Raw genomic sequence first — 121,661 nt, 5'->3', positions numbered from 1 at the left:
TATTTTTCACTGAAATGCAATTTAAAGAAAGTTTAGCTTTAGATTTTAAGACATGAGTTTGTTTCCAGACTGTTCTTTGCCTACCGTAAAGTACTTTTTATCATTCTTTGTAGCAGATGTCCCACATAAATGCAAGAATCACTGTGGTAACAAGTGAGACAGTTAAAAAGTGTCATTTTTATCTGCTTCCACCAGAGCAATTTCTTTTTTTAATAACTTGTTAGCACAGAAAGGAGGCGATTGATGCCTCTTCACAATATGGTATGTTTAGAAAACTTGGTTGGGAATTTTTTGCCTTTACTGTTTCCATGCTCTTCATATACCAACAGCAATGAGCCTGAAAGGGTCAACACCAGAGGACAACACTAAAAGTGGAACTGGAAAAAGAACACAACTGGATCTACTCAAACTAGGCTCTTAAATGTGACAGAATCTTCAGAGAGAGGAAAGCATACCTAGGGACTTCTTTTACTTTGAACTGAACTTTCAAAGAGTGAAGGAAAAATCCAGGAATCGTTGCAGGGAATTATCTAGATTATTTCAACTTTCAAGATGGATTTCCTCTGCCTCCAACAACCATTCTTCTTTCGCATGGTTTTTGCACCTGCACTCACCTTTGCACACCTTTCTGCAAGGAGCCCCAGTTTATAACTTGACCTCTTCACAGTCCCAAGTGACATATCTTGGAAAGCTCCAGTGAACTTTTGCCTTTGTGATTCTTCCTGCACCACAGGGTCCTGCTTTGTCATGGCCTCAAGTGGCACTGTGAGGCTGGGCTGCCCTTTGAATCTGAATATTCCTCCTCTGCCATGGGAGCCGGAATCAGGAGCTGAGGGAGGAGGCCAGGCTGTCTGTGTTACTGCTGCTAAACCCTTCACTGGTTTTGCAGCAGAGATCAGGTGAACCCTGGAAACCCAGCCCCAAAGCAGCCTTACCTGAGTGGGACTGAATAGATGTTCCAGTTAGGAGAGAAGAGAAACATAATTTACTGTTCTTTCCCTGCAAGAGAAAGGACATTATCTGCCTGTGGTTATACTTTTCATCTTGGTTTGTAGCTACTGGAATATACAAAAGGAATTAATGCAATCCTTCTTAAGTACAAAGAGTAAAGATTGCCTTCTTTTTTTTTTTTCTCTTTCTCAGATTATTATGGAAATCTGTGCTTGCATGTTAGTGTCTTTGATATGAAAGTGATTTATATAGGTTTAACTAGGAGAAAAAAATTTTGGCCTTTTCACCAATGTCCAATGTAAAATAAGTTTATTTTGTATATCTTCCCTGTGGGGACAAACTCAGCTTTGCTTTGCATAAAGTGGTCTTGATGATTTAATGCAGATTTCCCACACAGCCTCAGAATTACTCTATAACATATTTAATTCTGAAAATATTTTAAAAGTACAAGCCCAAGTGTTTGTTTTTGGAAACAATAAAAGAAATTACACACTCCTTACACAAACAGACTGTGCCTGAAATTGCAGAGCATCTATGCTTTTTTAAATTTAAAAAGGAAAAAGTGTTTTGTTTCTTCCCATAGAAAAGCTCATCAAGCAGAAACACAACTGACCAAACAGACATCAAGAGCTCTGGAGGTAAAGAACAAAGCTTTGTTAAAAGCCTATCCCAGAATCAACAGGGTGTATTTCAGGTCTCAGTACCATAATTCCTGTTTATGTGTAGCATCTACTGCTTTGTCCTTGAGTTAGGACTGCTTCAATCTCTCTAGCACAGGGCCATGGAAATTCTGTGCATATGGGCTCACATTTTCTACAGTCTTCTGCAAACAAGAGGAGCATTTTCCTCTCTGCTTGGCCCCACAGATACAGATGGGAACCAGGATCAATGAGAAAATCCTTATGAAAATACTTATGAGAAAATCTTCTACTCAGACCCTGCACCTAGAGGTTTCCCTGAAAGCTTGAGGGCTGAGATTTCTCAAAAGCCAGATGGGAACACCTGTGTGAAGCCACCAGACTACCACAGACAGGGAGAGCACACCTTGAGCAGAGCTGACATCCACCCCTCCACAAATATAAGGGGCCCTTTGAAGGCACACCACTGAAAGTCCTGAAAGGCCAGTTGCCCAAGACCAACCATGAAGAAGATTATACTAATCTGAGGATCACTGAAGAGCAAATTTCCTAGTATTTAATTACACTGTTGAGCACCTTGATTGTGTTGTAATAGCACAAAAGTCAAAGCAGTTCCCACAGAAAGAGGCGGCTACATGCCGCATACACTCCACACAGGAGTGCAGAAAGTTGCTTTGTCTTTAGTCTTGGTCTAAGGTTCCTATTCCAGTCAGAATTTGTAAATCAATTTCCTCTTCCCATTGAAACCTGAAAAAACCACATTCCTGCATATTTTATATGACTATTTGCATTACTGAGAAGCCAAGCACCTTGCAAATGGCTTTTCAAACTGCCTATTTTTTGTCTTTGCTCTTCACAGGATTTCTTAATGCACTTGGCATCAGCAAGCTGAAACTCCTGTTCTGTCCCATGCTGTATTCCCATGACAAAATTTCTGCTGCTGATTTTGTTGTGGAGGTTCAAAACCCCATATGCATTATATCTTCATTGACATTCTTCCAGGTTTTGGAAAGAAGTTTCCTTACATTTCCAGAGAAACTGAATCTCACTTTGTCAGTCATCTGTTTTGTTTTTTAAAATGCTTCTCTGATGCAGGGGGTTTCAGACCATGTTAAAACTTGTATAAAAAGAAAAAGAGAAAAGAAAATCCAAGGATTCTTTCTACTGTATAATGAAAATCAAACTTTGGGTCTCATTCATATTGCATATTTGCATATTGCATGCAAAGGCCTCTGCCTCTGCTGGGATTGGTGTAAATGAGTGTCAGACATTCCTTTTTATTTCTTAGAGATGGCTACAGCATTTATCCTGGATAACAAGAGAAAATATCAAAGGGCTGGAAAGTGGGATGGGATCCAAGTTTAAGACTGCAATTTAGTGTGGAGACTTTGGAGATTTCTGCACTTTGCACAAGGACAGATATAAATCTTAGGTAATCCTGCTCCAGCAGAGAGGCTTTTCTTAAGGACTTCTACAAATGAAGCATCTAATTACCACCAAATAAATAGCAAACAAAGGAGGGAGAGTAAGTCTTTAATATGGTGTAGCAGTCCTTAAAGATTGTGACAAATCAGAACATCACAGAGGAATACAATTGTACTTAGAAGTTTATAAATATGGACTTGAAGGCAGAGTTTCATGAAGTGATGAGGTCTGGCTTTGGCATTATCAAAGTTTAAAAATGCCAAAGCCACATTATCCAGAGTATAAGTTCACTCTACTCAATAGAAGTAATTCAATAATTTCTGGAAATTATTTCTTTAATGTGATTTTTCTGTCTAGTGGAATTTTTCTCACATGCAATATCATGTATCTCTACAATGCATTGCTGAAATGTCCTCTATTCTCACAGTTTTACACTGTGTGCTTAATCTTTTGCTTGAATAGTCAGTCTCAGGCACTTCACTGCCTAATGCCAAAGTAGCTTCAGTTCATCTATTTAGCAGGCTCCTCTGGTCCTGAGTGAAGAAATAACTTGCCTGCCATGGAATGATGCACAGGATCACATCATCCTCTGTGAGGACTGTGTCCAGTGGTCAGTGGTCACCGGCCAGCTGATCCCCCCTTCTCCTTCCCACATACTCGCCCATCCTTCATGACCAGTTGGAAATTCAAGGGTCTGTGACTGAGTCTAGGCTAAATATTACCCTTCCCTCCCAGTCAGAGAAACACAAACCCATCTGCTGCTTTCCAGTTACACCAAACATACCACAAGCCTTCATTTTCTAGGAACCACTAGGTCCCTTGTGCACGGCAGTGTAAACACCATGTGGTGGATGTGTTGATCTGATGCCCGGTTAGATGTGCTCAGATTTAACACAGATCCTGTTTGTGCTAAGAGATGCCTAGCTACGCCCAAATCCATCAATAATTACCTTGAAACCATGGGCTATTATAACTGATGGTGTGCAGAGTTCCTAGAAGTTAAGGCTCTTATCTTCAACTCCTAACTTGGATCAGCAAAATCTTCGAGTGTCTTACTGTTGTATGGTACTGTTGTCTTTCAATAAAGAAAACGTACAGATTTCAATTTGCTCCTTCCAGTTCTTTGTGAGGAAAGGACATTTTTCTTAGTTTGAACTGCTGCCCAAGAAATGAGAAAAAAAGCTTTTTTTTTTCCTTTTTCAAGAGTGCCACTTATGCAGAGAGATCTGATTTTACAAAAGGTTCTGGTGGTACTGACCTCTGTGGAAATACAGAGCCTGACTCTGGAACCTGCTAGCTTTTGCCCTGGGCACCAAAGTCTGTTCTTGCTGGTTGTGACAGTGAGAGCCCAGCTGACAATCTGGTGCTGCTTTCAATTCCTTTCAATTCCTTCAATTTCAGGATTAATAAGAATCATTAAATACAGCCATTTGGAACATTTGTTTCAAATCAGCTGCCCTACTTCTGATGCCCTGAACGTAAGAGTATGATTATCGAGAGATATGGGTACAGTTTATGGATCGCTTTTTAAGTGCATTAAAAAAAACAAAGACAAGAAACCATAGCCTCAGGTTGAAATTATTACTGGAAGGAATGGGGCCATTTACAATAAAATGTAATAATAAAACACAAAAATAATTAAGAAAGAATTGCTTACTTGGGTACTTGCTTGTCATTTTATTTTACTCTGCAATTTAAAAACAGATCTTTGCAAATAAACAGTGCATGCATATTAGCAGTAAGGATGTTGTCAATTGCATTTTAAGTAACTGAGTAACAAAATTATAGCTGCAATATGATGCAGAAGAGTAGAGACAGATGGGTACAGTACACTTTTTTTCTATGAACATTAGATGGTGGTTGTTGGAATGAAATAAAAACTGAGTACATTAAAGTAATTTTATTCCCTTTTCTCAGTATTTGCTTCCACAATCATATGCAAAACCAAGATTTTTTCTTTAGAAAATTCGAAGAAAGGAAGAGTTTGAGAATATTTGTGCACATGAAAGCTTACAAAATGGTTCTTAAACCATAATTTTCTGTCATTTTATTTTAAAGGAAGTGTAGGTCACCTTCCCCCTTTTATCAAATGAGCCTCTCAAACGCCACAACTTTATTTTCTCCAGGCAGCTATCCCTGAGGAACCATATTTAAACCAGATCACTAAATGGTATACTAAAATTATTATTTGCAAATATTTTAAATGAAGATGCTAAAATCTCTGTATTTGGATATATTTGTATTTTCTGTCATTAGTTAGGTCCATACTTGATCTCTTTCCAGAACTGATTTCCTGCTGAGCTTAGCCTCTGCTATTCTTCCTTTTGGATCAAGATTCATAAACTTCTCCTTCTCTCATTAGATATCCAACAAGTTCCAATTCAGGTCAAAACATCACAATTACATTGAATCACTCTTAAATTCAGCCTTGCTGTTTGTTCCAGAATCCTGCATCTGATTTTCTAACTCCAGTTTGTATATGAAGTAGTACGCAGAATGAAATTGGAATCACATTCACTATTATTATATCAGGATGATGCATTGTTCAAATGCTGCAGTGAGATAGTATCTAGTTGGAATGAGAGGCAAACTGGTGAAGATTCAGTCTCTGGTACCAACTTCATCCTTCAACACAACCTGTGCTTTGAGAGATTTGTTTGAAGTACTGTATTTTCTGGAGAAAGCAAATAGATCCCTTTGCCCTGAGAGTTTTTATTAATCTAATTGATGGAATGAGAAATTCCCTTTGGAATGTCAGTTTTGCCTTTGAATTTCATGTTCACTTTTATTCCTGCCAGAGCTTTCATGCAGCTTTTGAACTTCCCTTCACCTCTCTCTCTCACCACCACACCTTCCCAAGACACAGCTCTCAGTTTCAGGAACCTGAGTGTCCCGCATGCTGTCCTTCAAAATATGTCAAATCAGACCTTTTCTCCATCAATGAGGAATGAATATGATACAATGGGCTCAGTGAGATACACCTCCCCAGCTGGGACAATTACTGCCAATGCCTGCTTTAGCAAGACATTTGAGGCTTAGGCCCCCATAATTTCACTACACCAGTTGAGAGTTTTTCCTTCAGACAACATTTGGCCTTGTCCCCTGAGCAAACTGTCCCCACCGCAGGTGGTTCAAAGACATCTAAAGAGCAAATTGCTCTAAAGAGCAAATTGCTGATTTAGACCACTATACTCTCCTCCTTCCACGCCTCCAAGGAGCTGGAATGTTTAATAGGCATTTGGGACGGAGCTTCTTCTGAATCTAATTGATCTCTGCTCTGTGGTGACCAGTGATAGGGTGTAAGGAAGGGCCTGAAGTTGTGTCAGGAGAGGTTTAGGTTGGATATTAAGAAAAGTTTCTTCACCCAGAAGGTGGTTGGGCACTGAAACAGCTCCCTAGGGAAGTGGTCACAGCACCAGCCTGACTGAGGTCAAGAGGTGTTTGAATGCACTCAGGCACAGGCTGTGACTTTTGGGGGGTCCTGTGTAGGGCCAGGAGTTGGACCTGATGATCCCTGAGGGTCCCTTCCAATTCAGCTGATTGTGTGATTCTGTGATTCATGTGCACCAAAGCTGCTCTTCAAGTCAAACTAAAATGATGGGAGATTAACTCTGTAGCCACACCAAACCACAGTGTTTATGTAGACACAGTACAAGCTTCCTGACTTATTTTAAATGTGATTACTCTAACCCAGTTTTGGAACCAACTAGGGCATTCTCATTATCTTGTACACTACAGCAAATACCTGTCCAAGTCCTCTCTTTGCACATGAGGAGGGAGGATTGCATGGTACACATCCATGAGACCTGTATCAAATTAAATTGAATCCATGCCATGCCAGTAGGCATTTAGGTCTCAGTTCAGTTCATGATGGAATGAGATTGCCATCAGTATTTAGCAGAATTTAATCCACAAAGCAGCACAAAATTCCGTATATACCTGCTCTTCAAAGAAGCTTTTATCCCTCAGGAATGGTTTTGTGCTTCACTAGTCCAATAGGTTAGTGAACAATGTGGTGTACCTCATGAATGGTGAAACTGAGCTAAGAAAATTTGTATTAAAAAAATTCCTTAATTATGTTGCAATTTTTACCTGACCTCAGTAAGAAATATACAATTTATAGCTGTTTATGCTTTTGTTTGCTTTGAGATTTTTTTTTGTGGTTTTGGTTTGGTTTGTGTTTGTGTTTTGTATTTTGCTTTGGTTTTTTTCCCACTTTTTCCTCTCCTGGATAGTCAGAACAGTCTCTTCCCTTCAGCTTACTGTCCATTTGTGATCAGTCTCAGGGTAAGGAGATTAGCACAGAGTTCTGCTTTGTGGGACTTCTTGCTGTATGTGGAATTGCATTTACATTGACACTTTTGTTTTCTGAGGATATTTATTCATCAATAACTTCGTGAAAAAGTTACAAAAAATTACAAAATCTGAATTTAGTGCCAATTTAATCTGACACAATTGATTATCTTCTCATTACAGGCATGATTTGTATTATCTACTACTTTTTATATTCCTTCAAAGTGGATCTAATTACATTTTCTCTACTTTTCCTGTCTTGGTGTAAATCAGAACCTACCCATATACTCCATTCTTTCCTTTAGCTAATATTTCATAGGTCTCTGGTTGAGGAGCCCGCTCTGTTTCCATTTACATGGTTACAGCTCCCAGTAACAGTAAAGGCTGGATCCTTAGGTATTATCTCATTATTAAAACTAATTATGGCAGTGCTAACGAAAGCTGAGTAAGCACTGAATCCTAAGTTCCTGACTGTGTCCTTCACCAGCATTCCAGCCATACCAGTATAGATGGCAGATTTGAAAGCTTCTTTTCATTGGTTGTGGGTTTTTAATTCTCTTTACTTGCCAACTTGGAATCTGTGGTCTTCAAAACAAAATAAATTAAGTGGAAACCCTAATAATCCACAATCTTGACATACCATTAACACAGAGCTACTTATCTGATTATGTACTTGTTCTTTGGGTTAGGTTGCATCACCAAAGACCAGCTCAAAACTGGCTAAGCACACAGCTAAGCCAGCCACATCTTTGCACAGAAATGTTATAATACTTTTTAGGTAAAGCAAATTATCCTTATAAATTATACTGTCAGTAAGAATTCTTTTTACTGCATATCCCATCAACTAATAATTGTTAGAGTATTTAGTCTGGAACTGCAGAAGAGGCTCATTGTTACTTTCTGTTTCTTGAAATTCTCAAAGGACAGACATTCATTTACAGAGTTAGAATGAAAAAAACAGATGGCCAGAACTGAAATTGATACTAAAATCAGTCAAGGACCAGTCCTGCAAACATTTACTTGGGTAGCTTCTTCTCAAGAAAATAGTTATACTAAAATAGAACTGATTATAAATATAAGAATGTGATGCATAAATGACTGAAAAATACCTAAAACCTGTGGTGGTGTGTGTGTGTATTATGTCTAATCAAAAGCACTCCAACACATAGTCACACTCTACAATCTTTTTATTTAATATAAATGCATCATTCTAAGGTTTTCCTCACCCTGCTGCAGAAGTGCTCTGAAGATGTGCTTAAGAGACTGAATGCTTCTCGTCATATCTCCAAGTAGTGGCATGTTGAGACTCTATAGATAGATAATCAATAGGACCAATTTATGTTTAATTTAAATTTTCATGCACAGGAACACATCTTATGATTCTGCTGCTCTGAGTTTAAATCCATAACAAAAGAATATAAGAAGAACATTCAGTGTTTCTGTTGGGTATATAGGCTGTGTGTGTGTTAAACTGGAATTTCGGTGTGTAAGATTCTTTCATAGTCTATTTCCTCAGGGCTGTAAATCAGGAATGCAGGATATCCTTACTTGTGTCAAGACCAGCCATTAAACATCATTTACGCTGGCAATTCTCTTCAGTGATCAGAGTATGATTTGAGTTTCATAGCAGTGCATCTAAATAAATTCAAAGCCCTCCCAGGCTACATGTGTAAATTTTTGAGAGGACTTTGCATTCATCAGGGTTTTTTAAAAAGACTTCTATAGTGACAATAATGGATTCAGTAAGTTACTCTGGTTCCTCCTCTCCACCACCCTCCCCCATACCTTTTTTTTTCCAGTCTGCAGCCCATTTGCTCTCTGTTTGTCTGAATTTTTTTCTTTACACCCCCCATTTCATCCCTTTGCCCTCTTCCATGACCTGTGTTTTCTTTTCCCTGTGGAGTTTGTTCTCTTCTGTTTGCCTCGGTTTCTCCCACTCTTGTTTTGATATTGCCTCTCTCTCCTCCTCCCTTCTGTCTCCTTCCATCCATTGTTTCTTCCCAGGAACTGTGGCAGAGAGGGCAGCTTTCACAATGAGATTCAGATTTTCTAAGCTGCAGATCATTAACTGACCTTTTTGAAGACTATGTTTTAATTAATGCATCTAGAGTTACACCCAAATATGAGTACCCCAACAATGAGGAGCCTTATATTGTAGAGCTGACAATCGGAAAAAAGAAAGCTTATGTCTTTCTGACTAATTTTCCACGCTATCACTCCTCAAAATATACTCCCTTCCCAGAGCATACCACCTTTCTGGACCACAGGTCTCCTCACTTCCCCCATTAATTACCTTGAAAAGCAGAAGGGCACTTGAGCAAGCCCTGAAGGTAAGAAGAATGTGGACAAAATATCAAAACTGAGGATAAATTCCCATTTTCTGGTAGGCCAAAATCGGCACAGTTTTCACAATAGAACAGAGCAGAGTTTCCCCACTAGCGCTATAGCTGTCCTTATGTATACGTGGAATTTTAATTATTTATGCATTTGAGACTCAGTTGCATTAATATTAAACCTTATCTACAAGGTTTTACCAATGAAAGGAGACCTCTGAATTTCTATAAATTACAATAATATCTCAGACTGATTTGATGTGGCATTAGAGAAAAGTAGTTGCTCTCCCCTAGGATCCAGCACAAATCCAAAAAGGAATTTTCACGGCCTATGGATATACTTCTAGGACATGAGTGTGAGTTTCTTGCAAGTTATTGGACTGGGTAAAAGGTTAACTGAGAAAGATTCTGAAATACAGGCTACACCTGTGATGAGATTGAATGTTCACAGTGGTCACTTGAAACTATAAAAATACATCCATCTCTTTTTTCCCCCTGTAGATCTTTATCTTTTTGTTTATTTATTTGCAAACAGCTGTAGAAGTTCTAGCATTTTTTGCAATAGTAGGAGAATAAAAATATAGTAACATTCTTTGCTTGGTTTGCTTCTTACCTTTGAACAGAATTTACTTGGAAAATTACAAACTTTTTAATAGGAGGAAAAATCGTGTGAGGGAATGTCAATCTGATCATGATAGACTTGTCTGCTATTTATAAACTCTGATGTTTCCAAAGAAAATTTTTAATAGAAACCTCTTGTTTTTCCTGGTTGCTGGTAAAAAGCATTGCAATTTGGGTGCTGTGATTAACTTAGATCAGTAAGGCACAACTCCTGGTCCTTTCCATAGGCTGAGATCTGCTTCCATCAGTCCATCTTCTGCCTCTGAGGAGTAAGAGTCTGGGAGAGACAAATGCTTGATGACTGTGGTTAGGCTCAAGTGTTTCTATAAATGTTTTTAAAAGCAATAATAAAAATGTGCAAGTGACACAGATGACACTGGATGGACCTCTCTAATTGCTCTAAAAATATCACTCAAATGTAGCTTCTTTTTCAAAGTCAACAAAAAAAGAAATTGCTCAGCAATTTAGGTCTAGACTAGGATTTCCTATAGTTTTCATCCCAGGTACATAAGCAGAATGGGTATGATAGTAGCTAGAGACTGCATCAGAAAATTCTTCTACACAGCCTCAAGTAAAAGATTCCTCTGTGGCTGTTACAAGTTTTTGCAGACTGCTGGTAGCCTGGGAGGAGGAGAAGGGTTTGGGAGAGCATGTTTGGAAAACCTTAAACTAATGATAACCCTGATCTGGATCAGCTATAAAAACACAAAAGTCATTTTCCAGCAAAACTTCCATGCTGGAATGAAAAACTGTTCTGACTTTGAAAAGCAGGAAGGATTTTACCTAGATAACTTCCAGATATAATTAGGTATTTTCTAGATAATTAGGTATTTTCCTATACTTTCCAATACTTTTCTATAATTTCCAATACTGCAAAAATAGGTAGAGTATGGCCTCCCAAGCAGCTGGGAAAGCTGTGAACTCACATCCCAGCAGAGAGTACATTAGGGACTCTTGCTGGCCTTGCCACCAGGAAAGTAGGAAAGATCTGTAACTCTTCCCTAAAAATTGAGCTGTGTGTGCATTTTTGAGCTGGGGGTATATTTGGTTTGTGTAGACAACACCATCAACCTGATCTTGAAGTGAAGACTCCCTTAGCCTGGCAGGAGTACAGAGGGATAGCCTGAGCAGCCAGGGATTGGGTTGGGGAAACCAAAGCCCTGATGGAATTAGGTCTGGCTAGGGTTATTATCAAGTGCAACAAGAGAAGCCTCTACAGGTACATCAGTGATGAAGACTAGGGAAAAAGTGAGGCCTCTCCAGAAGAAAACGGGAGACCTGGTTATCCAAGATATAGAGAAGGCTGAGGTACTCAGTGAGTTTTTTGCCTCAATCTTCACCAGCAAGGGCTCCAGCCACACTGTCTGAGTCACAGAAGGCAAAAGCAGGGATTGGGAGAATGAAGAGCCATCTGCTGTAGCACAAGATGAGGTTCTTAAGCACATCTAAGGAATGTGAAGGTGCACAAGTCCATGGGGCCTGCTGAGATGCATCTGTTGATCCTGAGGGAACTGTCAGATGAAGTGACTAAGTCACTGTCCATTATTTTTGGGAAGTTGTGACAATGCTGTGAAATTCTCACTGCCTGGAAAAGGGGAAGATAACCCACATTTTTTAAAATGGGAAATTAGGAAGAACCAGGGAACTAAACATTGGTCAGTCTCATCTTGGTGCTTGGCAAGATGATGGAGCAGATCCTCCTGGAAATTTTGCTAAGTCACATGGAAAATAAGGAGGTGATCGGCAATGGCCAACATGATTTCATTAAAAGCAGATGTAGGAAGAAGGACTTGGGGCGTTGGTTGACAAGAAGCTCAACATGACACAGCACCATGTGCACTCACAGCCCAGAAATTGGTTTCATCCAGGGCTGTATCCAGAGCCCCGTGGGCAGCAGGGGAGGGAGGGGATTCTGCCCCTCTGCTCTGCTCTGCTGAGACCCACCTGGAGCACTGCATCCAGCACAGGAACAACATTGAGTGAATCCTGAGAAGTGCCACAAAGGTGATCAGAGGGCTGGAGCACCTCTCCTGTGAAGACGATCTAAGATGGGGCTGTTTAGCCTTGAGAAGAGGAGTCTCTGGGCAGGCCTTTTAGCACCTTCCAGTACCTATAAGGAGCCTGCAAGAAATCTGGACAGGGACTTGTCACAAGTCTTCTCAACCTGGTCTAGTGAAAGGCATCCCTGCCCATGGCAGTGGGCTTGGAACAAGATGATCTTTAACGTCCCTTCCAACCCAAACCATTATGAGATTCTATGACAATATGTGTCCAGAACTGACAAATGGAAAGGAGAAAACATGTTTTAAAGATTAAATAAAATAAGCATCTCTATTGAACCTAGTGGCAGAAAAAGAGAAACTATCATGACACAAAAGAAGAAAAATAAGGAAAAGTTATCCTGGGTTTTGTTGGTGTCAATGCACATCTCTGTCTCCAGCCATCAAGCTGGCTTTAGGAGCTCATCTATGAGTGCTTTGCAAAAGACTGAAGATAAGTTAGTAGTAAATCCTCATTGTGCCTATTAGTTTTTAAATTCCTTTCTTGATATTCTGGAAAAGTGATTTAGCAAAGCCTCTCTGTCTGTTGAATGCAATCAGAGTCAGCATAAAGTCCTGATGCATTGAAATCAATCTGCCTGGGATACTCCTCTTCTAGCACATCAGGGCAGTAAATCCCTATCTGGTTCCAGAGAACTGCTGTGAAGGCCTGCTGTTAGGGTCCTTACAGGTTCTGGTGTCCTCTTATTTTGAGAAACGTAAAGGGCAGTGACACCATGAGTCTGCATCTCCTACCCAGCCTGTGGGGAAGTGGGTGAAAAGGGCGTTCCCAGCCTGCAGATTCTACAAAAATCAGGTATTTGTATGTCTAATTAGAGGAGGGAACAGCTGACCTCCAGCAGAAGACCTTGACCTTTGTCAGCCCCTTTGTCCTTTTCCTACAGCCCCTGAGGCTGTGAATCGTGTTATGCCTGCCCAGATAGTGATCAATAATGTATTGGCCTTACATTGATTCGGTTCAGCCTCGACATGGAGAGCAGCAGCATCGACAGAGGAGGAGGCTGCTTTGGGAGCAGAATCACTGTTTTCAGCCCATCACCCTCAGCAGGGAAACACACATGTTTTTTGAGTTATGAAAGACTAGGCTCTGCTGCTAGTGGGTATTTGAAAGCTGTGTATCTTGATACTTGGGAGGAAAACCAGAAAGAAGCCAGATGACACATCACATCTTTTACTTAAAATTGAGAGTGCTTGACTTGTGAAAATCATACAATTTCTGCATCACCTTTATTTTGGACAGATAGGCAAATGCAACCCATAAACAGTGTCCTAGGAAACTCCCAAATTCTTAAGTCAATAAACAAGTCAGCCTCGAGCAATATCAGATTAATCCATCCAAATAAAATAGAATTTAAAGGCACAAATCTTGACAGCATTTTCAAAGGGAATTGTAGCTGCCAGCAATCTAATTATGTTTACATGTTTCCCTGCCCAAAATGCAAGTCATGGTACACTGGTGAAACAGGAAACTTACACATTCCACAGGGTCCAGACATCACAAAAACAACCGTGAAAAGTTCACACGGCAGGTCAGCTGGTCCTGCATTGCTCCAGCCAGGCACGATGGGTTTGTAACTGGGAAGCCCACTGAGAGTGCAGCCCTGCAGGACGGCAGACATGCCAGAAAGGATGCCTGAACACTGCTTAGGGCTGCGTGGTGTACAAGTGAGCTGCTATTGAAAACCACTAGCTGTCTGACATGAAGGTACTCACTATTAGCCAGGACTATTGCAGGTAGACAATCCCTGTTTCAGCTGATTTTCAGTCGTCATATCTTGTTTATTAGATATCCAGCACAATTCTTGGCTCCTCCCATTTCCTTGACACGATAGTGTTTAAAGATGATACAAGTCAGCCTAAACTCCTAGCATGATGAATATAAATTCTTTCCAGTTAAAACAAAACAAAACAAAAAAAAACCCCAACAAACCAACTTGTGTTCCAGGAATGACCACAAGCCCATTTAGCCTTCATCCTTCATTATTCTGAGTAAATTCATCAAATAGGGTGTTTAAATTGAGAGGAGTCAGAATTAGAAACCTAGATCCTAACCAACACTCTGACATTGGGTGTGTTTCAATTATGGTCAAAGCTGGGCCACTCTCTCTAAAGAAAAAAAAAAAGGTCAGACCTAAATGCTTAATCTGGACGTACTGAAAATGGAAAGGGATTCAGTTTCAGATTGAACATCAGAGCTAGGTTTTGCAAAGATCTGACACCAATTTGTCACTACAAAATTATGGCATCAGGTAACTCCTTTTTGGGGCACTGGATATGAGATAAAATTAAGATCTGTTTTTTTTAAATGTGAGTGCTCAAAATATTTTGAACATTCAAGGTATTTTAGAAAGACTTACACCTGAGGTCACTTATCCCATTTAAATATTTCTTCCTCCATAGAACTGTTCAATGGCAACCAAGACCTACTCAAAATTATTTGTTTGACAGATAACTAGTGGATTTAAAAACATATATTAATTCATCTGGCACACTTCAAAGTATTTGGAAGTGTGATTCAATGTGTACAATTCTATGCTTCTGCTTTACTCCTGTGCCAGCAACACAATCCATATAATCACTCAGAGAGATCCACTGAGGTTTCACACTTCAATATGTACTAAGTAAATCCTGTAAATAAGCATGTAACTTTGCCTGCACTTTGGTACCACAAGTAGATATATCCTGAGCCTCCAGATTGCAATCCAGAGGGTGCCCTGAGAAAAACAAGCCACCTACCATTTTGTGTAAAATGTTCCTTTAGCCTGCAAGAGCATCTGGAAAGCAGGCTGAGGTGAAGGTAAATGTCCCTCTGCAGAGCTTGCTGGTCTAAGGGTACCAAGACAATAAAGCATGGGCGAAGGAAAAATTTGATTACAAGGAAATTATGCTGGTGTAAATGGCAACAAAACTCAAGCCCAGTGTGAAGTCCATCCTAAACTAGTTTCAGCATATTTAGTATTGATAATGTCATCCATTGCATTTCCAATTAACATCTTGTCCATACAAGTCTGCTAAAGTCTTTCAGCACAGCAGTCTATACTTGCATCCAGCTGTCCTTAAAATAGCACTACACCAAGGCTTTTGCTGAAACACACTTGCTGTTTACTGGCCTCTCTCTGCTAATGGCTGTGCTTTTTATATGAACCCAAAACACACGTTTTTCATTTCCTTAGAATAGTAAGAAATCTTTTTACAGAAACTGCTGCCTAAGCAAATTACAACTCTATAATATTTTCATTAAGAGATCTTATTTTCCCAATGTCTAGTGCTTTTGGTGGTGTGTTATGCAGTCCAGAAACATGGAGTGAAAATTGTTCTTGCAACCACAGAACCATTTTAGATTTTCCTGGTGAAGCCCATGTCCAGGTCATTTAAACTTAGGCTTGATTTATGCTTCCTTTTTCCCTTTGTAAGTTATAGGGATTTAGAAGAGAGACAGATTTCTTTATGAAGATTGTTGTCTGAATGAGAACAGAGTAACTTTCACAGGACTTATGTTACACTTTGCCTTACAGGGGAGAAATGGGCAGAATCTGGATGGTAGCTGCATCAGCAGGACACAAATATCTCAGCCTAGGGGTCCTTGGTGGCCAGCATGGGTTAAAGCCATCGAAGGCTCCTGAGGACCTGGTGGGGTAGAAGACAGGGTAAGCAGAGAGAGACATAAACCCTTACTTGCTGAAGTGATTCATCTCCCTTTTGCTCCACACAAAGCTGCTTTTCTTGGGAACAAAATAACTCTGTTGGGCCCAACCTAGTGGAGCACAGTGTCCAAAGCTGAAAGCCATCTACAGTAAAACCTGTACTACAGACTCAAATACATGGCCTGAGAGCCTGATTTACACATACATGTGGGAGGTTGTTGGCTTTTTTACACATGTGTTGTAGATCTAGACCAAACTGAGTCTCACATTTACTAGTCAGGTTTTCAGCCACTTCAGGTGTAGTTTCACATTACATCACATTATATTACATAATCCTGTAATCACAAAACAGCTTTTGCAGGTGTTGCAGTTGTGTGCCTGTGTCCTAGCAACTTTGCAGACTGCCTGGTCGTGTGCCCACAGGCTGATAAGAACCAGCTTCCAACGTATATAGCCTCTGACAGAGTGTGTCTGTGTACACAGTGTCTTGCTTTTCTTTAAATTCTTTTCCATGTTGTCTGCTTCCCATTTCATTCGGCCTGAAGGAGACAAGGGTGGGTCCTTGTATTTTATGAAGCTAAACAGATGTCACAGTGCAAATACCCAAGATGGGGAGGGTACACAGCGCTTTATTTACATTAGTTATCGGAAACAAAAACAAAAAAAAGAAAAGCCACTGAGTCCCACTTGGAATCCTTCCAGCTGCAGAGGAATATAAGGATAAAGACAGAGGAAGAGTTTACTCAGGAAGAAACAGGATCTGGCTTTGCATTACAAGGCTGGAAACAAAGTTACAATAAGTAAACAATACAGAAAATCTCCTTTACTGATCACTGGCCAGTCCCTACCTGTAACCCCTCTCTGTACTGCAGATGCTGGGACACATGTGTCTGGCATCCCCTGCCTCAGCAACCAGGTGACCCAGACTCCTTCTGTCCCCTCAGCTGCACTGGCACTTTCATACCCATGAAAATCCAGCACAATTTAATCAGACTCTGATGTTCAACTCCTGTAGTGGTCCTGATTGCCATCTTACCTGTCCCTCCATTAAAAAGGCCACTGTCTTTTTTTCTCAAACCCTTCTTTGGGCAGCATAACATACATGGGAAAATCCTTCTCAGCTCTGCTGTGTTCATACCATGCTATGTATTTTCTACAAAATGCTTATATATTGTTTAGTGGTTTTGGTTTTTTGCTGGAAATCTCACACCCATAAGGCAGGTCAGGCCACTGGGCACCTCTGCCCCAGCTTGCTGTGAGCTGCAGGACCTCCCTACGTCACAGGTGAAGAGGTCACTGCTAAGAACTTGGGTTCAAGCTGGTTGACTTCATAACCCAGTTAGCACTGGGTCTGGAAGAAAAAAACAGGAAAAGACTACGTCAGAAGATGTGTGAATAAGCTGGGGGGGAAGGCATCCAGACTAATGTCTGAATAGGATAATAAATAAAGGTGTAATGACAGACTGGGAAATTCAGGTTCTCAGACCTTGATTCAATTTGACACTAGTTGTGACAGGAAGGGGGAGGTCTGATTGAGCTGATTAGACTGGGACGGGACAATTCCAAAGGACTGTAAAGGCTTAGGGCTGATGCTGCTGGGGACTGGCAAGGTGGCTGTGTGCTGACACTGCAGCAAGGCAGGGATTCATCTCAGGGGCACTCAAGAGACAGTGTTTCGGTTGTCAGGAGCTGATGAATTGGGATGTGGTTCAGAGGTGGTGCTGAGCCAGGGGAATCAAGGAATTCAGCTGCGTTTCTGTCTGACTCTGCACACATGGTCTGTGAGTCCATTCCTGTAACCTTCTCGCTTGCCAGAAGGGAACTGCTCAGGCAGGCTTCCTATATCGCTTGGTCTCCTGACTGGCTGTGATTGCCTCTTTATCCACCACTACCTCTCACAGGTCAGAGGAAAAGTTGGCATTTGGAGGAGAAAGGGGAAAGTGGAAATGCTGTGTGTGCAAGGAACAGAAACTTTAACTTAATCATCCGTAAAGATTTTAAAACAGTGTCTTCTTTAGCAGTGCATTCACTCAAGTAAGTTAGACACAACTGCTTGATGTATTCATCTGTGTCCTCCAGCAATGGTTCTTGAAAATGCCTGAATCATGCTGTGACAGCAAACAACCTTTCATTTGGTAGGCTGTAACAGTGATACACAAATCAATCACTTCTGCCTCAGAAACAACTGAAACAACAGAAACTTCTGCCTCATTATAGGTTTGCCTCTTCTAGAACTGTCTGATATGCCATCTATCTGTCTTCTTTTCCTCCACTCCACTCAGCAGCCCAACTCTCTCCTCAAAATGCTGTTTTCCCTCAGTTTCACTGCTCCATCCTCTCCTGGTGCTTCTCAGATCTCCCTGATTTTCCACTCCTGACTCTTTCTTTGTCAACCCCACCATGTTCAGCTGATCTTCTCGTTATGTTATTACACTTTTCCCTGACTCACACACAGATTAACCCCTCCACTTCAGAGCCAAACTCTGTAGATGTTTTACCGGGCAGCCACACCTGCCCAACCAGTTTGTACCCACGCTCCTGGTTACGTCAGCCTCACACCTCCCTGTTACTCATGTTTATGGTGCCACATCTGATATTGCGTGCTGGAGCGGGTCACTACACTAACAGTCTGCGTGGAGAAGGAGGAAAAGGCAGTGCCCATTTGCAATTCTCTTCAGAGCTCCCCTGGCTGCTGCATGGGAATAACATGGGGGTGGCAATGGGAGAGGAGCAAGTGCTGGGAACACTTGAAAACTACAGGCTTAGCTTGGCTTCCTTCAGACAAGCCTGTTCCTCCGGGCATCTGCCTGTGTGGTGCGTGGTGAGCAGGGCAGCCTCACCCTGCCTGTGCCTGAGGCTGCCTGGAAGCCCTGTGACTGGGTTTGTGTGGCCCAGAGTCCAAACTAACGAGCTCCATTAAAGACAGGTTATGCTGAACCAGTCTCAAACCACCCTCCCCTGTGCTTCATCTGTTCTTCTCACTGCTGACAGAGACAGAACCAAATTCCTCTCTCCTGGCTTTCTTCCTTGCACAGCACACAGCGCCACAGGGGCTCCAAATCAACTGTGTCCAGCACATTTTTTCCTTGATTTTGTGCACATTCCTCAGATGTCAGCCTCATGGTCTTAATGCAGTTTGCGCATGCTGATGCCCACAGTGGTACTACCTAGCAGATCCTGTCAGCTGCATTGCTTCTTGTTCTATGGAAAATCTTTAGCATGTCATAAGAATGAAAATAATGCTATTATATGGGAACAGAGTTGGAAATGTCTGAGATGTACCCAACAAATGAAAATTCAGTAACGAAGGAGATCCTTCCAGGTGAACTTTTAGCCTCACCTAAAGAATTTTATAGAAAATTCTATCCATATTGTAAAATATTATAGACTGGTTTAAATATTTTGTCTGAAGGCATTAACCTTCTGTGAAATTTATTTGGCCTTTCCATAATGTTTCTCAGCTGCATACATTTAATATTCTCATTTTAATGGACGGCATTTTCTAGACTACAATTTTTGTCCAATGGTCTAATGGCAAAATTAAATAGAAGTCTTAAGAATATCAAATGATTTGCATATTGGTGAGAAAAGATTCAGAGTCGAAGACTAAAAAGTTGCTTTGCTCCAAGGTCTGAAATTCTTTGGCATGCCAACAAAGTTGCCAGCTGGCTGTAAAAGAACAAAAATGAGCAGAGCATCTGCAAGATATTTACAGTAAGGGTAGAGGGAGGAGGAGAGCAGCCCTCAGAGTTTATCAGAGGTATGCAGAGGTCAAAACATTTATCAAACCAATTTGATGTGAAAAACCCTGATGAGAAAGGGTCTGAGCAAGTCCCAGGATGATGAGTTGCATCTTCCTAAATTCACTTTAGTTCCCTCGGGAACCGGATGGAGGGGAAGAGAAGGGATCAGGGGCAGGAAGGGGGAGGAGGCTGCAGGAAGCCGAGTCCTGTGCGTGACAGTGTATGGCAACGATGTGGGACTGCTGGGCTCTGCCCGTGCACAGCCAAGGCCTTGACTTGGGCTGTCTGGGACGCCTAACCTGTCATCCCCATTCTGCCTGCCCTGAATGGATTTCCTTATCCCTGTCTGGAATGCAGAGGACATTTCTTCCAGACAGTAATACACATATATAAACAAAATGAAAATGCAGAGAAAGCAGATGCTGGTCCCTCTCAGTTTCGGATGGCCTCTGGTAACTTCTGTCCCACAGAGGAGGCTGGGGGAGGATAGGAAAATCCCCTCAGCCATCTTCATTCTCCTGGATTATTCCCTGATGGAAAAGCCCAGGCTCCTTTCCACCACCATCTCCAACTGTCCTATGCCACCCCGCAGCTCCCAGTGCTGCTGTTTTGCAGCGTGTTCCCATGACTGTGGTGCTCTGTGCGGGCCCTGTCTGGCCCTCCAGGCTGGTTGGGCTTTCCTGGAGTGCAACATTGATCATTTCCAGCTTCTCTCTTCAGCCTGGAGCTGCTGGAGTTGCAGGGGATTTCCAGGAATGGATTGGTTTCCCAGCTTTTGCTGTCACTGGAGCACAAGGGGCTTTCCGACACAGAGACTCTTTATTTCTGACACTGACTCAGAAAGAGGGCCAAAGGGAGTGGGTGTTTTAGTCTGACTCCAACCCAAGAGGTGATATGTGAGCTTTAAATCCCCTGGTTTAGATGAATTCAGGTCTTCAGATTTTAAGGGTATGAAAGTAAGTATGGAGTAAGTTTTGTCTTCCCCTTTTTCTCTTTCTCTCTCCATCAGAGAAAGTTCTCAAGCTCTCCCCATCAGTTCAAGCTCTCCCCATCAGCTCCTGATGGCCACTTCTTCCCCAGTACAGGGATAGCAACAGTTCTCCTGGAGAAGAAATTTTGAATTTCATCACCAGGAGAACTCAGTGCACCCCTTTCCTTGTTGCCTGTCTGATCACTCTTAGTCCAGCATCTCTGTGATAGCCAGTTCAGCCAGAGGTGAAGCACTTGGGCTGGCAGGGGTGGGTGGGGAGGATCAGCGTGAGAAGTGAAATAAACACACGCAGGAGATCCTTCTCCTTTTTAATGCCTTTATTAAAAAGCAGGTTGGGTGGGAAGAACTGACGGGTCGCGCTTACGCCGCCACTGCTTCCAGGAGTGGCACAGAGGAGGAGGAAGAGTGCAGCTTTGTCCACTGGTCTGTGGCAGAGCAGGGGGGTTCCATCCTCATGAGAGCATCAGGAGATTCCCGCTTTTTCTTTTTGAGATTTGAGGTCTTCTTTCTAGTTGACATCTTTTTTATGTTAGGATGAGGGATAAAAAGGGTCTTAGCGGATACTGCATTCTGTTCCTCACGTCCAGACATCACTTCAATCCCTCAATTCTGTGTTCGCTCATTGTTTGTAGGGGTTTTTGCTAGGTTTGGTGAGGGGCTTCTTCATCTGCATGCCAATCCCGATGTCCCCTCTTCTTCACCATCCTGGGTGCCATCCTCCAGAAAGCAGCAGGGTGCCACTCGACAAAAAGGGGAATTCCCACCATCAAAACCCGGTAGTTAACGAAAAACTATTAACAACAGGTGATTACAACAACAAACAGTTATAACTCCACCCTGGCAGCAACTAGTCCAACCTGTGAACTCTGCAACCTTTCAAAAAATTGGGCAAGTTTTCTACTCATAACAAGAAGCAGCGATGCTCCCGCAGTTAGTGGGCAACACGAGGAGGAAGTGTGCTCACTGTGGACTCCTCGGAGCCGCGTTCATCCCACCACCATCGGGGGCGAGCTGAGCTGTGAGGCAGCAGCATTGTGCAGCAGCCATCTCCCACCCGCAGCCATTCCTCGGGGATTAGTCACTGACTTCCCAGAAAACGAGATCCAGTCCTGGGGGTCTGAAACTTTGTCCTCTGGCTTGTGCTCCGTGGTTGGGGTGACTGCTCTGAAGCAAATGCAAGCACAGGACTGGTTTAAGCAAGAGCCTTTGGCTTTTTTCCTCCACATTCGCCTGAGGACATTTCTCAGCCACTGGTGGGGGTTGTTCAGAAGCAGACGAGTGAATGCACAGTCTAGACATTAGCCGTGAGCAATGGCAAATGGTTTCAGGTGTGTGGCTATGGGCACTGCCTTGTTCCACAGGCTATGCCTACGCTGATTGTAGCTGCAGTGTACATTTGCAGCTGTTTTCTGGCTGCTCTCAGTTAAGTTATTTAATCCTAAGGGACTAAAACCACAGCAGTGCTAGACTGTATACAATCTGGTTTTCTCCTCACCCTGGCCCTCTTTCCCCTGACAAGCTGCCCTGCTCTGAGCTCTGACCTGGTCCCCTGCCTTCAGCTGCTGGAAAACATCAATATAAAAACCTGTAGTAAAGTGCTCGAGTTAAGATTGTCGAAATTGGTGCCTGACCTCCTGTAAAAATTACATGAGCTTATTTACTGCATTCTGCTGGTAATTTCAATGTTGTAAAACTTGAACCAAATAGAAGTTGTGAGGCGGATGTTTTAATTAAAAATCTACCAGCTGCTCTCTGAGTGGCAAGCCTGATTGAGCGACGGATGGAGGAGAGCAGAACAAGATCCTTTGCTGCTCCTCAAATACTCCACACTAAGCTTTCTTGGCCCATAAAAGTCACTGCTGCCCACCTCATCCCCGAGATAATCTGTTTTGAGACAGGAGTGACTATGGAAAGTTTTGGAGAAGATGACATGGCTTTTCTGTGCAAGGCATTGTGAAGCCTTGAGGACTGGTGTGCAGGATGTTTGCAGCCCTTTTTCTCCATCTCTGGTGGAGAGCTTGATGGGGAATTTAGTCTGAGAAGACAGTGATGAATGACCAGTTTGTGGAGACGGGATTAGGAAGAAGGGGAAAGGAGAGAAAAGAGAAGATAATACCAAAGGAATGTTGTTTTTGGAAGCACATTCTAAAGAGGAAGCAGATCGTGTAACAGCCATGGGCTATACCACTTGCAACTTTCATAAAAACAGGGGAAACCAGCACTATGATTCACCTCATAGCATGATACCACCAGTCTTTGGACAAAGAGGCAGTGAGGGTCAGGGCTGGCTGTGCATCTGTGTCTCTTGGACAGTCACAAGCCTTCTGCTCCCCCTGTCATATGATTTACCTAGGAAATGATGAAATATCCCTGTGGCTATCACTCCACAGCACAGCTTACCACATAAGATGGCTTTTTTCCTATATCTCTCTTGAAAACAGGGCATAAACCCACTCTGAGGCTCCATAACACACAAGCAGCCCTACTCTGCTCCAGCCCTTCCCAGGGAAGAGGGGTGAGTGCTGCCAGCCCATGGAGCAGAGGCCAGGCGTGGCTCCAGCTCCGAGGGAGCGGCTGCACAATGAGGTGATGCAGAAAACAGCTGTGTCAGGCCATAATGCCACAGCAGGGTGCATAAAGCTGGTATCAGCACCACTCTGATATTACTGGATTTCATTGCATTTGGAATCACAATTACTGCCCCATTATGTGTTCTTCCTGCAGCTGGGACTCCTTCCCGTGCTCATAACCTACTTAAGCACCCCTGTTTCAATTTGAGAGAAACCAAACCTCCCCCAAAAGCACTGAGCCCTTCAGAGCCTTCTTTCAATGTCTATTTTCAAACCTATCATTGTATTGCCTTGAACTTTGCATGCCCATTAAAAGGACTGTCAGCTCTGGTCTGCAGCAGGCACAGAGGAGTCATGCAAACCTTTCCGCTTCCTCCAAGGTCAGTGCCTCCTGCTCTGTAACATGGTTCCTTGAGGCACAAAGTGTTGATTCAAAACAAAAATTCCATCTGGAAGGGATCTGATAGCTCATTGTCTGGCAGAAGTCATTTCCTTTAGGTAAAATGCCTTTTATTTTTTTTTACACTTGGCATGTTTGACTGTTTCCAAAACAACTCTGCATGGAAGTGCTAGCCCAGAGTGTTTTTCTGCTGCTGTGCCTCTGAACTCTCAGTAGGAGACATTCAAGGAGACTGTTCAGATGGGAACATCTCAGCAGAAAGCATGGTCTTCTCTGAGCAGCTCAGTGGGGTCTGACTCTGCCAGGCCCCTCTTTGCCTCCATGCAGAAAAGTGAAGTCTGTGCCACTTGTCCTCACGGTGTGAGAAAAACACTGTCAAAGGTAAATAGGAAGGCACACCCAGCACTGCTGGAAAGGGAGTTCCAAGAGCTATTAACTCACTCATTTCATAATTCTGCCATTCCTTTGATAGGTCCTGTATTCCTGCTCTGTGAGGTTTTTCAGAGAGTTATTTTCTTGGCAAGCCACATACTCCAGGGACAGGAAGGTACATATAGAACAACCTGGGGAGGACAAGCCCCTCTCCTTCAGATGTGGGCTGCTAGGGGACATTGCATCCCAGTGCAGCTGCAAGAGGAGCAGGAGCTGTAAGGCCATTGCCAAACCATCAAGAAGCCTGGGGCAGGAGGTGGCCCACAGCAGCCTCACCACACTGGTCTCCCCCCACACCACAAAGGGTGGCCTGAATCTCTCCCAGATGTCCACATACCACAGCCTGCTTTTCCTTCCAGGCAACCACAGAAAGATTTATTTGTCTAAAGAAAGGGGAAGCAAGGATTTTAACTCCTCACTACTGCAACTGGCCAGTGGATTGCTCCCTTATGTAGCTATCTACCAGGTGGTCTGAGTCTACAAGTCAGGTAGCCCTGGGATCCTGGGATGCTGTAATTTAACTCTTCTTTAACGTGGGAGTGATGGAGACCTCCCTCATTACAAGAGGTAACACTGTAAATTGCTTCAAGCATTCTAGAAGTGGTTGGTCCCAAGTAACTGTGAGAGATTTCAGCTGAACTGTCTCCCCAGTTGCAATACAACTGTGCTGAAATATATTTGCTTTGGTTTGTGTCCCAGACACTCCCAAGCAGCAGCTCACCCTTGTTTCTTGAGGTCTTAGTCTATACCCACACAGTGTCCCTTGCAGCATGAGTCACAGGCCTTTTGTTTATGCTGGGGTTTTTCAATCTCCATCACAAGTTCCAAAGAAACTGCCATTGTCCATTGGCTTTATTCTTCTGCAGCTCTGCCACCTTGGCAGATGTCATGTGGAAAATGCAATCAAAGCAAATACTGACACTGCGGGAAATGTGCTTGGCAATGCAAAGGCATCACTCTGCTCTCTGCCAGAAGCTCTGCTCTCCATCTCCATCTCACTGCCCCAGTCTTTTCTGGGCTTGGATATTTCACCCTCATAATCATCCTGCTCAATAAGTTATCCAGCAAAACTGACTTTGCTTGTTTTTAGCAGCTTTTCCCTAAGCAATGCCCCAGGCCATTATCTATTATTCTGTAAAACATGCTGAAACTTTGAGCAGCTACATGGCTATATTTCTACTCTGTTGTGGAAATCTTGCACCTCCTCTCTGTCAGGAGAAAAGAGATTTCTTAACACATACACAGAGGAGTAGATACTGCAGATTTTACACAAAGTGCCTGCAGTAAAAGGCCTGAGTTTGGGCATCTTGTCATTTTCTAGCAGTATTCTGTTTGTTCCTTGTTCAGGGTCTGTAGAAAGTGTCCCATGGTGTGTTTGTTTAACTGCAAGAGCAAGTGGTGCTGGGGGACCACAAATGCATTTTATTAATAATACACACTTCCCATTCTGTTAAGTCATTATGGAGCACACATAACTTAGACTGGATTTTCTTTGTGTCCCACTGCCTAGAGCCCTATTTATCCTCTTCTGGAATTTGTGCTATTGTGCTGAGCTCTGAGACCTCTCTTTGGGCTACATTTCTCTAAATACACAAGAACACTTGATACCATTTTATCAGCAGTGAAAGATGGAAAAACTTCTCTCAAAAATTCATTGGGCCAGGAAACCTACAGACCTCTGTGATTACAGTGGGATACCACACATTTAATTTTAGCCATCTAAAAGTCATGGCATCTCACCTAAGCTATTTGGCTGATCTCTCTCTATAATCAGTGAAAGGAGATAAGCCTGTCTGGTCATGACTCATTCCATCTATTTTAGGGTGGGGTGAATCACCCCTTTGCAGCTGCCTTGCTCTATCTGTTGACTACAGAAGGAATAAAAACAAATCCCTTAGACCAGAGATACTTAATCTGAAGTTGCCAGAGTTACAGCTGAAATCACCCACTCTTGGTAATACTGAAAAGCACAGTCAAGGAACCCTTTCTGCTGCCTGGATGTTTTCCTGGAACCCTTTCTGCTGGAAAGGGTTCTGCTGGAACCCTTTCTGCTGCCTGGGTGTGGGGAAAGGATTGAATGATACCAAATATAAAATGATGCATCTTCATCTCATGTTGCTGTGAAGGACTCCACTGTTCCTTTTAGCCTATTACATTTTCACCTCTGTACCTTCCTTGGATGCTAGGGAAGTTTTTCAGCAGTTGAATAAGTTGTTTGAATGCAGCAGTGCCAGCTGTCCTAGCCCATGTCCTGTGTTCTCCCAGAGTAGTGGAGAGGTCTCCACGAGCCACACCGGGGACAGGTGGAAGAGCTAAAGGCCATTTCCTCAGGAACTTCCAGCTCTGGATTGCTGGCTGACTGCAGAGACAGGAAGAACACCATGTATGATATAATGTATGGAGTAACTATAAATGCAGCTAAGCATCACAGCGCCTTTCCTATGACTTTGACCTAGAGCTGCCTCCACTCTGTATTCCTTTCTGAGCATGATAGCTCACTTTGATCTCGCTCTCCCCAGCTGCACACCAGTATATTCACAAGGTAAATACTAGCCCAAGTGAGATGTGAATCTGGCCCAGCTCCTCACTGTGTTTCTGCTGCTCTCTTGCTCAGTAAGAGCAGCCACGGGGTGAGACACCTTCCCTAGCCCAGGTGGCCCAGATTTGGCTCTGGCTAGCTGGCTGCAGCTCCAGACAAGAAGGCCTGTAAAGGAGCACTGGATGTATGTTGGGGCATCAGCAGATCCCCCAAGGGCATGGGCTTGGGCTGGCCCTGTGGGAATGTCACAAGAAGCTGGAGTGGGGTGTGGCAAAGGGAAAAAAATTCAAGAAAAACAGCTTGGAGGTAGGGAAAGGCAAGCGGTTGTTTTTTAACACCAGGTAATATCAGTTCATAATTACTGTCTTTATGTCTTAGTAGGTGTTTGGGTGGTCTTATTACTCTTGAGCTTCTGTCACTGCCTAAAATTTTTTGAGCAGTGTGTAAATTACAATTAAAAAGTATCCATGCTAGCTTGTCCCAGGGGTTGATTTTGTTACTCAGAAGGCCCTGGTTCCAGGCCAAGGTCTTTTCCTCAGGATGCCAATGTGCTACGTGGCAAGAGCTTCTGTTTCAGAATTTTCCATCCGGGCTTTTGAATCCTAGGCAATTGCCAAGCCGCCTGCCAAGCTGGTTAAGAGCTTGCTTAGGGTAGCAGACCAGAGACTGTTTAGCTAACATTTTCCTACAGTTACATAAGGAGGGTGTAGAATACCACTTAGGGAGGAAAATTTAAGCTTGTCTCTAAATGGCAAAGTGAGTTTCCCCCATCTCACCTGTTGTATCTGAACAGCTCACTGTCACTCGATAGCTGTTACCATCTTCTGTCCTAGCGCTGTTGCAGAAACCTCTTGTAAATATTCCCTGGCCAAGAATATTTGCTTATTGAGTATATCATTATCAGTCCTGGCTGATTTGGGGTCCCTTGGTTTGCAGCTTCTCCTTTGGCCAGAACTTTCAGTATACTCTTTTTCAGTATGTCCAAACTTGCAGCATCTTCTGCACTGGTTCTGCACCATGCTCAGCTCCTCCTCAGGGCCTTCCCCAGGCTGCAGCTGCCCAGTCCCATCTTGGCCAGGCATTGCAAATCCAGATTCTCACCAGCCACTTGTTCTAACATTGCTTTTTAAAGAGCAATGCTGTGAACTCTGGGATACCTGGGCAAATTCCTGTTGGATAATCTTACTTGGAAGAACTTCCTTTAGTAGTGACTGCAGGAAATGTTGTTCTTCCCTCTCCATCCTACCAAAACTGGGTGCAATCTCTCTGTTGTCATCCCGTCCTTGGCTGAATTTCGATAGGAGGATGTGAATAGAATAAAAATGGCATGACAACAGATTTATTTTAACAAGTCTCCTCAAATAATTAATACAAGGATCAGTCTAGGGGAAAACTGTTAATAACAATTCACATGTAGGTGTTAAGTGTCAACTCCCAAAATCCGCTTTCATGAGTCACCTTAGAGTATCCCAGTGCCTTGATACAAAGAAAAATCTATCTGCAAAAGAGTTGTCATGGAAACATAAAAATAGCTCTGGAAGGGATGTTGAAGGGCCAGCTAGTCTCTTCCCCTCCTACAAGATAAGATCAAATATAATTTAACCATTTCCGACAGATGTTCTCTAACCTATTCTTAGAAACTCCCTCAGCTTCCCAAGGCAACCTGCTCCATTAGTTCAATTTTCTGAAAAGGTTTCTAGACAGCTATTCACTCTTCTTGGCACCCTTACCTCCTCTCGGGTCTACATTTCCAAAGGAGACTTGCCCGAGACAGACTCAGGTTCAGACTCCAGTAGTGGCAATTTGAGGTGAATTATTACTTTCTGAGCCTTATTTATTACATATCAGTGTAATTTACATTGATATGTAATAAATACATTTTTGCATCAGTATGACACTGCTGGCATGTGGCAGGACTGTGGCTGCCAGAGCTCCCAGAGCACATGTTCCTTCTTCAAAATAGAGTGAGTGGAGAGTGAATACATTGTTCAGTTCTAACAGCATATTACCAGGAGGGCCTTCCCTTCCCACAGCTCTGGAAAACTTTCACAGCAGACTAATGTGGACAGCAGGAATGATGGTGAAGTCTAGGTTTGGGCTGCAATGTTTGTGGCCAGGACAAACACCACATCTTTACGTGTGGGTTCAGAGTTCAGCGCCTGAAGCCCCAGATGTGTGCGGAGCAACGGTGTTCCCATGCACTCAGAGGGGACACCTTCCCTCTGGGAAATCAGTGTTTGTGTCCCGTGTTTGCCTGTGAGCAGGGCTGCTGGCAAGGTTTGCGTGTGAGATTATTGATTAGGCTGTGCTGGGAAAGTTGAGCCACCCAGAACCCACAGGCTGTTTTGTTTCCTGCTGGAATGTGCCTGCTGGGGGTGGCGCGTCTTCTCACGCTGTCCTAACTGGTTTTTTCCTCTTAGTATTATTTGAAAGAAAATTATTTTATAAAATTTGTTAGATTGGTTTATTTAAACTGTCTTACCACTGAAAAATATGTGTTTTCACTTCATGCGCTTTGTGGGCAGAAAAAAAGGTGTTTCTTAAAATTTCTCTTTAATTCATACAGTGAAATAATCTAGTTTGGACATTGCATTTGACTTTTCAGGGTCAAATGGTGCAAACTTCTTTCTTTATACCTCTGAACTTTTCTGTACTCAGGCATCTCAGCTGATCTACATCTCCTGTGATATGATTCCTGCAGTATAACTGTCATCTTTATCATGATGGATGATGATGATATTTACAGTTTGATAAGCCTTTATTTAGGACTCCTCTGAATTCAAACTTCTGTTTTTCAAGGAAGATATTTCAAGGTTCAGCCTCTGTGACAGTGAAAAGCTATCTTTTTTTTTCCCAGGGAAAATTAAATTACAGTATTCTGATGAAAATGAAGTTTGTGCCCTGAGCAGCTCTGGGTCTGACTGTGAACTTGAGAGGTTTCCATTTGCAGCAGGGCTGGTGGGATGTCCTGCTGTGATGACACCTGTCCTTTATCAAGGAAACCCTCTTAAAGGTGTTGCTTGAAGATATCTCCTGGCCCCCTCATCTCCTCACCCAGGAGGTACAGTCCCTTTCCAGCAGCACCACCCTGCTCCCCTTCCCCTCTGCAGCTGCATTCTCCCTGCAGGAGCCTGCTGGGCTCACAGTTGAGCTGTGATTAATTGGCACTACTGCCCATCAAGTTCAGAGGGCTGCAGCAATCTCAAGTGGCAGAGGGGCAAGAGCCAAGCTTGCTGCCAGCTTTTGTCAGCCACCAGCGAAACAATAAAGCTCCTTGGCCATTGCATGGCTGTGTAACCAGCAATTTCAACCTGCTTGCTAACAGGTAAATGAAACTCTGCAAGGTCATGTTGTTTTAGTGCTTGGATGGCGTTGATGCCTGGTGAGGGGTGGATGAGTACAGATAAGGTGGAAACATAGCTATTGTTTAAGGAAAAGTGTGCCTTGCCAGGAAGAGGAAACCTACAGCAAGGGCAGCTTGCAGTGACGCCAGAGCACCCATTCTGCCAAAGGGTGCAAAGAGTGCCACCCACGCAGCCCCCAGGGAATTTGTTGCTCACCTTGAGGCAGGAGAGGACTGCATGCAGGGGGGACTGTGCATCCAGGACACATCTGCCTGTGCCAGCTACAAGGGCCAGGGCAGAGCCTCACCTCCCCCTGCTGTTTGATCATGCGTGCATCTCAAACTCTTAAGGACACCAGCAAGGCCAGTGGGTAACGTGAACCAGGGACAGTTTTTGCTAGGCCAAGAACATGGATGGTAACTGAACACAGGCTTTTCTGCACCTTTTGCTCCCAGGACACCAACATTCCCTCCCTGAAGGAAATGAGGATCAATTGGGATTCAAAAGATGCAGCAGCCAGCATCTGAGCTACAATAGGCCACAGAGCCACTGGAGGTGTCTGAAGGATACGTGCCACGTCCTCTCCTGCAGCATTTCACCAGGTGTACTTTGGAAAAGAACTGGCTCAGCTACGACCAGAGACTGTTGTGTGTCCCCTTGGGCAGATGGATGTGTGTCCATCACACCCAGGCTGAGTCACAGGACTGAATGTCAAGTCAGCAAAATGACAGGCAATCACAGGAGAAGGGGCTTGTGTCTGTGACCACATGGAAAGATGGTGAAAGAGCTGGAAAGGTGATCTCTGAGAGGCCAGAGGTTACTCTTGCTGCTTATGTCAGCATCTGCTTCCCTGTGTCTCCCTGGGGCTGTTGGGTCCTGGCCAGTCTTAGCGCCAGTTCTCCATGCAGACACTTTTCCATTATATCCCATCTCATTTCTGCTGGGGAAAAATACAGCAGCAAAAATGGTTTCCCCATTTAAAAACAAATAACAATAATGAGGATAAATGTTATTTCTTTTCCATTCATAGTAAGTACTAACTTTCACATAATTAAGTTACAAATGCCCAGAGAAAGGGGGACAGTACAGTGTGCTCTAGATTAGAAGAAAGATTTCTTATGTAAGCCATATGATTCAATTCCTTGAATACCTACATTTCTACACAATATAAAAGAAAAATGGGATATCACCTTCCTTCCTACAGCTGGTACAGCCAAGACTTTTGAGACTGTCTGCCTGAAGTTGTGTCCCCAAGCACACTGTTCAGCCATCTGTATAAGCTGTCTGATTTTCAGACATTCTGAGCCTTTTACAATTCCCATGTGATTCTGCAAACAGAAAATCTTGGCCTCTGAGCTATGCTGTTAAATTAAGCAGCACCAGGTCTGGCTGTGATTACTAGAGCTAGAAAAACCTCCATTTGTGTTCCACTGCATGCCAGGCAGAGCTGGCTGGGGTCCCGAGCAGACCTGTGCTAGGTTGCCTTTTCAAGCAAATTTGCACAGCTGTACTCAAAACAACCCTCAAAAATGTGGCCTCATGTGTAAAAATACTGTGGTAGGATTCTTGTAACTCCAGTATCAATGCAAAGTGGCTTTGAAACTGGTGTATGTACAAGCACTGGAAGTGGTGAAGCAAGCAGCGGTGGAAAATTCTGCCAAGATATGGAAATCTGAGGAATTTTACATACTCCGAAAAGTGGAATTCAATTTGCTGATGTTTCAGCTCATGAGACGGAAGAAAAAGTCCTGCCTCAACACTTGTTTCTAGTTTGTATACTAAACTGCTTTCACTTTGATGTACTTTAATATACAAACATTTTTCAATTCTGCAAAACAACCCAAAATACAAACACTCCCATTTTGTCAAAATGAAATCACAGGCTTGAGACAAGGTTTCTCTTAATAAAATAAATTCAGAAGGTTTGTTCCAGCTTCAAATGATTTAACCAGGAAAATCTTTAAATCTTTCATGGAACAGAACTTTCTTCCTCCAGACATATGTCAGCAGCTGCTGCAGCTGGTGTGTCTGCCTGGATCAAAGAGATCAGGAAGGGGTGGTGAGACGGCGTAGCATCCATCCAGCATGTGATAGTGAGAGCAAGGGTTAGTGCCTGGAATCATGATGTCATCATATAAATTATAGAAAATCATCACAGTCAAGGGAGACCTTTGTGTCTGTTTCCTGGTTTGGAGATTATTTATTTTGCAAACTGGTTGTGGAAATATGTAAGCACACGTTACAGACAGTAAAACCTTTACATCTCAATGGGTGCTTTGAATTAATGCGGAATAAAGAGTTTAAAAGTTAGACTGATATTTCTGCAGATCTGCTCTAGTTGCATATAGAGACTTGAATATTTGGATCACTGAATGGGGTACTTGGCACGATGGCTTTTAGCCAATGATACTGTTCTTCTTGTTCTCTGTTTTTTCAAGGAACATTATGCTGCCAAGGTTAATTTAAAGTCGTGAAGAATTTGCCACCTCCCAGGTTGCTTAGCTCAAACACGGCCAGTGAGTTCATGTGACTTTGAACTCAGGCTGCTCTCCTCCCTCAGCTTTAGCTCTTTAATGGTGTCTTTTTGTTGATTCATTGCCTGCAAGTGCAGAGATAAGCTCTCTTTTTCCTTGCGGCTCAAATCCTTGGTGAGCACAATATAGCCTGTATGATTCAGCTGTCTGAATACCAGAGCTCCCTGAATCTGGAAATGAAGCATCCCATGCCCATCACATTCCAGATAGTCAATGGGAGAAGCCATTAAGAAATTACAAGTTGTAGTCCTGCGGCTTGAAAGAGAACCGAGATGGGTGCTGGTTTACCTTAGCATGCTGGGTTACAGCTTATGGCAGCCTGGGAGTGTTTGAGACACTCAGCCATGCCTAAAGCTTGGCAGGGAACCTCAAAAAAGAGGGTGGGATAGAGAGAAGGGCAGGAGGTCAGGTCAGCTCTCCCATAGCTGCCGTAAGCCCTTTGGTGAGTCACAGCCCTCACCCCCTGCAGTCATTAAAGCCTGGAATGACAAACACAGCTCCTCACCACCCAGAAATCCAATCCAAAACTGGATTTTCCAGCTGTTTTTCCCAAATATATCTTGCAAATCTCTTTATTACAACACACGGATTAGTTTTGAATAGTTTCTTATGTACAGAAATAGAATTTTTAGGTACCAAAAAACCCAACAGAGCAGCCACAAATCCAGGAAAATCCATAGAAAGCCAAATCCAAACTTTCCTCCAAATGATACAAAAAATATAAATCTGCAGATCACAGTTTGGATTTAAATCCCTCCAAGTTTTGTTTCCCATATATTTTAAGGAATTTTAGAGGGGAAAAGGGAGCTCTGAGGTGTTCAGGGATGGGTTTGGTGGTAATTAAATTCCATTTCCTGCTGGAATAGCTGGAAAAAAAGGAGGTTGGAGAAGTGGGAAAAGCTCATCCATGGGACTTCTGATTAAAAAAATCTCATTTTTCCAAGGTTTGAACCCCTTGGTAGCAGCTGTTCCCTTCTTGAGATCCCGTTTTTCCAAGCAGCTGTGGATTCCCAGCACTCCCAAGGTTCTCCTGAGCACCAAGAAACCCGAGTTGTCCAGAAAGAACTGAAGCACCACAAACCCAGGGTGTCTCTGCTGCTCCGCTCTCGCTGCCAAGGTGGGTGTCAGCCACCAGCCCTGCGAACCACCTGGATCACCATCACTGGAAGGATGAAGGCTCCTTCTCTGCCACATCCTGGCCACTCCAAACACCGTCACCATCCTCAGTCTGAGGGATCTGACGTGCCCTGAGCCTGCACCACTTCCCGACAGCATCCTGGGGCTGGGGGCAAAGGCAGCCCCATGGAAGGCTCCATAAACCTGGTGGAGCAGAGATTCAAGCAAGGTAGTGAGCCATCGGGGCAGCCACGGGCACTGATGATTGGGAAGCAAGAGAAAAAGCTTTGCTTCGGGACACTCAACTTGCCTGGGTTTGTGTATGTACCTGTCCAGTGCTTTGCAAGATGTCTTTTGTTAGAAAAATATCACCTTGGAACAAAATGCAGTAATTTTTGGTGGCAAAACTCTAGGCGTAATACTGGGAGTGGGTTCTTTGGAAGGTGGGGGGAATGTTATCACTGTCTAGAATTATCTCAAGGCAGGGTGGGGCTGATCAGGCAAGTGCAAGTCACCTGAAGTGATCAGTTCACTGATTGCAGAACAAGAAGTACAGACACAACCTGGAGCACTAAAATGAGCCAAAAACTTTTTCACTTTTTCATCATGTGGGTGAAGAAATCTTGAAGAAGGCCTCAGAGATGCAGGGAATCTCCACACTGAGATTTTCAATACTCAGCCAGGAAAGTGCCTGAGCAACCTGGTCTCACCTACTCGGAACAGGGTGTTGGACTGCACAAACTCCACTTGGGTGTCCATCTCCAAATTATTATTTTTAATTATACTACAAATGTGACTAGATGAAGCCCACAGGTGTTCCTCAAAAAACAAACAAACAAAACAAAACAAAATCCCTAACAAGAAAAGTAGCAGCAGTCCTGCCCTCCTTGCTTGCATCTCTGCTCCTAGACATGTGTTGCCTGCTCCACCAGGTTTATGGAGCCTTCCATGGGGCTGCCTTGGCCCCCAGCCCCAGAGTGCTGTCAGGAGGAGGTGCAGGCTCAGGTCTGTCAGACTGAGGATGTTCACAGTGTTTGGAGTGGCCGGGATGTGGCAGAGAAGGGACAATGACCAGTTCGATTTTAGCTCGGGACACGCATCCAGCCTGCACCCCGCGGTGCGGGCCATCCACACCACAAAAAGCACAGCACTCGCAGACACAGCAGCATGGGTCATGCAGCGCTGCAGCTCCTCATTTGTGGGGCGATGACGCCTGAAGAGCTCCCAGCAAATATTAGGAGCGCTACATCCCTGTGTGCCCACGGTACAGGCGCTAGAAGAGGTTTCAGTCTTTTCCAAGTCGCTAATCCAGGGCAGCTGCGCAGGGACCGGCTCCATCCCAGACCTGTCGCTGCCATCCAGCGGGCTCTGCTGGAAGTGCCGTGTCCTGTGTCCCTCCCTGCCTTTGGCAGGTCCTGTCCTGCCTGTGTCTCTGCTGTGCTCTGTCCCACGGCCTTTCCAGACCGAGTGCAGCCGCCAGGCCGCTGCCCGGCAGAGCCAGGGCCCTGTGACAGCAGGTCACCGATGTGTCCTTTCATTGCCAGCGACCAGACACAACATTTATCCCGTTACGTGAGGCTGCTAAGAGAAAGCAGATTTAGGGGGTTTTTTCCTCCTCAAGGAGAGTAACCCAGGGCATTTTCTGAGCAGGATATGTCATTTAACCCCAGCTATCAACTTGGCCACCCAGGCTCCCCCACCACCAGTGGGATGGGGGAGAGAATTGTGAAAGTGAGAAAGCTCCTGGGCTGAGGTAAAGACAATTCAACAGGCAAAGCAAAAGCTGTGCACAGAAGCAAAGCAAACGAGGAATTCATCCACCCCTCCCCGTGGGCAGGCTGGTGTTTGGCCATTCCCAGGAAAGCCAGGTCCAATCACACATAGTGGTGACTTGGGAAGTCAAACACAACCACCCCCAGTGTGCCCTCTGCTTCCTTCTTCTCCCTCTGCTTTATATATTGAGCATGGTGCCGTATGGTATGGAATGTCCCTTTGGTCATTTGGGGACAGCTCTCCTATCTGTGTCCCTTCCCAGCTCCCTGCTACCCACAGCCCCCATGCTGGTGGGTTGGGGTGAGGAGCAGAAAAGACCTTGGTGCTGTGCAAGTGCTGCTGAGCAGTAACAAAATCATCCCTGTGCTATCAGCACTGCTTCCAGCATGAGTCCAAATCACATCTTCATACCTGCTACTGTGAAGACAATTAACTCTTCCCCAGCCAAAGCCAGCACGCAGGATGGCTACAGCGAGGACACTGAATACACCCCCACAGGGCAAAAGACCACTTGGTGAGCTCCTGCTGTCCCAGTTTGCAAGCTGCTGATGTGGATGGTTTTCTCCAGACACACAGAGGACGATCTGGCAGCAGCAGGCTGGTGTGAGCTCTAAGAAGGCTTCCACTAGACTGGGAAGCAGCTTTTCCACAGGAGTAGAGCTCGCAGTAATGAATAATTCAGACCCTGAACCAGAGCTCTGTCCTACAGGCAGGGATGGGACTTGAAACTCTGTCCCACTGGTCAGGGAGGGGACCTGGGCTTCCCGTGCGCTGGAGGGGACAAACGCCGTGTGAGCCTGGACTCGGGGCTGCCTCCCTGCTCCCCGGCATCACTAGAGGGAGACGGAGCACTGTCTCCTGGCGCTGCCCGGAGGAAGCTCCTCCAGCACCATTTTCCATACCTTTTCTTTCTGTTTGCGCTTATTGGTGGGGAACACGACATGGCGGAGGCCGCCAGAGCGCTCCGGGCTCCCCGGGCACCTGGGATCTTCTGCTGGGACAGCGCTGGGCTGGCCTCGCCTGGCACCGGGGGCACCGAGCCTGCCCAGCCCGAGCACACGCGGCGGGCAAAGGAGCGGCTGTGCCCAGCCTGCCAGGGTACGCCAGGAAGAGGAGTGGGCTGGGAAGGGCTTGGGAGGCTGAAGGGAGAAGCAGAAAGAGGTGCCACCAAGCAGAAGTGTAAGTGACAGTGGTGGGGGGACGTGAAGAACTGAGCATGGCTGAATTGCAGGAAAAAACCAGGGGTTTGAAGACAAAAATCTGTTCTTGCTCATAGAGATGCAGCCACTTTTCCCATGCACAACAGATATCCTGGTTAAAGCAGTGGGTGGGTGGGAGCTGGGGGGAGCCAGAGGGAGGACAGCAGGTGGTGGCAGCCACTCCTGCCTGGTCACATCAGATCAGAAGGGACCATCGGACACAACTGGGGCTACCTCACAGAACTTTGTCTGATGGTGAGGTTGCTAGAAGCTGTCTCATCTCCCAGTACAAACAGCAGAGAAAGACACCCAAAAAGGCAACTCACTTGTATCTCTTGTGGCTGATGTCTGACAGAGATGGTGTGATTCATTCCCTCAGTTTACTGTCTGTATCAGCTGCAGAAGGAGCCTGCACACCTCACCAAGAAGAGCTGCCTTGTTGCTGGTTTGTGCTGGACAGACTGAGCAGAGTTTCTAATTGGACCGGGTCTGCATCTTTGCCCACTCCACACCAACCTTTTTCTCCTCCATCAAGCATAAACAAGCACATTTTTCCAGCCAGGCACACAAAAGACTGGGCTGTGCACTATTTGCACGGATTTTTTAGTTCTTGATTTCAATTCACCCGGGTGTAGATTCTGGTAACAACTCCTCACAAGTATGTTTCTCTGTTAGTGTTTCCTCCACATGAGTTTGTTTAATCACTGTATTCAAATGTACTCTCAATTCACATTTTGAAAGCACTTTCAATATTTTCAGTCCTCTTACAATCCCCAAGTCTTTTGAAATCTCTGAAGACAACATGGCCAGAGGAACAATCTGTCTGGTTCCAGAGCTGGACTCACCAGCACCACTCCCAGGTTCAGGATTACCTCACTGATCACACAAGTTTTTCCCTTGGGTGCAAATTCAGTTTTATCACATCACGCTGGGAGCTTTTGCTGACCTGCTGAACCACTGTGACTGTTGTGTTGTTTTACTGCTGTGGTTTCCTGCATATGAGACTTCACAGCATATGTCTCATATTTTTGTTTACAGCTTTGTAATTTTACTTTGGTTATGTTAGAAATACATTTTTATGTGACACTCCTAAGAGAAATAATGTAGTTTTGCCCCAGATTTTTTTCTATTTCATGAAATAAGGACTTTTGAGAAAGTTTAATTTTGTGTCTTATTTAACTTCCTATGTCTCCTTTATTTCTGCATTTTATTTGCTCCTCTTCTGCATTATATTTGCCTCTCCTTCTGCTTTTTTTAGAACAGATGTGCAGATACAAATGAATCTGCATATCTCAACCATTTGTTTCCTAGTCTTTGTCATGCGGATTCTATTCCCAATGCAAAGCAAGTTGGAGTGTTTGCATTTTGAAGTATATATGGCACATTGCACAAGAAGGTTATTAGCAAACAGCATGTGATCCAGCTATCATGCTGTTCTCAGCAGTTATTCTTCTCTGGCATATTTTTAAATTTATGCAACTGCTGGTGTAATTCTATCTTATGTATAAAAATTGCTACAAATTCTATTTGAGATATTCTGGTGTTTTCTTCAAACTCTGTACTGGAGATAGTAAGAACATGCCAGTCCCAGGACTGGAAGCAGGAAATGCCTGGGAACTGGGGGACTTTACGTGACTCTATTTTAGCCGCGAGAAAATCAATTTTCCTTCTTCTATTTGATTTATCCACTTGTCAAATACTGGCAACTGCAGTGCCATACTGCCATAACTTGTAAAATTATTTGAGATCTATGGACAGGATGTGCATTTGTCAGCAGGGACTTATGATTAGATTGCAGTGTATCAGTTGTGAATGTGCATAAAAAGGCAAGGCAATGGCCTCACGATGCCATCACAGTGCTGAGCAAAAAAAAAAAACCTGCAAAAAATGTCTTTCTGCAAAGAAGCAGCAGTGGATGAAGAGGAGGGAGTGTTAGTGCCTGGCAAATATCTCCTCTGCTCCAGGGACTCCACCAGCCCAGGATGCTCCAGCCTGGCTGGCAGCACAACCCAGTGACCTCCCTTGAGCTGCAAGGGTGTCTGGCCTGCCCAGAGGAGCCCCTGTGCTCTCCTACAAGTCTGTCACTTCTGGCCCTCTGGTTCCACCAAATTTCTCACAACCTGCCCCTTCAGCGTGGCTTGTCTGCCCACCCTGCCTGGCTGTGCCATCTCTCAGTGGGACTGGCAGTCCTTTCTGCTCTCAAACCAAACTTCTCATCACTGGAATTCATTGCTCAGGGACCTGAAAAACCTCTCTGCAGTTTTCTCACACACAGACCATCCAAAAGGTTGATGTACTACAGGTCTGTCTTATTCCAGCTCCTGGCTTTATCGTTATTCCAGATAAACCTGGCTAAAGGGAGCCTGTCCTTCCCTGCTGAGCGAGAGCCTGCATCAGTGCCACAGCCTCCCAGAGCCCTCTCTCAAGTAGCTGGGGTTGCTCTGTGTGCTGTCTCCAGCCTCAAGCAAATGATCAGCTGTGGCATTGACAGCGTGGGTCACTAGGCAGTGAGGGGAGGGAAAGGAAAAAGGAAGACAAAAAAAGTAACATGAAAAATAAAGGAATAAAGGAAAAAAATAAGAAGAAAAAGAAAATAAAAATAGGGAAAAAAACCCAACATAGAAATAAAAAAAAATTTAAAAAAGGGAAATAACCCAATTTTTGTGATCAATACATTAGAGATAGCAGCAGCCAGTTTATGTCTGTCTCAGTGTCTGGAAGTATCTGCAGTGCCTGGAGGTGACCTCTGCTCAGCCTGAAAATCAACATGGAGGGACCTTGACTGCAGGTCATTGCACTTCTTTCCAAACCTCTTTGGCAATACCTGGCTGAGCAAATTCCAGTCCTTGCCAGGGGATGTGGAGCATTTGTGGACATGTTGCCATGACATGAGAGACCTGCAGCTGGTTTTCCTCAGGTCATCCCGAGCCCCAGCTGAGGCTCCTCTCCTGATGTCTCCTCTGAAGCAGGACCCATCTCACAGTGGGCAATGGCCAGGCTCCTTAGCTGAGCTCCATGTGAGCTGCCTCCTTGTTGCAGTTTGAGCAATGAATCATCCATATGGCTCCTGATTCCCAGTGCTCTCCAAAAGCCCTGGGATGTCTCTTCCACCCCTGCTGACACCCATGGTTCTCCCAGCCAGGATGAACACCAGCCCTTTGGTCTGCCTGACCCTTTTTCTGCTGTGTGGTGTCTCCTTCACTCCTTTGCCCCACCACACAGTGTTTCAGATGCTTTCATGGACCACAGCAGCTTCTGCTTATTTCTCCCAGAAGAAATCCAAGCCATGCCCAGTGTAGCAGCCCTCATGGCCTGCCTACCCAGATTAACCCATGGGTTAACAATGAATAAAACAAGACAGTGACGTGCACTGAGGATAAATAGTGCCTGTGAAAGTGAAATCTGTAGCAGTTAATTTGGACACCATGGAGGACACCATGTGTCCCATACTTGTGTGGACTTGGCTTCTGTTATTTCCAATACACATGAAAATATCCACCCTTGTTTCCATATCGTCTAATTAGGGAGGCTTTAGGATTCACAGTCATTACATTTAGTAATGACTGTGAATAAACTTTTAAAATATCACGATTCCAGGGCACAAAAGCTCTTTCATGGCCTTCATTCAGAATTGGACTTCTGCTGCATTCTTGCCATTTTAAAAAGACCCTGATCTTGAGCACTGCATCTTGTGATGCACAAATTGGCTACAGGAAAAGGTTTCTAAACCAACATAACTCATTATTGATAATACAATAGTTGTATTTTATCTACAGATCTCTGATTTAGGAAGTCATTATTTTTCATAGCCTTTGCCATAGCAAGGGAGAAACACTGCACAGCATTGTTCAACATAATTGTGTAAGAACAGCGTATTATTTTACAGTATTTTCATAACCTAGTTCTGTTCCAAGTTCCAACTGGAACATGCAGGAGTGCTTTTAAACACTAGCTACAAATTCCTCATTGGTACCCGCTTCAAAGCAGTGAAACCTCCCCATTCCTCACACACCATTCTCATCTCATCTGAAATGCACATATTTATACAGAGCCTCCCATGACTACAAGGAATCTGCTGAGATTTATCAAGTGCGTGTCCCAAATTCATAAATTATCTGTATACTCATCTATTATCTGTATACTCATCTAGACTATGGACTTCTTTGGTACATGAACCCTTTTGACACAGTTCCTTCCCCACTCCCCCTGTCCAGCCTCACCTCCTGTCTCCCTGCTTATTCTCCTGCACATTGGCATTACTGGCTGTGTGTCTCCACATTCCCACATGGGAATTCACCCCTTGTTGTGTGAGCGTGTGGTGCTGGAGGAGCACGTCTTCAGTTCACAAAAAAAGCCTGTTTATTTCTCTAGCTCTTTATGGCACAGGGGCAGTGATGCTGAGGACAGTCAAATTCCTGCTGTATCTGCAAAGCAGCTACTTTAATTTAAGCAAGAAAAAACATTTCAGTTGTTCTCATAACAGATCTAGAATACTTGTATAAATTATACTTCATTTTGTACTACACTAATTACTTAACTGATACTTAGCTGATACAGCACCATGTGAAGTGCTGACTAAACTAGTCCCATAACCTATTCCCCAGAAGTTCACCCTTCACATGCAAACCTACTCCCAGCTTTTGTCTCCTTCCCCAGAAACCTTTCAAAGCACACAGGTCAGCCACGTGAAGTAGATTTTCTGGTTTTATTTATGCTGCAGAAGTGAATCCCAGTGTGGCAGGACTGAGGGTGGGCACTGGTGTCACTCTTGGCCAAAGTCATGGCATTAGGAGCCTGGAGCATCCCTGTGGTTTTCCCAGACTGGGGGTTGAGGGAGGTGAGGAAAGATCTCTCTCCTTCAACACAATCAGATCCAGCAGCAGGGCCCCCTGCATGCATTGCAGAGATGAAAAGTGGGGGCTGGTCCCTGAGATGTGCTGGGCTTGCCAGAAAGCCCTGGCTGTGTTCAAGCAGAGTGGAGTTTCTGAAGCCAACATTCAGGTTTCTGTGTAAAGACTGAAACAAGGACAAGTCCACAGATAATTAAAATAATGTGTTTATTTGTGTTTGTGCAAGTATCACGTGGTGTTCAAGGCCCAAAGCTGAAGGTGCCTGTGTGACAGGGGTGTTGCACTCAGATTTTAGTGAACTTCTACCTCCTGTACACACAATACTCCCTGGGCATCTGCACAAGTGTATGCTCCCAGAATTGCTCTCCCCAACTGTGACGTGATCTCTGATTTATTCTGTGGGTAAAATCTAATCTTGATGAGCTTTCTGGTCAGAAATTATTCTTGTTTTAACACTAGTCTCTTGTGTCCAGGACTCCAACATGAAGCTTCCTGCACTTTTCCCCTGCCTGGTGCCATTTTCTGTGGGTCAGTCTCCCTTGAAGTTGCTTTCTGGGAAATATTTTCTGCCATGACAGAGCATCTTCAGCTGTGGCTTTCCATGCTGTGGAGCTGAGATCCCACCGCTGGAGGTGGGAATATTTGTTTTAAACTTCTTTTGTCTTCCTCTGAGACATTCCCTTTATTTTCTCATAACATAAAAGCCAGAGCAGACAAAAGTCAAGCACTGATGTATAAATTTACTTTCTGCAGTTTCCCAGATCTCACAGAAGACACGCCAGTGTTCCTACATAAAGCACTTTTGACTGGAGGGCAGTGATATCCTCACTTTGCATTTACTGTTTCTTTCTCCAGCAGCAGGTGCTTCCCTGATCTAGATGGGGGTGCAAAAGGAGAGTGTTAATCAGCTGTGGCTGTGCCCTGTGTGGCTATGAAATGTACTCACCTCCAACTTCCTGTGCTGATTTGTGCTCATCAGGTGGCAAGGATATCTGGAATGGTATTGCCAGTTCCAGGCAGCCCTCACACATTCTGTCTGCACAGGAAGGAATCCTCAAACAATTTTGATGAGTATTTTTCCGTCAAAGCCTGTAATGTTATTGAAGTTGAAAACTTCTGTGAAACAGCCTTGATTTTGGACCAAAATCTCAACATGAAAAGTGCAAATAAGTAATCTAATGTAGTTCTGAAAAGCAGATAACAAAGAAAGAATGTTTAATTTGTGCACTTTAGCTTACTCTGTTTCTGCCTTTTTAAATCTTTACTTATCCCCCTTTTTTAATATTGTCACACTTTCACAGTGGGATGACAAAAGGAAAGAACCATTCCAAAATAGCTGGAAGAAAGCCACCTTTTTTTTTTTATTTCTCTTCACATTTTAAAACTTCAAGTGAAAACTGAGACTTGATGTGAAACAAATGTCAGTTTTATTCTGATATTTTATGTAAGGAAACCAAACACTTGAGTGTGGGGAATGAGGAGGGGATTGGAGGAAGTCACATTTTCCATAGGCACCCTTAAGGTATCTCAACCGTAACACCAATATCCAATTTTCCAAACATAACTTTGAAGTAAAGGAGAACAGCAGCTGCCACTCTCCTCTGACTTTCAGCACCCTCCTTCAATTGCTCAGAACAGTGTAATTTGTTTTCCTCACCTCATATTCAAAATTCAGACAAAGGAAACATTTGACCCTTGTCCTGCACGAAGCAATAGGCAAGGATTGCAGTAGGGTGCAGGTGGGCAGCTCCTGGTATCTCTGCTCTGCTCTGGGATGGATCCAGCACTGTGCCCTGAAGAACACAGCACTGATGCAAGAATTCTGCCCTGAGTGTCCTCCTGGGTGTTGTCACTATAGGACACAAAAGAACAGAAGCACACACTGCTCTTCTCATGGTGAAGAAAAAAGGGAAGTTTATTTTCTGACTCCAACATTTATAGTTTTCTAAAAGTGACAGTGGATTGGAGGGTGACAGTGCCACCTCTCCAATGATGCTGGACAAACCAAGAGTCTATCAACTTTCTCTTCCTCCATAAAGGAATGCAAAACAATGAGTTATTTACAGAAAGTGTGTGAGAAAGTTCGCTACAAGAATGTCAACATCAGAAAGCTTAGAAAATCTTAAAAAGTCAGGGTGACAGGGTGCTACTGCTGCAGACATGTGGATTGCAATGACTTGGGTTACTCCAGCCCCAGCAAAAAGCACAGTCCGTGCTGTGCAAGTAACAATCAGCCCTGGAGATCATAATTGCCAAATGTTTTTCTGAATAACTGAGACTGTGAGACACTCTTTACAGCAGACTAGTTGAAATAAAACATGCCCTCTCCCGTGTCTGGGTCTGTGAGCACCAGAGTTTGCCCAGCTTGCCTTGGCTCCAGCCCTCTGCGCTGTGTGGACTCCCCAGAGGAAGCTCTCACTAAGGGAGCACCAAAACCTCCATAAACAGCAGCATTCCTCCCCTAAGCCATGGACAAGGATCTCCACCTATAAGAGTGAACTGTAGGGTGATGAGCAGCACAAGCCTAACAGCCCAGGAGATCCCTGCTCACATTCCATGGTTTGCCCACGTCTGCTCCATAGCCCAGACACTCCTTCATATATTGGCTCACGCTGCTCTGAGGGAAACAGAGAGGAATTTTCCACCATTGCTATCAGGGGTTAGCCACAGCAATGTGAGAGCCTGGCTGCCAGACAGCTTCCAGCTGGAAGCAGGGCTTTCAGCACAGTGTCATCTAACCCTTCTGGGAGCAAGTGGCAGAAAAGCAGTCCAGAGAAATGCAGCTCCTCAACCAACCAGACAGTGATGGGTGGTGCTGCTTGGATAAGAGGCATCCTGAGGAATATACTCAACCTGATGTTTAGGGATCAGAATAAGCCTTGAATGTATTTTCCATTTTCAGTGGTTATAACTTCTTGAGGGTCATTCCTACACTGCAAGGCTGCTGGAGAAATGTGAAATCAGCACTGCTTTTACCAGGTTTTAAAAAAAGCCTCATAGATAACACACTGTTCGTGTAAAATGAAAAAGCAGTTGTGATTCAGCCCTATGTGTCCAATGGATCAGGTTAAATTATTCCAGTCTAAGCCCACCTTGGAAATAAACATTTTCCTCCTCATTTGATTTCTCTGGCATATGGTTCATTTCTCCTAATCATCTTCTGGGCAGGAAAAAAGCTCCTGTGATTGACAGCAGAGACAGCAACAGATGGTGCTGCCTTTGTTCAAGCAAGACAAGAGAAACCCTATTCAATAGCATTGCTTTATCTCCTTAGTCACTTTTTTTTTGTGATGAGCTATGTCATTACCTTTTGAGTCAACTATTCAGATACACACCAACTTTAAATTAAAAAAAAAAAAAAACCAAAACAGAAAAACCCATACTTCTAGTTTTGTATTCTTTTCCAACACCTTTCACAAGTTTAAAAGCAGATGGTTTCTCACACAAGTGTTGCAGTGTGATGCCATTTCCTGTTTCACCTATCCCAACCCCTCAGGTGTGCCAACCTTTCCTTTCCCCTTTTGCTCTCCTGCTAAGAGCTTGTCCATCAATCTTAACATTCCAGCAAGGGCGTGGTGTGGTTGGCAGAAGTTCAAAAGATGCCCCCCAGGTCCAGGTTCATTGGCCTGTCCCAGCGTCTATATCCCTTGACCCTTCCCCTCCTCACACCTGGTTGGTCCTCACCTGTCCCTCCCCCTCCCCCTGTCCCCGGGGGCTTAAAAGGACACGAGACCATGCGGCCCAGAGTTCTATTGCGAGCTGTTACCACATTCAGAGGTCTACCACCCTGAAATAAAACTCTGGATTAAGACTCTACGATAGAATCCTCTCCTTTCTCTTCACCGTCGCCTGAACCTTTTCCACCAGAGGTAAAGTGAGTTCCTGCTTTGCCTGGATTTGTTCTGAGTGCCCAGCTGCAGCATCCAGCCGGCCAAAGGTATCTCTGAGGTGAAATGCCACAGCTGCTGCCTTTGGTCCAGCAGCAAAGGTCAGGCGAGGCCAGGCACGTCCCACCCGGAAATATTGGGATTAATATTCCATACACAAGCATCTGTAAGTGTGCTGTAGTACCCTGCAAGACATTCATGGTGCAAAATTCCCCAGTGATTGCTCAAGGATGATGGCACTACTCACTACACTGTACCATGCAATGCAAATGGCAGGTAAAAAAAATCCAAGTTTCACAAGCGCAAAATAAGTTAGTTGTGTAAGTATGTATCCAGAGTAATTATAGACACTGTTTTGAAATGGATTGGCATAGGAGGATAATTTAGATTAAAAGTGTTCAGCAAGTTTCTGCCTTGATTTCTCAAAGAATGGATTTTCTACACAGTTTTTTCTGTGGAGTCAAAATATAGCAGGGCTGGCAAGCAAAGCCCCAGTATTCCTGACACACAGAAAATATCCTGTGTAAAGGAAAATTTCATATTCTCAATCTATGGTTTTGGTCATCTAAACTAGTGATCTCTCTGTATTTTCTGATCTTGCTCTTTCAGAAGCTTATCAAACCCACACGGCTGCTCAGACACATCCTCTTCTTGTGGGCTGGAGGTAGATTCTGAATGACCTTCACAAGCCTCCACAAGCAGCTCTGGGATATACAGCCTAGTACTGAATTCCCAAAATTTCCCTGGTCCTTGGGGCCACCAGCAGCTTCTGGAGCCCCTCCAGCATTCTACCTGCTGAGCACAGAGTGCAGCTCCTGAAGTAGCCCCAGACCAGAAAATAAACAAACTCTAGGCTGAGCAAAGGAAGATGAAAACACAGGTTTAAGGACTTTACTCAGGTGGGACTGGAACTGGAAGTTTGGTGCTGCGCTGGAGGAAACAGGGTCTATAACCCACCCATGCCCACCCCTGTGACCGTCACCGAGGTGGCAGAGGGAGAGCAGCTCCTGGCAGTGCTGCAGCTCCAGCTGGCCCAGGCTCCCTGGCAACATCCTCCCACAGACCTCACTGCCATGTCTCACGCCAGGTTCAGTTCCAGTTTTAGCTCAATTAAAAGGGATGTGTGGCACCGGGCAGGATCTGTCTCCTTCATCACCAAGCTGCAGGCACGCAATGCACTCGGGGCATGGAGACAAATGGGGCTGCCTCCTCCCTCTGCTGATGAAGCTTGTATCAAATAATCATATTTTAGATAGCTGGGTCTGGCCGCAGCTGAATGTTCCTTTCCCCTTTTTCACCCTCTTTGCCTTCCCTCTGCTCCAGTGTCTCAGTCCAGTGCAGGGATCCATACTGGCTTCCTGGGAGCTGCTGTGGCAAATCCTGCTGCTCTGCTCACTGCACACAGAGCATCCTAGCTGCTCTGATAGCAGTGTCAGACCATTAGAAATTCTGGTCGTTTTAGGGTTTCCCTTCTCCAAAGGCAAATATTTCCTTTCTGCAGTGCCCATCATAGACAGATCCTATGTCACATAGCAAATTCCTTCAAGGCATGAACAAACCTGTTTGGATGCAGAAATTAATTTACAGTAGAACCTGCAACTAAGCCAAGCAGAAGAGTGTATTGTAAAAGAAATTTGCATATGTGGTGGGCAGTCTCTGGCTCATACTGCCTTCACTCAGTTCAGGCTTGCTGCTAGGGAGGAGGCAGATGAGGTCCCTCTCCCCCGTGGCTGCTGTGCAGAAGGGGGCTGGCACAGATGTGTCTGACAGAAGCTGTGAGTCTAGCAAAGTGTTTGTGGCCAGCTATAATTTCAACTTTAGCAGATCAGTTCAGGTTTTCCCAGGTCAAGTTACATTCACTGCTGTGGGAAGGTAAATCTGTGTTTCTGACTTGCACAGGCACTTCTCTCCTGCTGGGTTGGGTGAACTCCTTTAGCCTCAGTCTTTGATGCTCCTCTTTGCTCTGCCTGCACAACCCCCTGGCATCCTTCTGCCGAAGGGAATTGATTTTTCCTAGTTTTCAGGAAAACTTATGCTTTCCTGTTTCCTAGGACACAGGTAATCTGTGCCACGTGGTATGTTTCAGGAGGCAGGGGGAAATGGGAATGAGAATCCCATCAGCTGCAGCACATGGTAATGATATCACTTTTAGAAATTACTTGAAAGGATTGAGTTTCATCTTTCAGAGGGACCCTGAGAATCGCAAATTTTCTCTGAAAAAAAAATTTACTTAAAGCAGGCTGGTCTCCTGCATCAATTTTGTCAGTAGACAAGTGACACTGAGTCTTCAGAGGAGCTAAAAACTGCTGTCCTGGGCAGAGGAGGTACAATTTGCCCCAGCCCAAATTTGCCCAGCCCCTCCTCAGCCGGTGGGGACGATCTTGGCCACTGCCATCCAAGTTCCCTAGTGGGGTTGTGTTCCACCAGCTTTTGGCAGGCAGGCAGGCAGGCTCTGCTGGTTCTGCTGTCAGATCCGCGTCCAAAGGCTGCTGTGGGTGCAGAGTTTGCCGCCCTTGCTCACCCTCCTGGTGCTGGAGCACTCTGGGAGCTGCCTGCCTCCCCCGTGCCTGCAGCTGGGCACAGGGAGCAGCAGAATGAGCTGATGGCAGCGACAGCTCCGCTTTTGCTGCCCCCCACCCACCCTCCTCACTCAGCCTGAGGTGGAGGTGGAGGCTGGGCTGGCGGCCTCGTGCTTCGGGAGTGTCTCTTCGCAGAGATTTGCTAACAATCCTGTGGCTGAGCCTTTCGTAAAAATACTCAGGTTTCTTTCCCACCAGAAACTGAATTTGACATTACTGAAGAAGTTAATAGAAATTACAGATGTGGAGTGATACTTGCTGAGCCAAAAGTGTCCCACTGCAGATGAACTCTTGGCCGTAATTCAACGTCCCATCTGTTTTTCTTACAAACTAATGAGCTGCATTAAAATCAGATCATTCATTTAATGTCTGCTTTAGCAGCTTCTGTGTCCTGAGGTTTTTTGAGGCTTTTCTAGAAATGTGCTAGAGAAATCAGCTCTCTTTATTTCTCTCCAAAGCCTGTGTTGCCTGACTGAATCTGAAAAAAATGATACCTCCTATGAACACATCCAGACTTCCACTCTTGGAATCACAGAATGGGTTGGACTGGAAGTGGCCCATAAAGGTCACCTACTCCAATCCCTGCAATTCAACCTTGAATGTTTCCAGGGATGGAGTAACCACCACCCCTCTGGGCAACCTGTTCTAGTGTTTCACCATCCTCACTCTAAAAATATGTCTTTATAGCTAATTTAAATCAAACCTTCTTTATTTTAAGGACTCTTTTCCTATCACAGCAGACCCTGCTAAAAAGTATTCCTCCATTCTTTTTACAAGCCTCCTTTATGTATTGAAAGGCCACAGGAAGGTGTCTGCAGCCTTCTCTTCTCTGGACTGAACAATCTCATCTCTCAGCCTGTCTTTACAAGAGAGGTGCTCCAGCCCTCTGACCATTTTCAGCCTTACCAAACAAGAGACTCCACCTTGTTATCTTTAAATTGCAAAATATGCCAAGATGCTTGACTTCTCAAAAAAACAAACAAAAAACAAAACAAACAAAAAAAAAACCAACAAAAAAAAAAAACCAAACAGCATTTTTTTTCCTAAATAGAAACAGTAATAATTTAACAAAAAATTAAATTAATTAATACACCTCAGCAGCAATTGATGTGGAACAAAAAACTTATCTGTGTGAGCTTTTGCCTGGTAAGGCTTGTAGAAAGAAATGGTTTATTTCCATAAGGTATTATTAAAAATTAAAAGCAACATGTCTTTCCATAGCATGTTCCTAACAAAGTAAATTGACATAGTCATGCTGTGGGTGGCCATTAGATTGCATTGCATTATACTGGGGAGGTGATTGTGAAACTGAGCATTCTGGCAGGGATGACAGCAAAGGCACCAGCTCAGAGTCCACCCATTTCTTAAATGAATTTAATACTTTTTACTGATTATTTGGAGTAAAACCTCAGGATGTGTGCTCAAACCTGCACTTTGCAGGGATCACTTTCACCTGGAACTGGTGATGAGGTGGCTGTGGCAGGGCTCCACTGTCCAGTCTCTGTGTTTGGGGGTGTGTGGCTTACACTGTACTGGAGAGAATTAATTGCTTATACAAGGTCCTCAGCTTCTCACATGACTTTTAGTTTAATGATACTGAAAGAAGATTTTTGGGTGTTCTGTTTGTTGACAAAACCACAGCATGGGAAGAGCAAAGCAGAGGCTCCTGCTGACCTCAGCAACAGGGTAATTGTGCCACGTGGGGTGGCATCATCCACCATGTGGGTCATGGCACTACAAGCTTGAGAAACATCTAACCCTTCTTAAAAGCAACAGGGAGATAAAAAGGAATGGAAGCAAAGCATAAGAAATCACTTAATTCAAGAAAGTTCACAGATTTCCCCACCTATGGAAGCACAGGGAGAACAAGAACCAGAACTGCTCTGTGAAGGATTTATCCACAATCCTACAACCCCATGGCTATCCCTGATGGAAATACCACTGTCTGAGGCTGGGCCACCACCAAAAAGGCTATTCTAACCCACTTTGGGTTATCCAGTGCATTTGTCTCACCATGAAGGCGAAAAGACATGACTCCCAGTGTTGCTAGCAGAAAGAATTTGGGGAAATCCTTCAGCATTTGAAGGCCTAAAGGGCAAATACCTTAGGCAGCGTTGTTTTCACCATTAATTTTTACACTGTCTGCTGAACTGTAGTCTTTTTTATTTACTCCATGACAGAGCATTTTATTCATCTTCAGAGGTTGTGCTCATGGAAATCAACTCACATGATGCATCTTCCCCAAGGGCAGGCACCATGGGCTGGAGACACTGCCTCACTGTGATGCCTTAGAATTTTAGCTTTCATAGTTTTCAAATCCTGTACTGCTTTAGGGTATAGCTCTAAAACTCCATAGCCTGTCAGCTACTGTTCTCCTGTTTTATTCAGACAAAACAATTCCTCTCTAGGTTGGTAGCTCAAGGACACCCTACTGCCCCAGGCCCCAGAAAGTATAAACAGAAGTGAACTGGGGGAAGAGGAGAACTGGGGGTATATGACTTCATTACCTGAAGCTGTAATTGGAGTATTAATCCCTAATATGCAAATAGACCAAGCTTATAATTGTCTGAAAAACTCGTGACCATCTTCCATCTTGATGTAGCCCCTCTTGGAGGCTTTTGACTGCCCAAGGTGCATCTATTGAAGGCCATTAATAAACACCGACTTTTATTCTCTTAATCTTGCCTATCCTCTGTCCTAGGTAGCCACTCCAAGGCATCAGCTGTGCCTGGGAGCAGGAGAAGGATCTTCTCCAGGACTGAAGGACACTCTTCCCATCACCTGACCAGTGCTGAAATGGTATCACTGCTCTCAGAGGCCCCCTGGCTCTGTGCAGCACCTCTTCCTACCACCCCTCTGTCCTGAAGAGGCTGTCCTGATGGATCTGGCAAGTTAAAACATCATTCCCTTGATACACAGCCATAGATAGGTTTCTCAGGTCCTTAATTGGCAGCAAGGATGTGGCAGACTGCTCTGGTGTTTTTGATAAAGGGAAAACTCCAGATGATACAGACCCCTGAAGCAGCAGCAGAAGTAGCTGTGCCTATGGCACTGCTAGGGAATGGTCCAGCCAAACCCTTTAGGTCTAGTTTGCTTTTAAATCCCTCCAAATCAGTCCAGGGGCTGTCATAAGGGCATGAACATTTGGTAACAAATGTGGCAGAAAAAAGCTGGAGGAACTCCAGAAAGTCTTGCAGGAGCTGTCCCCTCAACCAGAGTCACTGCTGACAGTCTCAAAACCAAAGGCTGGATGTGGTTGGCAACAGGACTAGAAATGGTCTGTAAGTGTCTGAACCATTGTATCTATCCTTTCCTACGGATGAATAAGGGATTCCTCAAGTGTATAAAGCCATTGTATAAAAGTGTAATATAAACCCCCCACCATGGTGATATAACATCCTTTTCAAAATACCTTTTTTTTTTTCTTCACCCTATGAAGAATATTTAGAACCCAAACCGGGGAGACAAGCTTAGCTTTTCTTTGTAGGAAACTCATTCTTCTCGATTATAAATGGTGCTAGTTGGCTGGGCTTTAACCCAGCAAAGGCTGCCAGCCCTCTAAGACAGTTTTACTTGTCTTCAGTCCATGTGGCTCTTTCCCAGTTCTTATTACAGCATAAATTTAAAAAATATTTTTAGTTCAAGCAGGCAAACAATGAATGAAAGTGAAGGTGCCAGATGTCTTCTCAATTCTGTCCAGTCTACCCATTTTCTCCCTCTTCTAGGGTAACCAGATGGTTGTGGACGGGGTATTTATCACAAACCTTTTACAAGGAGAAAAAACAAAGCAAAAAGCTAGGCCTTAACAGCACATTGCAGCTGCTGGCTTTACACACCAGGTTTCCCAAACTTTTTCCCAACCTTTCTAAGGCTGGCTTCTTAGGTCCTCTCTCAAGCTGGCCCTTTGGGGTATGTATTGTTGGTAGGGGGTGATGGACATGCCTCCTCCTACCACAGTCTGATTTATTTTATTCCTTTCATGACCCAGGCATGGTCACACTGGTTTTTATTATTTTGACTGCAGCCTGTACATAGTGGATTCACAAGCAAGGGCTTGGACCTTTTGCCTAATGATCTCAGCAGAGCTCACCAGAAAGTTAAAATCCAAATCCAGAGTGCTGCCACTTTCCTGACAACCCCACCCTTGAACGATGGTGTCCCATGTCCCAATACATTAATAAAACAAAGACTTGAATAATCAGATATATAACCACAACAGTGAAGAACTATCCCAGTAACAAGATCTTACCATGTTAATGGATTATGGATCTGCCACAGTTCATTTCCCTCCTGGGCCCAAGCAGGAGAAGGAAAGCTGGGAGAGTTTGACCACCAATATAAACTCTGTTTTTCTCTTGGTAGTCTGCTTTCTTGAAGACGTATTGTTTTTTATGGATCTTTGGAATCTGAGAAACTCTGTTAGGAATTATTTGTATGGCACTGGGTCATGCAAACTCTGGAATTCTGCTTACAGTCCCCAGACAAATATTTTACAGTTTATTCTGAGTATGAGAGCACACTGAGAACCTTTTGTCTTTGTGCCTTTCATTGTGCAGGGCAGAAAAAAATCTGCAGACCTGAAACTGCTTCTCAGCTTCCCACCCAAAACCAGCACAGCTCACCTGAACTCAGGACCCCTCCTGCATGTGCAGAGCCTGAGTTGAGGGTGCAGTCAGAACAGGGGCTCTCACAAGACGTTCATTACTGCTTGTTGGGTGGTTAAAATAATGAGCAATTGTTTCTGTGGTATTTTAGCTGTGTACAGTTTTGGTCCTGGCCAGGGCAATGGAATTGCAGAGAAGAGCATATTTCAAGTAATAAATTTAAACATTTTGAAACTTGAGGGGAAAAAAAAGGTGAATTAAGAGTAAGCCAAAGATTAGGGTTAGATCTTGTTTAATCCAAACTAGGATATCTATCCCTGACAAAAATGTCGACGACGGCCATTCTCTTGGCACCGTGTCTGTTCTCTCCCCACCCTGCTTTCTTGGAAGTCACTGTGCTCTGGCTCTCCAATTAGAGACGGATAACTGATGCATTGCACACTGGAAAAAGCTTATCACGCTGCATTATTTGTTCCATCACTGGAGCCCCATCATCCCTGTGAAATCTATTTCTTCAAGTTTGAAAGGGACTTGGATAAACCACCTGGCCATCCCCTCTGGGACCATCAACTGTCTGATCCAGGCAGTTTGTCACAGAGAGTGAAAAGGGCATTGATGGAGTGAATGTGTCTCTGGTACATATTTTGGAGCAAGGGTTTGTGCAGATGAGCTGGCAGAGGCTGAGCTGTATTTTGGAGCATCATCCAGACTGCAGCTCTAGCTGGGAGCTATGTCTTCCATAGCTGGGAGCTCAGGCCTGATTTCTGCCCTTTTAGAGGATCACTCAGTTTAGGTGAGAAAAATGTTTTCAGGCTGTGAAAATGGAGGGATGAGGTAGCAGTGGTAATCCCAGGCTGCTGGAGCATATCACCTCAGGGTACTGCCCTGGGGAATCCAAGAGGTGCTGGACAGTGGGTGGAGAGACAGGACCTCAGCCCCAGGTCTCATATCATATTGGAAAGGAAATTCCAATGTCAAGCAAGGCAAGAGGACTTAGTGACTGATGGAAAAGTCCGAGTTAGGAAGAATCCACATCTTTCTGAAAAGTCATCTGCACTGGGTGAGGGCAGAAGCCATGTAATGGAGCTGGATTTGCCCTACCCTCATTCTCCACAGCTGGTGGGATAGCTTCCTTTTGTAACTTTGGGAAACATCTATGAAACACCTCAGGGAGCTGGTGTGACTGCAAACCACACACAGCTTGGGCATCACAAGCCAAACTGCATAAAGCACTCACTGCACCACCACTGCCTGCAGAGCTCAGTGGCTGCAGGTTACAGGAGAACAAAATGTTTAACCACAGAGAAGGTGATGCATGGGCATCATGGGTGACTGTAAGCTTTTTTTGGGTTACAAACACCTGGAAAGCCCCATGAATCTGTCTTCCCCTTGGTGGCCCACTCTGGAGCCTCGCTCGGGGAGGAGGGTGGTGGGTTTTGCCTGAATCCCTGTTACAGACCAAAACTGCCACAGAAAAAGGAGCAGATCACAGAAGATTTCAGTGAAAACATTCATTTGCTCCCGTGGGTTTGGAGTGGTCAGCACAGACGTGGGAAAAGATTTCAAAGGAGCCAGGTTGAGGTCTGAGGGCTCTGCCTGAGGCTGCTATAGCACTGAGCCAAAGGGCAGTGCAGTGCTGGGTGTTCTTCCTTGGCACCAGAGAGAGAAGACTCCATCCCTGTGCTGCTGCAGGAGAGGTGGAAATTCCAGCCAGATCAGGGGTGGGCAGCCCTACGAGGGCAGGATGAGGAATGTACCCAGGGAGCAATGAGCTTGGAGAGCTATTGTGGCCTGGGAATTTGGAGTTGGTCAATGTGTTGTGGCAGCACAGGACAGGGTGACCCTCATCCCTTCTCATCCTTTCAGCTGTGGCCTGTCTCTTTTACTGTCTCAGTGGAGACCTGCTTGTGAAACTGCAGGTGCAGATTATCTCTGTGTCTGCTATGGAGGAATTATCACTGCAAACAGGATTATCTGCAAGCGAAGGAGCCACTAATGTTTAATTACACATACAAGCCTCTTGGGCCACAGAATATTTTACAATTTTTTTGGTAGTAATACTTGTGTTTTGTTGCCTCTTGAAACAGTAGCCTTCAATTTTACATACTAACCTCACCAATAGCCCATTTACCCAATGTCATTATGAATAACATGGTCATAAGAGTCAGTCCCCTTTCTCATGGAGCAATTTTTGCCTGCAGACAAGGTGGGAAGCAGCTTTCCCTCAACAGTTTTTGCATTTTAGCTGAAATCTCATTACCTGACATTGACAGACCCATGTGCTTCACTTCATCCCGGGGTGCTGATTAGCAGAGAGAGGCACATTCTGCTGCCAGACACCAACAGACAAACACAGTGGCAGCTGTGTGTGAGTTCAGCTGGCAAAAGCTGGAAGGGTGATGCTAGGTGTGCAAATGCATAGCAAAGAGGAAGGGAAGGGGTCAGATTTTATTTTCTTAGTCGGCACACCTGTAACACCCACCAGCCTTGCACCTAAAAGCAAAACCAAACTTTTTAGTTCAGTCCTTTTCTCATCTCCAGATCAGGAAGATCTGTTTATCTCAGTGTGAAGCATTTTCAGTGTTTCATTCTAGCAGAAAGTTAATTCAAAGCTCTGCTATTTTGATGTCCTGTTATTTTAGATTCGGGCCACATGTTTGAAGGAGTGTATTTGATCATTTGGAGATCAAGAATGGAGAAGGAGAATCAATTCCTCCATTGTTTTTTTAACTTCTGAGTCCAGAATTTCTGCCTTTTGACAATGATTTTGTGGGACAGCTATTCCTAGCTGAAGGCACAGAGCAGAATAATGGGCAGCAAATATTTCTGCAGATGCGATTCTGTTCAAAAAGATTGGAAATAAAAGAGCAAAGTCTAAACTCTGCTATAATTGGGACCAAAAAAATGTATGTAGCATCAAACCATGAGCAGTGATGGGCAGGGACCAGGTGGACTCTATTAGTGAGCAAGGAAGAGAAGGAATCTTTCTTCTTCCTAATCTTCCTTTCTTCTTCCTGCCAAAAAAGATGCTTGTTTCAGCATGAAATGATAGATGGTGGCTTTGAAGCCTGAATCTCTTTGGTTTTATTCTTTCTCCTTTTGGGACATGGGTGCTGTGGATGTTCATTACTCACATTGGAAACATTTGCCACAGGAAGCTCCTGGAACAGACTTTGGAAAGCTATGAAAGCCCCAATATCAGCCCAAAACATCAGGGCTCTCCCAGCACTTGCTGAATGAAATTATTAAGTGCCAAGATAAATTAATGTTTGTCATCCCCAATTTTACAAAATCCGAGGTGTTCAAATCCCCTTCCTACCAAGAAAGTCCTCTCTATTTGAAAAGTGAACCCCATTTTGGTGGCAGCAGCTTCTGCAGAATCTGCAATTCTGTTTTCTGAAGTCTTGCTTCACTCTTTTGTAATTTTTCTTCCACCTCTGTTTCCCTGGTGAAATAGCCAGAATATTTGCATTTTTAAAAAAATCAGGGTTTCAGTAGTCACAAAGCATAGGGTAATGAGCATCTTCTGCAAGACAATTTAGTTAATTAATATTTATATACTGCAGCAAGGCTCAAGAGCTAGTCTATGAAGTGTTATTTAATAATTCTGAATATCTGCCTTGGGAATCCAAGATTGAAATTCACTGCAATTGAATTAAGTTTCAATTAAGGGTTCCTGCCATTAAATCTTTAACACAGGAGCAAGAAACACAACAAAAGCATGAAGCAAGAAGATGCAATTCTGCCTGGCAAGCCTGTGGGCTGAGATAATCAGGGTAACCACTTCTGTTCCTGGCAGTGAAGAGTGAGTGTCACTGAGACAACTTGGTCACGTTTATCCTTGGGGGCAAGCGCTGAGCCCACAGGAGCTGAGGTTTCTGCTCCTGTGCCATACTTGGCTGGTGGAGAATGAGAAAAAGGGAAGACCAGCCCTTGGCTGCCTCCAGCCTGCTGGAGCACTGTCCCAGCCCCCTCGTGTCCGTGGGGGCTAGCATTGTCCCTGGGGGGAGTGCTGCAGGCCCACATCCCTCTCTGTGTGCTGCTGAGTAGGAAATTGCCACGGCAGGTGGCAGGGTACCAGCCAACACTGACACTCTTTGTGCTGGTGACACTGGCAAACAGCCCCCAGCTGCAAAGGGCTCACCCCTCTCACTCCTCTCCAGCCAGGGTCTCTCCTGTGGCATTGTTCTGCTGTCTCCCAGAGAAGGAAGCAGGATATGGAACAGAGAATCATTTCTCACCGTCATTCAGGAGCTCTCTTACCATCACTCAGCAGCCACCACCTTGCAGGGCTGGGGATCATTCCTAGGACTAATGATGCCTTCTTTAGTAATGCTGTTACAGCCAGGTACTGGTGAAGACTTGCTCACAGACCAAGGAGCTGCTTGCTTTTGGGGAGGTTGTGCTTGCGGATGCGTGTACAGAACTGCATCCTGCAGTTATGGATTTCCAGAGAATACTGGCTGGTGGTTCAAGAAGTAAAAAAAGGATATTATTATTATTATACACATATAATTTGATTCTTTTAGTCTGAAATAAGCCCCCGGTAAATTTATATTTACTTGGCAGTGAAAACATAAAACTTGGTTTGGCAATTACATTTAGGAAAACATTAGGAACTCAAGGGAGAAAATACTACTTGGCCAAGCATGTTTAACTAATGCTGAGAAACGGGGCTCTGTGAATCTGAATTCAACCCAGTTTTTTAAAGCTACTTACCCGGTCTCCTTCCACTGCTGGCCAACTGACAGAAATTCAATATTTTTCTTCTAGTGAATGAAAAGCATAGTCAGAAACAGCCATTGGGTCAGGTTCGTATGCAAAAGCTCCTCTTGAGCTTTTGTTTCCTAATTGCTTTTGGAAGGGTTTTTCGGACTGGGCTGACGCAGTTGTGTGTGTGAATTTCCTGGCAAATAAGAAAGGTGACTGTGTCCAAAAGACATTTAAGAGTGTGAATTCACAGCCTTTCCATGTCTAATCAAGGAGCGTAAACCATTAGCCACATGTTCCCCATTTCCATCACATTTTTTCACACTTAAACAAAAACATGCCAAAGGAAAGGTGCTACATTTTTTAATGCCCCCAAATAGGAACCACAGGAGTCCATTAAATGCTGTGGTCATTTCCAGCATACGAATCAATTTTCCTTGTGGTGGTGAAGTGGTGAATAATGCCTGGTTTGTTTAAAGGAGCATGACTGATTTTGGATGAAGGATCCTGTCACTTTGGCATTTTTAGTTTTATTTATTGCATGCAAGCATATAAAACCTGGTACTGGTCTCAGTGCCAGGCTTACTAGTGGAAAAGCTGAAAGGACCACATAACGTCTGGTGCAGCAAAGAAGTTCTCCTTCTGCAAGGCATTTGCTGGACTCCTGAAAAATTATTTTGGTTAACATGGCAGAGAAGGATTTCATCAGTTGGCATCTACTGGCTTTATTTTTTCTTCCATTTTGCCTGTGTCAAGATGAATACATGGAGGTGAGCAGAAGATCTTATAAACCAGTGGCCAAAATATTGCAAAGTCACCACCAGACTGGTCACAAAGGTTCCAGAAGCAGGGAAATATTGAAACAGCGGCATCAACTTATAGAGTGGACTGTTGTTAATAGCACATCTACAGACCATAATGTCCTGAGACCAGAGGTAGATGATGTAGAACTGACTACCTCAGATAGAGTCCAGGTACTCTGAATTAATCTTTTAAAGATATCTTTAAAGCTAATGAGATTTTTTTTTTTGCTAACATTACTAGTGATATATTTATTGGAATAGTTTTTATTAAAGCTGTGTATTGGTCTGTATCCTGCTGGGCTGCTTTACAGGATCTTTTAATGAGCTGGTAGAACCAGCAGTGCTTGGGGACATTGGTTTCAACACAGGCAGCAGCGCTTTGTTCTGTTGAAACTGTGAACTTGTGAAATCATATATGCTAAAATACAGTCTCTTAATTATCCCAAGGTATTAATTATTTAATATATTAAATATATTAGATATTTCTAACTCATTCAGAAGTGAAGGAAAAGACAGCATTTCTAGAGGTATTTGGAGAGATTCAATTAGCAGAGAATAATTTTACTTTGAAATGATGTATATAAAGTATATTTCTTGAGCTTGAGACAAAAATAATGAAATTCTGAATGTTCAAAAACTTTATGCTAAGGAGTAGCTTGAAAAAATCAGATACTAATGTAATGAGTAGATTTAATAACATAAATCAACTGAGAATTTATGAAGAAAAAAAGCTTGCAATGAAATTCTAAATAGTCTGCAGTATCTGCATTTTAAACTGAGAATATTTTTATGCCTTTCATGGCACTTTGCATACTATAGTCATTAGTTTATAACACAGGAAAAATGGCATAACTTGATTATACACAAAATATTGCAGTCCAAATTTAAAAGAAAAAAATCTGAAGGGCAGAAGATGAAGCTTTTTCTAGCACTAGGCAAAACAAAATTCCACTCAAATGAAGGGGCTTTTTTGATCAATGTGTTTTATTAACAGCAAGAACATGAGTGGGTTTTCCTACAGCTGATACAAATATTTGAGTCCTGTACAGTTCACCTTTTATCCTCTGGGGTTTTAAAATTTCTTCAGATCAAAGTATGATATTTTGAATTGCCAAAATCAAGGACATGCAGATAAGTGTTGAATAATAACCTATATTATGATAAGTAGAGAAGAGGTCTGATTTTAATCCTGTCCTGGGCTTGAAGCACTGAAACACATCCAAGTAAGGGAATAGGTTTAATACACTGTATTCCCTGTATTAAAACTTCACAGTGCCTTGCATTTTGCATTTCTTGGGCAGGAGTTAAATGTTCCTCCAGTGCACTCAGCAGAACAGATATTTAACTGTAGCATGTTAAACTGTGCTTGCAGAATGTAAGCAGTGTAAAACATAAGCTGTACAGTCCAAGAGCCAGCCAGTGTGTGCAGACCTCTTTACTGCAGGGAGAATTCTGCGGCTGTGTGCTGCAGAGCTTGTACAGAAGATTCCCCTTTAATACTACACAATTTCAGATAATGCAGGATTTAGGGCAAAACCGCAGCTTTTTAGGGTTCAAACTTTCCCCCACAGAAAGTGTGCTCAGGCTGCATGTGTCTCTTGTCAGAGAGTTTAATGCAACTTGTCTGGAGCTGACTGCTGGGGAACAGGTTGTGACAATAAAAGCAAGCCCAGTGATCCGAGTACAGCTGATGGCAGTCATTTACCTGCCAGTCCATCTCCAAGAAGCAAACTTTTCTGGGGAAATGATGCAATTTTTGGCTTACTGAAATGAAATGGAGCACTAGCAGATGCACAACAGGGATAATCAATCACACAGTGGCTTACGCAATATGTTTTTTCCACTTCCAGACTCCAGGAATTTCTAGGCAGAGGAAGAACAAAGGTGGCACTGACATGTTTTAATTCATGTGAAATCTCTCTCTTTCCCTTGAGTTATATGGAAACTATTCAATTCCTATTTCCTGCTTTCTTAGTTATTTTAGATGGAATAACGCTACTCAGCTAAAGAGAATTTAGGCTGGGGAATTTCACCCTCTTGCTGAAATGTTTCAAAGGTCTCCTTCCCTGCTGTGGAAAAGAGATGATAGTATTTGTTGTTACTATCGATTGTATGTTACTACTGTTTGTTGTCTTTGCTGCATTGAGTGCAAGGCCAGCTTCCACACTGCTGTTAACTCATGTAAAATATAATGTGCATTTTTCAAGAGCAAGAACTCTTAGTGACTAAGCAGAGTCATGTCAGACCATTTTGCCATTTCAGGTTGCTCTTTGAAAATCTTTAAGTATCACTAGCCAAGCAGTGTTTTACCCTGAATTTTGGCAACTTTTGTTTGTGTCTTTGTTTGGAGAAGGGGCATGGAGGGCCTAAGTGCCCACAGAGACAGATATTTTGCATTCAGAACAGAAGCCAAGAATGGTGGAGGTACATTACTTGTCTTCTGTATTGTCTTAGACAATAAAACAGAAATTCATAAAATTAATCAGGAAGTCGAAAAGGGTCAAAGGCTGTGTTTCCAATTATGACTTGCTCACAGCTTTAATTTAAGGGAATTTCACAGACCATCTGTTGCCTAGATTATTTTTCTATATACTAAATCATGAGAAATTCAGCAGATAGCCTCAGAAATAGTTCCAGTTTTCTATCAGTGTTAGGATATCAATGTGGCAGATGCATTTCACAACCTCCTAAATTATATTCATGTTCTGGCAGCAAAGCCAAAGACTCACTGACAAAATTTATGCACAAATGGCTGCAGATGATGCCTTTGGCAAGTAGATTGCAACTAATTTCTATGCCACATTTGAGTGTAATTTTACTTTAGGAACATGTCTCTCCTTTAAATGTACTCTTCATGAAGTTCTCTGCTTTTAAAGACTAGAAGAAAATCCTAAATATTCCTCATCCTTGGCAGCTGACCACGAATAATTTTTTTTCTCCTAGTGAAAGAGTAAAGGTAATAAATTAATTACTTTATGACTTGCATAAAAAGCTATTTTTAAATCAGTGGAACTGTTGCATACAACTGGACTGGCAGGACTTGCCTTATTTCACATCTAAGAACCTAATGACCTTTTTTTTGAGGCAACGCCTGATAGCCCTTGGTTATGACCATCACTTGTATCTATTTTATTTTAAAATAGCTGTTTCTCTAATAAAGTTGTTCAAGATTTCAGTACATTGTCTGAAAAAGAGAAATTGCATCTGCACAGAGAGAGTCTCACATGCAGTCCCCTTTGCTGAATTCATGTCTTCCCTCAATTACAATCTGTTCTAAATCTTTGGATTTTTTTAGGCTGATATGACTTACTTGCTCTTGGCAGGTGTGTATTTAGTTCACCTTCCCATTTAACATGAATATGAAGCACTATCTAAAAAAAGCTGGAGATTTTAATCTCAATGCAAAAATCAACATTATTCTTTTAGGGGGCACAACATGCTTGCACAATTCCAGTCCTCTTGTACTTGGCTCCCTTTCAAGGACTGAAAATGGGCTGAAACTAGAGCTACTTCTTCTCTCATCCAGGAATATTATAAAAAGTGCATTTGGTGATTGTCAGTTATGTCCTGCCTAACAACTGGAAGAGACAAAACAGCCAGAAAAATACAAACAGGTTCTCCAGGAAGAGAGAGTTCAAGAGGCAGAACCTATTTTTCTCATTAACTATAGACCTTGTCCAGAATTAATCTAAAAAGCATAGCCTTGACCAAACCCCATAAGTATGAAGCCCTTCTGCCCATTGGCAAGTCTTAACTTTTCCAAAACTCTTTGAATATGAAGGGTATTTGTTTAGCTGTCAAGTCAGCCTTTATTCCCATGGTAACTCCACCATCACTGGTTCCAGCTGGACAGGGCTTGTGTCTGTCCCGTTGGAGGAGCTGCAGTGTTTTGGTGGTGTCATGAAATGAATTTCCTATATCCATAAGTTCCTAAGCCTCCTGAAATCAATGAATTCCAAGGGTTTGCTTGGTATTATCCAAAACACAGGCAGAATGTTTCAGATGACATCAGTGATGACTGATGTGCTCTATTCCTGAGGGCAGGAATAAAGCACATCTGTGTGCTCATTTGACAGCTCCCATCCTGACAGAGGCTCATTTTCTGACACTAAACCAATAAGTTTGCATTGGGCAAGTAATTTGACAATGATAAAGATTAGGGAAAAGAAAGGGAAGGAAGGCAAATAATGGAATGAAGTAGTAGTTGGATTGGTGTAACTATCCATCTCCAGATTTTAAGAACTGAAGGTTTGCATCTCAGGATATTAGGAAAGAATTGTAGGTAAAAGAAACAAAGATGGAACAAATGAGGAGGTAGAGAAATAAAATCAAACACTGAACTTTGGCTTTATCTGACATACTGGAAAATCTATGATAACTAAGTTATGAAACTCAGTCAGAATTGAATGAGTCTCCATTAGTATAAACACAATAATATGGAAAAGAAAATCACTCAAACAAAGCCATTATTAAACTGATTACTACAGTAGTTGAGCTGTACATAATGAACTGATTACTTTATTTAAGCTGCTGTATTAGTCAGCATATAGGTTTTCATGGGTTCACATTCACTACTACAAATGATCAAAAGCCCCTTACACCTTGTGTTAAGTTCAAATTTTTGTCTTGTGTCTTGGCACGTTTTTAGGGTCTCCCAACTTTAGTAGCCTGTAAATACATGGTCTAGGATCATGAAGAGGAATATGCTGCACAGATATTTTTTTAGTATCTTCTTTGGGTGGTCCAACACAGTTTTATTTATGTTTAATGGAGGATAGTTCAGTGCTGAAGGTCAAATCAAGTCCCTTGTGTCCTACCAGTGGTTGTACATAGGCAGGTTTGTCATCAAAGGTCAGTTAAAATGTGGGATCAGGATGTGAATCTAATTGAAATATTCATCTAAATTTCATTAGTTGGTATTCATTTATTTTAAAAACATTCATTATTTAACAGGACAAGCTGGGACTTTTTAATATTCGTTATAGATTTTTGAATGCTTCAAGAGCTATTCCTTTAAATCTTCCAAAAATAACATCTTCAGGGATAACCTAACTATGTGAGAATTTCATGCCAGATAAGAACTCTTTTAAAAACTTACCAAGTATATACACAGAAATATATAATGAAGACCCTGTAACCAACATGCATAAGATTGATGTCCTCCATGAATGAGCTACTTAAAGCTTATTTTTGTGCACTTAGCCCCCGCAGCCTGGACCGCAGAATCCAGACTGCAGTTCCTGCTGCCGAGGTGACTTTGGAGTTCGACTCTACCAAGGGCCCCCAGGACCTCCTGGGCCCCCTGGGATGCCAGGTAAAGATGAAGTTTAACTCACTTTTTTAAATCAGTCTAATTGCAGGCCATAAATTACAGGCTATTCTATGAAATATCAGAGAGTGGTCCAAACATCAGTGTTTGGGGACAGATTCAGGAATATAATTTTTCTATAATTTCAGAGGAGACAGATATTTTCAGTTATATTCTAAGATATTTTCCATTGAAAACCTATTTGTTATTAAAATTCAGCTTTCACAAATTCATACTGAAAATAATCTTATCACACCTCTAGGAAAAATTGGTCTCTCTTAAAACAGCATGAAGTTCCCAATAAACTTGGATGAACTTGTTCCCTGGAGCTGATTATTGTCATCACCTTTGTATATCCAGCTGTGTTACTGTGTTCAAGGGCTTTTCTTCATCTAGCATACTGCTAGCCAATATTTTACAGAAACACAATACTTCTCCCACAGAAATTACTTCACTTTCTTCTTTCATCTTGTCTTTCATTATAAAAAATCCCCTTTTTTAACATAAAAAATGTCCACAGAAGAACAGCATACACAAGAAAAGTATATACTTTGATCTGATAATTGATATGGAAATAGAAGAGCCTAGAAAAGGGAAAATGTTGGTTGCATGCTGGTGTCAGTTTGTTATATCATCTAGCTTCAGAGATTTGGAAATCACCATTCCTGAAGCAGAGGTACAACATAAATTAGCAAGTCACTGAAAGACAGACTTGTCTCTTCTTGAAAAACTTACATCTTCTGTTAACACAATGAAAATGCAATTCAGTGATCCATTACTTACTAATAAATTGTTGGATTCTTAGAAGCAGGATATGATTTCATACTAGAGCCACATTTTCAAGGCTGCAGTGGACACACTGGGGCATGGCCTAGTCCCAGCTTTGCCCTTCCTTCCTGTCTCAGTCCCCCTTTCTGTCACTGCAGGATACCACAAATGTACGTCTGGCAGCAGCCTCCTGTACCCTGGGATTTCTGTCTCCTTCATTTGGTGGATTTCATGTTGTTGTGCCTGTAAGGGGAACAGCAGCAGTTGCTTTTCCCCTTGATTGAATCAAATGTTGTTTGCAGACTTCTGTTCTGAACTGGTAGAGCAGTTCTGGCTTCACATAAAGCATCTTGTTATTTTTAAGAGCTGCAGATTCCTCTATCCAAACAAAAAATGTGCATAATTTCTTTCAGCATTTGGCTTCCTCGTTTGAAGTTTTTTTTTTTTTTCTTAATAGAAAAACTCTGAAGGATCACTTCATCATCAGATTTGATCTCAAACAACACTATTCTTCTTGTAAATTTCTAACCAGAGAGAATAATCAAAGAACAAGCAGAGTGGCAAAGAACCTAACTTCAATTCAGGTTGAATTAGAACAATGATGACATTAATTAATCCCCTGAGCTGAAAGATCAGGCTTTTGCTGCAGGAGAGATAATAATTGCTCAGTAATTCTGAGCCAACTTTAAAATCCTGTCAGCTGCATAGACATTGCTTAGTAATTTAGTCAGTCAACACCAGGAAGTAAGTAATACTGCAGATGCATGAGTATGTTTTGCAATGAGTTGTTTTACCCATGTACTCATAGTAAGCCATCTCAAAAAAGGCTTAATTATAAAAATTTTGCCTCTCTTTAAATGTAGGACTATGCAATCAAACGACCCCTAGCCAACACCCTGCAAATACACACTGTCCTCTTTTCAGCAGAGATTTTAACAACTTTAATGCTACAACCATTCATCATTTGTGTGGATGTGTTTTAAAGATAGCAAAATCTTATTCAAAATTATCTTATTCTATCATGATCGACTTAATTTACCAGGAAATTGGTGTTTATACTACAGAAAACCACTTCTGCAGGCTACCTAGTATGTGGCAATTGAAAGAGGCTTTTGCTTTCCTTGAGCCTTCTCTCTGCTGAGGTCTTCCTGCACATCTCCCCCACAAAGCAATGACTTGAGACACCACCAGTTTATACAGCAACATAAAAGTTAACTCCCAGAATCTATGTCCTTCATCAAAACTTTTGCTATCAACCTGACCACGCAGCAGTTTCTTATCTGTTTCATCTCAGTCTGGGGTATATGGCACTGAAGAGGACCCTGTCACACTTGTCTGTTAAAATATGATAAATTCTTTAAATAAAACAGAAAGCTTTGTTTCCCTTCAGGAAATCATGGAAACAATGGAAATAATGGAGCAACTGGCCAGGAAGGAGCCAAAGGTGAGAAAGGAGACAAAGGAGATATTGGACCAAGAGGAGAGCGTGGCCATCATGGGCCCAAAGGCGAGAAGGGTTACCCTGGGATTCCCCCAGAGCTACAGGTACAAAATCTCTGGCTCATATTGGCTGCAGCAAACCTCAGATTATGGTTTTCTTCACTGAAAAAACAGCCCCTTATTACTGTAAGATACTTAAGAAGCAAATCCCCTTGTAAATTAATACTGTAACAGGCATATACAGCCCTTGTCCTTACTGAAAAAAGTGCTGTGCCAGATCTTTCTGGAAAAGAAAAGCTTTAGTCAGAATCCAGCTGAGAAATAGGCAGGAAGAAACATATATGCTCCCCTTTGAGGGCAAAAAGCCAGTATCTGGGTTATTAAAGGAGAATAGCAGGGACTATCATTTTCCTACCAAGCTGTATCACATAAATAATTGCACTTCCCACAGCATATGGAAAGAGTAAAGGAGTCATGTTTCTCAGGGCAGCCGGGCTTTATGAGATTCTCAGAAGCACATGCATCCAGCTACTCAAAATTTTTGAGTGCAGTAAAAGTCCTTTAGTTTCAAAAGATACCCCTCAGTAGTTATCTGTATATTTATATGTCTAGATATTTTAAATATGTTTGGGGCTATGCAGGTTCTGCCTATGAATGAATAATTCAAAAGCCAGATGAGCAATTAAATATGGGTTCAAACCTGAGCTGTTGAGCTCAACTCTTGTATTGGCACAATCTCACAGCTTTTGGACTAAAGCTTCTTCAAATCCCAGGAATCTGGCAGATGGCAGAGAGTTTGTGTGTATATATATATAAATATATGTGTATATATATCTCTATACACACACACACACAGAGATACATATATACATATTCATACATGTGCATATACATATAATATATGCATGTAGAAATATATATAATATATACTCATGGTATAGCTGAATATCTGATAAACATACCTTTAATTACATTCAACATATATCTTTCTACAATTTTAAAATTAACTACCACTGTTTTTTTCCTTACATAAAGACAATGGTAGTACTGTAATTAAAACTGAGTGATGAAAGAAGATGAACAAGGAAAGCTCATATTGTAATACCTATTTCCAATACTTAAAATTCCATCACTTCTTCTATCAGATGTCTTTAAAAATGTTTACAGTATTTCTTACCACCATACTTAAGAATTTTAAAGTCAGTGGTGGTATAGGAGGAAACACTTTTGAATACAATACTATTTTAAGTACAGGATTATTTTGAAAAACTTTGTGTATCCATGTTGACCTGCTACTTCATAATGAGACCTAGTGAGAAAAGATATATTTTTCTGCTGTTCTGTTCAGCCCACAAAAAGTAGCTCAGGGTCAAAGAGACTGTGAAATGGAATCTAGACAAAAAGCAATAAATTCCATCAATCTGCCACTGCAGCTGCTTTCCTTTAACACATGATGAACTTTGATGTGATCCTGGCTGAGAAGCAAGATATTAACAATTGCCATAATAGAAAATGCATCCATGCAGGGGTAAGGAAAATCAGCCCAAGCTTTCAGCTCACATCTGGAGCTCCTTAAATTTCTGAACAGATGGCTAACGATTTCCGTTGTTGGATCCAGACTTGCATTTGATTGTCTGTTTTCATTTTGTTCTGGTTTGGATCTGAAATCAAAAGGAGTTTGGGCTGGGTTTTTTTTTTTTTTTTTAAATACCAGCATAGCTGGAAGCGCACAAAAAATGTCATTTTTGTGATGGGCAGTAACAGATGCAATTGAAGACTTGTCATTTAAGAAGCTGAGATAGAAATAAAAAGCCAAGTCTACATGTAACCTTTTGGCAACAAAGTGCAGCAATTCTGATTCTACGCCATTTACTCACATAATGGGGGCAGGGGAATGATAGACTTACAGAAAAGGTCACTCCCTTCCCTAACCAGGCCAGCTGGCGGGGTCATTCCCTGATATCTTCCTGAGGGTAATTTAAATTGTCTGGTGTGGGATGTTTTGCACTACTTCCTATGGAACATTTCTATGACAAGAAGTGAAACACGAAGTTGAAGCACAGTTTTAATTTTCTTATTTTCCCCTCTTGGTCTCCACCACCCTCTGATTTCAAAACTGAGGGCAACTGACAAGATAGAAAAACCATTGAATATTGAGTGTCAGCTGCAGCACTTCCAGAGGACCTCTAATAAAAGTGCTTCATGTATCTCTAAGCAAGAAACACTAATCTTTATGGATTTTACTGACCATTGCTCATTTTCACACATGCAGTTAAAAGCAATATCCAGTTTAAATGCATTGGGGAATACATAAAACTATATAAAACCTTTTTGTCAGAAACACCATTTCAATACTATATTGCTGTTGCATCATTCTAACAAGACTTAAAAGTAAATAAAATCTGAAATTAAGGTTCTGAACTGCAAACACTTGACCATACAGTTACTTTACAGTCATGAATAGTCCAATTGAATATGAGAACCCTAGTCTTCTTCCAGTTTCATTCAATGGGAGCTTTGTTAACTCCAAGGAGTTTATTGGCCTTGGAGCAAACCCTAGAAGAACATCTCTGTCAGGAAAATAAACAGACTGCAAATACAGGAAAAAAATCTGTACCTGGTTGCTCTACACACGTGTTTTTCGTGAACGACTGCCTGAATAAGAAGTGGATTTTTGCAGGTCGCATTTATGGCTTCAATGGCTACTCACTTCAGCAACCAGAACAGTGGAATCATCTTCAGTAGCGTCGAAACCAACGTTGGGAATTTTTTTGATGTCATGACCGGGAGATTTGGTGCTCCAGTGAATGGTGAGCATTTGCAAAACAAAATAATGTGATTATTGGAGCTGCAGAGAGACATGTGGTCAAAAAGGATGAGGCACTATTTAACTGCCTTTGTACTCAGTCTGCATAGCTCTTGCTACCTATTTTCCAGAAAAATTAATTGAAAGCTGAGCAAGCCAAGAGTGGTCTTGCCAGCCAGTGAGACTAGTGCTGACACAAAGGCAGGAGGAAGAGGCATGGCCAGGGGACGGAGCAGGACTGTCTTGCTTTGCTGTGGCTCTTTATCCCTTCAGCCACTGTGATGACAGAACCACAGTCTGAATGTTATAGCAAGCAGCAGCAGCTTCACAGTTGCCTCCTCCACCTCCTGCCTCCTGTCAATCTCTTGATCCCCATCCTCCCCCATGCCAATTCAGCTGCGAGCTGACCTGCAACAGATGTGTGGCTGGAAATGAGGCATTACAGTTCTTCATGGTTATTTCTCAGCTACATCAGTCCCCCCTCTTATGCAGCTGTGATGCAGGAAGAACAACACCTCCCATATGCAGAATTAAAATTAATCACATTTTGGAATGCTATAAGCAGAAACAAAATATCTGCTGACAACTGGAAGGCAGTTTTGTCCACAGCTGTTATGGTTTCTAAGCAAGAGGCACAAATGTGCAGCATTATTACTTCTTTCTATGAAGCAAACAAGTTGTTTTTTATAAACTTTTCAGGGGTATATTTCTTTACTTTCAATATGATGAAACATGAAGACGTGGAGGAAGTGTACGTGTACTTGATGCATAATGGTAATACAGTGTTCAGCTTATACAGGTAAGTAAAGGGCCAGGACATCTAAATGCAAAAACATTTGTATGGTTGTGACAGCTTGCTCACCTTTCAAGAAATGTAAAATTGTTCATTTTTTGGAAGAAATTCTCTAGGGTAAAATAACCAACAAGAAAACCTATTTTATTTTGCCATCCTCAGCATGCATACACATTTGGACCATACACACCACAGATGCCGGACCTAAAATTCAGCCTTGATCACCATTTCCTCAAACTCAGGGGAAAGGAGTTAGCACTACAAGTCAGGGTTGGAGTTCAGTGGTACCATGCTGTCATTCTGCTAAAATATATCTTCATCCTCATTTTGCTTGTCAGAGAAAGGAAATAATGAAGTGTCCAGTGACTAGGTACAGTCTTGTTAAGAGTTGGGAAGTTAAACTTTACTTTAAAGTTGGGAAGTGTTTAAGCTGCAGTAGTAAGGATGAGTAAGAAGCAAAGGTTTACTGGCCTTTTTATCATTAGCACGCCACCACAGGTAGCTTCATCCCCAAGAGATCTTCTCTGCAAAAGGAAAAGTGCTTAATTTCTATTCCCCCTGAAGCACTGATGTCAGAAAAGGCAAGAGGTAGAAGAAAGGAGGCAGAGCCAGGAGGCAAGCCCACATCAAATGTACCCATATTCCAATGAAAGGCTCAGTAGGGAGCAAGCTGCCTGCATCTGCTCACTGCCTATGCTGGGAGCACAGGGACTCAGCTCTTAAAATTAGTTGGGATGAACTCAAGGGGAAAAAAGCATCACAGAAAATTTGTAGTGTTGTGATCAATGAGCAGCATTTCATTTTAAACAAAAAATTTGTTCCTGTGTCCTGGAAAAAAAAATAAGTTACAATTCCAGAACTTCAGAAAGGAATGAAATAATGCATTTAGGTAAGGTGCAAAATTTGAGTAGGAGATCAAATGCCGAAAGTTGCCAAAATTTCCTTATAAAGCTGAAAAAATGTTGGCAAGTCTTTCAAGAAAGTTTTGCTCAGGATAACAATATACTTCTTGGATTTTTTTGGTAAACAACAATGGTAAAGTGGTTTGTTTGGTCACTGTTGAGAAACAAAACCCTGACTTGTTAAAATATTCATCCTTAGCTATGAATCCAAAGGGAAAGCAGATACTTCAGGAAACAGTGCAGTCCTAAAACTTGCCAAAGGAGATGAAGTTTGGCTGCGAATGGGAAATGGAGCCCTCCATGGGGACCATCAACGCTTCTCCACCTTTGCTGGGTTTCTTCTTTTTGAAACCAAGTAAAAAAAATGGAGAAAACCCAATAGATGTTTATGTGAAAAAACCATCTTTTTTGGAACTTGTATATTTCACTGGACTGTGAAATAACTTTACAACATTGGAGGATCAAGAAGCCTTGTTTTGATGCAATGTGCTGCTACCTGTGTATCAGAGATGAGCTGAAAACATTGGGTAGCTGACACAGATTCACAGAGTATCCATTGTCATCTGGGTTGCACCTATTTAATCATTAAATGTTGCTATTGCTCTCTTCCCCAAAAGTGAATGAAAAACAAAGGAAAAGAGTGGTTTACATAAAGTCAATTTCATCTCTAAATATACTTTAGTTATATGTCAGGAATTGAACAAGTGATTCAAAAGTTTTGGATCATTTATTCAGTTCTTCTTACATGTTCATTTAAATTTGCATCACAGAAACAGGCCTGAATGTATTATAAGCAGGCTCAGGTGAGACCAGATCTAAAGGAAGAAGTTTGTACTGGATTGGAATGAGCTCAAATCGAAGGAAAAAATGTGAAAATATAGATGTCAAGGATTCAGGTATTTTGCATTCCCATCTCAAACCTCTGAAGATGTATCTGGTGTCATTTTTCACAGATTTTTAGCACATATTTATGCTTAGTCTCTCTCTCTTAGAAGAAGAATGTCAGTAGTTCTTGCCTTAGTAGCAGCTTGAAGCTAAGGTAATTTAGTTTGCAGTGTGAAGGGGATCAGGCAGGGGAACTGTAATGTTTCCCCCTAGCCTTAGAATTTTTAAACCTGATGTAAGCCAATGCAGGGTGTCAAAGCAAAGGCATATACGCTAGAGAAATCAGGATACACCAACAGCACAGAGATAAACAAACTTTGTGGTGTTTGGGGCTCCTCCAGAAGGATGTACTTTATAATATTACATATTTACTTAACAGTGAAGTTGTTGAAACAGTTTTCCTAGCAGCCTTCCAAGAATCAGTATTTCAGGAAAAGCCATTACAGCTAAGCCAGTTCAGTATTTAAACTGGTGAAAGCAAATGCTAGATGGCTTAGTAGTTCTGGTCCCAGTACACTGGGCCAATCTTCAGCATCTATGTTACTGGCTTTTCAAAATTTGGGTACCTGAAATTCTGTCCTGCTATTTTCATTTGAATGAGCACCAAAATCAATACTGAAGTTTGAATGTATCTTGTTCTGGCTCTCCATACAAAAGTTAATGAAATATAAAATTCCTTTTTACAGACATTACATTTTAATCAGATATTACCTGCCATTAATGTATAACAGGAAGGTGGGGTTAGGAAAATATTTATTTGAAATTCTTTTATACTGGATACAGGTATCAGTAGCACAACAATAGAGCAAATGAATTGAAATCTGCCCTATGAATTTGTATGTCCTTGTACACATTCCTAGCGTATGTAACCACATCTTATGAAGAAAAATGCATGTTGATACTTGATGATTATGACTTATGATGTTTTTAGTTTTATGCATCAACCACTGAAAATATTAGCTTTAATGAACTGTTGTCTAATGTGTTTTAATCATTTCTTTATCAACTTGGGTCAGGTCTGTGCCACATAGGTTTTCAAAACCTGAGACCATGTTATTTTGTTAAGCTTACTTTGTAAAACATACATTTATTCAATAAAGATTAATGGTTCAAAGCTATACTGGTTTGCTGATATCTGTATTTACCAAGGGTATTACCATTTGGAGACAATAGAGAGATGTTCTTTTTAATATGCCTTTCCTAAGCATTCATTTTGCTACTGAATGGGAGAAAGTCAGCATTAAGGATTAAAATACATTTATTTTACACATGTGTGTGTATATATATATTTACACACATATATACATGAAATTTAAATCTGTAAGGTTTCCTTTGGGGACTTACTCTTCTTTTGTGACATGGCCTTTTTGGTCAGAAGGAAGCACTTAGAAACTGTAAGACATACGCTAATTTTAAGCTCCTTTTTATCTTACTATTTACTGTAATGGCCATAATATAAAAGAAAGTCATGTTTTGCCTTACCCATTTTGTACTGTTTTCATGAGTTTTGTGCAACTTGGCCTGCTAAGAGGGGAAGGTGACTAAGAATTACCACAAAAGCTTCTTTGGCAAAAAATAGCAATTCCAATGTTAAAGCTAAACAGTTTTTTACATCAAAGCTAAAATTCCTAGGTTTTGATTGAAATCTCAGCAGTCTTTTCTCTGCAATTTACTGCATGCAATCTCTGCTGATTAAGCGTCATAATACTTTACAAATAAATAGTTAACTTACGTATTAATTTCCTTTAAAAGAAGAAGGAAGATCCTTCAAAATACAGCAACTGATGTGAATATGAGTGTGTGTGTATGTGTGTGTGTGTGTGTGTGTGTGTGTGTGTGTGTATTCTTCTTCTCTAAAATTAACACGCTTTATTTTCAGTAAGTCATGTGGAATATATGATCTTTTTTCTCAGAAATGTTCATGAAGGTTAGTCATCTTTCCATTGCTGCTGATGATTGAAAGACTCTTGCTTAGGAGATGCTCAAGACAAAATGTCTTCTACCAGAGGCTTTTATTCCCTGTTATAAAATACATGGTATCTTGTAATTTGTGTTACAGCTGAAAAACCTTCTGGAAACTGCAAAGCTGTAATTTGGAGTAAACTTAATGGCTTCTTGTCTCTTCTAAAATGAATCAGTATCTCACCCCCTCCTTGAGCTCCCAGATTTAACCAAAACTTGGCAAGACCCACAAGTCCCTGCCTGCCATGAGAGCTGTGGTTTGGTCGGTGATATTCAACCTCTGTGGTAGGTGCTAGCATCCTGGCAGCAGAAAATGCTTCTCAACACAGAGCCAAGTTGAGCTCGGCTCTGTGGTGTGTAAAACACCACCCCCAAATCCTGCTCCTCCCTTCCTCCAGAGTTCCAGGGTCTGCTGTGACATCCTTGCAAGCCAGCAACTCTCATCTCCAGCTCCGTCATGAGCATTCTGCAAAACAGGGCTGTGTTCAACTCAAGAGGTGCTGGGTGCACCCCCTTGGCAGGGGTAAAACACAACCTCTGTGCAAGAAAAACATGAACTAGAACAAAACCAAATGGGAGAAAAATGTTAGAGGTCTGGGGCCAAATTTCATGAATGGTGTTTAAAGAAAATTTAATTAGAACTCTGTGAGAAAAGGAAGAAGTTTATGGTCTTACTTTTAGAAGTTAGTCTGTGGACTGATTGACTGAAAAAGCAGTTTAGACTGACAATAGTTTGCAGTCTCAGCCTCACTGAGAAGCCTGCCAAAGGGAGATCTTTAAATAAAGTAGTATTTTTCTAAAGAGAGAATAAGGAACAAACTTTACACTCAGGTCTTTCATCTTCCCTTCTCTTTCGTTGAGCTTCCTATGTTACAACCTGCTGTTTTCTGAAGAAGTTTTTAATAGAAGTAGCTTTGAATTAAAACTTTTTTGCCTCCTTCTTAGTTCAGATTATTAAAATGATTCTTTTGTGCTCAGAACATAAAAAAATCACACAAGGACAAAACGTGCAGGGAGTCATTGAGTGATGTGTGAGAAGACCTACAGTTCTTAATTTTGGTGAATTTTGCAGTTAGTTCTGCTTCAACAACCAAAGAAAATACAGCCTGGATGATCAGTTCAGATTTAAAAATCTGAGACAACAAAAGGCTGTCATGCTCAGATACCAGTGAAGAAAACTCTAGAAACTATCCTCATAAATTAAAAGAACTTGATAGAAGGTGCACTTCCTAGTATGACCAGGTTCACTCTTACACCAAAGGGTGAGCGGTCCTTTAGTTCTTGGGCCTAACCACACAGTTTTAGAAGGAATTAGAGCATCTGCAGCCCCCCATTAATTTTCAGTCTTCTGCCACTGGACTGATAAACTTCATGTCAACAGATGTTGACATGAAGACTAAGGATGAGAGTGGAAGAGGCTCAATTTTGTGTATCTGCATTTGGAACAGAGCAAGCTATCCTCCATGAACACATTCACAGAATAATAAAACCCACATGTCGCAAGGTTTTATTAAACAAAGAGACTCCTTGTATCAGCTGCTGAAAAATTGCACAAATTGAGGGCTGTTTTCCTGCTTTTCTGGAAACAGTCCATCAGATATTAAAAAAAAAATCCACAAAAATCAGTTTTTAAAAAGAATCACATTGCTATAACACCAAGAGTGGAAACACCATGTTCAAATTATCTTTGACATCTCAGCTTCTGTTTCCTGTGAATGTGTCTTATGGTGTGTGATCCTCCCATCATCTAGTCACATGCTACTTCTTTGGCCTTGTCCAGCAGCAAGTGTAAGATTCTTGCTGAATAAGGACTTGCGCATATACTGGAATGTGATAGGAAGAAAAATATACAGAACATCTTCATTCAGAAACTCCATCCAAATGCACAGTTAACAAAGTGACTTTACTGTAAAAATAGTGAACACTAATATGTAAGAAAGATTGGCAGAATTAAATTAACTGCAGCTACCTTCATTTTAGAATACTTTCTAAGAGGGTTTTTTTTTTCAGTCCTGGAAGTTTTTTGACAGAAAAACACTCCAGGCTCTTACAGCATAGTAAAGATGATGAAAGTCAAGGAAGTCTGCAAAGACTAGAATTTCAGGCCAGGAAATTGGAATTCAGAGATTGTGCCATTCTGCCATGTGCAAGTCCTGGTCTGCAGCTGGAAGTGCTGGATGGAATTTAATTTGTCTCATGTTCATTTTTTTTAAACTAGAAAATAGCTGAAGCATGGTTGTTCTAAGGAAAATTTTTCAGATACTGCATCACTTCAGATCCTCCAAGATGACTGGCTCCTCAGAATGCATGTTCTGTCAAATCACTAAAGACTCACAAAATAAATAACAAGTATTAGTTATTCCATAAGACGCATAGTAAATGGCTCATGGGCAAGATGATGGAAACAGTTAATAAAAATAAAGGTTTCTCAATCCATTGCCCTAGCAATGCAGGAGAAATTGTCTCTGGTGAATGTGGCAGACAGCGTTATCTGGCAGGAACAGCTCACTGGAGGTAAGTTTAGGGCAGGGTGGCTAAACAGTAGTTTATGTGGCATCCAGCACAGACCTCAAGCTCAGTATTCAGGCAAATAAAATGTGGAAATAATCCCAGTCTAGAGTTTCCAGCCTCTACAATACTAGTTAATAATAAACTCACAGGAAAGTATTTATTTTCTCCTGATTACCAAAAATAAAGATTAGCTATATAAAGTTTCTTGCCATTCTCTTCATCTAAATCATGAAAGCACAGTAATACCATATGCTGTGTTTCAAAGGAAAGAAAAATATTTTGCTTCAGGTACAAGGGTTGAGGTCCAAAGTACAGAAATCACCGTCACAGGCATCAGTAATTTGTAATCCCAGTAACCTGAAATTCATACTTACCAGAGTAGGAGGGGGCAAATTTCTGACAATGTGAAAGTTAAAGGCAACGCCTGTTCAGTAGAGCTGGGACAGATCACCACCTCAATGACTGACTGGACTAAAAAAACTTGGAAACTGTAGTTTTTCAAGAATATGTCTATTTTAGTGAACAGGGCAGCTTATACAATTACCTTCTATGGATGAGACAGAGATTTTATTTCTAAATCTGTAATTCATTATTTCAGACAGACAGTCTGATTTTCAAGTAGCATGAATTCACAGCTGCTTTAGAAGGATATAATGATCTCAGGATAGATTTTTTTGCTGCTGAGTGGTGAGATGTACACTTGGGAGAGCAGCAGTGCACAAATCCACACTCACACAGAAGCACGAAAACACAGAAAAATAAAGTGATGCTCCAAACTGATGGATCCATTGAAATGGCAGAGATTAAGGTGCTGCATTTGGCAAGAACATGCTGTAAGGGACAGTGTGTCTGTCACAACAGCACAAGACACAAAGTTAGAAATGTGGAGTATCACCCACACCACCTCTGTGGGTATCAAGTGTTATGAATGGAGCACAGCTTCTATTCAGGCAAGGCATGAATGCAAGCTTTGGGATAAAGCAACCATGTTTGAAAGCTTTTACAAGCTTGGGGCACAAAACTACCATAAAATTCAATGAGAATCTTAAAAGTTCTCAATTTCAGTTTAATGCAGGTATCTTTCAATTTACTTGAGAAATTTCACCTGCTACTTACATTCTCAGGCAATTATAGTTACCAATATTTGAAATATTATAACAAATGTAATTTTTGCTTTTTCCTTTAACAAAATCAATACAAACCGTACAGATATCAGTATCTCTTTAGCCATGCATTAGGATGGACTAAACTGTAAACAATATACATGTGAAAGAGGAGAATCCAGACTTTGTGTACAGCTGTAACTTCACATTGCTGCCTTAGTATTTTTCCAAAGGATTGAAATGTACGGGTAATTGTAATCAACAAATCTGAGACCAAAAGTAATAGTCTGGCATGCAGTGTGCATTTCAAAAGTGCCTACACCTCTGCAAGATATATTGATATAAGTCACAGTAAAAACAATTTCAGTCTTTTAACACTGACTGTGAAAGATGCATTTCACAGGATGACACAGACAGCAACTCACTGTTGTAACAGAATAAAGTACACACAAGCACTCTCACACAGTGTGGATTCAATCCCAAAACAACTCCTTTCACATACTCATTACTTCTGCAATGAATTCTCTTTGCTGCTGCTTATTAATTAGAAATATTAAATGGCATCACATAGATGAACATCACACTGTGTTTTGTACACTGCAAGCCCATGGTAGAGAAGGTCTCCTTGTTTATAACACGCATTTTCTGCTGGCCAACTTGCTGCTTCAGGAGAGTTTTTTGGACTCAACTAATTAGCCTTCATCTCATGGTTAATTAGAATATCTGTTTCTCTCTCATGCCTGTTTATTTTTTGGGTTGGTAAAATCCAATTGTTCAAATTGGAGTTAATGCTCATAAAATGCTGCCCTCACCTCCCTGAAACTGAAATAACTTAATAGGGTTCTGACTTAAATGTTTCTGCCACAGATTACTTGCTGTAATTCTGGATGACAACTAAACAGCGGGTGCAAAGGACTGCTCAGTTAAACCATAGCAAAATCCAGACATTATCCAGGGTGTGATTATGGTGTTATTTAGATGGGGTAAACTAAAGAGCATCAGGTGAAATCAAAGGTGACACAACAGAAATTGCCTGTTTGTATTCAACGCAAACTCCAAGACCTGAAGGTGTGAGGGGACAAATGAAACTGAAAATTAGTCAGAGAAACACAGTGTCACAGTAACATCCTAATTTCTGTGAAAACAAACCCTTCCATGGAATAGTGTCTCTAAGGGAGATGGATAACAAACAAAACTAGCCAGCTTCATTTGAATGAAAATGCAAATACTTTTCTCCTGGCCATTTCATGTGTGGGGGGCACCATAGTAGTGGACATAATCAGTCCCTGCATTACAGGACCTGGTGTCTGCACAAAAAATGAAGGGTATATAACAGACCTGTTATTGTAGAATGAGAAAAATTTCTGCATTTAAATTAGCAGCCTTTACAGGTTTTCACAGTCTAACCAATGTAAAGAAATGTATAATGTCAGCATGGGTTGCTCTGTCTGCTTCCCAGTAACCTGAAATACTGGGAGCAGAGCATAAGTTTGAAAAGCTGTGTCAATACAATGCCACAGATTTCATTACCCTTTCTGGATTTATGTCAATTCCTGCAAGCAGGTGATGCCGCAAGAACAGGGCCAGATAGCCCTCTTTAAGGAAACATCTGGTGAAAAGAAACCCGAAGTTTTAATCACGTGTCCTGCTAATATCCCACCCTGTGACCTGGGGGTCTTGGGTGCGGGGGTTTTGGCCCATGCAGGTGCCCCGGGCATGGCTGGAGCCCCAGGCCAAGGACTGCTGACCCTTTTCCTAATAACCGGCACAGGGACCTGTGGCCCAGCCAGGAGACCGGCTGGAGACGATGGCACCCAGCCTCAGACTTCAAAGGCTGGACTTGACGGTGTTGGAGGTCTCTTCCATCCTGAACGGTTCTGTGATTCTGTCACTTTCCTGCCCTTAGGCTGTAGGGATGTAAAAGCCCATGGTTTCCCTTGCTCGGGGTCCCTACATGGAGGCAGCGGATCACTCTTTGTTGTTTGGTTATTGCATCACGACTAAATTATTTGAAGGATTTGCTCGTCTGGGCCTCTTCTATGGGAGAGCCTGTGTGAGTGTGGGGGGCTGTGCGGCTGCCAAGGGGCCTCGGTCCCAGCTCCGGTGGTGCGGGTCTGATGGCCAGGGGGCCGGCTCCTGCATGGTCGGACAGAGAGATTCCCCCAAGAGCAGCTGCGTGGCGATCCCGGCTGCAAGAGAACGCCCACTCCTCCTCACCGCGAGCCGGCGCGGAGGGCAGTGGAGCCGCCCGCGGGCGGTCAGGAGAAGCGGGGCCGGTGCCTCCGGGCGAGGGGCGGCAGGAGCCCGCCCTGGCCCCGGGGCCGCGCGGGAGCGGGCGGGGCGGGCCCCGGGCCGCCTCCGCGATCGGTGTATGGGCGCTCGACAGCGGCAGAGGAGGCCGTGGCGATGGCGCTGAGCGGGGTGCGGGTGCTGGAGCTCGCCGGGCTGGCGCCCGCGCCGCTCTGCGGGATGATCCTCGCCGACTTCGGGGCGCAGGTGGTGCGAGTCGACCGCCTGTCCCAGTCCGCCGTGGCCTCAGCGCACGGAGACGTGCAGGCCCGCGGGAAGCGCTCCTTGGCGCTAGACCTGAAGAAGCCGCAGGGCGCCGCGGTGCTGAGGCGGCTGTGCGGTGGGGCGGACGTGCTCATCGAGCCCTTCCGCCACGGTGAGGGGCCGCGGCCGCCGGGAACCGCGCCGGGGCGGCGGCAGCCCGGGCCGGGCCGTGGGGGGCGAGCGGGAGGTTGGAGCTGCGAGGCCGCGGGTGCCATGCTGAGGGGCTCCCGCCAGTCGCTGAGGGGCTCCCGCCAGTCGCTGTGGGCTCCCGTCAGTCGCTGAGGGGCTCCCGTTTGTCTGTGGCCTCTGTGATTCTGAGTGGGAAGCGGGCAGGGAGCAGCTCTGGAGGCGCTAGGGGCGCATGCTGTGTGGGGGATTTGCAAAGTGCAGCCGCCATGTGAAACCGCAAGGAAGGACCGCCGAGAGCGCTCAGACAGGGCCATGCCCCGGCCGGGATCGGGAGGAGCCGGAGGGTGTCCGAGCCGAGAGGTCACACCGGGCTTGGAGCCCCGAATGAGCAGGAGGGTGTCCGAGCCGAGGGGTCACACCGAGCTGGGGGCACCATCCTGTGTGATATCCAGGCCTGTTGATAAAGTGGAACTCACTCACGGTTGCTGTGCTGGTCAGTGTTTGATCTTACAATTCCTCTGAAGACAGGAGATATGACATTATGGTTACACATTTACAAAGCACAAATCCCAGGGAGAGAAATATGGGTTGTATGTGTTAAATAGAGTGGTATGATTCTGTTATACAGGGTTACTCTGATTCAGGATCAAATCCAGGTTATGAACTACAGTCTTCATCTTTAAATGTCATGTTTAATTTTAGGAAGTTGCGTTCTACAAACTGATCACTTCCTGCCAATCTTAAATCTACTTTATGAAAAGCTTCCTTGTGTTTTAGCAAGTACTTTCCCTTTTTAACATTAGGTTAAAAGTAGGACAAATTCTTCAAATACTCAATTACAGAATTTTTCAATTTTTCAAAACTATTTTTTTAAAGAGAACTTTCAGTTCATTTTTTTAATTACAGTATGCATATTTACTAATTTACCACATATAGGGATGCATAACATCTGATTTTCAGTAGCAAAATTAATGCCATTTTAAGATCAATAGACGTTTCAGGTTTACCATGTTCCCTCCATTTATAAGCCATACACAGGCACTCACCTGATGGCTATGTCAGTATCCCTGGGTGCTCCTTGAGGGTGCTGTTCTGTTAGGAAAAATGCCATTAAGGTCAGGTTGGACAGGGCTCTGTGTACACGAATCTAGTTGAAGATGTCTTTGCTCTTAACAGGGACTTGGAGTTAGTGACTTTCGCAGGTCCCTTCCAACCCAAACCATTCTGTAATAATGCTTCATTGAGGAGCTAGCTGAAATGTTTTGGAGATTTTACAGACAGTTTAGAAACAGGAGACTGTTGTTTAGACATCATACATTATGGACAGATTGTGTGTCACAAGTAATTATTTTTCTTCAGAAAATGGGTTTATTCTTACCTTACCTTGTTTGTTTTACTCCTCAGAAGCTGAGCAAAAAGAAAAAGGAAGAAGTCAAATTCCACTTTTTCCTTGTAGCTAGTCTCCTGGATTTTTTTGTTATGAAATTTTGGTTTTTTTGGTTTTATGGGCACTTGCTGGGTTTTTTTTTCATGGCTGGAAGTACAGGCAATTTTGTAAATAGATACTAGGTTGTAAGGTTCTGTAAGTGAACTACATAAATCTGTGACCCATCATGAGACTGCTGGAAAACAGTGAGAAGCTGAGGGCCCAAGCTGCAGAACAGTTTCTTGCAAGGCATGTGTGACTTTACAGCAATGACTTTGTGACAACAGAGGGGTTATTTGTCACCCTGTTTCCACTTGTGCACTTGAAAATCATGCATTTTGCCAAATTTCACTGCTTTCTTATTGGGAGTAATCACTTGCCGCTGCCCAGTAGTTAGTGCAATAGAAATGGATCTGAATGGAATTGGTGATGTAGTAAAAATATGGATTAATTTTGTGAAACAAGCTGGAATAATAGATTTTGGGGTGGAGCAGGAATTGAAATTATGTTATCCCTTCAATTCTAAAATATGTGGCCTTGCAGTGCCATTATAGACCATTGGTAAAAGTCTGACCAAACTGCACTGAACCAGTAAGAAAGTACAATTCATTTGGAATTCAAATTTCTTCTCTTAAAACCACTGCAAGATTAAAATTTTAGCTTTGATTTCTGTAAATCCATGCTGATTCAGCTTATATACCACTGATTCTAAAAGATCCTTATTCTCTGCATTGAAAAAGAACACATTTACTGGGTGTGTGGTTCCTACAGATCATCTGTGGAATAGTGGCACGGTCCAGTCAGATCAGTGAGTTAAAATACACAGGAACAAGAGGTACTGAGAAATGGTGAGGAAGGTATATTCCAGTAAAATACAGATGAATATTCAAGTGATTTGAATACAGAAAATGTTTTCTCTTTCTCTTTTTTCCTTGTTTTACAAGCCTTGGGTAGCTTTCTCGTCCAGTGGTGCATGGTTTTCTGTCAGTCTTTTGGAGAAGTAAAACAGAAATAAAAGCTGAAAAAAAATCCCTAAAGCCTAATTTCCACTTGGTTTATATTAAAAATTTATGCAGTATGTTGGTAATTGATAATGTTCATGTTGTAACATGGACACTGAAGTAGAATGTGCTACTTCAAAAAATGCAGTTGAGTTCTGCTGTTGTATAATCTAATTTTGAGCCATTATGTTTTGTGTATTATTAAATGTGAGTTTGAATTCCTTGCTTATTCTTTTGAAGGTGTCATGGAAAGACTTGGGCTTGGCCCAGAGGTCCTTCTACAGGAGAATCCCAGACTCATCTATGCTAGACTTACTGGTTTTGGCCAGACAGGAAAATATGCCAAGTCTGCGGGTCATGACATCAATTACTTGGCTTTATCAGGTAGGCTGTAAAATTTCCTGTTAAATAAAGCATCTTTCCTCCCTTTGATCAAGACTCAAGAACTTGTTGAAAGCAGATAGCTCAAAATTTATCTGACGTGCAGTCTGATAAAACAGCTGATCTGAAGTGTTGCTGTCAGTGAAATGGGGCTTTCCTTTCTCTGTGCTTTTCCTTGATGCTTTCAGTCAGCTCTGGCACTTGCCTAGCCCCTCTGTAAACTTCCTCACAAGTCAGAAACTGGTCAGAAGAAGTGAGGATGTTTTCTGTCAAGGTGAAGCAGTTCAATGAGGGGTCCAATCAACAGTCAGCACACCAAAGGAGGAAACATGTACTGGACAGGCTGTTTGTTTTTTCCAGCAGCAGCAAACTGTTACAGGCTGGATCAGCATGTCTTCCCAGGCTGTACATTATTTTCTTTCCTTCGTGATATTCTATCTGAATAAAGTATCCAAATATTTATCTGAAGAGAGGACTGAATATTTTCTTCAGTGCCCCTCTCCTAGAAATTCTGTATACTTATTATACTTATAATCCTGAAAGGGCTGCAGATTATTTTATGTGCTTGTGAGCAGATTTTTTTTTGAGCAAAGAAAAACTGGGCAGCACAAGACAATTGAGATCTTGTGCTTTTTTGCTTGTAAATATGTCTCCGCTGATCCCAACTGAAAGGAAGTAGGCTTCAAATAAAGTGGAAATGCTACATTTCATTAAGGTGTTGTGGACATTACGCTGGTTTTAACTGGTATGGCTTTACAAGTATGCAGTAGCAAACAGGAACAAAATACACACCTCAGGTGCTGCCCATCCATGCATGGCCCTAGCTCCTGCTTTCACACTGCTTTCTGTCACTGATGCCTGTGAAGGAGGAAAGTGGCCCAAAAGTTCTGGGCTTCCCACTCGATAAAGTAGTTCTTGTAGCCCCAAGAAAGGGACGGAGCAGAGGCCATGCTAACGTGGTGATCTGGTATCTGCTACTATGAGAAGTCCTAATGATGTGGGGTTTAATTTCTTTAGAGATGGATTCAGTCTCCCCTCATGGAAAACTGTTAGAGAGTAGAAAAGATTAAAGAAAAGATGTCTCATTTGAAACACTTTGACTTCATGTTAAGATGATTTCAAAGAATTAGGGTATTTTTATCTATTAGTGGAGGGAAAGAGTTGGTACAGAAACAGCATGGTCCATCCCTACCTTAGTTTGTACTACGTTCTGGTTTACAAATAGAGTGATTTTTATCTCTGAGCTGATTTAATCAGTAGTCTTTTGGTTAGTGATAACTTCCTAAAATAATTTTGCTTGAAATTTCACAGATCAAGTTTTTCTGCCTATTAAAAGGAAATAGAGCAAGGTGTTTGAGAGAGGTCATTCCTCAAAAATGAGATCTCATATTTTGAGTATTTCTCTAGTGAGCCTTGTCTTCCTTTAAGTAAAAAATATTTTGTGTTAGGAACTCTAAAGAAGTCGGTATATTAAAAGGAAGGTTTTAGGCAGCAGCAGGGGTTTTACTCCTGCACTACAGGATTTGGAAATTATTATACTGTGCACTCTGTTGCCCATAGGAAGTGCATTAGACTATTGGTTAATTAAACAGTCCATCAGAACCATGCAATTCTCAGGAAATTCTGACCATGTCTTCTGCAAGTCTCAGGCCACAGACACAGGAGAGGGGTGATCACACTGCAGTTTCTTGCTTGCCCAAAGGGAATTGCTATGAGGCAACTATAAAGAGTAAGGTTACAGTAAAGAGGTTGTTCAGGATGGCAGAGAAATGCTAACAAATTCAAAGCTCTGACTGAAGTAAACTGGCTTAGCCTTTGCTCTAATTACTTTAGTTTCTGCATAATTGCTGGCATAAACATAGGTTCCCTGTGTTTACATTGCATGCAATCAGAGATAACCTTCCTGTGTTAGTCACCTGTTCCTATATGCAACCTTTTTTTTCCCAAACGTAGTTGGAGAGGGAGGATAGGACTGAAGCACAGTTGTCAGTGTGATTATTTTGTTATAATAATCAAACTTTGTTATGATTATTAGTTCATTTTTTATGAGCACATAAGACTATACATCTGCATTTTTACTTTAAAATATTCAAAGAAGAACACTTTATCAAAGTGGCTTTGAGACATATTCATAGTGCCTCTTTATGGGCAAGATCCAATGCATGTACAAAGTACTGATATAGAATTACTGCACTCAGGGTTGGATTTTTATAAAATTTTATTTAAACTAAAATTTTGTCCCTCTTTAGTCAAATATCAACGTTTAGCTGTGAGAGTTTTGTTAATCTCTTTAATTAGTTACTTCTTCACTATTGTGATTTCATATATTTTCACTCTCCTGTGAATTAAAGAGTCAGCCAAGCAGAAATAGGAAACATTAGAAGATTGCTTTATGCCTTACTTATTTGCATGGTTTGAAAAGAATGAAACTTTTTTTTTTGTAGAAATGAATGTTTATAATAATTTTATGCTTATCCTTGCTTTGTTTTCTCTTATGTCAGGTGTGCTGTCAAAGCTGGGTAGAAAGAATGAAAATCCTTTTCCACCTGTAAACCTTCTGGCTGATTTTGCTGGTGGAGGTGTCACGTGTGCACTGGGCATTGTTATAGCCCTCTTTGAACGTGCCAAATCTGGCAAAGGGCAGGTCATTGATGCAAGTATGGTAAGCTTGTTCTCAAGGAACTTGGGGTTTCTTAGGCATGCTTGGGTGTTCTACTCTAAATCTGGGAAAGGGAGGACATTTTGAGGTTTAGAATTGAGAAGTTGGGAAAGTGAGTGATCTCATAAAATGGCTATTCCTTCACATGCAAGCAATTTTCATGTATCACTGCTGCCATAACATCCTTATGTCATGGAACACATACTGCAGCCCCTCCCCTCTCCCTGCTTTTGCCTGTCTGCCTACATCACAAAGTATTAGCACTATATATTTGAAGAATAAGTGTGGTGTATGGAGATAGAGTGTATAATAAACAACTGGCTTACTGTGTAACAGCAAAAATTACAGTACTCTTGGAGTAAAATTGCATTAGCTTTATTCAAGATACATCTTCTTAGGAATTTGTGACAGGTCATACCTTATTTAGAAACACTGTTTCCTGGGATAGTTACACTGCCTGTGGATCATTGTGAAGAAGTCAACTTCAGACACTTTGTGAATGTGCTGTAAAATAAATGAAAGGCTAAATTAGCTTAATAATGAATATTTTTCCACTGGAAGGCCACCCACTTAAATACAGAGAAAAAATAACTATTTAAATAAATTTTTGAAACTTATGTTATCTACAGTTGTTGTTCCTCTCTTGTTCTTCCATTTTTCTTTTTAAAGAATGTTGCAGTTAAAATTTGACCTCCCTTTGAGGCATACTACCTTAGTGAAGATTAAGGTTTGGCCTTAAATATAAATTGAAAAAAAAATTGCATTAATTGAAACAAATCCCTTTGTTGAAGGGGTCTTGAAGAGAGTAGAGCAGCAAGAGATGTTGGATTTCTTGATTTCAGTAAGTTTTTTACAAATTCATATGATGTTCTCAGAAGCAGTCCATGGCATTGTGGTCTAGATGAAAATTTTATGGGAACAGTGCAAAACAGGACTAATGTTTTTACTGCAACAAAAGTTTTTAGTAGCTGATTGCCAAAATGAAAAACTTAAAAAATGGAATTCTATAGATGTTTGTTAGTGCGTTTTTTCTTTGTTTTCTTCAGTAAGCTGAATGATGGATGAGTGACTGTGTTTACTAAATTTACAGATAATACACGTATGTGAAGGACTGCAAGTGTGCTGGACTTGGGTTAGAATTGAAAATGACCTTTTCAGATTGGAGCAATGACCTGAAAGAACTGGCTGCCATTCACAGACATTGCTGCTCTGTAGTCCTTTGTAGGCAGAAACAATTTGCTGCACAAATGCAGTAACAGTCAGAGAACAGTTTGCTAAAGTACAGTCCTGGGGGTTCGTAGTAGTCACAAGCTGAACATGAGTCAACAATATCATGCTGTTACAAAACACATACATACTGTATTAGGATGTATAAACAGGAAATAGAGCCAGCAAAGTTTCTGAAGAAATTATTCTAACCTATGCAATGTTTATGAAGTCTCAGCAAAATATTGTTTCAGATGCTGACCATCATCTTTCAAAGCTGCTAATTTGAGGAAGCCCAAGTAGCACAACAAAAATTATGACTCTAGAAACATGACCTAAAGGAAGAATTGAAGGAGATTGTGTATTTGTAAAAGAAAAACTGTGGAGAATTGTGACAAGCCTTCAAATACTGAAAAATATGTTTTTTGTAGTTTGTAGTATTATCAAATTTTCCTTATCATAATTCAGAGAATTAAAGGAATTTGTTAGAAGAGAAATCAGTTAAGTCTGCTAATGTTCTAATGAAATTTGTTGCTCATTTGGAGTGGAATGTGTTGTGGGGCTTTTTAAAGCCCTTAAGCCCTTAAGATAGTCTCTTCCAGTTTTTTCTTGTCTCATTAGAATTGTGGAATTTACAGTTCCCTGCTGATGCCTGGTGACCTGTGAAATGGATAGGATATTGTCCAGTACCACAGGATGTATTTTACCTGATATTTGGTCATATTCCCCGTTTCTTGAATAGACTTTCAGTGACATCGTTGATAAAAATTATCCATGCATCATCAGCAGTACAGACTGCAGTAAATTGATTGGTGGATGAGCCTGTTTTTACACCCAAGTTATTTTTTTTGTGGAAGGAATTGTTTTAAAAATCACTACACTGCACTATTTCAGCTGTTTTGTTTTAAGACTGTTTTTTGTTTAAGAGACCCTTTACTTAAGCTGTTGTACAATTTAGGTAGTCTGAATATGTTAAAGACTCAGACACATGGTAGAATTTTCTATAGTAGAAACTGTGCAAAAAGTAGACACTGGGTTCAGCATTTCATCTGTCTGTCTCAGAAGAATTGTGCCTGGCCTGAGTTGATTCCTGCTGGTTGCTGTCCCTTCTCATTGACCCTGTAGGGATCATGGCTGTCTTACAGGAAGCCAGATAGTTGCCATGTGGAGTGAACACTGCGATGTGACACAGTAGGTAGAATTGTACCTCTGCATTCTTGCACCACACTGGAGCAGAGGCATGTGAGTCAGGCCCACAGCTGGGGTTCACTAGAGTTTCAGCCACAGAACCTTCTGCTGATGGTGGGCATCTGACTGAGCATAACTCACTCTTTGTGAAAAGACAGCCGCAGGAAACCATGCTGGTAGTGATAGCTTGCATAATAGTCTCATGGCAGAAGCATTTAGCAATGCAACAGAAGACTGAGGTTCCAGGTTTTTCTCAGCCTGGAGGTACTCAAAACCAAAACTCCCACATCCTAGAAGCCTTCATCAGTCACGAGGATAGTTTAGCTTGATATGGATTCATTCCCACTTTTGTTTGAGCTGTTTTCAGTCTGTGGAAAGAACAGAAAGGCTTGCGGGGCAGACAGGTCACCCATTAGGGTGATGCCTCTGGATTCTTGTGCCTGCTTCAGAGACTGCAGATGTTCTCTAATGTGAGGGAGACATGAAACACATAACTCTTGTTATAATAATTCTGCAATTAGACTTAAGTGGAGTTACTCCATGTTACCCTTTTCATGTTGTAAAAGAAAGTGACCACATTAGTGAGTGTGTGATGTTATTTTTATATGCCTTTGGAGGTCTGGTGCAGATGTTAAGACACTTTTTTTACTTGTCTCTGAATTGTGGTGGGCCTCAGGCAGAACCTAGCTGTCCGGTTGCCCAGACAGGGATATTTCTGAACTCCCTATACCAGTCAAAACCAGATGTGCTGTTTTATTTTAAGTGTTTCCTGGGTAAGTAACACATAGGTATTGTACAGCTGCTGACTAAGAGTTTTGTCAGCACCAAAATCTAATTTGCAGTTAGGGCTTATTCTAATGTTTTCCCCATCTTTTATTATCCTTACTTTCAGTGCTTTTTGTGTAATATTATTTTTTGTTAATATGAGCAGTATATATATATATAATCAGGTCATCAGGTCATTAGTAAAACAAACTTTATTTTAACATCCTTGCAATAATTTTGCAGATATGTAGATGAAGGTATGCAGTATTTTCTCATATGAAAGGACTTTAATTGACTTTAACATGTGGCAGTGAGGATAGAAGTATTCCTGTCCTTGAAGCAGAGCCCAAGTAACACACATTAAATGAAGAAGCCCTCTTGACTGCATGCTTCAGCAATTTGCATGTTTTAAATTTTTGCATAGAAAGGTATAAACTAATAGATCTTTCTGCATAAAAATTTAGTAGCCTTTTGTTTTTGGTACAGTATCTATGCTTTTCTCTATAGACAGTATTAGGTTAGTTTCATGCAGCTGAAAATGCATGAATCAAGTGATACTCAGAATAATACAGCTCAGGTTTTAATCTGTTCTACTGGTATGTTTCTGGCCATACACTATTAGCTGGCATATCTTTGCTTACAGTAATTTCAGTACATTTGAAGAAAATTAATTGTGCTGATGAGCAAAACTGTAGGATGTGATTTATTTTTAAAGACTTGTACACTCTTGGTAATTATTGAAAAGCTGAACAAACTGAATTTTCATCTAGGTGTACTGTACAAAGACAAAAATTTGAGGAGCAATTTGGAGTGGGACTAATCATGTTTTCTAGTACTGTATTCATCAGTCTTGTCTAGGTAGAGATTCCGTTGCTCTGTGTGTGTAGCTGCCAGTGATGACAGTGGGAGAATAGTTTTTGTTTTAACTTAATGTTGGAGATTTTATTTTATTTCCTTCAAATTTTTTGCTAAAAATAGCAGTCTTCCTATAATCAGTAGATTTAAAGGAGATAAAAATTTGGTATTTATGGGATTGGCAGAGATACCTTGTTTCAAGAGGTTTAGAAGGTGTTGATAGCTGTCTGATGCTTAATGTTGTACAGAGGCAAGAAGCTTTTCCCTCACCTGAAATTATTCACTCATTCTCTAAACTTGCTAAATGAGGAAGCTTTGTGCATTGAAGGTGTGTTGTCTGATTACATTTATGTCCTTTCTTATTCTCTAATTCTAGATGATTTCACATATGCAGCGTAAACAGTAATTGAAAATTTTAAGAAATTGTTAATGACAGAACCTTACCAGAGGTTCTGTCATTAAAAATCTTAGCAAAAGGCAGAACTGGTAATAGCTTTTGGTTGCTTTGTTTTATACAGAATTTAGATAATGCCAACTAATTTATTGGAGCTTTTGTTTTTGTTTTTGTTTTTTTTCCTCTAAATCTTCAAGGTAGAAGGAGTAGCATACCTAAGTTCTTTCCTGTGGAAGTCACAAAATTTAGGACTTTGGGGCCAACCTCGAGGTGAAAACCTGCTAGATAGCGGTGCACCTTTTTATGAAACCTACAGGACCTCTGATGGAAAATTCATGGCTGTTGGTGCCATTGAGCCTAAATTTTATAACCAGTTAATAAAAGGTGAGTAAATCGGAGCAGTTGTTTTATAACAGCAAAGCATGACTGAGTGAATTCTTTCACAGTTGGTTTTGATTCATGATGTATGGTTCACAGGCCTTCCAGATCATCGAGTCCAGCCCACGCCCTGCACCTCAACTATCCATGGCACTGAGTGCCACATCCAATCTTTTTTTTAAACACACCCAGGGGTGGTGACTCCACCACCTCCCCAGGCAGATCATTCCAGAACTTTCTCACTTTTTCAGTAAAAAACTTCTTCCTAAGAAATGGGAAATGAGATTTCTTTGTAAAAGCCAAACACTTCCTGAAGCTAGTTGGGTAGTTGTGTAACAGTTAATTGTCTTTCTAGCCATTTATTTATTTCCTTTTCACCCCCAGCAACTACACTTAAATTGCAAGTTTTCTTTTGGAGTTATTGTAATGGTGGTTCATGATGTCACTGAAGCACTAAAAAACTTTTTCTGATAATCACTTTTTTTAAATGATTATTATACTTTTAAAAGACCGAATTCTTTGCAATTGCAAATAGAATTTCAAGAAATTTCTATTATTTGTACTGTACTAAATAAAACCTATTTAAATTGTTTCAGAAAGGAATATTCACAGTAAGTAGTTTTAGTATTTCTTGATAGAAAAAAATTATTGTGGAAGCAAATTCTGCCTAAATAATTAGTTTTCTCCACACAATTTCAGACTGCTTTTAGTGTCTAGCTGTGGATATAATATTTATATTTGACTAACGCTCTTTAAATATGACCATAAATCATGATTTATCTTTTCAAGAAATTAGAATGTGTTATGCAAAATATTTAACTGTATGAAATTAAAACAAATGTTCAGGTGCATCTTCACTTCTGAACTCATTTTGTACTTCAACCCTTTTATCACATGGACTCTTAGCTTCTTATTGGTTATTTAATTAATTTTTTTTTTCTTCTTTTGTGCTTCTCTTGTAGATTGCCATGCTTTCCATACAGAATTTATGAAAATAAAAAAAAATCTTGAACGAATTTAGTATTTATTCTTTCTTTGCACAGAATATGAAGACTATAAGAAGTTCTTAATTTAGTTTTAGTTTTGGTTAATGAGTTCAAGGAATGTCAGCAAAGGATTCCTAAAGTGGGTGTACCCGGTGTTTTGTGAACCACATTATTCATTGCATGGCTCATGTGGCCAGTCAGTGAGCGTGCCAGAGGAGTAGTTCCTTATTCTTGCCCAGTCTCTTTCCCCCTGATTTTTCCTTGAATTGTATCCATGCTACAATTTGTACTGGTTTTGCCTGGGATAGCACTTCACAGTAGCTAGCAGGGGTCTGTGATTTGGGTTTGTGCTGGAAGCAGTGCCATTACACAGGGATGTTTCAGTAACTGGTGAGCAGCTCTTGCACAGCACTGAGGACTTTTCTCCTCCTTACCCCACTGCACCAGTGAGTGGGCTGGGGGTGCACAAGAAAAGGAAAGGGATTACAGCCAGCACAACTGACCCCAGCTGACCAGAGGGTCATTCTGTACCACAGGACATGATGCTCAGAAATAAAACTGGAAAGGAGATTGGTGGGTGGTCACTGCTCAGGGACAGGGTGGGCATTGGGCAGTTGAGGGCAAGCAGTTCCTCTCATCTGCAGCTCTTGTATTTCTTGTATTATGGGGTTGTAAGGTGGAGTATGCCTTTGGTGAGCAGGATCCCAAAGAGAGCTTGTTCTTTATTCTTTGGCTTTGTCTCTTGCAGCCTGTGGTGCTCCCCAGGTTCTTGCGCAGCTGTAGCTGTGAATGGCTGCTTCTCTTGTAGCTTAAAAAAGTCCATGCAGTTGTGTGGAATATCTAAATTGGGATATGCTGCTATGTGAAATACATGAGGAAGGCTTCTGTAGTGACTCAGGGACATGTCCAGTATTATGTTGGACAGATCAAATGTCAAGTTTGGAAATGCCACTTTGGCTGAAGAGGATGATGCTATTTTGTCTCTAATTATCCTGAGAATAACTTTTTTGTGAACTCAATTTGTAAGCAACTTGACCTTGAAAAAGAAAGTTGAAGAACAAAAGTAAATATAAAACTGTATCAAAATAAAATGCAAGCCCTTGCCCTTGGAGTTAGGTAATTTGGAATTCCAATAAATATCTTCAGGGAGAATGCTTGTAATAAGTTCAAAGCAGATGAGAAAAAAATAAGGCTGCGTACTCAAATACCCATATGTTTGGCTGGCCTGCAGTATTCATGGCCTGCAGTATTTTGTTCTTTGGAGACTATGTTGAATCACAGTTAAGCTACAGGACTGGGATAGAATCTGTACTTGTCCAAAAAGCACCAAAATTCTGCAATGGGGTGTGGTTCTGTTTGTGACTCTTTCTCTCAACTTTTTCTGGACAGTCCTGCTATCTTCTACTGATCATTGTTATGGGGCAAGACTTGGGCTTTTCCCTCTCAGCCAGGTTATCTAAAGATAAGCCTGTGATGGATGAAACCAGTCGCCAGGTGATACAACGTGGTCACTGATGGTCTCTGTCTTCTTTAGATGACTCTTTACTGAGGAAAGTGCTAAAATTCTGGTTTTCTTGTAGTTGTTTCTCAGAAATTTAGAACTTAAAGCAACTGTGAATTCTTCTGCTTATGTTGGGGCACCCACACTGGACAACTTTATTTTCATGTTTGAAAGTACTCCTTATGTTTACAGTGCTGAGAAGTTGCTTGATTTTAACAGCTGTGGTTTCAAAAATAGTTATTCCAGCAGGAAAGAACTAGTGTGTATCCACTTGTAAGTAGACAACAAATGCAGTCATTGTTGCATGTGTTTCGGTCTGTTTCTGCCATATTTTAAAAATCCAACATATATGCTGCAGTCTTTGAGGAAATTTTGCTTTTTGCCATTAATTGTATCACTATCTTTGCTCGTTTACACTCATTGAGTTTCCTTTATTTATTTTGTAAAAGTGTGCTGTTTAAAGTAAATGACCAAAATCAAGATTTTCTCGTAATATTGAATTTAAAGCAGCTGGTATTTTTGTTATTTTGTTTGAGGTGCATATTGTGATCTGTTCAGATTTTCACATAGGAAATATTTATTCCTTTCAGTACTTAGGATTTAAATCTTTCTGAAGCAATAGTTCACCTAATTAGAACAGCAGAACCTTCTTGCGACTTAGGGACTATTTCCTTTCTGGGATACCTATTGCAGAAATTAAATTCAGAATTTAAGCCTTTGAATATTATAGGGAAAAGTGCTTGTGAGAATTGTATTGCTTTTTCACAAATCTGAGGATCTTTGACTTAGGTTGAGTCATCTGTTCTAGGCATTAACTCCGGCTTTGAAGTGGGTTTAATGGTATGGTCCAGTTGCAATTTACATAATTTCATTTCATAGCTTTTCTCCATATTTCTGGTCACTTCTTCTGGTGAGCAATTTGGTGTTGTTCCAGATAAAATATATTCAAAAAATATATTCAAAAACTTGATGTCTCTCTGTCCATATTCAGAGGGGTAGATTAGTTTTGCCACTCCCAGAGAGTACAAGGATATGGGTGTTGCAGATGTCAGCTGGAGATTTGAAGACTGCAGAATTGAGAAAGGAGTGTGATGTCTGAACAATTTGTCTCTGTTCACAGAATGCTGCTTAGCCAAAGCAGAACTGATTTCTTTTTGGTTTTGGTTCAGTGTTTCCCTGCAGAGTTCCTGTAGGAACCCAGTGCTGGACCCAAGTGCAGTTAATGACATGGTGAGGAGAGTTCTTAAGGAGGCTGCAGAGGGAAACTAAATTTAAGAAAATAGAGCACATTAGTTTGAGAATATTGTTGCTTTGTAGATTGTGCTCAGCAGGGGCAATTTCCAGAAATTGCCAGAAATTTATTAATTAAATAAATTCCAAATAAATTTCAAAAGGCTTTATGAGAAACTGAAGCTATGTAAAACAGATGAAGTAGAAAAGTATTTTGAGCTCACTATTGATTATTTGCTATTAACAGACAAGCTGTAGTCCTTTTGCTGGTATTAATTTTATTACTACAAAAATCAGACAATAAATAGCTAAAATGCTATTGGCATCTGTTGAAAAATCTGATAGCAGAAACATTTGCTACTAATGTTAAACCTTAATCTCTCAACAGAAAGAGACAGCATGTCTTTCAACTGGCCTGTGAATTGCTTCTGCAGGTTTGTTCTGTTTTTCAGCAATAGGTGCTTAGTCTGCTGCAGCCAGGCTACAAGGGGTGTGAAGAACACAGTAAATACTGTGGAGCAGGTGAGAGTCAAGGTTTGATTCTGAGTTATATGGTGCAAAGTCAGGTGAGCTTAGTGTCTGCTTACATTGATGTGGAAAGCACTGACAGTCACTGAAGTACTGAACTTCAGTTCCTACTCTATAGTACCCCTTTCATACTACTTTTCAATACTCCTGTTTGTATTACTGTATTACTTCTGTTTAAAAAAAATTAGGAAAAAATTAAGAAGCCATTAAAAAACATAGTTTACATCATTGTGAAGGATTTCCACAGGACTCTCCATTTTGTGATTGTTAAGTATTGTATACTGTATTAAAAATCTGCTGATATACTGAGTGCAATATCACATTGTTATTGAGACATTCAACATGGGCAAACAGTTTCCTCATTATGTTTTAGACTCAGTTATACATAGTGTTATGTTTTGTTTTATTTTAATTTCTTTATTATGATAAGCCTTAAACATTGTACAAATACTGTAGAGGGCCAGTCTCCTGCTGCATCAAAACCTTTGCAGTTGTGGTAATTGAGTGTGTCAGCTTGGAGTACAGCTATGGATGTGTTTGTAGTGAGGCCTGATAGTACTGTGGGCCTGATCAACTGTCACTTCCTAAAAACTTCTTAAGTTTTAGAAACCTTGATCAGAGAAAAAACTTTACATAGTAAGTTTAATGAAAATTCACTACTTTCTTCTGAAATATGGGGTATTCTGAAATTCAATTCCCTCTCACACTGAGAACAAATTTTATTTAGTCAGAAAAAGAACAATGGCCTTCACCTTGCAGCTGTTGTTTAGGCCAAAATTAAGGTTTCCCATGCTAGATGATTTTATTCAGTCATGTTATGACAACATAATTTCAAAATGACTGTGCTATGACCATACATTTTTGAACAGAAAATTAGCAAGTTAACCCAAGAAAATCCTGAACAAAACTCTGCTTTTAAAATAGTATGACTGAAATAATATAAAAAACTGTTTCAATTTCTGACATACCAAAGCAACTTCACTGATTGATCTAATGAATTTTGCTGGTTTCTTTCTCTTAAAATCAGTGCCTGATTTTACTAGAGTTTGTCTAAGAAGTTCTGTAGAAATAGAGATTTCAGTTTGCTCCATCGATAAGCGATGTGGGGATATATGTCAATAAGCTATAGCATTTGAAGGAGATTTAAAGATACATCATTATAGGTAGACAATTTTTCATTTTTCAAAAATAATTTCAAGGTGTCAACCTCAACTAGAGTAGGTTGACTGGGCTTTTCCATACAAAAACTCCTAGATAAAAATTTAATCAAAAAGACTTGGAACTAAGTCATGATTGCTTTATAAGATGTTCTGTGTAAAAGATACTTTGCTTTTGATTATACTGAGTGAAGTCTGTGCTCCTGTGGTATCCCAGACAATTTTGTGCCATGTAATAGTTTCCTTGTTGAGTCAGTCACTCCTGCTCTGATACTGCTCATCTGCACCACAAATGGTGAGCACAAGCTGGAAAATGAGGACCTGTAGTGCTTAAATGCTCTCAGTTCATCCTGTTTAAAGCTGAAGTCTTCAGTGGTAAGCAGAAAATGAGCATGTAATATTAAATTCCAGGTTCTGCATATTGTTCCAGTTTGCCAGAGAATGTGCAGTGAGGCTCAGCCAACTTCCCATCTGCCACAATCATCAAAAATAATTGTGTAATGGGATAATGGTAGAGCTCTGCTCATGTTGGACTGGCTGCTAGAAACCAAACCATACTTAATAAGAAAATGAGTACTGTGAAACAAAGTTTCCACTTGACAAGGTTTCTTGCTTTGAGACAGAAGCTCAGGTAGTGAGTATTTCCTTTTGTGGAAGGTAAATTTGCCTCACCTCATAGTTCATAAGTAAACTGTACTGCACTGTAAGTCTCTACTAGAAGACTTTGAAAATCAATAATAAAATTAATTTTGAAAATGCTGCTAGCTTTTATGTGATCATGATGTTCAACCAGTGTGAGTTAACCTTCAGCGGATCTCATTTTCAGGATTACATGAATGGTTATGGACACAAGAGTGTAAGTTCCGTGATTTAAGGTGCTTGATAAGGGCATTAAGGGCTTGATTAAACCATAAGGACTGATCATTTGTAGTATCATTTATCCTGATATCTATAGCCATTTCTAATAAGATGTGAGAATACTTATTTTGTCTTTGACTGTGATGAATTTCTTCTGAGAGTGAACAACTGCAAGGCTGTGTTTCTGGTCTGGAGACTGACAATTTCTGTGTGTTTTCCTTTGAAGTACCGAAGTGCAATTTCAAAGCATGTATTCATTTTCAAAACTATGTTTAATAATCTTGTGATCAACAGTGAAATTCTTAAATACTGTGTTAAACTGGGGGGGGCACTGTGGGCCCCAAGTGTATATTGTACAGTTTATGAATGGAGAGAAAGAACTTATGGACCAGAAGAAAAGGAATTATCTCCCTTTCTTGTCCCCTGTATGTTTAAGCAGCAATATATCTACGTCACTCAGTGGTAAGGAAGCCATAGAAAGACAAGATATTTCAGGTGTTTTCTGCCTATCTACAACTAAAGGCAAGAGGAGGTCTGCATAAATTCTGCCTGCAACCAGCCCTCTATTACCTAAGCTCTACATTTCCTTTGCCTTTTACAGGGAATTGCTGTTTTCTAAGAAGCTAATTTTTTTTTTTTTTTTGTTACTTTGAAGCATTATGATAATAGCTGTTTCTAGTCTTTCGGATTTCTCAAATTTGCTTCTTTTGTATCGCTGCTTTTTCTGAATTTTTCCTGCTGTGTTCATGCTCCTGGATTTCAAACTGTGACTGTTAGATCAGCCTTCAGTATGTCACTTCTGATTTCTATTCAGTATCATATATTCTGCTTATACCTCCATTTGAAACTGTAGTTTCCATTTGAAATTGTCTCCATTCGAAACTGTAGTTCAATTGCCTTTTCTCTTTCTTGATTTTTACCTCCTTTTTGAGATAATCTCTACAATAAGTGATAAAAATTCTTGCATCTTCTTGAAGTAGCAGAATGAAAGAGCAGAGACTGCAGAGAGCAGAATCCATGAGAACAGAAAGAGGTATTGGAAGCTGGCAGCACAGAAGAGATGTAAGCTCCCCAGTGAGAAGGGATGCTTAGTTCAGGGATAGACCTAGGACTTGCCTGGTTCAGGAAATTGTCATTACAAGGCCTGTGTGCCCATGCTTTGCCCTGGTGTCTCAGAAGCGATGTGCTTAGTGCTTACCTGGGTGGTCCTTGCAACTGAAGTGGAAAGCAGGGTTATTGAGCAGCTAGTGAGCGAAAGGGTTGAGGGAATTGGAACCTGGGAAGTGAGCTGGAGCAGAGGCAGGAGCCTCTTTGGACAGTGGAGTGAAGAAGCAGGTCACTCTTAGGCTAACCAGGTCCAAAGTCAATCATCTGTCATGTGTGTCTCAACAGTACAGGATCCATTCAGCAGATTTCTGAATCTACCTTGCTAGTGCCAGGTAGAGAATATGATACCTATTATCAAGTTTTTCTCAGGACATTATTACTTGAGACAGTTGCTGCTTCTCTGAAGTGTTCATACAAATGAGTGTTTATTATAGGTACGTACTTAAAAGGCTGTAACTGATGCGGTTTAGTCTAATTGCAAGTACCATAGAACATTTTATTCTTCTACTCCTTGCCCTGCAGAGATACCCAAATAAAGTTCAAAGTGACTTTAGTATTGCCTGCAAAATACTATCTTCTTGAGGAATACACTTAGTTGTGAGAAGCACTTAGTGAATTATCTAAGCTGTACTATAGTTAAACTTTGCATTTCTCCTTTCAGGTCTTGGGCTAAATTTAGATGAACTCCCTGCTCAGATGAGTTTCTCCAACTGGCCTGAAATGAAGAAAAAATTTGCATCCATATTTGCACAGAAGACACAGGCTGAGTGGTGCAGCATATTCGATAGCACTGATGCCTGTGTGACCCCTGTTTTATCCTTCGAGGATGCTGCCTCACATCAGCATAACAAAGAAAGAAGTTCTTTTATCAAAAATGATCCGGGAGAGATAAGTCCTAGACCTGCTCCTGTTCTATCAAGGACTCCTGCTGTTCCATCATGTAAAAGAGATCCTTTTGTAGGAGAGCACACAGAAGAGATACTTCTAGAATATGGGTTTACTAAGGAAGAGATTGCTAAACTTCTTTCTGATAAAACAATAGAAATCAAGGACCTAAAAGCTAGTTTATAATCTCTGACTATGCATATGAGATAAATTTCAGGCTGATACTGTAAGCTTTTATGCTTTAAAATTGAACTATATGACAAGTAAATGTTGGCATAATATTGATTTTAAGTAATTTACATATTTAAAATTATTGACATTTTAAATTTAATTTGAAAACAGTGAGACATGTGTACTTCTGTACCTGGATGATCTATTGTCTAGAATGATACTATAGTTGTGTTCTGAAGATCTACACAGTTTACTTGGTGAGCACCCGTGAACTCTCAGAATGTTGTTTAAATACTGTATCCTTTGGTTCGATTATTTTAATTCTTGGTTACACCATTGATTTCTAATATATGTTGTAATTACTTGAAAGCAATTATTTTAATATAGTTATATTCTTCTTAAATGAGTGATTGTGTTGTTTATTCATGAATTAGAAGGGATTTTTTCATCTATTTTTCATATTAATTAATTTGCTTTATCATGCTGAAACTATGGTCAAACTAATGCTATTCTTTCATGTGCTGCTGCAGAGCTATTATCTCAAAGTTGGTCTGTTTAATAGCCTGACTACATTTTCTCAATGCAGTCTCCTTATTATACATTACATTTGGAATATCACCTTGGCTAGAAACTAAATTCAGAATCAAACTTTTTTGTTTTTAAAATATCTGTCAGTTGGCAGATATTTTAAAATAATCCTTTCCTCTCCTTATGGAAAAATGGTAGGCAACTTTGCTGTGCAGGTTTTAAACAATGGTTATTTGGTTTTCATTTCCTTCAAACTTAAACTTTCATTTGAAACCATCTCTTTCAAGACAAAAGAAAATATGCTTTTAAAAATAATTAGTTATATGACATTACTACAGTGTGTCCAATGTGCGAGGAGTTATAACATGAAGGGTTGGGTATTTAGATAATTTTGAAGTTTTTTTTGTTGGTTACAAAGGCTTCCAAAGCTGAGCTATGCTTTAGCCCATTTTAATGTGTGTGGCAAAAATGTCAACATTATTACCATAAGAAAACCTTTTACATTCTACTACATAAACCACAGCCTGGAAGCAAGAATTATCTAGTAGGTCCTGGCAAGTTGTCTAAATCATCAGCAAAAACACCTGGGGTTTCCAGCTCATAGTGTAGTGTAAGCTACTGAACATTATACACAGTTGACATAGGACTTGACAAGTTTCTTAGTCCCAGATATATCTGATTGTGTTGGAGAAAAATCAGCGTTGTCAAATGTGATGTCCATCATGGATAAGTTCTGAAACCAGAATAACTGATGTCAATTTAAAACCTTGTGTTTCTTCAGGATAGGCTGGATCAGCTGCCTCCCTCAGGTAGCTAACCTGAAAGGTACAGTTTGAGTAAGGTCAGTACAGGTTTCTTTTAAGGCAAGTAAGACTGTTTAAAAAACCCTCTTATAAGTAATTCTGATACTCTCAGTTTTCAGAAACCAAGAAATAATCAGTTCTTTTGAGGGCAGTACGCAGCACATAAAAAAAGTACTCATCAGCTGCTGCTTGACAGATTCCTGCCAAGCGTTATATCTGCCTCTAAGGCTCCAGGGCAATGGATAGGTTCACTTACTCATCCTTATGAAGTGCCTTGAAATCCTCTTCCAGAGATAGATGGATTTTTTCCCCCCAGGTTAGTCAGTAGGGAATGGTCTGATGCTCATGTTTGCTGAATGGGAAGATGAAGACTGGGTTCCTGGTGTCACTGCCATCTTACAGCAAGAGGAGCAGCTTTGTGCCAGGCTAATCCTGCGCCTGGACCATGTGATGTAGGTTCCCCTTGTATGTGTGCTTCATGCGTAAACAGTAATTCCTCAGTTGTGGATAGTCGGGAGCTGTGCAGACGCCCAAAAGCTCAGATCAGCTAATGTGAACACACGCTTCCCCGCCCCCTTCCTGGCATAACTTGTGATCGCAGAGCCATGAAAGTATGTGAGTCCCTCCCCCAGCACAGACCAATCCCACCCAGCTTATGATCTGGGCCCCATGTCAGCCAGAGCAGGCAGCACCAGCCTGCTACGGCGCTGCTCGCAGCCGGGGCTATGACCTTAACGAAAGAGAGCTTCCACAGGGCTCTCCTGCCCGCCTCTGGAGCGGCCAAGGCCGACATGGATGGCACCAGAGAGAAGGAGGAGGCTCCAAGGCAGGCAGTGATGAGGACTGGAGCAGCGGTGCCCAGGAGGCGAGCGGTGGGAAGGCTGGTCATGCACAGCATGGCCATGTTCGGACGGGAGTTCTGCTATGCCGTGGAGGCCGCCTTTGTCACGCCGGTGCTGCTCAGTGTAGGGCTGCCCAAGAACCTCTACAGCCTGGTGTGGCTCATCAGCCCTATCCTGGGCTTCGTGCTGCAGCCCGTGGTAGGTTCAGCCAGTGATCACTGCACCTGTAGCTGGGGCAGGAGGCGACCTTACATTCTGGGTCTGGGCATCATAATGCTGTTAGGCATGGCTTTGTACCTCAATGGGGACGTGATGATCTCAGGTGAGTGAGGGGCATGCGCTGTGCTGACAGACAAAACTCATTCTAGCCTTTCAAATCAGAAAAAGGAGAGGGGTTCCCCTTTTCCTTCTTAAAATGATCTGTTAAAATTTGGTATCATGTGACTCGGGTGCTGGGGAGCACTGTAATCTCTGTGTACATTCAATTCTAACACTGCATGTTATGTACCCTGTGCATACTGTTCTGTGGTCTGTGCATGCGATTGCAGTCTGTTGTATGTTGGTTTGGTTGCCTGATAAGCTCCTTCAGGTAAAGATTTGCTTAGGCCATAGAAGTTTTTATGAGCTAAGGTCTACCTTGTTAGCTTAAATGATAGTATTGTTTTTGTGATGTAATATGTACCCAAACTGAATCCCCTCTCATCCCTATTTCAGATGGATTAGTATTCAAAATACTTGCCTTGAATTATTGCAGCACTGGCTTGACTCTTGTGCCGTGCTGGTGAAAAACAAAAATCCATAACTTCTTGAAAACTCAGTTGCAGCTGAAACAAGCAAAATCAAATAGGAGTGACATCCATATTGTTACATTTTGGCTTGGGATGTAGCTTCTTAAAGTCTTGATACAAAGTTGTTGCTGACTAGGCAGATGGGGGAAGTGAGTTTTATGGACTGATTTATTCTGTCTTCCTCAATATTATTGATATATGCTTGATTTGAATATTTGAATATACTTGATTTCATTGACCCAGAGAGAGATGTTGCAGTCAACTCTTGATTATCTAAAACAATATAAGGGTTGGGCAAAGGGAATAAACTGAAAGTATTACAAAACGCATGTGTTAGGCTACCAGAGCATGCCTTGGAGGTGTTAAGGAATAGATTTAGGATAGCGATGCTCTTGGTTGTGGAGCTTGAAGCATTCTGAGCATGTGTTGGCTCAGGGCAGTAAGTCAGCCTAGCCCAGATCAGCACTACACAGATTCAGCTCTCCTGCTTCTCTGATGAGATTCTGGCATCACTGGACTCTCCTGTGCAACCAGTTGTTATTTAGATTTTGAGGTGTCAGGAAAGGCTAAATGTGGTTTTGCAGAACATGGCGCTGTTGCTGTCAGAATGAGGGTGTTTTTCTTTTTTTAGCTTTCATCGCTGAGAGAGACAAGCAGCGGACGTGGGCAATAGTCATTACCATGCTGGGAGTAGTACTTTTTGATTTTGCAGCTGATTTTATTGATGGTCCAATCAAAGCATATTTATTTGATGTCTGCTGTCATCAGGATAAAGAGAAGGGTCTGCATTACCACGCCCTCTTTACAGGTACACTGATCCCTTCTTCTCCTCCCTGCCTCTCAAAGGAGGGGAAGGTAATTGCTTGAGTTTTATCCTCACTGTGTTTCTAATCTTGAATGAACTGATCATCTGATCATGCACTTCAGTCACAGGACTTTTGTTGCTGGGTTTTCACTACTCCGGAGAACAGCAACTTGTGATTGCTGCTGCAAAAATTCTGAGGAAGGCTGCAGGCACAAATAATTACAGCAACACAGGCATGATTTAAGAATAGTTAGTTATTTTAGTTATTTTAAAATGTGAAATAGGGTTTGTCAGTTTGTTTTGGGTTTTTTTCAAGTTTTCGCTGAGGCAAAAATTAATGGATGTAGCTTGTTTCATTGCTATTGCACAGAAAAATAATGTTTTTGACTTGTCATGTGACATGCAACAAGAGCTGCAAAACCCCATTGATTCCCATTCTTCAGCAGTGCTCCAGTATGTGCTGCATAGAAACAGGAGTCCTGTGTAAAATTCAGAAATTCACAACTCCCACAAAATAAGATTGAGTGGTTCAGTTCAAGTTCCTGCAAATGAAGTTAACAGCTTCATTTGTTTTTATACATTTTTAAATGTTATTGAGTTACAAAAGGACATAAAACTGTTGGAACAAATTCAAAGGAGGGCCACAAAGTTGATAAGGGGACTGGAGCACCTCTCCCATGAAGATGGGCTGAGAAAGCTGGGGCTGTTCAGCCTGGAGAAGAGAAGGTTTTCTGGAGACCTCATAGGAACCTTCCAGTATCTGAAAGGGGGCCACAGGGAAGCTGGAGAGGGACTCTTCTTTAGGATGAGGGGAAATTTAGGCTGGATGTTAGGAAGAAATTATTCCCTGTGAAGGTGGTGAGACACTGGAATAAGTTGTCCATGGAGGTTATGGCTGACCAACCTTGTCAGTGTTCCAGGCCCGGCTGGATAAGGCCTTGAGCAGCCTGGTCTGGTTGGAGGCATCCCTGGATGGGTCTGGATGAACTCTAAGGTCCATCCCAACCCCTGAACATTGATTCCATGGAATCATCTGTACAATGTGAGCCCTGTGTTGAGGAAATGAACAGGGAAGACACATGAGGCCGTGTACCTGTGGAGTGACCCGGGAGGAACATCCTGCCATGTCTGAGAGTAATCCCTGTGGAAGCACTAGACAAAAAGCAGACTACATGAGAAGTCATGCAATCTTTTTGCAGCAGATTTTTGTGGCTACTGAGCCCCCAGCAGGAGCAGAGACACATAAACTCAGTAGCAGTTACTGTGTTCAAGGAGGGAGGTGTAGTAGCTACTGACAAAGGCTGATTTTGGACACATGAAATACCTATATCCAGGAACACAGTTTATAAGGGAAGCTTAAAGCCACATGGGAATGAAATCTGTATTATCCATTAGAAACAGATAAAATGTTAAAGAAACACTTGTTTGGAAAAAGAGAGGAGTGAGTGTCTATGTATATTCAGCACAACTCTGGTTGCAATATTTTTTTTGGATGATACTAAAAAGTCTTCAAGTTTGAAGCTACAGATTTAGCTGATTCAGTGTACTGATCTGTGAAAAGGGATGTGAGACAAATAATGTGAAATAAGACAGAAATGGGGCAGAGTGTGTGACTTGGCCCAGGATCCTGTGCTCTCCACAGCAAGTTCATCTCAACCCTTCCTAACTGAAAGTTCCCTGGTCTGGTGCTGAAATCCTCCCTTGACTGGAGTTCTACAGCCTCCCAAGGCAGTCTTCTCCAGTAATTCACTGGCCTTGGTGTTTGTTTTCCTTAACTGTAACATTAATATAAATTCCCTACAGTTTACATTTATCATTCCCCATTTTATCCTTATTAGACACAGACAGCAATCTTCCCATTTCTTGTCCAGGTTCAGTTTTAGATATTGTTTCTTTCTCCTACTTTAGTTCCTCCTTTCCTTTTATACTTAATATTTCTGAGATTTTACTCTCCAGTTTGCTTTCAGTTTAGGGTTTGAACATGAAACTTGATAGCTTTGCAGTTATGAAACCCATGGCCACTTATTCAAGTGGAAGAAAGAGTGCACACGTTAACAATCAACATTCAGGCTGCATTCCAATATCATGATGCTTTTTTCAAAACAGCAAAATCATCGTCTAAAGTCAAACATTCTGTCTGCAAGCATACACTGAAAATAACATTGTGTAGATTTTCTTTAAAAAGTTATTAATAGTGTAATTGTTTTTTATGAGAACAAGCAAGGATACAGTCCCCTGTGAAATGCCCGATAGTGCACAATGAAGGAGGGCCATAATCAGACCCAGGAGGGCAAAGAAGGTACAGAAAGCCCAGAACTAAATCAAAATCACATGGTTTTGGGGGAAGCAAGTGCAGGTGCTGTTAGTTTTTGTTAGATGCAGGGCTTTGCTGTAGACTGTTATCAGTTCTCCTAATCAGAAGGGTAGAAATGCTTCTAATTTCTTGGGAAGTGCCTATCCCATGGAACTCCCAACCATCCATCCCCTAGTGCCACCTGGTTAAGAAGGTGTCAGGACCCTACAAAGGTGCCACCCCCACCAGAGCTCTGTGCTGAGTGTAACAGAGGGCACGTTCCTGTGCATCTCTGTGTGCACTTATAATAACAAAGAGAAGAATTGTAAAAAACCAAACTTTCTGAAAACTGGATTTATTAACATCAAGGAACAAAGCAGCATTCTCATTTTACCCTTTAGTCTACCTCTTCTGAGAAAATTAGTAAATGGGATTACACGCTTACACTTGTTCCTTTCTGTTTTCTTTACCAAGTGGTGTTGTACTTGGATTTGTATAAGTAGAAAACAATGCCTTTTGGTTTATTTCCTTTTTTAGAAAAATTTCACATGGAGGCAGTATTTCTGTTTGGACTAAGCTAAATTCATTTTACAAATTCTAAACTATAGAAACTCTCAAAAGAATTTTAAAAATGTCTGTTCTGTGAAAATAAAAAAAGAAAACCACATTTTTCTTGTAGGATTTAATTTAGCTTTACTTGCATTATTTACCATTTCAAAGAAAATAGAGCTTGAAAGAGTCAAAAAAAGAGATGGACCCTATTTTGTTGTGTGTTCAGCCTATTTATAGAGAGCTCTGCCTGACAGATCTGAGGAGAGTTTTCAAGAGATGTTTTAGTGACTGCTCATATATGTGTTTAGCTCAGTATTCCTATTTCTTGTGATAAATATCTGAAGAGTGATTATTCCATAATTTCTAGAGGGCATCACATATTGAGGGTATTATGTGCTCTTTGTTTATTTTGTCAATGCCAGTAGACATTTTTTTTTCCTTTTTTTTCTCCCATGATTGTAGGTTTGGGAGGAGCCCTGGGTTACCTTACAGGTGCTATGGATTGGGGTCAAACTATACTAGGATATACCTTGGCATCAGAATTCCAGGTGATTTTCTTCTTCGCAGCCTTGGTTCTCATAATCTGCCTTACCGTACATCTGTGCAGTATTCCTGAAGTCCCACTCAGATATGAAAACGAAGAGGCAGAGTTCTTGTTGGAAGAGACTGAACCCCATAGATACCACTCCATAGAGGAGGAAATAAGGAATGGTCACTTAAAATCAACATGTATGGAAATAAAGGCTGCAGCCAAGCCAGGGAAATGCACGGCTGCGCCACGCACACAGGTGAGTGCAGAGGTGACTTTATAGCTTCTATCTTTGCATCCTTGGAGACCCCTTAATTAGCTAATGCTGATTGTTTGTAAGGCACAGGCACAGAAAAGAACCCTCCAACAGGATACAGTGACAGGAGAAAGTCTGCCTGCTTTTTTTTTTCTTTTTTTTCCCTTTAGAAAGTATTGCCACCAAGAGGCATGAGACCAGCTAGTTCTGATGCACTGATCCATTGGCAGGGTATGAGGGAGAACCTGGCTCCATTTTCTGCTCAGTGTCAGTCTCCTGATGTCCTCCTCATGTGAATTTTGTAAATAGGATCTACTTTTTCCTTTAATCTTCGTATAATTAGCATAAAATTGTGGGCAAAGACTACAGACCATTAATCTTTGATGTAGGTCTCTAATTCTCACCACCAAAGTCCACATAGTTTTGTACATAATACTTGTGACATGTGTGACATTTGGATATTCTGCAACTCAGCATTTTATTGAACACTAATGTGTTTAAAATTGCTACAGCAATTTTAAAATTTTTTAAATTGTCTACAGCAGTGCTACCTTGCTACCAGAGTTTGAGCTTTATTTTGAGTCATATTGTAGCTGAGCCTTTGGCAAAATTTTGAGCTGTGAGAAAGCAGTGAGTACTTTTAAATCCTCACTGTTATTTTGTTTCTGATGCATTTTTGTGAGAGATTTCTTCAACCTAAGACATGTAAGAAGAGGTGAATCTACCAGAAAAATATCTGGAGAGCCCTCTTCTAGTATGGTGTTGAGAACTGGTCCAAACACATCCATTTTCTGTTCATGATTGTTTTTACGGTTTGTTTGATGACTTTTAGTGTTAGGAAATCCTCATGGCTACCCCATGGTACCCTAGGTAAACAAATATAACACAATAGTGGTGACACAATTGCTTCTCATTTTAATTTCATTTTGATTTCTTGGCATTATGCATATCAATCCCTGAAAGACTGATACAAAGGTTTGATAAATCAGGTAAAATATACTAAGCATGTACAAACAGTTATAAGTAGGAAAGCAATACTCTTGTTTAATCTGTAGGTAAAAGTGATCTATTATCTTTTACTATTTGTAATTTGTTTTATAATAGCACTTGGTATTTCTAACTGGAAGAAAAATATTATGCAATTATTGAAATATTATTAAATTATTACAATATTATTAGATGCAAGACATATGAAATGAGCATTGCCTGATGATAATGCAAGGCAAACAGAGTGCGGCAGACAGCAAGGCAACAGCTGTGGGCAGAATCTGACAAGAGCACTGTGATGCTGTCTGAGCTTCCCCATCTCAGGCCAGCATGAGCACCCAGCATCCTTCACCAGCCCTGTTCACTCCGGGCATCCTCCAAATTGTCAGAGATGCTGAGCGTCATCGCCTGCTTGGACCATGTGGGCTCTAATAAAAAAGAAGGCAAATGAAGATGAGAGAGCGATGCAGTGAAAGTGGGGGGAGCAGACTGTGGTTTAGGGTAGCCTCTGCCTTGGGAAGAAATAATTCCCTGGAGTCAGTGACACGAGAAACGTGGCGTTCCATGTCTGACACCGGAGGTGAAGCTGTGGTGGAAAGCCTGTGCCATTGCCCTCCTCTCTGCCTGGGCTGGGCAGCCTGTTGGAGTCCCCCAGTGCTTTGATCAGTCTCATGTTTCTTTGATGAGCCTGTCTTTGTGTGCATGAATTCTAGACACTCACTGCTTTAATGATCTGTCTCCTGCGGCACATGTTTGCTGAGTCCATTCATTACCATAATCACTTCCTTGAATAAATGGTTTGGCTTCCTGTTTTTCTGTCTCTTTTTTATAATTGCAGGCATCATGGCTATACTTTTTCTAAATTAAGGCCTATGTTCTCACATGCTAATAGCTAACATGATTATTAATGAGATTTGACCTGTTACAGTATGAACAGACACCCAAAGCAATTAGCCTTGTATTCTTTTGAATGGTGCCAAATTATTCAGGGTCCACTGCCATAAAACCTGAGTCATATTGCTTCCTCTGTATTCTTACCATCTTATGCCCTGAGTTGTAGTGATTTTTTAGAGATTATTTGGTATTCTAAGCTTTTGAAGGATAAGGCGCTTAAACAGAGCCAAACTTCAGCACATTATTTAAAGTAGCATGCAGTTTGTGTGCTGATATGTTTTAAATGTGTGCATTAAACATTTTTGGTTTCCATTTCCACTTTCTGGAATATCTAAATAGAAAGCAAACATTTCTATCTAGCTGTCAAATTACTGTTTGTAATCAGTGCAGTGTATTTTGTAATTCCATGACCTTATCTTAAAACTTTGATTGTAAAGTCTATTTTAAAAAGCAGGGTGGAAGAATTGCAAACTAAATAAAGCCAAGTCAAACGATAGTAATTATCCTTGAAATAACACTAATGAGTTAATCTGGAATTCTTTTGTTTTCTTTTTATAATTGTAGAAGAATATAAAGCTCACCCTGTTTAAAAAAAAGATGGTGATGCCAAATTCCAAGGGATTTGGACAATATACAGTCCAAGGTGGAAGTCAGCAACTTGAATTTTGGCATTCCTATGAGGATTATAAACCTCACACTGAAGCAAATTATTTTCCAACTTTATATGTGGTGATTATTCATAGAGTAGCTTGCAGCATAGCCTAGTTCAAAGGAAAGGAGATTTGTGAAAAGTATATACAAGACTGAAGAAAGAAAGGAAAAAATGACATCTTACAGCAAATTGAAGACAAGATCCAGTTCAGGAATTTTGAGTAAATTAGCATAACTTTTTCAGTTCTCCCACATTTCATAACATACATCTTCCCTTATCATCTCTCCAAACACTGTTGTCTTCAAATATCTTCAGAGAAAATTGGGAGTTTTCCACCATGCATAGTTAAAATAGTATATTTTTTCTCTTTAAAAGCAGTGAAGCATGCAGGAGCTTTAATACAGGAAGAATTATGTGTAAAAATACCTGATATCTAGCACACCTACAATAGTTTTAAAAAAATTAGTAATACAAATGATCTGACAAATGTGACTGAAGAAGAAACTGAGAGTTTTGGGGCACAGAGGTGAGACAAGGAGGGAGATTACAAGGGGCCTTAAAGGCAGTGAGAAAATTTGATTTTCCTCATCAGTGAGATTTGTTAACCAGCACCAATTAAGTTTTGGTTATGAAATGAGTTATTTCTCCCTTGGTATGAGGTGTTCAGATGCTGGAGCTCACATTCTCTGTGTGCTACCATGGGGAACCACAGCTTCTCCCTGCTTCAAGGACAGAGCTTAGTGGAAACCTCATGGTATGCTCGAAGAGGTAGAAGTTTCCCTAGAAAAAGAAGTTTCCTAGGGAATTTAGGACATAGAATGGAAAGGGAATAAAAGGTCTCAGGAATCTGACACATTTTAATTTTCAGGAAGTATTTTGAGCACAACTTTCTTCTGTGGCAGCTTTAAATTTTCAGTGTAAAGCTGATGGTTTCTATAGAGAAATAACTATTGTTTCTTGTTGTTTCTGTTGTTGGTCCATTGGGGTTTTTTTTTTTTAACTCTCTGAGTCTGGCAGAAAATTTCCCTGTTATTCTACATGTAAATAATTGTCCTACTGATAATAACAGCAAAAAATGGTACATTCCTGCTGGTATACTCCATCTCTTCTATATATTTTATAGAATTTTATAAATTGAAGAAAACTCAGTACCCAAGCAACCCTTCCTAGCAAAAAATAAAAGACTTTGGAAGTTTAGCAATGAAAGATACTACTAAGGCCTTCTTTATTTGCTGTCAGCTATTTCATTAGCATTCAGGACAATAACACTGATTTATTCTTGAATATTTGCTTTTAGGAAAAGAGACAGATGACCCTTAAATCCCTGTTGAAGACACTTTTAAGCATGCCCTCCCACTATCGCTGCCTGTGTGTGAGCCACCTCTTTGGATGGATGGCTTTCCTATCCAACATGCTTTTCTTCACGGATTTCATGGGACAGGTAAAGCATAAAATACTCTTACAACTCTTTCCTTGTAGCATCTCCTCCTCTATCAAAAAAAGTGAAATGGTGTTACTATCCTGAGGAAATGACACTGGTGGCACAGCCATTTATATCTGGATGGCTCAACAATAGTTTTGTAAACCAGCTAATTAAGGTCAAGCCCTTGTTCCAAGCCTGTCTGGGGAAATCACTGGGGAAAACGTTTAGTATTTGCAAGGCTATTTGTGTCTAAATGTTCCAAGTGAAGCTCTCAGAGCGGGCCCAAACACATCCATTTTCTGTTTTGGTTTCAGAGCTGCTCCCAGCTGGGCAGGTTTTCTGTCTGGGCAGTGCTTGGACGCAGCTGGGCTTGTCCTGGTGTGTGTGCAGCATCCCCACAAAGCCCCTCACCTGCACTGCAGCCTCCCTGGCCTCAGGATGCAGCTCTTTGCACACAGGGAGCTACTTGGTAGCAGAAAGTTTTATCTTCCTGCATTTGTCTGTCCTGAATCCCTTTTCTCAGCAGCTGTTTGCCTTCACAACACCCCCTGGTGCCTTTTCCGTGCCATTCCCAGGGACTGTATGTCCTTGACAGTGATTCTTGCCCGTATGGCTGTGTCTGCCTCCTTCCTTCCAGAGCACTAATATGGCCTTGGCACAAATCTCTCACTGCCACTCCCTGCTCTGCTGTGGTTCCCACACAGTATTCCCATTTCCTTACCTTTTTTGTCTTTTCAGGCAAGGCAAGAGGGAGGGTTTTTTTCCCTGCAGCATAGATGAACAACTGAAAGAAAAAAGTTTTGCTTGTCTAGAATAGTAACTGAATATGAGAATAACTGTGTGGGAAAATGAGTGTGTTGAGGAAAATCTGAAAGAGAAAACAGAAAAAAAAATTTGTAGATAAATTAGGGAAAGAAAGGCTAAGGCAAGAAGACTGAGAGAAGAGAGGAAGTTAGTTAGAAGTGAGACACCCAAAGGATAGAAGTGAAAATGAGCAGATTTAAAAATCTGTACAATAGACAGTCCAGGAAAAGGCAGAGGGTAAGAAATGAGGTAGAGCCTGGGATGTAACAGTCCAGGAGATGTGAGTGTGAAACCTGGAGAATTACAAATGGGTGGTTAGGACACTGGTCAACAGATCTCTTGGGTGCTCCCTACCAGGGATGGGGCCTGTGCCCATGAGAAGGAGGCAATCCCTACATGGTGCCATTCCTGCCTTCCGTGACTTTTGTGATGTCTTTTAGGTTGTGTACCACGGGAATCCCTATGCACCTCACAACTCCACACTTTACCTGACCTACAAAGCAGGGGTAGAGATGGGATGCTGGGGGCTGTGCATCAATGCAATTTCTTCATCAGTCTATTCTTGTAAGTACCCATGAATAAACTCCAACACTGTGTTTGCTGTTTGCCATTGTTCAAAAACCATAAGGGGATGCCAAATTACCTGGAATTTGTTCTACATTAAAGTTTTAAGGAATGTTACATTCTCAGCATTGTTAGAAATTCATATCTTAGCACCAACAGTTCCTGACCACATGATGAGGGGTGACTTTGGAATTAGGATATTGTCCTGCACATGAACGGACCCTGAACACTGAAAATCATTCTGTAAATAAATGCCACACCAAATTCTTAGGTGCTCTTTCACCTAGCAATGCTGAAGTTGTGGGCTCTCAAAGGCAACCTCTTCCACGTTTGCATTCCCTGTGCAGAAGGTCTTGCCAGAAGCTTCAATCTTGCTCTCCAAAATTATGTGTAAACGTGCTAGCACAGCTGCCCAGGTAGATTTCACCACTTCCAAAGAATTAGAAAAAATCCTGATCTGAAAACTCAAATAAGTAGCATTTTGGGGGTTGATTTGAGCATCTAAAAGAGGCTTGAGGGAAATGTTTTCACCTTTGGAGCTTAACTGCAGGCATTTCTGTGTAGCCCTGCTGTGGATGAACTTCTATTCAGCACAAGTATCTCTGGGTGCAGCTGCAGTGCAAGCTGCAGGTTGAGCTCTGGGTGGTGTGAGCAAGTTTTCTTTGGCAAGTTTATACCCACAATAATTTGAGGTAACATCTAAAATCATTAAGATTATCTTCTTCATTGCATTTTACAAAATACAAGGGTTTTTTTTTTTTCCTTAAAAGGAACTTCCTGATAAAACGTGACCTATTTATTTTAATCTTATCAGCATTTTCACTTTCTTTTCACAGACTTGCAGAAAGTCCTTCTGCCATACATAGGATTAAAGGGACTTTATTTCATGGGGTACCTACTTTTTGGACTGGGTACTGGATTAATTGGCTTGTTTCCCAATGTCTATTCCACTCTGGCTCTTTGTTCACTCTTTGGAGTCATGTCCAGCACACTGTACACAGTGCCATTCCACCTCATTGCAGAGTACCACAGGGAAGAAGAGGTGAGTGCAATGTCTCTAGAAGCATTAATTTTATATCTGTCTGTGTCTGTTCAACCTGTTTTGGGGGTAAACTGGATAGAAAGGAGCAGCTTTTAATTTTAATTTTGAACTTTTAACAATGACACATATGAATGGGAAGTTTCTGACAGAGAGAGTTAATATCCCAGCTCCAAACTCTCCAAACAGGCCTTCCACGAAACAAATAATTATTTATCATCATATCTGAAACAAAGCCAATCACAGAACGTGTTCAGGCAGTAAGCAGGTTGCTCCACTTGTGTTGTCTTCAAGTCCTACCTTCCTCATATCCTTCCTTCCAGCCACGTTAGCAGAGGACTTCTGGGGGCCTGAGGTTAATAACAAGCCTGTAAAGGCTGTTAGAATTTTCGGTTAACTTAAAAGTGTTACAAAAGCTTATTAGCTCTTAGCTAATAAACAAATGCCATTCAAGTAGAAACATCATTATATAGTTCAATATTAAATCATATACCACATACTCATTATCTTTCTAAATGTCTGTGGTTGGGTTTTCATCCTCCATGGCCTTAAATTCTGTTTCCAAGGAAAATCTGGAAAAACTTGCACTCCTTGTATCATGTTACTGGGCACATTAGGATCTTCATGTATTGTAAAGTGTTGAGTTCTTTAATGGAAAAGTCCTCTCAAGTCTCTTAAGTTAGTCAAACAGCTGGAAACAAGAAAGATTAAGGAGAGTTGGAAGAAATTAGGAAAAGTTCTCAGTATATCTTGGAACATCTGAAGAAATTAATAAAGGCAATGTTGAACCATTGGAAAACCACATAAAACATAGTTTTATGCAGCAAAGGGCTAGATCAAGTGCTAGACAACACGTCCTACTGTTTTGTACAGCTTTCACCAGCACCTTCTGGTGCTGGATGATGAACACAAATGAACTCTTTAATTATTCTACTGAATGCTAGGAGGAGGTCTCAAAGTGATTATTTCATATATATGATTAATAATTTTTTGGTTAATTTCTTTGCTCCTTCCAACAGGGAATGATTATGATGTGTTATAAATACAAAACAAAAAAACTGGGAATGAGCCCAGGTTAGGGTGAAATCTCAATTTTTACCTCAGGTCAGCCAACTCAGAGAGGAGGAGTAAATGCAAAATTTTTATCTGTTTTAAGACAGAAGTGAAATAAAATAAGCTAAAGTGTGCATGAACCTTACACTTAATTGGCCAATATATTAATGTGCTGCTTAAAAGACAACCAGTTGTTTCTTGTTTGGTGTATGTTATTTGCTATGACAGGTGTTAAATGATATATAATTCTACAATGGGTTGAGGTTTAGATCAAATCTTCTATAATGTACAAGACAGGAAAAAAAAAGAGTAAACATCAAGCACAAGAGTACATTCATTTATAGATTCATATATTTGTGGTCAGAACTATTGCCACATAGGAAGACTGGGAACAGCCCAGCAAAATAAATACAATTTATTTTCAAAGTGTCTAAAATTGAAGCTTTATCATTTCAGAACAAGGAGCAGACATCTTCCCCCACTATGCATTCTACCAAAATTATGTGCTGTGTTTTATAATGCTGCCATTTAAGCTCCTGTTCTGTGCTGCTGTTCCCTAGGATCCAAATTCAATTTTTTTTCTACTGGATTAGGAAGAGACTGTTTGTCTCCAGTACTTGTGAGCTTTGTGTAGCTCAAAGTCAAGGCAATAGGGTTTGCAAAAAGCAAAAAGCATCTTACTAGCTAAGAGAATTTGGATACCAGAACACTGCAGTGCCACTGGCCTGCAGTGTGGGAACTTCTTGTTGTTGGAATACAACCTCCCCCATTTAACAGCCTATGCAGGAAGAAGATAAATATGTCAATTATCACATAATTTTCCAGTAAAACAGAGTAATTTCTTTCTGGAGGAAGGGACCCCCAGAGATCATGTAGATCCTTCTCAAAGAGGGCAACCTGAAGCCCCAGTTCTGGTTTGAGTGATTCCCTCTAGTTAACTTGTTCCAGTGACCCACCAGCTCACAGGGTGCTAATATGCAAGACACTTGTACATAATAAATGAGGACTTTTGCTCTGCTATGTATATCATAGCAGATACACAGATTAGTAATTAAAAGTGGTCCTCAGCAGTGTAGAAGAATCCCAGTATGGATGTTTGCTTTCAGGTTGCTTTCATCTCCAGCAATAAAAGTATTACATTTGTATTTTAGTACTGATTTCCTTTATGTGCATTGAGCCACAACTTCAGGCTACTGCCTATATGTGTGTGAGGCACATCAGCACTGCTGTAAAGCCTTTGGATGTGGTTCCTCACAACATCCTGCCCTGTAAAGTGAAAAGATGGATTTGATGAGTGGACTGTTGGATGGATAAGAAAGTGGTTGGATGGTCACATCCAGAGGGTTGTGGTCAATGACTCAGAATCCACATGGACATCAGAGACATGTGGTGCCCTCAAGGGTTTGCACTGGGACCAGTGTGATTCAATATCTTCTTTAATGACATAGATGAAAGGATTGCACACATGAAGGACAGGATGCCATCCAGAGGCACTCGGACAAGCTCAGGGAGTGGCCCAGGGGAATCTCACAAAGTTTAACAAGGCCAAGTGCTGGTGCTGCCCCTGGGCTGGGACAAGCCCTGGTGCCAGCACAGGCTGGGCATGAACAGCCCCAGAGCAGCCCTGCCCAGAAGGGCTTGGGGGTGCTGTGGGTGAGAGGCTGCACATGGCCCAGCCATGGCACTCACAGCCCAGAGAGCCAAACGTGTCCTGGGCTGCATCCAGAGCCCCGTGGGCAGCAGGGCAGGGAGGGGATTCTGCCCCTCTGCTCTGCTCTGCTGAGACCCACCTGGAGCACTGCATCCAGCCCTGGGCTCCCAGCACAGGAAGGACAGGGACCTGCTGGAGAGAGCCCAGAGCAGAGACACAAAAATGGTCACAGGGCTGCAGCACCTCTCCTGTGAGGAACAGCTGAGAGAATTGAGATTGTTCAGCCTGGAGAAGAGAAGGCTTCAGATTGGCACAATTGTGGATTCCCAGTATTTGAAGGGAGCTTGCAAGAAAGATGGCGAGGGGCTTTTCACAAGGGCACATAGTCATAGGACAATCAGGAATGGCTTCAAACTTAGAGTAAATTTAGGTTAGATATCAGGAAAAAATTATTTCGTGTGCAGGTGGTGAGGCACTGGATCAGTTGTCCAGAGAAGTTTTGGATGCCCCATCCCTGGAGGTGTTTAAGGCCAGGTTGGATGTACCTTTGAGCATCCTGGAAAGTGTCCCTGCTCACAAGAGAATTGGAAGATGATTTTTCAAGTTCCTTCCAATACAAACCATTCTGTGATTCTGTGATGATTCTTTGATAATATGATAGTATGGCTCCTTCAGCCATGAGTCAGAGCCAAATTATTTATGACAGTATGACCTGTACTATTTAATGTCAGTTTGACAGAGCTCAAGTTGACCTGAACTTGAAAATCATGTATAGTTTTTCCAGTCAATTTCCAATTACTTCCTTAAGAAAAGGGATAGGGGGGAAAACTGCAAATGAGAAAAAATTTGGTGGAAGCTTGGAAAACTCCTGTTACTTAAAATCTCTGTGGTGTAAGAAGGGAGCAGTATGCGCTATTGACCTGCCCGCTACCCCGGGGCTGTAACAATGTCTCGGCCAAGAGCTGCGTGTGGCTGACACTGCCCGGTTCCTGGGGCTTGTCCTGTGCTTCTTTGCAGAGCCAGAAGCTGCAGGAAGGGGAGCAAGCAGGGGAGCACGAGCGAGGGAAGGGCATCGACTGTGCCGCCCTGACCTGCATGGTGCAGCTGGCCCAGATCATTCTGGGCGTGGGCCTGGGGCTCCTGGTCAGCGTGGCCGGCAGCGCCGTCACCATCATTTCGGCATCCACGGTGGCGCTGGCCGGCTGCTGCTTCGTGGCCTTCTGCATTCGCTACGTAGACTAGGGCTGCAAGGAGCCATCGGAAGGGATCTCCCCGGGAGATGTTTTCTTTCTGGGTCAGTAGCACTGGTGGTGTTGCTGTGCTGACACCGCTGGCACGTCATCCTCTCTTACCTCCTTGGATCGGTTGCAATTCCAGAGCTTTATGAAATGGAGACTTGATAGAACTGGCTGCCTTATGCCTCGGACACACACACACACACACACACACACACACACTCCCCCACAGTGTGTTCACAGGCTGTGGCATGTGATGATGGTGTGTGTGGCCACGGTATCTTGATGCTCTACACCAGGAGTCATTATGGAACGCCTCATTACCAATTTGTGACAGTTAATGGGGATGAAGAATGTGATAAATTGAAGTAATATAAAAGGACAGAGTTAGAAAGAAAGTTTTTATTTATCTTGTTCTTCAAGTGTCCTAAGCTGGGGGCTGTTGCCTCCAGTAGTCAAAAGCTGCAGAAGATTCAAACAGGTGTCAGAGGCCATGTAGGGTACAGTTCTGTTATCATTAGTGGTACTGCTAAATGGGATCAGTTAATTACCAGCTACTGTCAAAAGCAGATTTGAGTGTGAAAAATGACTGGAATATAAAAAAGATTGAAGCTTATTGTTTAAAAGCATTACTGTAAAGTAATTATCTTGTACTGGATACTGCTGCTTCTGTATGAACAAAGTGAAAGTACTGGCTGAGCTTGTCAGGAAAGTCTGCTTTGCAGATCCATGCATAGGTACCTAAAAATCTGTCTATGGGAAACAGCTGCCATTCCTTCCTTCTTTAAAAAGTGGCTTCTCAGTTCTGATGCTGTAATTGAAAAAATGAACTTGGCCAGTGGAAGGATTTGGCAGCTGGGTGACCGCATAAATCTTGACATTGGTTATTACAGCATTTACCTTAAAGTAGAATCTCTGTTTTCTCTGTTTTCCTTCATGCTTTGCCTGAAATGTCATTTGGTCTCTACAGAATATTATAGAGAAATTCAGTTCTGCAAAGCACTATCAGGAATTACTGTACAGTAAATACATAGGCCCAATTATTTGTATTTCATTGCATATGAAGCTTCTTTCTTATTTTTATAATACTGCTAGAGTTTTGAAAACCTGTTTGTGAAAGCAATATACTGTATTTATGCTGTGCTTCCTCTGTCCTTAAAACTGTCACATCCATCCACTATGTTATATGTTAAGCCACCTGAAGCCATCTGCTAATGCAATATTGTTAATGAACATTGAGAGACTATGGGCAAGTATGGTGTTTATGGTTGTTTTTATTCTTAATGTTGCACATGTATCATCAACACTGTTCAGAGAAATGCAGTGTTGAGCTTATCAGCTCTTAGAAGCTCTGCAAGACAAGAACTGACAACACCAAAAATAAATGGCTACATTTCAGCATCAAGTGCCTCTGCAGAGATGCATCAGCTTCATCCTTCTTCTTTGTTTTCAAGAGTAGAGTGAGTCACATATTCTCAGGAAAACCAATTTTATCCTAGGTAAATTCTTATTAATTTTAACAAGCCTGTGGGAGCCTCAGATACCTTTTCTTGATGCTGATTGTCTCCACTGAGGGCCCAAAAGGGGCTCAGTGCGTGGCAAACCTCACCACAGCATCTGCATCCTTCCTGCCTTTTGAAGAAGCCACATTTCATGTTTTCTTTTGTTTTGTGGCTCTTCATTTCACACCCATGAAAGAGAAAGACTGGGAAGACAGAGCCCCTGGACTGTGTTTGAAACAGTTTGTAGGTGCAGAGACAGCTGGAGCACAAGGGCCTCAACAGGCACAAACAGGAGGAAGCCAGAAAATGAAGGATTGTTGTCTTCCCAATTATCTTTATGCCATCATTAAGTCACTAACTTCCATTACCTCCATATCTCCTGGGAGGATGAATTTTCAAGGGAAGAGCGAGGCATCTATGAAGCCATAAAAACAGATAAAGGAGGAAGTGATCTGGTTTCACTGGACTGCACCACATAAACTTGTGCACCAGGAGCTGAGGTCATAAAGCTCTTATTCCACTGTGAGGCTGCAAAAGAAATTTTGCAATGTTTACCTATGTCATTGTCAGTATTTTCTTTGAGGTTTAACACCATTAGAACATTAACATTTAAATAGTCAATGTTATCCCTGCTCTGTTACACAAAGAGGATGCTGGCATTGATTCAAGCCCACAAAGGGACCACAGATCTGTGGCAATGAAAGAAGGGTTCTGAACATGCAGAGAGAAGTGAGAAGTGCTTTTATTTACAGATCATGTATATCAGTGCTTTTATTTACAGATTTATTCAGAAAAAATTGTTTCAGGAACTAATATTATCATTTCTTGTGACCTCGTGATCTTTCCCTTTAAAACCCACTGTCGGCTACAGATGACAGAAACATTAAAGTCATCTTTTCTCTGGAAATCTCCATAAAAACATCCTGTATTGTTCCCAGGACTTTGAGACAGTATCTTTATGAGTCTTTGTTAGAAATGGCAAACTGACAAAAAAGTATATACAATTTGGAAAACAATGTATAAACAAAAACAAAAAAAAATTCTGATGCTCATTCTGAAGTTGAAAATGTATCTCAAGTGTTATTGAAAACAATATAAAATCTTACTAACTCATAAAAGGGGATAAAATAAGTATTTCTTTTAGCAATAGAAATGTTACTAATGTACATCACTAATATAATATATTACTAATACGTGAAAGGGGATAAAATATTTATTTCAGCAAAAGAAATGCTAAAAATGTTAAAAATGTTGAAGGTTTTGAAGGATTGTACTGTAATGCTATTAATTTGAGAAGTTCCACCTCTTCTGTGCTTTTACACCAGTTCTGGACTTGAGCCATTATCAATATGATTATTTACTGTACTTAACATCAACTTTATAGCAGACATGTGAGTATAAAGTTACAAGTACCCTATGCCTGATCTTTCTCATCTGGTTTTATTTCCATATACATAAAATCAAATAAATAAAGATCCTCTCTGTATCATATTTATGTAAATGATACACTTAGACAAACCACACAGAATCACAGGATGGGTCAGGTAGGAAGGGACCACCGTGAGTCATCTGGTCCAGCCTCCCTGCTCCAGCAGGGCCATCCCAGAGCACCCGGCACAGGATTGTGTCCAGACGGCTCTTGAATATCTCCAGTGAGGGAGACTCCACAACCCCTCAGTCACCTCTTTTCGGGGCTGAACAAGCCCAGCTCCCTCAGCCTTTCCTCATGAAAGGGATGCTCCAGTCCCTCAATTATCCTTGCATCCCTCCTCTAAACCCTCTCAAAGATGAGCTGTCCTGTGATAACCAACCCTCCTCCCTCCCACTCTCACAGAAACAGTCATGGCTGAACAGAGCAAGGCAGGAGACAAGTCTGTCACCTTATCTTCATGGCACTTTCCTTTCTCTTTCTCTTACCAACATCTGCCACTCACTCCCCTTTAACAAGCAGGCATGTGACGCAAGCAAATCCTTAAAGGAACTTCTGGACTCTTCTTTAGAGGACTTGAAGTCTTAGTAATGTCACAAGTATTCTGATTTTTTTCCTCAGTGTTCATTCTGTGTTTCATAATGTTCTCATTAAGTTTCTTTGACTTGCTTGCAAACAAGCAACTCAGGTGGCTTGTGGAAGATAAACCTTTTTTTTCCAGAAAGGCTACACAAGTCAGCATGAATCATAAATGTCTTTGCCTTGGGAGAACTCACAGCTTTCACATTGGTGCCTATGAATCACTACCAGTCCCTGAAGCATGTCAAAAAATGGTGCAAGTGAATGTGGCAATGGTGACATTTGATATTTTTGAACTGTAGAAGGATTGTGTGGAAGTATCTGCTGTAAAATGTCTGTAAATGTTTTTGGCATGACAAAGCTATAAAAAATGAGCTATAAAACAAAATTTTCCCCTCTAAGTTTCCAGCATTCCTTTCCATTCTCTAGCTGCTCCATCTTGTTAATTTAAGAGGCAAATGCTCAGGGTCACTTGTTCAAGACTGCACTGTGAAAAATAATTTGTAATTTTTATGGGCCCTCACGTGATGCATCCACAAATGCTGAGGGAGCTGGCAGACATCATAGCCAGGGGGCTTATGATCATCTTTGAAAGGTCATGGAGATCAGGAGAGGTGCCTGAGGGCTGGAAGAAAGCAAATGTCACCCAATCTTCAAAACAGGCAAGAAAGAAAAAGCACACAGGGAACTAGAACCAGTCAGTCTCACCTCAGTCCTTGGAAGGGGCAGAGGCCCCCTCAGGGTATTCACTGATGACACAAAGCTGAGGAGTGGCCGGCACCCCAGAGGCTCTGCAGCCCTTCAGAGGGACCTGGACAGCCTGGAGAGATGGGCAGAGAGGAATTGTCTGAAGTTCAACAAAGGCAAGTGCAGTGTCCTGCACCTGGGGAGGAACAACCCCTGGCACTGGTACGGGCTGGGCCCAACCTGCTGGAAAGCAGAAGGACAAGGACCTGGGGCTCCTGGTGGACAACAAGCTGTCCATGAGCCAGCAGTGCCCTTGTGGCCAGGAGGGCCAAAGGTGTCCTGGGATGCACTGGGAAGAGCGTTGGCAGCAGGCCAAGGGAGGAGATCCTGCCCCTGTGCTCAGCCCAGGTGAGGCCGCGTCTGGAGAGCTGTGCCCCGTTCTGGACTCCTCAGTAAAAAAACCATGGAGCTCCTGGAGTGGGTCCAGCAGAGAGCTACAAAGGTGATCAAGGGACTGGAGCATCTCTCTTATGAGGAAAGGCTGAGAGGGTTGGGCATGTTCAGCCTCTAAAGAGATGACTGAGGGGACCTCATAATGTCTGTCAGCGTCCGCAGGGAGGGGTCAGAGCAGGGACCAGGCCCTGCTCAGTGGTGCTGAGCAACAGGACAAGGGACAATGAGCAGGAACTGAGGCATGGAAAGTTCCACCTGAACATGAAGAATTTCTTTGATAACAATGGAACATTGGAACAGATCTCCCAAAGAGCCTGTGGCATCTCCCTCACTGGAGTTATTTAAGAACCTTCTGGATACAATCCTGTGCCTTGTGTCCTAGGATAACCTGCTTGAGCAGGAAGACTGGAACAGATGAACACTGTGGTCCCTTCCGACCTGACCATTCCATGATTCTGTTCCTTCTACAATGCTCAGTTTCACACATTGCTCCTACAGATATGCAAGATGTCTTAAGCAGCTGCATTTTTTTTAAATTGTAAATTAACTCTTTACCTCACAGGTATTTTACCTGTGTGTTAAGGATAGTGACTTCAGGCAGAGCCATCAAACTGGAGGCTGTTCCCGTGGGCAAGCACTTGCAGCAGTAGGAAAACAAAAGTCAGTGTTTTCCAACCTGGATTGCACAGTAGACTGAGATGAGCAAGCCTTCTGCTTCCAGGGGGAGAGCTGCCTGGTGTGAGGTTCCGGAGCACGGGGAGTTTTTGGCGAGGCTCATTCCCGAGGCCCATTCCTGAAGCCGACTCCTGAGGCTCATTCCCAGGCCCACTCCCGAGGCTCATTCCCGAGGCTCATTCCCGAGGCTCATTCCCAGGCTCATTCCCGGGGCTCCGGAGGGAGCCGGGCGCTCGGCTGCCCTCTGCTGTTCAGCGCCAGCACCGCGCCCTCGGAGCCGCCCCCCCCAGCCCTGCCCAGCCTTGCCCAGCCCTGTCCCCTCCGCTGTCCCCTCCGCTGTCCCCTCCCCTGCCCTCCGCTGTCCCCTCCGCTGTCCCCTCCCCTGCCCTCCGCTGGCCCCTCCCCTGCCCTCCGCTGTCCCCTCCGCTGTCCCCTCCGCTGTCCCCTCCCCTGCCCTCCGCTCTGCACTCCGCCGGTTCCTCACCTTGGGGAGCTGCTGCTGTCCAGTTCTCTCTTCCTTTTCGTGCTTAGACACCCAAGGAAAGCTGCTCGCTGCCAGCTGTAGCCCGCTTGCCTGATGCATTGCAGGCACTGCCCTGTGGACATGTGGTGGTGGGAGCCCCCCATGGACACGTTTAGCATCAAGCTCATGGCAAGATCTGGCCTTGGAAGCCTTCAGTGCTGAAGCCAAGAGTCAATCCTGCAGTGCAGCCGTTTCCTGCTTGTTTGGCACAGGAGTTTTTGTGGCATTGGCTCACGGCAG

At 42.0% G+C, this 121,661-nt stretch overlaps 3 protein-coding genes across 4 annotated transcripts; all 3 read left to right on the top strand.

Annotated features, from left to right (window-relative positions):
• Positions 1–57,850: 57,850 nt before the first annotated feature.
• Positions 57,851–71,982, top strand: C1QTNF3 (C1q and TNF related 3). Its single transcript, XM_036403256.2, has 6 exons — positions 57,851–58,006; positions 63,242–63,353; positions 65,506–65,660; positions 68,236–68,365; positions 69,061–69,160; positions 70,256–71,982. The coding sequence occupies exons 1-6, from the start codon at positions 57,923–57,925 to the stop codon at positions 70,413–70,415; spliced, it is 741 nt and encodes a 246-aa protein (XP_036259149.1). The 5' UTR covers positions 57,851–57,922; the 3' UTR covers positions 70,416–71,982.
• Positions 71,983–78,793: 6,811 nt separating this feature from the next.
• Positions 78,794–98,278, top strand: AMACR (alpha-methylacyl-CoA racemase). 2 transcript variants are annotated; one of them, XM_036403678.2, is made up of 5 exons: positions 78,794–79,182; positions 81,867–82,010; positions 84,509–84,669; positions 89,272–89,458; positions 97,481–98,278. In XM_036403678.2, exons 1-5 carry the CDS (start codon positions 78,924–78,926, stop codon positions 97,888–97,890), a joined length of 1,161 nt encoding a protein of 386 aa, XP_036259571.1. In that variant the 5' UTR covers positions 78,794–78,923; the 3' UTR covers positions 97,891–98,278. The 2 variants fall into 2 exon arrangements, with proteins under 2 accessions (XP_036259571.1, XP_036259572.1); XM_036403679.2 differs by lacking the exon at positions 78,794–79,182 and adding an exon at positions 79,368–79,692.
• Positions 98,279–99,931: 1,653 nt separating this feature from the next.
• SLC45A2 (solute carrier family 45 member 2) lies at positions 99,932–115,580 on the top strand. The gene is made up of 7 exons (XM_036403541.1): positions 99,932–100,370; positions 101,468–101,644; positions 104,949–105,274; positions 109,102–109,245; positions 110,472–110,595; positions 111,432–111,637; positions 115,356–115,580. Exons 1-7 carry the CDS (start codon positions 99,932–99,934, stop codon positions 115,578–115,580), a joined length of 1,641 nt encoding a protein of 546 aa, XP_036259434.1.
• The last annotated feature ends 6,081 nt before the right edge of the window (positions 115,581–121,661 follow it).

The sequence above is a fragment of the Molothrus ater genome, chromosome Z (genome assembly GCF_012460135.2).
Source record: "Molothrus ater isolate BHLD 08-10-18 breed brown headed cowbird chromosome Z, BPBGC_Mater_1.1, whole genome shotgun sequence".
NCBI classification, from domain to species: Eukaryota; Metazoa; Chordata; class Aves; order Passeriformes; family Icteridae; genus Molothrus; species Molothrus ater.
This window is presented reverse-complemented; position numbering and strand designations above follow the sequence as displayed.

Excerpts from the sequence above, each read along its gene's own strand:
- C1QTNF3 (XM_036403256.2), top strand. The coding sequence starts at position 57,923 with ATGGCAGAGAAGGATTTCATCAGTTGGCATCTACTGGCTTTATTTTTT. Across the intron at positions 63,354-65,505 it reads TGGGCCCCCTGGGATGCCAG|GAAATCATGGAAACAATGGA; the intron begins GTAAAGATGAAG and ends GTTTCCCTTCAG. Across the intron at positions 69,161-70,255 it reads ACAGTGTTCAGCTTATACAG|CTATGAATCCAAAGGGAAAG; the intron begins GTAAGTAAAGGG and ends ATTCATCCTTAG.
- AMACR (XM_036403678.2), top strand. The coding sequence starts at position 78,924 with ATGGCGCTGAGCGGGGTGCGGGTGCTGGAGCTCGCCGGGCTGGCGCCC. Across the intron at positions 82,011-84,508 it reads CAATTACTTGGCTTTATCAG|GTGTGCTGTCAAAGCTGGGT; the intron begins GTAGGCTGTAAA and ends CTCTTATGTCAG. Across the intron at positions 89,459-97,480 it reads TTATAACCAGTTAATAAAAG|GTCTTGGGCTAAATTTAGAT; the intron begins GTGAGTAAATCG and ends TTCTCCTTTCAG.
- SLC45A2 (XM_036403541.1), top strand. The coding sequence starts at position 99,932 with ATGACCTTAACGAAAGAGAGCTTCCACAGGGCTCTCCTGCCCGCCTCT. Across the intron at positions 109,246-110,471 it reads TCACGGATTTCATGGGACAG|GTTGTGTACCACGGGAATCC; the intron begins GTAAAGCATAAA and ends GATGTCTTTTAG. Across the intron at positions 111,638-115,355 it reads AGTACCACAGGGAAGAAGAG|AGCCAGAAGCTGCAGGAAGG; the intron begins GTGAGTGCAATG and ends GCTTCTTTGCAG.